Genomic DNA, 144,179 nt, shown 5'->3' with positions numbered 1-144,179 from the left:
AGTTCGCCCTTAATAATCGGGCTAGTTCGGCTACTTTGGTTTCGCTTTTTTTTGCAATTCTGGTTTTCATCCTCGTTTTTCTTCAGGGCAGGTTGAGCCTTCTGACTGTCCTGGTGTGGATTCTGTGGTGGACAGGTTGCAGCAAATTTGGACTCACTTAGTGGACAATCTGACGTTGTCCCAGGAGAAGGCTCAACGTTTCGCTAACTGCCGTCGTTGTGTTGGTCCCTGACTTCGTGTTGGGGATTTGGTTTGGTTATCTTCTCGTTATGTTCCTATGAAAGTTTCTTCTCCTAAGTTTAAGCCTCGTTTCATTGGTCCTTATAAGATTTCTGAAATTCTCAACCCTGTGTCATTTCGTTTGGTCCTTCCAGCTTCTTTTGCCATCCATAATGTGTTCCATAGGTCGTTGTTGCGGAGGTACGTGGCGCCTATGGTTCCCTCCGTTGATCCTCCTGCTCCGGTGTTGGTTGAGGGGGAGTTGGAGTATGTGGTGGAAAAAATTTTGGATTCTCGTATTTCGAGACGGAAGCTTCAGTACCTGGTTAAGTGGAAGGGCTATGGTCAGGAGGATAATTCCTGGGTTGTTGCCTCCGATGTCCATGCTGCCGATTTGGTTCGTGCCTTTCATTTGGCTCGTCCTGATCGGCCTGGGGGCCCTGGTGAGGGTTCGGTGACCCCTCCTCAAGGGGGGGGGTACTGTTGTGAATTCCATTCTCAGACTCCCTCCTGTGGTCATGAATGGTACTTCGGTTAGTTCTGCTCTTGGACTCCCTCTGGTGGCTTTGAGCGGAACTGCTGGTCACTGAGGTTGGCTTTCTCAGCTGCCCTCGTTTACTGCTATGCTGGCTTCCCTATTTAACTCCACTCAGATCGTTACTTTATGCCAGCTGTCAATGTCTCAGTATTGGTTCAGATCTCTCTTGGACTTCCCTGAGGACCTGTTTACTCCAGCAGAAGCTAAGTCCTTGCTAGTTCATTTGTTGTTACTGCTTCCTGAATATATTTCTTAGTACTGCTAAATTCTAGTCCAGCTTGCTATCATTATATTCCCTTGCTAGCTGGAAGCTCTGGGGGTGCAGAGTTGCACCTCCACACCGTGAGTCGGTGTGGGGGTCTTTTTGCATACTCTGCGTGGTTTTTGTAGTTTTTTGTGCTGACCGCATAGTTCCCTTTTCTATCCTCTGACTATTTAGTGAAGTCTGGCCTCCTTTGCTAAAACCTGTTTCATTTCTGTGTTTGTGACTTTCCTCTTGACTCACAGTCAGTATATGTGGGGGGCTGCCTTTTCCTTTGGGGAATTTCTCTGAGGCAAGGTTAGGCTTCTATTTCTATCTTTAGAGGTAGTTAGCTCTTAGGCTGTGAAGAGGCGTCTAGGGAGAGTTAGGTACGCTCCACGGCTATTTCTAGTGTGTGTGATAGGAGTAGGGTTTGCGGTCAGCAGAGTTCCCACTCCCCAGAGCTCGTCCCGATTTCTAGTTTACTCATCAGGTCATTCCGGGTGCTCCTAACCACCAGGTCCATAACAGGGGGTCTAGTTTCCAATATGGGGTCACTTGTGGGGGGTTTCAACTGTTTAGGTACATTAGGAGCTCTAAAAACGCAATGTGACGTGTTGTGAAATTGGATTTTGGGCTCCCCCGGTGGCCACTGGTGGAATTGAACTTGTGTGCATCATCCCCTCTGTTCACCTGTTCCCATCAGGATGTGGGAGTCGCTATTTAACCTTGCTCCTCTGTCACTTCCATGCCGGTCAACATTGTAATCAGAAGCCTTTCTGTGCATGTTCCTGCTACCAGACAACTTCCAGCTAAGTCGGACTTTTGTCCTTGTTTGTTTTTTGCATTTTGTTCCAGTTCACAGCTGCAGTTTCGTTTCTGTGTCTGGAAAGCTCTTGTGATCTGAAATTGCCACTCTGATGTTATGAGTTAATACTAGAGTCTTAAAGTAATTTCAGGATGGTGTATTGATAGGGTTTTCAGCTGACCATGAAAGTACCCTTTCTGTCTTCCTGCTATCTAGTAAGCGGACCTCGATTTTGCTAAACCTATTTTCATACTACGTTTGTCATTTTCATCTTAAATCACCGCCAATATATGTGGGGGCCTCTGTCTGCCTTTCGGGGAAATTTCTCTAGAGGTGAGCCAGGACTATATTTTCCTCTGCCAGGATTAGTTAGTCCTCCGGCCGGCGCTGGGCGTCTAGGGATAAAACGCAGGCTACGCTACCCGGCTACTGTTAGTTGTGCGGCAGGTTTAGTTCATGGTCAGTTTAAGTTTCCATCCTTCCAAGAGCTAGTTCCTATGTATGCTGGGCTATGTTCTCTTGCCATTGAGAACCATAACAGTTTGACCGGCCCACAAAGGGTTAAATTAATTGGCAGAGAAAGGAGAGAAAAAAGAAGTCTGCTGAAAAATTTTTTTTTTTTTTTTTTTTCCTTCAGTTCTGAGTGTGCTTTCAATTGAATCACTTGCAAGTCTGCCTATATTGCAGCCTTCCTCTCTCTCTCTCCTTCTAATCCTGGAATGGCTCTGTGTTCACCTGTTTAAAATGGATATTCAGAGTTTAGCTGCAGGTTTGAATAATCTCACCACGAAAGTTCAAAATTTACAAGATTTTGTTGTTCATGTTCCTATATCTGAACCTAGAATTCCTTTGCCTGAATTTTTCTCGGTGAATAGATCTTGCTTTCAAAATTTCAAAAATAATTGCAAGTTGTTTTTGTCCCTGAAATCTCGCTCTGCTGGAGATCCTGCTCAGCAGGTCAGGATTGTGATTTCCTTGCTCCGGGGCGACCCTCAAGATTGGGCTTTTGCATTGGCTCCAGGGGATCCTGCGTTGCTCAATGTGGATGCGTTTTTTCTGGCCTTGGGGTTGCTTTATGAGGAACCTCATTTAGAGCTTCAGGCGGAAAAAGCCTTGATGTCCCTATCTCAGGGGCAAGATGAAGTTGAAATATACTGCCAAAAATTCCGTAAATGGTCTGTGCTTACTCAGTGGAATGAGTGCGCCCTGGCGGCGAATTTCAGAGAGGGTCTCTCTGATGCCGTTAAGGATGTTATGGTGGGGTTCCCTGTGCCTGCGGGTCTGAATGAGTCCATGACAATGGCTATCCAGATCGATAGACGTCTGCGGGAGCGCAAACCTGTGCACCATTTGGCGGTGTCTACTGAGAAGACGCCAGAGAATATGCAATGTGATAGAATTCTGTCCAGAAGCGAACGGCAGAATTTTAGACGAAAAAATGGGTTGTGCTTTTATTGTGGTGATTCAACTCATGTTATATCAGCATGCTCTAAGCGTACTAAGAAGCTTGATAAGTCAGTTTCAATTGGCACTTTTCAGTCTAAGTTTATTCTATCTGTGACCCTGATTTGTTCTTTATCATCTATTACCGCGGATGCCTATGTCGACTCTGGCGCCGCTTTGAGTCTTATGGATTGGTCCTTTGCCAAACGCTGTGGGTATGATTTAGAGCCTCTTGAAACTCCTATACCTCTGAAGGGGGATTGACTCCACCCCATTGGCTAGTAATAAACCACAATACTGGACACAAGTAACTATGCGAATTAATCCGGATCATCAGGAGATTATTCGCTTTCTTGTGCTGTATAATCTACATGATGTGTTGGTGCTTGGATTGCCATGGCTGCAATCTCATAACCCAGTCCTCGACTGGAACGCTATGTCTGTGTTAAGCTGGGGATGTAAGGGGATGCATGGGGACGTACCTTTGGTTTCCATTTCGTCATCTATTCCCTCTGAGATTCCTGAATTCTTGTTTGACTATCGTGACGTTTTTGAAGAACCTAAGCTTGGTTCATTACCTCCGCACCGGGAGTGCGATTGTGCCATAGATTTGATTCCGGGTAGTAAATACCCTAAGGGTCGTTTATTTAATCTGTCTGTGCCTGAACATGCTGCTATGCGAGAATATATAAAGGAGTCCTTGGAAAAGGGACATATTCGTCCTTCGTCATCTCCCTTAGGAGCCGGTTTTTTCTTTGTGTCTAAGAAAGATGGCTCTTTGAGGCCGTGTATTGATTATCGGCTTTTGAATAAAATCACGGTTAAATATCAATATCCGTTGCCACTGCTGACTGATTTGTTTGCTCGCATAAAGGGGGCCAAGTGGTTCTCTAAGATAGATCTCCGTGGGGCGTATAATTTGGTGCGAATTAAGCAGGGGGATGAGTGGAAAACCGCATTTAATACGCCCGAGGGCCACTTTGAGTATTTGGTGATGCCTTTTGGCCTTTCAAATGCCCCTTCAGTCTTTCAGTCCTTTATGCATGACATTTTCCGTGATTATTTGGATAAATTTATGATCGTGTATCTGGATGATATTCTGATTTTTTCGGATGACTGGGACTCTCATGTCCAGCAGGTCAGGAGGGTTTTTCAGGTTTTGCGGTCTAATTCCTTGTGTGTGAAGGGTTCTAAGTGCGTTTTTGGGGTTCAAAAGATTTCCTTCTTGGGATACATTTTTTCCCCCTCTTCCATCGAGATGGATCCTGTCAAGGTTCGGGCTATTTGTGATTGGACGCAACCCTCTTCTCTTAAGAGTCTTCAGAAATTTTTGGGCTTTGCTAACTTTTATCGTCGATTTATTGCTGGTTTTTCTGATGTTGTTAAACCATTGACTGATTTGACTAAGAAGGGTGCTGATGTTGCTGATTGGTCCCCTGCTGCTGTGGAGGCCTTTCGGGAGCTTAAGCGCCGCTTTTCTTCCGCCCCTGTGTTGCGTCAGCCTGATGTTGCTCTTCCTTTTCAGGTTGAGGTCGACGCTTCTGAAATCGGAGCTGGGGCGGTTTTGTTGCAAAGAAGTTCCGACTGCTCCGTGATGAAACCTTGTGCTTTTTTTTCTCGTAAATTTTCGCCCGCCGAGCGGAATTATGATATTGGGAATCGGGAGCTTTTGGCCATGAAGTGGGCTTTTGAGGAGTGGCATCATTGGCTTGAGGGGGCTAGACATCAGGTGGTGGTATTGACCGACCACAAAAATTTAATTTATCTTGAGTCCGCCAGACGCCTGAATCCTAGACAGGCGCGCTGGTCGTTGTTTTTCTCTCGGTTTAATTTTGTGGTGTCATACCTACCGGGTTCTAAGAATGTTAAGGCGGATGCCCTTTCTAGGAGTTTTGAGCCTGACTCCCCTGGTAATTCTGAACCTACAGGTATCCTTAAGGATGGAGTGATATTGTCTGCCGTTTCTCCAGACCTGCGGCGGGCCTTGCAGGATTTTCAGGCGGATAGACCTGATCGTTGCCCACCTGGTAGACTGTTTGTTCCTGATGATTGGACCAGTAAAGTCATTTCTGAGGTTCATTCTTCTGCGTTGGCAGGTCATCCTGGAATCTTTGGTACCAGGGATTTGGTGGCAAGGTCCTTCTGGTGGCCTTCCCTGTCACGAGATGTACGAGGCTTTGTGCAGTCTTGTGACGTTTGTGCTCGGGCCAAGCCTTGTTGTTCTCGGGCTAGTGGATTGTTGTTGCCCTTGCCTATCCCGAAGAGGCCTTGGACGCACATCTCGATGGATTTTATTTCGGATCTTCCTGTTTCTCAGAAGATGTCTGTCATCTGGGTGGTGTGTGACCGTTTCTCTAAGATGGTCCATTTGGTTCCCCTGCCTAAGTTGCCTTCTTCTTCCGAGTTGGTTCCTCTGTTTTTTCAAAATGTTGTTCGTTTGCATGGTATTCCGGAGAATATCGTTTCTGACAGAGGAACCCAATTCGTGTCTAGATTTTGGCGGGCATTCTGTGCTAGGATGGGCATAGATTTGTCTTTCTCGTCTGCTTTCCATCCTCAGACTAATGGCCAGACCGAGCGGACGAATCAGACTTTGGAGACATATTTGAGGTGTTTTGTGTCTGCAGATCAGGATGATTGGGTTGCTTTTTTGCCTTTAGCGGAGTTTGCCCTCAATAATCGGGCCAGCTCTGCCACCTTGGTGTCTCCTTTTTTCTGTAATTCGGGGTTTCATCCTCGATTTTCCTCCGGTCAGGTGGAATCTTCGGATTGTCCTGGAGTGGATGCTGTGGTGGAGAGGTTGCATCAGATTTGGGGGCAGGTGGTGGACAATTTGAAGTTGTCCCAGGAGAAGACTCAGCTTTTTGCCAACCGCCGGCGTCGGGTTGGTCCTCGGCTTTGTGTCGGGGACTTGGTGTGGTTGTCTTCTCGTTTTGTCCCTATGAGGGTTTCTTCTCCTAAGTTTAAGCCTCGGTTCATCGGCCCGTACAAGATATTGGAGATTCTTAACCCTGTGTCCTTCCGTTTGGACCTCCCTGCATCTTTTTCTATTCATAATGTTTTTCATCGGTCATTGTTGCGCAGGTATGAGGTACCGGTTGTGCCTTCCGTTGAGCCTCCTGCTCCGGTGTTGGTTGAGGGCGAGTTGGAGTACGTTGTGGAAAAAATCTTGGACTCCCGTGTTTCCAGACGGAAACTCCAGTATCTGGTCAAATGGAAGGGATACGGTCAGGAGGATAATTCTTGGGTGACTGCCTCTGATGTTCATGCCTCCGATCTGGTCCGTGCCTTTCATAGGGCTCATCCTGATCGCCCTGGTGGTTCTGGTGAGGGTTCGGTGCCCCCTCCTTGAGGGGGGGTACTGTTGTGAAATTGGATTTTGGGCTCCCCCGGTGGCCACTGGTGGATTTGAACTTGTGTGCATCATCCCCTCTGTTCACCTGTTCCCATCAGGATGTGGGAGTCGCTATTTAACCTTGCTCCTCTGTCACTTCCATGCCGGTCAACATTGTGATCAGAAGCCTTTCTGTGCATGTTCCTGCTACCAGACAACTTCCAGCTAAGTCGGACTTTTGTCCTTGTTTGTTTTTTGCATTTTGTTCCAGTTCACAGCTGCAGTTTCGTTTCTGTGTCTGGAAAGCTCTTGTGATCTGAAATTGCCACTCTGATGTTATGAGTTAATACTAGAGTCTTAAAGTAATTTCAGGATGGTGTATTGATAGGGTTTTCAGCTGACCATGAAAGTACCCTTTCTGTCTTCCTGCTATCTAGTAAGCGGACCTCGATTTTGCTAAACCTATTTTCATACTACGTTTGTCATTTTCATCTTAAATCACCGCCAATATATGTGGGGGCCTCTGTCTGCCTTTCGGGGAAATTTCTCTAGAGGTGAGCCAGGACTATATTTTCCTCTGCCAGGATTAGTTAGTCCTCCGGCCGGCGCTGGGCGTCTAGGGATAAAACGCAGGCTACGCTACCCGGCTACTGTTAGTTGTGCGGCAGGTTTAGTTCATGGTCAGTTTAAGTTTCCATCCTTCCAAGAGCTAGTTCCTATGTATGCTGGGCTATGTTCTCTTGCCATTGAGAACCATAACAGTGACGCCTGCAGACCATTCCATCTAAGTCTGCATTCCAAATGGCGCTCCTTCCCTTTCGAGCTCTCCCATGCGCCCAAACGGTGGTTCCCCCCACATATGGGGTATCAGCGTACTCAGGACAAATTGGAAAACAACTTTTGGGTCCAATTTCTCATGTTACCCCTGGGAATATAAAAAACTGGGGGCTAAAAAATAATTTTGTGGGAAAAAAAAGAATTTTTATTTTCACGACTCTGCGTTATAAACTGTAGTGAAACACTTGGGGGTTCAAAGCTCTCACAACACATCTAGATGAGTTCCTTAGGGGGTCTACTTTCCAAAATGGTGTCACTTGTGGGGGGTTTCAATGTTTAGGCACATCAGTGGCTCTCCAAACGCAACATGGCGTCCCATCTCAATTCCTGTCAATTTTGCATTGAAAAATCAAACGGCGCTCCTTCCCTTCCGAGCTCTCCCAAGCGCCCAAACAGTGGTTTACCCCCACATATGGGGTATCGGCATACTCAGGACAAATTCTTCAACAACTTTTGGGTTCCAATTTCTTCTCTTCCCCTTGGGAAAATAAAACAAATTGGAGCTGAAGTAAATTTTTTGTGAAAAAAAGTTAAATGTTCATTTTATTTAAACATTCCTAAAATTCCTGTGAAACACCTGAAGGGTTAATAAACTTCTTGAATGTGGTTTTGAGCACCTTGAGGGGTGCAGTTTTTATAACGGTGTCACACTTGGTTATTTTCTATCATATAGACCCCTCAAAATGACTTCAAATGAGATGTGGTCCCTAAAAAAAAAATGGTGCTGTAAAAATGAGAAATTGCTGGTCAACTTTTAACCCTTATAACGCCCTAACAAAAAAAAAATTTTATTCCAAAATTGTGCTTATGTAAAGTAGACATGTGGGAAATGTTATTTATTAAGTATTTTGTGTTACATATCTCTGTGATTTAATTGCATACAAATTCAAAGTTGGAAAATTGCGAAGATTTCAACATTTTCGCCAAATTTCCATTTTTTTCACAAATAATCGCAAGACTTATCGAAGAAATTTTACCACTATCATGAAGTACAATGTGTCACGAGAAAACAATGTCAGAATCACCAGGATACATTGAAGCGTTCCAGAGTTATAACCTCATAAAGGGACAGTGGTCAGAATTGTAAACATTGGCCTGGTCATTAACGTGCAAACCATTCTTGGGGGTAAAGGGGTTAAAAGCCGGTAATTCGATTGCCGGCTTGTGCTTTCTCCTTCCCGAACCCGACAGGATATGAGACATGGTTTACATACAGTGAGCCATTTCATATCCCTTATTTTTTAACATATTCCTCACTAATAATGTTCCAAGTGTCTGGGTGCAAAATTTGGGGGCTCTAGCTGTTAAAATAAAGGGTTTAATCACGGAACAAAATTGGCGTGGGCTCCCACGCAATTTTCTCCGCCAGAGTGGGAAAGCCAGTGACTGAGGGCAGATTTTAATAGCCTAAATAGGGACCATGGTTATAGGACCCCCCCCCCCGGCTAAAAACATCTGCCCCCAGCCACCCCAGAAAAGGCACATCTGTAAGATGCGCCTATTCTGGCACTTAGCCTCTCTCTTCCCACTCCCCCGTAGCAGTGGGATATGGGGTAATAAAGGGCTAATGTCACCTTGCTATTGTAAGGTGACATTAGGCCAGGTTAATAATGGAGAGGTGTCAATAAGACACCTATCCATTATTAATCCAATAGTAGTAAATAGTTAATAAAACACACACACATTAGGAAAAAAGTATTTTATTGAAATAAAGACACAGGGTGTTGGAATAGTTTATTATACTCTTAATCTAAATGGCGAACCTCGTTCTGTAAAATAGGAAAAATAAAAAAACAACAATATCCCATACCTTTCCACTGTTACAGTCATGTCTTACGCTGTAAATCCATCTGAAGGGTTTGAATAATTTTACAAGCAGGAGCTCTGCTAATGCAGCTGCCCCTGCCTGTAAAAACTGGGGAATGAATGGAATGCAGGGGAACATAGCTACCTAGACTTGCTGGTATAACCTCAGATGAACTCAAGCGTGAGAAAATATTAAGAAAAATTCCCATGCTCTATATATATATATAGAGAGAGAGAGAGAGAGAGAGAGAGAGAGAGAGAGAGAAAACCAACCAGCACTCCTAATGTGAACATGTGCAAGCTGCAAACTGCAATATAGGTAAAAAAGAACATAGCAGCACATGTACATGAATCTAGGCCATGTGAAAACACAGACAAATATTCAATATGAATTATACTTCTCAAAACTATTTTTTTCACAAATTTTTTCCCCAAAATTTTTTTTCATAAAACTTACAGTTATAGATTAAATGAAGATTCTTAGCGCATAAATTGGCCAATTCATGTGTGCCCATCAACCACGGCAAGGTGTTCTCCCTCTGATGGGTCCTTCTCTACCATACATGCCACTTTTGGACCACCAGCCTACAACTACGGACAAAACATGTCACTCTAGGGCAAAACCTACAATTTATGGGCATGTAGAGTTGATTACCACCACCTGCAAGCTCAGTGGGAGGAGTGCAAGATGTCTGGATGCAGCCAACATCCAATAACTAAATAGAGAAAAAAAAACAACCAGCACTCCTAATGTGAACATGTGCAAGCTGCAAACTGCAATATAGATAAAAAAAAAGAACACAGCAGCACATGTACATGAATCTAGGCCATGTGAAAACACAGACAAATATTCAATATGAATTATACTTATAAAAAATATTTTTTTCAAAAAAAATTTTTTTCATAAAACTTACAGTTATAGATGACCTTGGAGGTGGCGGTAATCAGCTCTCCCAGGTGCTTCATAAATATTTATAACATGAGTCGTGAAAATAAAAAAAACAACAAATTTTTTCCACAAAAATGTTCTTTATGCCCATATTTTTTATTTTCACAAAGGTGGACCTCAAAAGGAGAAAATGGACCTCAAAAATTGTTGTGCAATTCCTTCTGAGTACATTGATACCCCATATGTGGGTCAAAATTATTGTTTGGGCACATGGCACGGCTCGGAAGGAAAGGAGGGTCGTTTGACTTTTTGAATGCAAAAATGGCTGGGATCATTAGCAGAAGCCATGTCACTTGTGGAGAGCTCTTGATGTGCCTAAAGCTACTTTTACACTTCCGTCTTTATAAAGATGTTGCAATGCGTCGTTCTGTGCAAAAAACGCATTCTGCAAAGTTGCCCGCAGGATGCGTTTTTTTGCACATAGACTTGTATTACAAGTTTAATGTAACTTTTTTTGTGCGACGCGTCTGCCATTTTCGACCTCGCATGCACGGTCGAAACTCCGCCCCCTCCTCCCCGAAACTCATAATGGGCAGCGAATGCATCTGAAAACTGCATCCGCTGCCCACGTTGCGCAATATTTGCCCAACGTCCATTGGTACGTCGGGCCGACTGTTTGCGACGGCCCCTGTACCGACGGAAGTGTGAAAGAGGCCTTAGCAATGAAACAATTTTTTTCCACAAAAATGTTATTTTAGCCAATTTTTCTATTTTCACAAGGGCAACCAGACAAATTGCAACATACAATTTGTTGTGCAATTTCTCCTGAGCTTGTCAATACCCCATATGTGGGGGAAAATTACTGTTTGGGCACATGGCAGGGCTCGGAATGGAAGCAGCGCCGTTTGACTTTTTGAAAGCAAAATTTGTTGGAATCATTAGTGGACACCACGTCCCGTTTGGAGAACCCCTGATGTGCCTACACAGTGGAGACCCCCCACAAATTACCTCATTTTGGAAACTAGACCCCTCAAAGAATGCAGATTGAACTCCCTGGTGCTTCACAAAAGTTTATAACGTTGAGCTGTGAAAAGAAAAAATCATATTTTTCCAACAAAAAAGTTCTTTTAGCCCCAATTTTTTTATTTTCACAAGGGTATTAGAAGAAAACAGAATCCAGAATTTGTTGTGCAATTTCTCCTGAGTATGCTGATACCGCCTACAGTACAGACCAAAAGTTTGGACACACCTTCTCATTTAAAGATTTTTCTGTATTTTCATGACTATGAAAATTGTACATATGGGCAGCACGGTGGTGCAGTGGTTAGCACAGCAGCCTTGCAGCGCTGGAGTCCTGGGTTCAAACCCCACCAAGGACAACATCTGCAAAGAGTTTGTATGTTCTCTCCGTGTTTGTGTGGGTTTCCTCCGGGTACTCCGGTTTCCTCCCACATTTCAAAGACATACTGATAGGGAATTTAGATTGTGAGCCCCAACGGGAACAGCGATGATAATGTGTGCAACCTGTAAAGCGCTGTGGAATATGTTAGCGCTATATAAAAATAAAGATTATTATTATTATTACATTCACACTGAAGGCATCAAAACTATGAATTAACACGTGGAATTATATACTTAACAAAAAAGTGTGAAACAACTGAAATTATGTCTTATATTCTAGGTTCTTCAAAGTAGCCACCTTTTGCTTTGATGACTGCTTTGCACACTCTTGGCATTCTCTTGACGAGCTTCAAGAGGTAGTCACCGGGAATGGTCTTCCACGAATCTTGAAGGAGTTCCCAGAGATGCTTAGCACTTGTAGGCCCTTTTGCCTTCACTCTGCGGTCCAGCTCACCCCAAACCATCTCGATTGGGTTCAGGTCTGGTGACTGTGGAGGCCAGGTCATCGGGCGTAGCACCCCATCACTCTCCTTCTTAAGGCCCCGTCTCACTAAGCGATTTACCAACGATCACGACCAGCGATATGACCTGGCCGTGATCGTTGGTAAGTCGCTGTGTGGTCGCTGGGGAGCTGTCACACAGACCGCTCTCCCCAGCGACCAACGATCAGGGGAACGACTTCGGCATCGTTGAAACTGTCTTCAACGATGCCGAAGTCCCCCTGCAGCACCCGGGTAACCAGGGTAAACATCGGGTTACTAAGCGCAGGGCCGCGCTTAGTAACCCGATGTTTACCCTGGTTACCAAAAAAAACAAACAGTACATACTCGCCTTTCGGTGTCCAGGTCCCTTGCCGTCTGCTTCCTGCTCTGACTGAGCCGCCGTACTGTGAGAGCAGAGCGCAGCGGTGACGTCACTGCTGTGCTCTCACTTCTCACTGTACGGCCGGGACTCAGTGAGAGCAGGAAGCAGACGGCAAGGGACACCGAAAGGCGAGTATGTATTGTTTGGTTTTTTTGGTAACCAGGGTAAACATCGGGTTACTAAGCGCGGCCCTGCGCTTAGTAACCCGATGTTTACCCTGGTTACCAGTGAAGACATCGCTGGATCGGTGTCACACACACCGATTCAGCGATGTCAGCGGGGCCTCAACGACCAAAAAAAGGTCCAGGCCATTCTGACACGACCAGCGATCTCGCAGCAGGGGCCTGATCGCTGGTACGTGTCACACATAGCGAGATCGCTATGGAGGTCGCTGTTGCGTCACAAAACTTGTGACTCAGCAGCGATCTCGCTAGCGATCTCGCTATGTGAGACGGGGCCTTTAGTCAAATAGCCCTTACACAGCCTGGAGGTGTGTTTGGGGTCATTTTCCTATTGAAAAATAACTGATGGTCCAACTAAACACAGACAGGATGGAATAGCATGCCGCTGCAAGATGCTGAGGTAGCCATGCTGGTTCAGTATGCCTTCAATTTTGAATAAATCCCCTACAGTGTCACCAGCAAAGCACAACCACACGTCACACCTCCTCCTCCATGCTTCACGGTGGGAACTAGACATGTAGAGTCCATCTGTTCACCTTTTCTGCGTCGCACAAAGACACGGTCGTTGGAACCAAAGATCTCAAATTTGGACTCATCAGACCAAAGCACAGATTTCCACTGGTCTAATGTCCATTCCTTGTGTTCTTTAGCCCAAACAAGTCTCTTCTGCTTGTTGCCTGTCCTTAGCAGTGGTTTCCTAGCAGCTATTTTACCATGAAGGCCTGCTGCACAAAGTCTCCTCTTAACAGTTGCTGTAGAGATGTGTCTGCCGCTAGAACTCTGTGTGGCATTGACCTGGTCTCTAATCTGAGCTGCTGTTAACCTGCGATTTCTGAGGCTGGTGACTCAGATAAACTTATCCTCAGAAGCAGAGGTGACTCTTGGTCTTCCTTTCCTGGGGCGATCCTCATATGAGCCAGTTTATTTGTAGAGCTTGCGGTTTTTGCCACTGCACTTGGGGACACTTTCAAAGTTTTCCCAATTTTTCGGACTGAGTGACCTTCATTTCTTTAAGTAATGATGGCCACTCGTTTTTCTTTACTTAGCTGATTTTTTCTTGCCATAATACAAATTCTAACAGTCTATTCAGTAGGACTATCAGCTGTGTATCCACCAGATTTCTGCACAACACAACTGATGGTCCCAACTCCATTTATAAGGCAAGAAATCCCACTTATTAAACCTGACAGGGCACACCTGTGAATTGAAAACCATTCCCGGTGACTACCTCTTAACGCTCATCAAGAGAATGCCAAGAGTGTGCAAAGCAGTCATCAAAGCAAAGGGTGGCTACTTTGAAGAACCTAGAATATAAGACATATTTTCAGTTGTTTCACACTTTTTTGTTACGTATATAATTCCACATGTGTTAATTCTTAGTTTTGATGTCTTCAGTGAGAATGTACAAATTTCATAGTCATGAAAATACAGAAAAATCTTTAAATGAGAAGGTGTGTCCAAACTTTTGGTCTGTACTGTATGTGGGGGAAAACTACAGGTTGAACAATAATGAATGAGAAAGGGCACTATGTAAAAGACAGTAATCATCTAATGAGTGAAAAGCATTAAGCTACTTACCGGCAGCATTTTTCGGAGGCCCATGACAGCACCACGAGAGAGGGGATCCGCCCCTTTAGGGACAGGAAACCCACAGATACAAAAGGGCGGCACCTTTCCCACATATCAGTTGTATTAGAGAGCTTGAGAGGACTACCGCAGTTAATGACAAGCATACACAAACATTATATACAATATAATACAATATCTTTAATAAAGCAACAATCCAGATATCACACTTGAGACAATTTTTTTATTTTTTTTTACATTCTAAGGAAGTGCAACCCCCACGTGAATAGGGAGGGAACTAAGGGTGCTGTCATGGGCCTCCGAAAAATGCTGCTACCGGTAAGTAGCTTAATGCTTTATTCGGACTCCCATGACAGCACCACGAGAGATTTACAGAGATGTAAGCCACCTTAGGGAGGGACTATAGCCTGCAGCACCCTTAACCCGAAGGTGAGATCTGAGGAGAACCCCAAGTCCAACCGATAGTGCTTGAAAAAGGTGGAAGGGGATGACCATGTGGCCGCCTTACATATCTGATCGATTGACACTCCAGACCTTTCCGCCCAGGATGATGCCATGGCTCGGGTAGAATGCGCCCTCAGATTCTGCGGAGCCGGACCCCACCTGCTGTGTAAGCCAGAGAGATAGTCTCCCTAATCCATTTAGCTAGTGTATATTTTGATGCTCTAACCCCTTTCCTAGGATCTTGGAAGGATAAGAATAGTGCATTATCCTTCTTCCAGTCATTAGTGACCGAAATATATTGTAAAAGGCATCTCCTGACATCCAACGTATGGAGTTCTTTCTCTTTTGGGTTAGAAGGATTAGGGATAAAAGAAGGTAGAACTGTCTCCTGTGACCTGTGAAATTGGGATGCTACCTTTGGTAAGTAAGCTGGGTCTGGCCTGAGGATAACCCTATCCTGTAAGAATTCTGTATACGGGGGATGTCTGGAAAGCGCCTGGATGTCCCCTATTCTGCAAGTTGATGTTATATCTTTTGTTAGAGAAGAAAGGACTAGATTTAAGTCCCACGGTACCATTTTATTTTTATGTAACGGTCTGGATCTACCGACTGCCTTAATTAATCTCGACACCCAATAGTTATCAGCAATATTACACGAGAACAGGGCACCAAGCGCTGACTCCTGTACTCTCAGTGTGCTTGTAGAGAGATTTAACTCTAACCCCCTCTTCTAATATTTGGCGTATCGGTAGCCCTTCTTTGATGTCAAAATCTGAGAAAGTCAGGAACTTTCTCCAGGTTCTAGAGTAGATTTTCGTTGTCATCTGCTTTCTACTTTTTAAAAGGGTATCAACCAAATTTGGGGAGAAGCCTTTATCTTTTAATAATGACCGCTCAAACTCCAAGAAGTTAAAAGGAGTCCTTTCACTTGTGGATGGAATACTGGCCCCTGGAAAAGTAAATTCGGGATGTCTGGTAGTAGCAAGGGATCGCCTGCTGACATTGTCCTGAGCCATGCGAACCAGGTTCTCCTGGGACAGAAAGGAGCGATCAGAATGACCTTCGCACGATCTTCTCTGATTTTCCTCACCACTAGAGGTAACAGATTCAATGGTGGGAAGGCGTAAGCCAGAGTAAAATCCCATTTTATTAGGAAGGCATCCACTGCCAGCGGATTCTCACTGGGATTCAAAGAACAAAAGTTTTTTACTTTTTTGTTGTCTCTTGTAGCAAATAGGTCCACCACTGGCCGACCCCATCGGCGGACAATCTGATTGAAGACGTCTCCATTTAGAGACCACTCCCCTTGTTTTAGTATATTGCGGCTGAGAAAGTCTGCTTTTATATTTTCCTTCCGTTTGATGTGGAGAGCAGTCAAAGATTGAAAATTCATTTCTGCCATCCGGAACAGGCGATCTGTGACCCGCATCAGAGTCTCGGAACGTGTTCCACCTTGATGATTTATATAGGCGACTGCCACCTGGTTGTCCGAGAGGATCCTGATGTGGTGGCCCTGCAGATACATGAGGAGTTTTTTAACCGCCAACTCAATCGCCAATAATTCCCTCTGATTGGATGAGGACGTTGTGTATGGTTCTCATTGTCCCTGAACCACAATGTTATCCATGTGGGCCCCCCACCCTGAGGGGCTGGCATCCGCAGTTATCACCCAGGATATATTTGTTATCCAGGGAACCCTTGCCGATAAATTATCCCTATCCAGCCACCACTTTAGGGATTAAAGAGTTACCGGACTTAAGGTTATTTTTTCCCCTAACACACCCCTCAAGATTTTGTCATTAATCAATACATCTTTTTGAAGGGGTCTCGTATGAAATTGGGCCCATCTGACCGCTGGGATGCATGATGTGAGGGATCCTAGCAGGGACATAGCTTGTCAAAGGGTCATAGAGGGTGTATTGATTGCCTTTAATACCTGATGCTGAATTTGATCTAATTTATTTATTGGGAGAAGACACTGTTGTGAAGATGAATCTAACAATAACCCTAAAAACTTTTGAACTTTTAGGGGCTGCAACCGGGATTTCTCATAATTAATTATCCAGCCCAGGTGTTCCAATTTAACTCTAGTTATCTCTAATTGTGACAAACAGTGTTCCATTGAGTTCCCTGCTATGAGGAAATCATCAAGGTACGGGACAATAAGAATATTAGATTCCCGGAAATGTGCCATAACCTCTGCAATTATTTTTGTGAAAAGTCTAGGGGCAGAAGTTATACCAAAGGGAAGTGCTCTGTACTGAAAATGGTGAACTACTCTCCCCATTACTACTGCTATCCTTAGGAACCGTTGGAAATCTTCATGAATGGGCACATGATAATAGGCATCTTTTAAATCCACTACTACCATAAAACAATTTTTGAACAGCATCTTTATTGTTGAGTTGATAGATTCCATCTTAAAGGTATGTTTAACTAGGTAATTATTAAAATGTCTAAGATTTATGATGGTCCTATAAGTCTTATCAGGCTTCTGAATAAGAAATAGCGGAGAATAAAATCCCTTTCCTCTATCAGACTTTGGAACCTCAACAAGGACATTTTTAGAACAAAGAGACCACACCTCTTGTTCTAAAGCCGGCTGTTCCAGAAGGGAAGAGCGTAAAGGAGTCAATTTAAAATTAACCCGTGGGGTGCGGATAAACTCAAGCATGAGACCCTGAGAAATAGTGTTTTGTACCCAAACACTATTTGTGATCTCTGACCATTCTGAATAGAAATGCAATAGTCTACCCCCACTGGGATTCCCAGTCATTTGTCTTCCTTCTTTCTCTCCTTTGAGGAACGACGGAACATATATCCTGTACCTCTTCTACGTCTATTGTCCCATCTAGACCAATCTCTAATGGGCGAAAAGGCACCCTTCCTTCCCCGACCAAATCTCTTCTTATTGAAGGGACGATGATAGGACCCAAATAGATTAGGGAACTTCTTTTTGTCGTCTCCTGCTTTCTCTAGGAGTTCGTCCAAAGTGGGACCAAATAAATATTCTCCTTTACATGGAATAGCACAAAGTTTCGACCTCGTTTGTATATCCCCTGGCCAGCATTTTAACCATAGGGCTCTCCTAGCCACATTGGAGAGTCCTGCTGCTCTAGCTGCCATTTTAACAGAGTCAATGGACAACAATCACTGGCAAAGCAGTTAGAATAGAGTCCCTAGAAGCTCCCTCTTTCAACTGGGTCTCTAACTGGTCCAACCAAACCATCATTGATCTGGCTGTACAGGTGGAAGCCACCGCAGGTCTTAAGGAACCGACCGCCATTTCCCAGGTACCCTTTAGAAAAGTGTCCGCCTTTCTGTCAAGGGGGTCCTTTAGGGTTAGGGTATGTGCACCCGTCCGGATTTCTTGCAGAAATTTCCTGAAGAAAACCGGAAATTTTCTGCAAGAAATCCGCATTTTTTTTTTGCGTTTTGTTTCCGTTTTTTTTTGCGTTTTTTAGCATTCTGCAAGCGTAATTAGCTTGCAGATTGCTAAAGTTTTCCAAGCGATCTGTAGCATCGCTTGGAAAACTGACTGGCAGGTTGGTCACACTTGTCAAACATAGCGTTTGACAAGTGTGACCATCTTTTTACTATAGATGCAGCCTATGCAGCATCTATAGTAAAAGATAGAATGTTTAAAAATAATAAAAAAAATAAAAAAATGGTTATACTCACCTGCAGGCGTCCGTTCCTATAGATGCCGGTGTGGTTCAGGACCTTCCATGACGTCGCGGTCACTTGAGCGGTCACATGACCGGTCTCGACCAATCACAAGACCGTGACATCATCGCCGGTCCTTCACCGCACACCAGCTATAGAAACCGAAGCGGCAGCATGCAGCGGAGAGGCGGGAAGACATCGAAGGTGAGTATAGGACTATTTTTTATTTTAATTCTTTTTTTTGGACCAATTATATGATGCCCAGTCCGTGGAGGAGAGTCTCCTCTCCTCCACCCTGGGTACCAACCGAACATAATCTGCTTACTTCCCGCATGGTGTGCACAGCCCCGTGCGGGAAGTAAGCAGATCAATGCACTTCCAGGTGTGCGGAATCCCCTGCAATTCCGCATTTTAATGAACATGTTGCTTTTTTTTCCGCGATGCGATTTTTTCGCGGAAAAAAAGGCTACATTTGCACAAAAAATGCGGAATACACTGAAAATAATGGGAGGCATATGTTAGCGTTTTTTTCGCGTTTTTATCATGTTTTTATAGCGAAAAACCGCGAAAAAACCACGAAAAATACTGAACGTGTGCACATGGCCTTATCCTCGAAGGGAAGAGAGGCTCGTTTCGCCACCTTGGCTGTTGCCACATCCAATTTAGGGGCTTTTTCCCAATTGATGACTGCTGGGTCATCAAAGGGATACCTGCATTTTTGTGCTGGTGGTAAGGAACCTTTTTTCTCAGGCTTCCTCCACTCCTTATTAATAAGTTCTTGAATTTTTTCATTTAGCGGAAAAACTCTACGCTTCTTCTGCTCCAAACCACTAAACATGATCTCCTCCTTGGATAGTTGGGGTTTGGGTTCTGTTATGCCCATTATGCCTCTGACCGCTTTAACTAACTTATCTATCCTTTCAAGGGGTAGACAAAAGCGAGCAGTGTCTTCATCCGAGGACAAGGACGATGCAGCTGAACCGCAGGAAAAATCATCCCTATCCTCATCCACTGAAGAATCGGAGACCAATGGAGCTTTACGTTTAGAGCTTCCTGCTTGAGATAGGCACTTTATGGATTGTTTGACCTCCATTCTGACCATCTCTTTCAAGCTTGCGGCCATAGTGAGGGATTCTTCCGCTACCGTCTGCTGGATACAGGGGCACATAGTTTTTAGGGCACGAATAAGGTAAGGGAACTCCGCAGATAGCACACTCTCTGTGTTTCGCCTTACTGATGCATTTCTTCCCCTACAACAAAACATATGAGGGAAATCACGTCACTGGGTGAACTTTCACGAAGATCACTTACCAGCAGCTGCCCAAAGAAATACCGGAATATGAGGGGGATTCTTCCTGGCTGATGCTCCAGACCCCTGTCTGGAGGAGCTTTTGCGGCCAGATTCACTGCTCCTTCTGTCATGTTCCTTTCCTTTGGGCTTCTGGGACACCTCTTCCAGCAGCTGAGGCTGCTGATCATGCTCACTCTCCATCCTCACGATATGAGGCCAGAAGCAAGGAACCCAGGACTGGAGCTCTTCATATAATCCCTCCTCCGGTCAGCAGATGTGCCAAGAGCTCCCCTGATTCGCTGCCTGCCTCCCCCCAGGTGCAGGAAGTCTGATTATGAGCGGCATGCAATTGCCTGTGGGTGCCGCCATCCTGGATGCACTGCGCATGCGCGGGACCTCGAAACCCGGAAGTGACTGTCGGCTCCGCTCCCGACGTCACCCCGGTTCTCAGCACTTCCTGCCGGTGCTCCAGAGCAGCGTGGGACGCCCGGCTAACTCGCAGCATGCCGGGTGCCGCCCCAAATGCCGCCACTGCCACAGACAGAGCCCCCAGCCACACCATCCTACAGGAAGGGGGAGACCCAGGGGACATACTCACCTAGCGCTGGTCTCGGAGACAGGACACCACCGGCGACCGCTCCCTGCCGAGAATGTCACCGCCGTGCAGCCCTGCCAGGACCACCGTGACATCTGCAGGATCTCCGTCCCGGTCGAGGTAGGAGACCCCCCGCTACCTGAGTCGGCCGGCCGGCCTGGGATCCTTTTGTAAAATCTGTAGGATCCCGTCCCTTCAGGAACAGGAAACCAACTGATACGTGGGAGAGGTGCCGCCCTTTTGTATCTGTGGGTTTCCTGTTCCTAACGGGGCGGATCCCCTCTCTCGTGGTGCTGTCATGGGAGTCCGAATAAAAAATAATTATTAACAACAAGCCAAACAACAATATTAAAAACAGATGAAAAGCATAACACACAGCAGGATGCTAGGAACAAGACAGTATAAGGTCACAAGTTACATCCTAAATTAGGTCACAAAAGGTTATACATGTGGCATGGGAAGTTAGAGCCAGCTAAATGGATAGGAAATATCAAAAATTCAAGATCCAAGTATCATTATTATTATTATTATTATTTATTGTTATAGCGCCATTTATTCCATGGCGCTTTACAAGTGAGGAGGGGTATACATAATAAAAACAAGTACAATAATCTTGAACAATACAAGTCATAACTGGTACAGTAGGAGAGAGGACCCTGCCCGCGAGGGCTCACAATCTACAAGGGATGGGTGAGAATACAGTAGGTGAGGAGAAGTATCATCAACATTTTTGCAAAAAGACACCAATAACTATCATGCAAATAAGCAATAATGTGCAAATACTGTATATCAATAGGCTGTGAAGGCAATAAGGTACACATGTACTGTATTTTTAGGACTATAAGATGCACCTAGGTTTTAGAGGAGGAAATTAAGAAGAAAAAAAATTGAGGCAAAAAAATGCTCAATTCTGTACTGTAATATCCCCTTTGCTGGTATGCCTGGCTCCCTCATCCCTATCCTGGTGTGCATGGCCCCATCCTTATCCTGGTATGATTGGCACCATCCTTATCCTCGTATGTTTGGCACCATCTCGGTCCTGTTATGCATGACCCCATCCCAGTCCTGGTATGATTGGCCCCATCACGGTCCTGGTTTGATTGGTCCCATCCCTATTCTGGTATAATTGTCCCCATCCCAGTCCTGATATGATTGGCCCCATCCTTTTTCTTTTATAATCGGCCCCATCCCGTTCCTGGAATGATTGGCCCCATCCTTTTTCTTTTTCAATTGGCCCCATCCCGTTCCTGGTATGCATGGCCTCATCAGGAAAGATTAAAAAAAAACAACATTACACTCACCTACACGGTGCTCCTTCGCAGCGTCCTGCTCCAGTGCCAGCAGCTGCTTAATGCTTGTAAGCAGCGCATGGCAGGGACATAGAGGAATGGGTACCCACCGCTCTCTGCGATGAATGGTCCCGCCGATGAGTATTCTGGCATCCCTGCCATGTGCTGCTTACAAGCATTAAGCAGCTGCTGGCACCGGGGCAGGACGCTGCAAGGGAGCGCCGTGTAGGTGACTGTAATTTTTTTTTTTAATCTTTCCTGATGGGGCCATGGATACCAGGAACAGGATGGGGCCAATTATAAAAGAAGAAAGGATGGGACCAACATTCCGGAACAGGATGGGGCCATTTATACCAGGGATCTCAGAAAAATTAATATGCGTTGCCCTCCACGCCCATGGGCGTGGAATGCAGTGCATATTCATTTCTCTTTAGCAGCGGGTACAGGAGTTAGCCTGAGCCACCGGCTCCAGTCTCCTGTGACCCGATGCTTCTCCGAAACCGCTCCCCCACCTCCCCTCCACAGCCAGAGCCCATACATCTGGACTATAAGACGCATCATCCATTTTCCTCCACATTTTGGGAGGAAAAAAGTTTGTCTTATATGCCCTCTGCCTTGGGGTCATACTTGATTCCGAGCTTTCATTAACGCCCCACATCCTTGTTATCTGCACCTCAAAAACATTTCTAGAATTCAACCTTTTCTTACTTTCGACTCTGAAAAAACTCTTACTGTTTCTCTTATTCGTTCTCGTCTGGACTATTGTAACTCTGTCATGATCTCAATGGCAAGAGAACATAGCATCAGCATATATAGGAACTAGCTCTTGGAAGATGGGAACTGAGCTGACCATGAACTAAACCTAACACACAACTAGCAGTGGCCGGGTAGCATGCCTACGTTGATTCTAGATGCCCAGCACCGGCCGGAGGACTAAATAATGCTAGCAGAGGGAAATATTAGTCCTAGCTCACCTCTAGAGAAATACCCCGAAAGGAGACAGAGGCCCCCCACATGTATTGGCGGTGAATCAAGATGAAATAACAAACGTAGTATGAAAATAGGTTTAGCAAATTTGAGGTCCACTTACTACATAGCAGAAGACAGAAAGGGCACTTTCATGGTCAGCTGAAAACCCTATCAAAACACCATCCAGAAATTACTTTAAAACTCTGGCATTAACTCATAACACCAGAGTGGCAATTCCTGTTCACAAGAGCTTTCCAGACACAGTAACGAAACTACAGCTGTGAACTGGAACAAAAATGCAAAAACAAACATGGACAAGAGTCCAACTTATCTAGTAGTTGTCTAGGAGCAGGAACAAGCACAGAGAGGCTTCTGATAACATTGTTGACCGGCAAGCAACTAACAGAGCAGCAAGGTTATATAGCGACTCCCACATCTTGATGGGAACAGGTGAACAGAGAAGATGAAAACACCAGTTCAATTCCACCAGTAGCCACCGGGGGAGCCCAGAATCCAAATTCACAACAGTACCCCCCCCTCAAGGAGGGGGCACCGAACCCTCACCAGAACCACCAGGGCGATCAGGATGGGTCCTATGAAAGGCACGAACCAGATCAGAGGCATGAACATCAGATGCATTCACCCAAGAATTATCCTCCTGGCCGTATCCCTTCCACTTGACCAGATACTGGAGTCTCCGTCTGGAAACACGAGAGTCTAAGATTTTCTCCACAACGTACTCCAACTCACCCTCAACCAACACCGGAGCAGGAGGCTCAACGGAAGGCACAACCGGTACCTCATACCTGCGCAATAATGACCGATGAAAAACGTTATGAATAGAAAAGGATGCAGGGAGGTCCAAACGGAAGGAAACAGGGTTAAGAATCTCCAATATCTTATACGGGCCGATGAACCGAGGCTTAAACTTAGGAGAAGAGACCCTCATAGGGACAAAACGAGAAGACAACCACACCAAATCTCCAACACAAAGCCGAGGACCAACACGACGGTGGCGGTTGGCAAAAAGCTGAGTCTTCTCCTGGGACAACCTCAAATTGTCCACCACCTGCCCCCAGATCTGATGCAATCTCTCCACCACAGCATCCACTCCAGGACAATCCGAAGATTCCACCTGACCAGAGGAAAATCGAGGATGAAACCCCGAATTACAGAAAAACGGGGACACCAAAGTGGCAGAGCTGGCCCGATTATTGAGAGCGAACTCTGCCAATGGCAAAAAAGCAACCCAATCATCCTGGTCAGCAGACACAAAACACCTCAGATATGTCTCCAGGGTCTGATTAGTCCGCTCGGTCTGGCCATTCGTCTGAGGATGGAAAGCGGACGAAAAAGACAAATCTATGCCCATCCTAGCACAGAATGCCCGCCAAAATCTAGACACGAATTGGGTCCCTCTGTCAGAAATGATATTCTCAGGAATACCATGCAAACGAACAACATTTTGAAAAAACAGAGGAACCAACTCGGAAGAAGAAGGCAACTTGGGCAGAGGAACCAAATGGACCATTTTAGAGAAACGGTCACACACCACCCAGATGACAGACATCTTCTGAGAAACAGGCAGATCTGAAATAAAATCCATCGAGATGTGCGTCCAAGGCCTCTTAGGAATAGGCAAGGGCAACAATAATCCACTAGCCCGAGAGCAACAAGGCTTGGCCCGAGCACAAACGTCACAAGACTGCACAAAGCCTCGCACATCTCGTGACAGGGAAGGCCACCAGAAGGACCTTGCCACCAAATCCCTGGTACCAAAAATGCCAGGATGACCTGCCAACGCAGAAGAATGAACCTCAGAGATGACTCTACTGGTCCAATCATCAGGAACAAACAGTTTATCAGGTGGGCAACGATCCGGTCTATCCGCCTGAAACTCCTGCAAGGCCCGCCGCAGGTCTGGAGAAACGGCTGACAATACCACTCCATCCTTAAGGATACCTGTGGGCTCAGAGTTACCAGGCGAGTCAGGCTCAAAACTCCTAGAAAGGGCATCCGCCTTAACATTCTTAGAACCCGGTAGGTATGACACCACAAAATTAAACCGAGAGAAAAATAATGACCAGCGCGCCTGTCTAGGATTCAGGCGCCTGGCGGTCTCAAGATAAATCAAGTTTTTGTGGTCAGTCAATACCACCACCTGATGTCTGGCCCCCTCAAGCCAATGGCGCCACTCCTCAAAAGCCCACTTCATGGCCAAAAGCTCCCGATTCCCAACATCATAATTCCGCTCAGCGGGCGAAAATTTACGGGAAAAGAAGGCACAAGGCCTCATCACGGAGCAGTCAGAACTTTTCTGCGACAACACTGCCCCAGCTCCGATCTCAGAAGCGTCGACCTCAACCTGAAAAGGTAGAGCAACATCAGGCTGACGCAACACAGGGGCAGAGGAAAAACGGCGCTTAAGCTCCCGAAAGGCCTCCACAGCGTCAGGGGACCAATCAGCAACATCAGCACCCTTCTTAGTCAAATCGGTCAATGGCTTAACAATATCCGAAAAACCAGCAATAAATCGACGATAAAAGTTAGCAAAGCCCAAAAATTTCTGAAGACTCTTAAGGGAAGAGGGCTGCGTCCAATCACAAATAGCTTGAACCTTGACAGGATCCATTTCAATGGAAGAGGGAGAAAAAATATATCCCAAAAAGGAAATCCTCTGTACCCCAAAAACACACTTTGAACCCTTCACACACAAAGAATTAGACCGCAAAACCTGGAAAACCCTCCTGACTTGCTGGACATGAGAGTCCCAGTCATCCGAAAAAATTAGAATATCATCCAGATACACAATCATAAATTTATCCAAATAATCGCGAAAAATATCATGCATAAAGGACTGGAAAACTGACGGAGCATTTGAAAGACCAAAAGGCATCACTAAATACTCAAAGTGGCCCTCGGGCGTATTAAATGCGGTTTTCCACTCATCCCCCTGCCTGATTCGCACCAAATTATACGCCCCACGAAGGTCAATCTTAGAGAACCACTTGGCCCCCTTTATGCGAGCAAACAAATCAGTCAGCAACGGCAATGGGTATTGATATTTTACAGTGATTTTATTCAAAAGCCGATAATCGATACATGGTCTCAAAGAGCCGTCTTTTTTTGACACAAAGAAAAAACCGGCTCCTAAGGGAGATGACGATGGACGAATATGTCCCTTTTCCAAGGACTCCTTTATATATTCTCGCATAGCAGCATGTTCAGGCACAGACAGATTAAATAAACGACCCTTTGGGTATTTACTACCCGGGATTAAATCTATGGCACAATCGCACTCTCGGTGCGGAGGTAATGAACCAAGCTTGGATTCTTCAAAGACGTCACGATAGTCAGACAGGAACTCAGGAATTTCAGAGGGAATAGATGATGAAATGGAAACCACAGGTACATCCCCATGAGCCCCCTTACATCCCCAGCTCAACACAGACATAGCTCTCCAGTCGAGGACTGGGTTGTGAGATTGCAGCCAAGGCAATCCTAGCACCAAATCATCATGTAGATTATACAGCACCAGAAAGCGAATAATCTCCTGGTGATCCGGATTAATACGCATAGTTACTTGTGTCCAGTATTGTGGTTTATTATTAGCCAATGGGGTGGAGTCAATCCCCTTCAGAGGAATAAGAGTCTCCAAAGGCTCTAAATCATACCCACAGCGTTTGGCAAAGGACCAATCCATAAGACTCAAAGCGGCGCCAGAGTCGACATAGGCGTCCGTGGTAATAGATGACAAAGAGCAAATCAGGGTCACAGATAGAATAAACTTAGACGGCAAGGTGCAAATGGAACCAGATTTATCAAGCTTTTTAGTGCGCTTAGAGCATGCTGATATAACATGAGTAGAATCACCACAATAGAAACACAACCCATTTTTCCGTCTAAAATTCTGCCGCTCGCTTCGGGACAGAATTCTATCACACTGCATACTCTCTGGCGACTTCTCAGTGGACACCGCCAGATGGTGCACTGGTTTGCGCTCCCGCAAACGCCTATCGATCTGAATAGCCATTGTCATGGACTCATTCAGACCCGCAGGCACAGGGAACCCCACCATAACATCCTTAATGGCATCAGAGAGACCCTCTCTGAAAGTCGCCGCCAGGGCGCACTCATTCCACTGAGTAAGCACAGACCATTTACGGAATCTTTGACAGTAAATTTCCGCTTCATCTTGCCCCTGAGACAGGGACATCAAAGTTTTTTCTGCCTGAAGCTCCAAATGAGGTTCGTCATAAAGCAACCCCAAGGCCAGAAAAAACGCATCCACATTGAGCAACGCAGGATCCCCTGGTGTCAATGAAAAAGCCCAGTCTTGAGGGTCGCCCCGGAGCAAGGAAATCACAATCCTGACCTGCTGTGCAGGGTCTCCGGCAGAGCGAAATTTCAGGGACAAAAATAATTTGCAATTATTTCGAAAATTCTGAAACCCAGATCTATTCCCCGAGAAAAATTCCGGCAAAGGAATTCTCGGCTCAGATATAGGTGCATGACAAACAAAGTCTTGCAAATTTTGTACCTTCGTAGCGAGATTATTCAAACCTGCAGTTACACTCTGAAGATCCATTACAAACAGGTGGACACAGAGCCATTCAAAGATTAGAAGGAAAAAAAAAAAAATTTTCAGCAGACTTCTTATTTCTCTCCTTTCTCAGCCAAGGATTTTAACCCTTTAGTGGGCCGGTCAAACTGTCATGATCTCAATGGCAAGAGAACATAGCATCAGCATATATAGGAACTAGCTCTTGGAAGATGGGAACTGAGCTGACCATGAACTAAACCTAACACACAACTAGCAGTGGCCGGGTAGCATGCCTACGTTGATTCTAGATGCCCAGCACCAGCCGGAGGACTAAATAATGCTAGCAGAGGGAAATATTAGTCCTAGCTCACCTCTAGAGAAATACCCCGAAAGGAGACAGAGGCCCCCCACATGTATTGGCGGTGAATCAAGATGAAATAACAAACGTAGTATGAAAATAGGTTTAGCAAATTTGAGGTCCACTTACTACATAGCAGAAGACAGAAAGGGCACTTTCATGGTCAGCTGAAAACCCTATCAAAACACCATCCAGAAATTACTTTAAAACTCTGGCATTAACTCATAACACCAGAGTGGCAATTCCTGTTCACAAGAGCTTTCCAGACACAGTAACGAAACTACAGCTGTGAACTGGAACAAAAATGCAAAAACAAACATGGACAAGAGTCCAACTTATCTAGTAGTTGTCTAGGAGCAGGAACAAGCACAGTGAGGCTTCTGATAACATTGTTGACCGGCAAGCAACTAACAGAGCAGCAAGGTTATATAGCGACTCCCACATCTTGATGGGAACAGGTGAACAGAGAAGATGAAAACACCAGTTCAATTCCACCAGTAGCCACCGGGGGAGCCCAGAATCCAAATTCACAACATAACTCTCTACTAATCAGCCTCCCTCTTATCAAACTCTCCCCGCTCCAATCTGTCCTGAATGCTGCAGCCAGGATCATATTCCTCACCAACCGTTATTCCGATGCCTCTGCCTTGTGCCAGTCATTACACTGGTTACCCATCCACTCCAGAATCCAGTACAAACTTATTACCCTTATCCATAAAGCACTCCATGGCTCAGCACCACCGTAAATCTCCTCCCTGGTCTCAGCCTACCACCCTACCTGTGCTCTCCATTCTGCTAATGACCTGAGGTTAGCATCCTCAATAATCAGAACCTCCCACTCCCGTCTCCAAGACTTTTCACGTGCTGCACCAATTCTTTGGAATGCACTACCCAGGTTAATATGATTAATCCCCAATCCCCACAGTTTTAAGCATGCTCTAAAAATGCATTTGTTCAGACTGGCTTACCGTCTCAACGCATTAACCTAACTATCCCTGTGTGGCCCATTCATAAAAACTTAAGCCATAATCAGGTTCCTCGCATCATGTTCTGTTACCATACACCTCTCGTGTCTCCCCTTTTTCCTCATAGATTGTAAGCTTGCGAGCACAGCCCTCATTCCTCTTGGTATCTGTTTTGATCTGTGTTTATTGTTATGCTGTAATGTTTATTGTCTGTACAAATCCCCTCTATAATGTAAAGTGCTGTGGAATATGTTGGCGCTATATAAATAAAAAATTATTATTATTATTATACACCCTGTTAGGGATGGTTTAAAGACATGTAGTGTGGATAAAGACATTAGTAACAGAATATGATGCAAACTAGAAAGTAAGTATGTATCTATGAAAATGTGCATATTATAAACATGCACATATTAAAATATAATATAATTTGTCTCAGTTTTTATTCTAAACCAATGAGGCGTGGTATAGAACATATCCCCAATGAGGGAACATGGAAAATAAAGGCAAGGTCAAGAATATTTGGAGTAAATATGCATTCATATCCAAACATCATACAAACATGCGGATGCATTCCTTTCAACCACCATCATACCTAAAGTGAAATCAACCATAAGGTATGGACATAGAGCCATACATATCAAGGCAATAGACACATTTTACAGTAAATATTTATTTCAGTTTTCGTTTTTCTAATATGCATAGTTAATGAGGTGTAGGTACACACCAAAGGGGCATGTTATAAAAAACCTAAGGCTAGACCAAGGTGGATTTGCAGAAGTGACCACTTGGTTAACCCCTTAAACCCAAGGGAGGTTTGCATGTTAATGACCACTGTACCGTTATGAGGTTATAACTCTGGAACGCTTGTATGGATCCTGGTGAGTCTGACAAAGTTTTCTCGTGACATATTGTACTTCATGTTAGTGGTAAAATTTCCTTGATATTACTTGTGTTTATTTGTGAAAAAAATGGAAATGTGTTAAAAATTTTGAAAATTTTTGCAATTTTCCAACTTTGAATTTTCATGCCTTTAAATCAGAGATATGCCACACAAAATACTTAATAAGTAACATTTCCCACATGTCTACTTTACATCTGCACAATTTTGGAACCAAAATTTTTTTTTTGTGGAAGTTATAAGGGTAAAAGTTAACCAGCGATTTCTCATTTTTAGAACACCATTTTTTTTTAAGGACCACATCACATTTGAAGTCACTTTGAGGGGTCTATATGATAGAAAATACACAAAAGTGACACCGTTCTAAAAACTGCACCCCTCAAGGTGCTTAAAACCACATTCAATAAGTATATTAACCCTTCAGGTGCTTCACAGGAATTTTTGGTATGTTTAAAAAAAATGTACATTTAACTTTTTTTCACAAAAAATTTACTTCAGATCCAATTTGTTTTATTTTACCAAGGGTAACAAGAGAAATTGGACCCCAAAAGTTGTTGTACAATTTGTTCTGAGTATGCAGATACCTCATTTGTGGGGGGAAACCACTGTTTGGGCGCATGGCAGAGCTCAGAAGGGAAGGAGCGCTGTTTGACTTTTCAATGCAAAATTGGCTGGAATTGAGATAGGACATGTGGTGTTTGGAGAGCCCCTAATGTGTCGAAACAGTGGAAACTCCCCACAAGTGACACCATTTTGGAAAGTAGACCCCTAATGAACTTATCTAGATTTGTGGTGAGCATGTTGACCCCCCAAGTGCTTCACAGAAGTTTATAATGTAGAGCCGTAAAAATAAAAATCATATTTTTTTCGCAAAAATTATTTTGCCTCCAAATTTTTATTTTCCCAAGGATAACAGAAGAAATTGGACCCCAAAAATTGTTGTGCAATTTGTCTTGAGTATGCTGATATCCCATATGTGGGGTAAACCACTGTTTGGGCACATGGCAGAGCTCGGAAGGGAAGGAGCGCCGTTTGGAATGCAGACTTAAATGGAATGGTGTGCGGGTGTCACAATGCATTTGCAGAGCTCCTGATGTACCCAAAATGTAGAAACCCCCATAAGTGACCCCATATTGGAAACTAGACCCCTCCAACGAACTTATCTAGATGTGTTGTGAGAACTTTGAACCCCCAAGTGTTTCACTACAGTTTATAACGCAGAGCCGTGAAAATAAAAAATCTTATTTTTCCACAAAAATGATTTTTTAGCCTCCAGTTTTGTATTTTCCCAAGGGTAACAGGAATAATTGGACGCCAAAAGTTTTTGTCCAATTTGTCCTGAGTATGCGGATACCCCATATGTGGGGGGAATCACTGTTTGGCCGCATGGCAGAGCTTGGAAGGGAAGGAGCACTGTTTTACTTTTTCAATGCAGAATTGGCTGGACTTGAGATCGGACGCCATGTCATGTTTGGAGAGCCCCTGATGTGCCTACATAGAGGAAACCCCCCAATTCTAACTCCATCCCTAACCCGAACACACCCCTAACCCTAATCCCAACCCTAACCATAACCCTAACCACCCCCCTAACCCTGACACGCCCCTAAACCTAATCCCAACCCTAATCCCAACCGTAAGCGTAATCCAAACTTTAACCCCATCTCTAGCCCCAACCCTAACACTAACTTTAGCCTCAACCCTAACCCTAATGGGTAAATAGAAATAATTACTTTTTTTTATTTTATTATTTTTCCCTAACTAAGGGGGTTAGTTTGATTTACTATTTATAGCGGGTTTTTGTTTGGCAGCTGTCACACACTAAAAGACGCTTTTAATTGCAAAAAATAGTTTGCATCACCACATTTTGTCAGCTATACTTTTTCCATATTTTGGCCCACAGAGTCATGTGAGGTCTTGTTTTTTGCGGGATGAGTTGACGTTTTTATTGCCACCATTTTCGGGCACATGAAATCTTTTGATCGCTTTTTATTACGATTTTTGGGAGGCAGAATGAACAAAAAACAGCAATTCATGAATTTCTTTTGGGTGGGGCGTTTATATCGTTCTGCGTGTGGTAAAATTGATAAAGCAGTTTTATTCTTTGGGTTAGTACAATTACAGTGATACCTCATTTATTTTTTTTATGTTTTGGCGCTTTTATACAATAAAAACTATTTTATATAAAAAAATAATTATTATGAGGGCTATAACTTTTTTATTTTTTTGCTGATGATGCTGTATGGCAGCTCGTTTTTTGTGAGACAAGATGATGTTTTCAGCGGTACCATGTTTATTTATATCCGTCTTTTTGATTGCGTGTTATTCCACTTTTTGTTCGGTGGTATGATGATAAAGCATTGTTTTTTGCCTCATTTTTTATTTTTTTACAGTGTTTACTAAAGGGGTTAACTAGTGGGACAGTTTTATAGGTCGAGTCGTTATGGAAGCGGCTATACTAAATATGTGTACTTTTATTTTTTTTATTTACATAAAGAAATGTATTTTTTTTGGAAAAATATATATTTTCTTTATTTAGGAATTAAAAAAATATATATATTTTTACACTTTAATTTTTTTTTTTTTTTAACTTTTTTACATTTTCCCAGGGTGGGATATCACTGTATAAAGTCCCCCCCCCCGTGAGTGCGGCTGATCGCGTATGAAGTACTATGGGAATTAATTTCCAGGTCACACAGACGGGACAGTACGTCCGATGGCCGAAAGGGGTTAATCTGAAGCCTAAACAAGAGGACGATAAAGTTCCCACCCTATCGGTGGGATACAAGTTAGAAGATCTAAAGTATACCTATACCAGCAGCCTAAGAGGGGCTAACCATATATAAATAACAGATTTTCAGAAAATCCCAAAAATGTCTCCAAGTAGATGGATCAAAGTACAATGACACTAAAAATAGAAAATAACCCTAAAGATAGGGAATGGTATAAATAGAGATCCCTTAAATATCTAAGGGAGCCATAAGTGTGGGTGTATGCTTATGTCACTCACCAGGGGGCAAAAAATGTGCCCAACCGGAGAGAGACCAAAGCGTGGACAAGCACACAAGCATGATAATAATTGGAACAGAGTAGCTGGAAAATTTCCAGTAGAGTGGGGAATATTTGTAAAACCCAGTGAACAAGAGCTCCTTGTTAAGTCCGTGTGGAGCTGTACTCCTCAAGTTGAAGATCTATTTGGATTCCCGGCACAAAAGCTCTGGAATGATGTTCTTATTAAGGAAACTGATCCGTATCTTTTCCAATCCAAGAATCCACGTCCCCATGTTGTTGCTTCTGTGATGATATAGAAAATGAACAGCCACTGGGGTTGTGCAGTCCCAATATTTGAGGAGTGTTGGTGTATACGGCGTCTCAATTCCTGAGTAGTCTGTCCAACATAAATTTTGTGGCAACCACTGATGATGGCATAGATGAGGTTAAGTGTCTTACAATTGCAGAAGTCCCGTAAACGGATCTGTGTAGGAGAAAATCGATGGAGTGACTTTGTCATCAGCCAGCATAAATGGGCAAATGGTACAGTTGCTGCAGGGATAGGAGCTCCGCAGAGTGTAGCCCCATTTCAGCCACTGGCCTGGCCTTGTAAAGTGGCTGGAGACCAAATGATCCTTTAAATTACATGCCCTTCTTGCAATCACCCTAGGGTGAGGAGACATTAAGTTTTTAAGCCTTGGCTCACTTGCGAGAATCCCCCAATTCTTGTTAACAATACCATAGATGTTATGCCATTCGCTATTGTAAGTGGTTATCAGATTTATGACACGAGGAGCCAAACAGGATCTTGGTTTAAAAGCATCCACTCAATCTAAATCATGGGAAAATTGATAAGACCCTGACATGGCCTTTATTGGGTAAACCCAGGCTACTAATCTATTGGTCAAATCACGTGCCTCTGTTGCAAAGTCCTGTTGGTACTGCAATTTCTTTTGACACGAAGAAACTGCCCCTTTGGGATGCCCTTGTGAACGTGACTTGGATGAAAGCTGGAAAAGTGAAGTAGACTATTCATTGCAGTTTGATTTCTTATTAAGGGAAGAGACAAACTGTTGGCATTCTATAGCAGTACCTGACCATAAGACTAGAATGTTATCTATGTAGCAGTACCAGCCGATGACATGTTGGTGAAAGGTATCCTATGTTCTTACCTCCGTCTTCTTGCACCATTGCAAAAAAGAGGTTGGCATATGTCGAGCGCACCTGGCCCCAATAGCAGTGCCAGAGACTTATTACTAAAAATATGGTCAAAAGTAAAGTATTTATAACCTAGGACCATCTGTAGAAGGTTCAACATGAAAGAATCATGTGGTCTTGTACCTGAGGTGTGAATATTCAGAAAATAGGCAACAGCTTGATATTAGAATACAATGACTCCAGGTCCAGGGTCATTATAAGAATTCCAGCAAGCAGATCATTGTGTTTTTCCAATAGCTGGATTAGATGCGAAGAGTCCCTTACATAGGACTCTAAAGAATAGGCTAATTGCTGTAAATAACGTTCTATGTAGACACATGGACGCTCCAATTCCCTCCAATGCCCGAGACTGTGGGCCTACCTCGTGGTTTCTGCAGGGATTTATGTACTTTTGGGAGAATATAGAAGGTCAAGGTGACCGGAAGGAATGTGAAGAGGAAGTCAAATTCTTTCTTATTAATGATATCAGACCGGAGGGCTGAGGACAGGAGTCTATCAATACTGGATGTAAAGACCGTTGTGGGATCTGAGGGTATTACCTGGTAATAAGAGGAGTTGAATAGTTGACATTTGGCTTCCTTCAGATACATATCAGTAGGCCATAGAACCACGTTTCCCCCCTTATTGGCCTTTTTGATGATAAAGGAGCTGTTCCCTTTTAGTTGTGCCAATGCTCTTTGTTCATGAAAGGAGGGATTACTGCATTGACTTGTATCTACCTTCAATTCCTGGATGTCCCTCCTGTCGGTCATATCGAAGAAGATCTTTACTGCTTGGAACAGAGAAAGAGAGAGGGTAGCCTGAAACAGAAGTATCTGGAAAGGGGATCCTTTTGCCAGGATGTTGATTGTTCGTTGCTAACAGATCAATCAAGTCTTGAAGTGTCACCCTCTCACCATCTGGTAGAGTATCACTAACAGAAGGCTGGTGGTACAGAAGCTTGAAGGTGAGTTATCTGCAAAAAAGGTAGAGAACCTTTATGAGTGTAAACTTATCAAAGGTATTCATTGGTGAAAAATGATAATCCTTTCAACAACAATGTCTCTTCATCCCCAGTGAAGTACATAGGAGGAGAGATTAATAATCCTTAGTTTACCTTCATCAGGCTTTGCTATTTTCTCTTGCCGACACGTGTATTTCTCTTGCAGGCCTGAGACCAGTGTCGGACTGGCCATCAGGCACTTCTGGCAAATGCCAGAACAGCCGGTCCCTCAAATGGGCCGCTCGATCACCTCCACTCCCTCTTCAGCATGCACGTCGGGCAGCATTAGATTGCCATGAACACACAATCACGCTACACTGATGAAACCAGCAGGACCAGGGGAGCAGCGCTGTGCTGTTCTGCACCACCCGTTGGCCCTGGTGATTTCAATTCTGCATCACGATCATGTACACAAGCAGGGGAAGCTGTGCAAGTCTCCGTGCAGAAGTTGTAGGCCTCTCGACATTGTACTGTACCATAGAGTTGTACAAGTACCGCCCTGGCAATCCCAAGATTGCAGACAAACACCGCATGATGTGAGGGTAAATCCAAGAAAAAAAAGCAGTCTAAAGTCCAAAATGTATGAATATACAAAATACTTTATTGATAAAAACAGGTGAAAAACAGCAAGTAGGAAATACCCCGTGCCAAACTCAGCACACACAATAAGGATAGGTAGTGGCATATGTGGCTTCAAAAGACCATGCTAAAGTACAACAGATGTAAATGCAAAAAATAGCATGTCAGATTGAAGTAAAATTACCATTAATCAGAAAGCATGGCTACTCGTAGCATAATGTTCAAAGGCAAGTGCAGTAATATACATACCAAGCAGCAGGATGTCAGGCCACACACAAACACCACTCCCGTCCACCCCAACGCACGTCTCGGCGAGTAACTTCCTCAGGGGGCGTGTCTATGCTCGGTGGACTCCAATTAAATAGTCATGTAGCTGGAAAACAACGGCGCTCACTTAATCAATTGCCATGACAACCGGACGCCGGCTCGCACTGGTGCGCGGCACGGACAGACATGGAGCCCCATTCCATCCAGAGCCGCGCACACCGCGATACCCGCAACCGGAAGTGACATCACAGGCATGCGCATATCATACAGCGCAGCCATCTTGGTATAGGGCATATAATGATTACAGATATAGCAATGTGGCCATATTATTAAAGAGCAAATTGTATAAGCATACCGTTACTTTCGGGGGTAATAGCCATACATTATAGCAATACAAAACAAAACAACAGAGAACACGAGCACCACAGACATAATGATTATGGGCAAAAATATCCAAACAATGATCCAACAATGAAGATCTCTGCCACTAGCATTATTACATCTAAAATGGCATAGAACAATACCTTTATTACACATGATAATAGTAGACAACAGTATATACTGTATATAAAATCAGACTATAGCTGACCCCATCATAGCTTACATGAAGCATCACATGATGTAGTAAACCAAGAATATTAATAAGCTTAAGAAGACAATAATCAAGTTTAAACTGGTCGATCAGCATCCCATACTTGGTTGTTTATGAAATAACGTCCACAGGAGACGTATACTACTCTCAAGTTAACCCATAAATGCTGTATAGAATAACAATCTTAGCATACAGTTATTTCTTGCAAAAAACACACTTGTCCACCAGTTGTAGATCATAGTAGTCTTCAAGCCACACATATCCAAGATGTTTCATATTTCTTTAAGAGGGCTTGAATCCACATGTGATATTATACATGAAGCTGCCATAGGATAAATTGCACCAATATCAGGAAAATACTAAAATCAAAGAATAAGAAAAATATAATATTAAAAACAGTACAAATAAGTGTATGTGGAAAAAAGACACAGGGGATATGCACAGCAGCCAAGGGACTACAAAAAGGGGGCAAAAGACAGATTTTCATTCAGTCCATCTGGTTGGACCGTCTGGAGACGCCATATCCAACGTGTCTCGAGCCTTCCTAACCGTTTAGATAGCTGCCCTCCCCTGATGTTAATCGTTAGAGCATCAATACCTCTCACTCTCAAGAGTGTAGCATCACAACCATGAAAGGCTTCAAAATGCCTCGGTAGTGTCTTCAAAGTGGCTGTGTCTGTATGGCCAGAGGCCGCCTGTATCCCAAGTACATGCTCCCTGATACGGACTTTCACTTGCCGAGTGGTAAGTGTTATGGTTTCCAATGGCAAGGAAACATCAGAAGCATAGGATAAACGGACAAGCTCTCGGGTGATGGAAACTAGAGCTGACCGCGATGCTAAACCTACACACCACACTAGAAGTAGCCAGGGGGCATTCCTGCGTTGTCTCTAGATGCCGCGCGCCAGCCGGAGAACTAACTACCCCTGGTAGAAGAAAACACAGTCCTGGCTTGCCTCCAGTGAATGTCCCCACAGGAGATAGCAGCCCCCCACATATAATAACGGTGAGAGCAGATGAAAAGACACACGTAGTATGAAAGCAGATTTAGCACAGAGAGGCCCGCTAACTAAATAGCAGAAAGATACAACAGAGGACTTCGCGGTCAGCTGCAAAACCCTTCAAAACACCATCCTGAAATTACCTTAACTCATGTGACAACTCATGACACCGGAGTGGTAATTTCAGCCCAACAAGAGCTTCCAGCTGCAGAGATTCACATAAGTGCAAACTGGACAAAACATACAAAAATAGACTTAAGGACTAAAGTGTCCAACTTAGCTGAGCAGAAAACTGGGAGCAGGAACATGCAACAGAATCACTCTGGATACATTGATGGCCAGCATTAGAATGACTGAGGAGCAAGGTTAAATAGGATACTCCCACATCCTGATAGGAACAGGTGAACTGAGAAGGCAAAGCTTGCAGGACACCAGTACCACAAGAGACCACCGGGGGAGCCCACGAACCGAATCACAACAGTACCCCCCCCTTAAGGAGGGGGCACCGAACCCTCACAAGAACCACCAGGGCGATCTGGATGAGCCCTATGAAAGGCACGGACCAAATCAGAAGCATGAACATCAGAAGCTGTAACCCAAGAATTATCCTCTTGACCGTAGCCCTTCCATTTCACCAGATATTGAAGTCTCCGTCTGGAAACACGGGAGTCCAAGATTTTCTCCACCACGTACTCCAATTCACCCTCAACCAGCACAGGAGCAGGAGGCTCAACAGAAGGCACAAGTGGTACCTCATACCTCCGCAATAATGACCGATGGAAGACATTATGGATAGCAAAGGATGCTGGGAGGTCCAAACGAAAAGACACAGGGTTAAGAATTTCCAAAATCTTATAAGGACCGATGAACCGAGGCTTAAACTTAGGAGAAGAGACCCTCATAGGGACAAAACGGGAGGACAACCACACCAAGTCCCCAACACGAAGACGAGGACCAACACGACGATGGCGATTAGCAAAACGTTGAGTCCTCTCCTGGGACAACTCCAAATTGTCCACCACCTGCCCCCAAATACGATGCAACCTATCCACCACGGTATCCACTCCAGGACAATCCGAAGACTCCACCTGACCAGATGAAAAACGAGGATGGAACCCTGAATTGCAAAAGAAAGGGGAGACCAAAGTGGCAGAACTGGCCCGATTATTAAGGGCAAACTCAGCCAACGGCAAAAAGGAGACCCAGTCATCCTGATCAGCAGACACGAAACACCTCAAATAAGTCTCCAAGGTCTGATTAGTACGTTCCGTCTGGCCATTTGTCTGGGGATGAAATGCAGACGAAAAAGACAAATCAATGCCCATCCTGGCACAAAACGCCCGCCAAAATCTGGACACAAACTGGGATCCCCTGTCGGAAACGATATTCTCCGGAATACCATGCAGCCGAACCACATTCTGAAAAAACAGGGGCACCAACTCAGATGAGGAAGGCAGCTTGGGCAAGGGCACCAAATGAACCATCTTAGAAAAGCGGTCACACACCACCCAAATGACGGACATCCTCTGAGAAACAGGGAGATCAGAAACAAAATCCATAGAGATGTGAGTCCAAGGCCTCCTAGGAACAGGCAAGGGCAACAACAACCCACTAGCCCGAGAACAACAAGGCTTGGCCCGAGCACAAACATCGCAAGACTGCACAAAAGTACGCACGTCCCGAGACAGGGAAGGCCACCAGAAGGACCTAGCCACCAAATCTCTGGTACCAAAAATTCCCGGATGACCTGCCAACGCAGAAGAATGAACCTCCGAGATGACTCTATTGGTCCACTCATCCGGCACAAACAATCTACCAGGCGGACAACGATCAGGCCGATCCGCCTGAAACTCTTGTAAAGCACGTCGCAGGTCTGGGAAGACAGCAGACAATATCACCCCATCCTTAAGTATACCCGTAGGTTTAGAATCACCAGGGGAATCAGGTTCAAAACTCCTAGAAAGGGCATCCGCCTTCACATTCTTAGTACCTGGCAGATACGAAACCACAAAATTAAACCGGGAGAAAAACAACGACCAGCGCGCCTGTCTAGGATTCAGACGTCTGGCCGACTCAAGATAAATCAAATTTTTGTGATCAGTCAAGACCACCACCTGATGCTTAGCACCCTCAAGCCAATGACGCCACTCCTCGAATGCCCACTTCATCGCCAAAAGCTCCCGATTACCGACGTCATAATTTCGCTCGGCGGGCGAAAATTTTCGAGAAAAGAACGCACAAGGTCTCATCACTGAACAATCTGAACTTTTCTGCGACAAAACCGCCCCCGCTCCGATCTCGGAAGCATCAACTTCCACCTGAAAAGGAAGAGAAACATCAGGCTGGCACAACACCGGAGCAGAAGAAAAACGGCGCTTAAGCTCCCGAAAGGCCTCCACAGCAGCAGGAGACCAATCTGCAACATCAGCACCCTTTTTAGTCAAATCAGTCAAAGGCCTGACAACGCTAGAAAAACCAGTTTTGAATCGACGATAAAAGTTAGCAAAGCCCAAAAATTTCTGAAGGCCCTTAAGAGAAGTCGGTTGCGTCCAGTCACAAATAGCCCGAACCTTCACAGGATCCATCTCAATAGAAGAGGGGGAAAAAATGTACCCCAAAAAAGAAATCTTCTGAACCCCAAAAACACACTTTGAACCTTTAACAAACAGAGAATTGGTCCGCAAAACCTGAAAAACCCTCCTAACTTGTTGAACATGAGATTCCCAGTCATCCGAAAAAATCAAGATATCGTCCAAATACACAATCATAAATGTATCCAGATATTCACGGAAAATATTGTGCATAAAAGACTGAAAGACCGAAGGGGCATTTGACAGACCAAAAGGCATCACCAAATACTCAAAATGGCCCTCGGGCGTATTAAATGCGGTTTTCCACTCATCCCCCTGCTTAATTCGCAACAAATTATACGCACCGCGAAGATCAATCTTATGGATTGGTCCTTTGCCAGGCGCTGTGGGTTTGATCTAGAGCCTCTGGAAGTTCCTATACCTTTAAAGGGTATTGATTCTACACCATTGGCTAGTAATAAACCACAATACTGGACACAAGTGACTATGCGTATGACTCCAGACCATCAAGAGGTGATTCGCTTCCTTGTACTGTATAATCTACATGATGTGTTGGTGCTGGGATTGCCATGGTTGCAAACTCATAACCCAGTCCTTGACTGGAAAACAATGTCTGTACTAAGCTGGGGATGTCAGGGAAATCATGGGGACACATCTTTGGTCTCCATTGCTTCATCTATTCCCTCTGAAATTCCTGAGTTTTTGTCTGATTATCGTGAGGTTTTTGAGGAATCTACTCTTAATTCTCTTCCTCCTCACAGAGATTGCGATTGCGCCATAGATTTGATCCCTGGCAGTAAATTTCCTAAGGGTCGTCTATTCAATCTGTCTGTACCTGAACATGCTGCCATGCGAGAGTATATTAGGGAGTCCTTGGAAAAGGGACATATTCGTCCTTCTTCGTCTCCTCTTGGAGCGGGGTTTTTTTTCGTAGCTAAAAGCGATGGTTCTTTGAGACCTTGTATTGATTATAGACTCTTGAATAAGATCACAGTCAAGTATCAGTATCCTTTGCCATTGCTGACAGATTTATTTGCTCGCATTGAGGGGGCGAAGTGGTTCTCTAAGATTGATCTTCGCGGTCAAAAAAAAAAAAAAAGTTTCACACAGTTCCTTTTCTCTCCTGCTTCAGCCTATAGATTAAACATTTTGGCTGGCCATACTGTTATGGTTTCCAATGGCAAGGAAACATCAGAAGCATAGGATAAACGGACAAGCTCTCGGGTGATGGAAACTAGAGCTGACCGCGATGCTAAACCTACACACCACACTAGAAGTAGCCAGGGGGCATTCCTGCGTTGTCTCTAGATGCCGCGCGCCAGCCGGAGAACTAACTACCCCTGGTAGAAGAAAACACAGTCCTGGCTTGCCTCCAGTGAATGTCCCCACAGGAGATAGCAGCCCCCCACATATAATAACGGTGAGAGCAGATGAAAAGACACACGTAGTATGAAAGCAGATTTAGCACAGAGAGGCCCGCTAACTAAATAGCAGAAAGATACAACAGAGGACTTCGCGGTCAGCTGCAAAACCCTTCAAAACACCATCCTGAAATTACCTTAACTCATGTGACAACTCATGACACCGGAGTGGTAATTTCAGCCCAACAAGAGCTTCCAGCTGCAGAGATTCACATAAGTGCAAACTGGACAAAACATACAAAAATAGACTTAAGGACTAAAGTGTCCAACTTAGCTGAGCAGAAAACTGGGAGCAGGAACATGCAACAGAATAACTCTGGATACATTGATGGCCAGCATTAGAATGACTGAGGAGCAAGGTTAAATAGGATACTCCCACATCCTGATAGGAACAGGTGAACTGAGAAGGCAAAGCTTGCAGGACACCAGTACCACAAGAGACCACCGGGGGAGCCCACGAACCGAATCACAACAGGTAAGCCCAACATAGGTCAGTCCACAGGGGCATGTGGCATAGTAGATAACAAATCTCGTGCATGTAATATGCTGCCTGATATTATATGATCTAGTGCTACTTGAATTGGTAAAAGAATCACATCTCTCCACATTGGGACAGGCGACACACCGACCACACGGAACACAGCCAATTTTAGGTGTAAATTTATCCAAAAAGTTCACAGGGTGTTGAGCAGAATAATGGCTACAAACCAAATGATCTCTAAGATTCCTAGCTCGTCTAAACGTTAGAGAAGGCCTGACTGGAAGGAATTTTTTGATAATAGGATCTACTCTGAGGATAGGCCAAGCCTTCTCAAGGATTGTTCGTACCTGATCAGACTCTGAATTAAAGGTGGTAATAAAACGAGTTTCACCACCACTCTGAGTTCTCTGTATATGATGGTTATTATATAGCAGGTTATGACGAGAAGTATGTTTAGCTCTTTGATATGCCTTCTTAATAGATCTTCTACTATATCACCGAGCTAGAAAACGCATAAAGTCATACATTTTGGACTTTAGACTGCTATTTTCTTGGATTTATTCGTAATGAACGAGCAGTTAGTCTGTTAACGGTCCTATCCAGTCTCCTTTTCTTTACGTATTGGATATTTATCCACCATTATGGAAATTAATTTGAGGATAATATAGACTGTGATGTATTTCATATATTTGTTGTGGTTTATGATGTTAGGGTGGATGTCACCTGCGAGCCGGCGGGGCTGAAAGGAGCTTCTGTGATGAGGTCAGCAGAGCAGGTGGCCGGGGCAGGAGGTCTCTGGCCTTGTCGGATCTTGCCTTGTGGGGTCTGCAGTTGGGCTGAGGCAGGTGAGATCATTTATTGCCCAGCTTGAAGATTGACACAGATTGGGTCGCCCTGTCAGTGGGGTCATCAGTGTCATGGTTGTGGACGGGGTTCCTTCCCTGTCCTCTCAGGGATAATTTTGTATGGCCTCCTTTTGGTTTAAGGAGGGCTATATTTACCTGCCTTCGTCTGGGGATCCTTGTCAGTGATACATCTGTTCTGGTTGTGTGTCTTACCCCCGGGTGTGCTTGCCTACTATGTAGTCCGTTTGCCTTCTCGTGTATGATCCGGTCTGTGTTCTCGTTCTGTGTATTGCTTTGTGATTCCGTGCTTACTGTCTGTTTCTGGCTCTGACCTTCAGCTTGGTATTCTTACTAATCTCCTGCCCCATTTGTACTGCACCGCTATCTCCAGCTACCTGACCTTTTGCTACATCCTGACCACTCTCACCGTCTCATTCTTTGGCACTTCATCGACCTCCTGGCTTGACTTCGGCACGTTCAGACTACTCTCTGGTTTTGCCGGTCACCGCCGCTACTCGGCGTCTGGCTCCGTCTCTGGCCCCTGCCCTGATGGTCACGTGTTTCAGATCCTGCACTCTGGCAGGTAAGCTCACCACAGCGCTCCCCTCTCACCCCCTGTATCTCGTGCACAGACTCCTGCTGTAAGGGTGTGTTCACACTGCAGCATTTTCCACTGTTTGATTTGGTACAAAAAATTTGCAGATTTGGTACAAAAAATAAAATGGTAAAAAAAAAAGTAGAATGGTGACACGTCCATGTTCTTTTCTGCTAGGAAGACGCTCAGCACTTTACAAGTCGATGGAACAGGAGAAGAAATCTCGTGCATCTTTTTCAGAAGTTTGTCTTCATTAAATAGATAAAACATTTAAAAAAAAGGCAACAGAAAAAAATGACAAAAAGAGTTAAAAAAATGCTAAAAATCCCAGACGAAAGGAGCGATTCCTAAACCATCTTCTGCTTGAAAAGGTGATTTTTTTTTTACGAAAAAAAAGACACAGTGTGAATATATCCTAAAGGGCGATTCCCATTTCTGCCTGTCATGGCCAAGATGTATACAGGATAAGTCTGCAGCAGGGATCTTGATAATCAGCACCAGCCTGGACCGATCAGTGTGTAAGTTCAAGCTGCAGCAATAACTCAGTCCCAGATCATAGGCTGATCACTCCTGAGCCTGGCAGCAGGACATCATACACTGCATATAAGATATGGAGACACCATATATTATATCATGTATGTCCTGTAGCCGATCCAGGAGCGATCACTCAGTGCATATAGCTTAGTATACACAGTGCACATAGTACATACAGTGTACAGGAGAATATGTCACTCATACATCCTATACTTTGTGCACAGGCATCTGATCTTATATACAGGATAATCTGTGATGATATAAGACCTGATGTCTATATACATAGTGTAATATATAACATGACATATAATCCTGTATATAACATCCGATGTCTGTACACATAGTGCAGCATACTGTATATCAGGGATATGATATAAGGTGTGCACAGACATCGGATGTTATATACAGGGAACTATTTGATTGGTGTACAGTATACAGTAGTGCAGCTACCACGGTGCAGAGTGGATGGTTACCCTGGGCCTCAGGCTTTCCCCCCCAGAGCTACACTGCCCTTAATTAATCAGCATGTATGCGCATATACAGTTGAGCCCTGGAGTAGATCTCCCTGCATTACCACTCTCTGTTCTGTAGACCGCAGATCGCCTCAGGTCTACAGAACAACCGAGGCGCCGACGCACGCTGAGGACGTCAGAGTCCTGGCGCATTGCCGTCACACTGCGACGGGCCTCTGATGTTTGGTGCGAGAGTCGGCACTGTTGCCACTGTCAAGATCCTGGGTTAAATGAGTATATGATTTTTTTTAAATTAAAACTTGTGGTGCGATGTGGGGACATCATAAACAGTGGGGGACCCTTCTACATAGTGTGGGGCAACCTGAAACTGTGTGGGGGCCCTCATACATTTTAGGGACTAATTCAGCAGCCATAGCTTGTGGACAAATGCAGGGACCATTCTACAGCTTGTGCACTAAAGCGTGGGCCATTCTACAGCTTGTAGACTAATGCAGGGTCCATTATGCAGCTTGGGGACTAATGCAGGGACCATTCTACAACTTAGGGACTAACACAGCGGGCCATTATACAGCTTGCAGACTAATGCGGGGCCATTATACAGCTTGTGCACTAATGCGTGGGCTATTCTAAAGCTTTCAGACTAATGCAGGGTCCATTATGCAGCTTGGGGACTAATGCAGGGGGCCATTATACAGCTTGTAGACTAATGCGGGGGCCATTATACAGCTTGAAGACTAACTCAGGGGGCCATTATACAGCTTGGGGACTAACGCAGGGGGCCATTATACAGCTTGGGGACTAATGCAGGGGCCATTATACAGTTTAGGAGCTAATGTGGGAGAGCATTATACTGTACAGTTTGGGAGCTAATGTGCGGGGGCCATTATACAGTTTGGGAGCTAATGTGTGGGGGCCATTTTAAAGTTTGGGGACTAATGCAGGGGCCATTATACAGTTTGGGAGCTAATGTGTGGGGGCCATTATAAAGTTTGGGGAATAATGCGGGGGCCATTATACAGTTTGGGAGCCACTTTGGGGGAGCATTATACTGTACAGTTTGGGAGCTCATGTGCAGGGGCCATTATACAGTTTGGGAGCTAATGTGGGGGGCATTGTACAGTTTGGGGACTAATGCGGGGGCCATTATACAATTTGGGAGCTAATGTGGGGAAGGGAAGCATTATACTGTACAGTTTGGGAGCTAATATGCGGGGCCATTATACACTTTTGGGACTAATTCGGGGCCATTATACAGTTTGGGGACTAATGCGGGGACCATTATACAGTCTGAGGGCTACTGTGGTATTCATTATTCAGTATTTGGGGGGAGCAGTGGGGACATCATGCAATGTGTAGGGAAGCTGTGGGCCCTTCATACTCTGTAAAGCAGAGTTGTGGACCCAATATATTGTGTATAGAGGAGCTGTGGGCCCACCACAATGTGTATTGGGAAGCTGTGGGACCACCATATTGTGTATTGGGGAGCTATCACACCACCATACTGTGTATAGTGGAGCTGTGGGACCACCATACTGTGTATAGCGGAGCTGTGGGACACCGTACTATGTATAGTGGAACTGTAGGCCCATAATGCTGTGTAGGCGTAAGCACTGAACGCATACCGCGATCTCCGACGGAGAAGCAGGGACGTGCCAGGAGGGTGAGTATGCTATATTCACCTGTCCGCGTTCCACCGCTGCGCCCCACTGGTTTCTGGGTTCTCTGCCTGGGACGTTCAGGTCAGAGGGTGCGATGACGCGATTAGTGCGCGCCGACGCCACCTCCTGACTGAACAGTCACAGCCAGAGCACCCGGAAAAAGGAGCGGCGCGCTGCAGTGGAACGGGGGACAGGTGAATATAGCAAGTGCCAGGGGCCTGAGCCAGTGGCGATACCGGCACCAGACCCCCAAAGCACGCCGGTGTCCCCGCCTGCTCAGGCCCCTGGCACTCGGTGCCCAGTGACGATAGGTATGTCTTTTTTTTATATATATATATCACAGCAGCATACGGGGCATATGATACTATGGAGCATCTTATGGGGACCATCAACTCTTATGGAGAAGCATACGGGGCATATACTATGGAGCATCTTATGGGGGCCATCAAACTTTATACAGCAGCATACTGGGCATTTACTATGGAGCTTCTTATGGGGACCATCAAAATTTATGGAGCAGCGTACAGGGCATATGGATGGGAGCAGCACATTACAGAATGGGGGTGCAGGATGGGAGCACATTACAGAACGGGAGCGCAGGATGGGAGAAGCACATGACAGAATGGGGGCACAGGATGGGAGCAGCACATGACAGAATGGGGGTGCAGGATGGGAGCAGCACATGACAGGATGGGGCGCAGGATGGGAGCACATGAGAGGATGAGGGCTCAGGAAGAGAGTAGCACATGAACAGATGAAGGTGCACAAAACAAGATGGGGGCTGCACATGACAGGATGGGGGCGCAAGATGGTAGCAGCACATGACAAGATTGCGGCGCAGGATGGAAGCACCACATACCAGGAAGGAGACCATATGCCAATATAAATGCTCACCACCCGGGCGTAGAACGGGTTCAATAGCTAGTGTTATATAGTCGTGTTACAAGCACCTCACATCTTGTGACCTAGAGGTGCACAAAGATATTACATATTCACCATGCGACAAGTGGACCTGTATGAACAACCAAAGCTGGAGGGCACTGTGCTAGGGATCTCCCATTACATGCAAGATAAATATGGCATAAACAAGCAGGAGAAAGGTAGCATGCATACAACAGGGATCACCAAAAGAATAATTATTACAAAAAAATATATAAACTTTATTGAATTGTAATACAACAACACTGCAAAGAGTTAAAGTCAATTAAAATTGCAAACTGCAAATAAAGTTATACATTGACCCAAGATAAGGTCATGCCCCTGCCACACCTCAGTAATATAGAAAATAACCCCCACATCAAGTCACATACATGTGTATTAACAATATTACCCCTAGAAGACAAGGGAGGGATACCAAGAAAAAAAGGGTCCCGCTTGTCCAGAGAATGCAACTAGGCAAAAAAGCCCGATTCTGTAGAAAAGAACAGTAAAATGGACACACAATAGGAAAATCCACTATTCAGATGAGCAATATGAACAGGTTACATTTGAGAGACTTAGTAAATTGTTAACAGCAAAATGTCTGCGAAAAAGCCCCCACAATACAAAGATACTGGAAGTTAATTTTGTCTAAGCCCAGTGCATAAACAGCCCCTATAGAGCGACATCTAGGCTATAGAGAGGAACAATAATCCATTTGTTAAGGCATATAATCAGGGAAAAAAACAACTGCACATATCAAGAAAGGTTTGTGTTAATGGGACATATCCCCACATAGGAAGGCAAAGAAGAAGGCCTATACAACCTGAGCCTGTAAATGAAATCACCGGAAAACAATGCCTGTATGGAACATCGGTGTAACAAGGGATAAGAAAAATGAGGGAGGCAAAGGCATAAAATGCCCAACGCGTGTCGCCAGAAAACTTGGTTTCTTCAGGGGGCAGTGATTACAGCGTGTGTACAACGATCTTAAGTACCTGAGTTATCAGTGCTGGCCAGAGAACAGCTGTGCTCTGTGGGTGTGCAGGGATCCAGATAGTGAAGCCGGCATTTGATAAAAGCCGGAAGTTGTCAGAGTGTCCTTGCATCTGCGCAGGGCCGTGCAAGAGGCCGGTGTAGTGAGAGTCCAAAGATGGCCGCACCAAAGTGTATTGTGCATGCGCAATAACTAAGGGGAAAATGCTGTGTTGTCCATGAAAATAATTCTGCCACAGAAAGGCGCATCTCACAAGCGCCAATCGGCACGTGCGCAGTGGCTGGAGATTTACACAGAACCAAATATCAGAAGACTGATTAAGAACACTCAGCCAACCATAAAAAAGGCATAGGATGGACAGGGCCGTATTTAGAGTTTCTGCTGCCCTAGGCACTTTTAGTGCTGCCTCCCCCTTTGGTGAGTATGACACTATCGGCAGTGACTTTGGCAAGAATCGCTGATGTGAAAGTCGCCTTTTGCAGCAGATCGGGCAGTTTTTCTGCATCTGCCGCGTAATGGATCACTTACGGCAACACTGTGTTCTGCCTCATTCATTCCCTATGCGGCACTTGCCATGATCTGGCAAATGCGGTACCATACCTCCCAACTTTTGAAGAAGGGAAGGAGGTATAAAGTTTGCGGCGCGCGTAGTGCGCCGCGGCAAATTTTAGGCCACGCCTCTGACCACACCCATTTCACAACTAGTCACACCCATATCCACGTCCCAAGCACAGCCATTTAGCACTGCTGATCACACTGTTTTATATACAATAATTATAAACAAAAAAATATGGCCACAGTGCTCCATACTGTATAATGGCCACACATGATGCTCAATACTGTATAATGGCCACACATGATGCTCCATACTGTATAATGCCCACACATGATGCTCCATACTGTATAATGGCCACACATGATGCTCAATACTGTATAACGGCCACCACACATGATGCTCCATACTGTATAATGGCCACACACAGTTCTCCATACTGTATAATGGCCACACATGATGCTCAATACTGTATGATGGCCACACATGATGCTCCATAGTGTATAATGGCCACACATGATGCTCTATAATGTATAATGGCCACACAGTGCTCCATACTGTATAATGGCCACACATAGTGCTCCATACTGTATAATGGCCACACACAGTTCTCCATACTGTATAATGATCCCACATGATGCTCAATACTGTATAATGGCCACACATGATGCTCCATACTGTATAACGGCCAAACATGATGCTCCATACTGTATAATGGCCATTGGCCACACATGATGCTCCACACTGTATAACGGCCACACATGATGCTCCATACTGTATAATGGCCATTGGCCACACATGATGCTCCATACTGTATAACGGCCACACATGATGCTCAATACTGTATAATGGCCACACAGTTCTCCATACTGTATAATGATCCCACATGATGCTTAATACTGTATAATGACCCCCCCCTCCTGTATGTGTGGCTCATATTCCCCCCTGTATGTATGGCTCATATTCCCCCTCCTGTATGCATGGCTCATATTCCCCCTTCTGTATGCATGGCTCATATTCCCCCTCCTGTATGCATGGCTCATATTCCCCCTCCTGTATACATGGCTCATATCCCCCCGCTGTATGCATGGCCCATATTCCCCCCTTGTATGCATGGCTCATATTCCCCCTCCTGTATGCATGGCTCATATTCCCCCTCCTGTATGCATGGCTCATATTCCCCCCCCCTGTATGCATGGCTTATATTCCCCCCCCGTATGCATGGCTCATATTCCCCCCCCGTATGCATGGCTCATATTTCCCCCTCCTGTATGCATGGCTCATATTTCCCCCCCTGTATGCATGGCTCATCTCTCCACCCCACCCCCCGCTCCCATCTTGAATGACGCGGCTTACCATCCTCCTTCATCCCCCCTCCCCTGTCCCCCCGTCCCTCATACTTACCTGTTCCTCACTACACGGCCGCGCCGACATCCCTCTGGCTCTGTCCCGACTCCCGGCGCATCACCTTCTTCCTGCGTGAGCGGTCATGTGATACCGCTCATTAAGGTCATGAATATGCGCATATTCATGACCTTAATGAGCGGTACCACGTGAACGCTCATTCAGGAGCACTGCAGAAGCCGAGACCAGGCATCGCTGGAGCAGGGTGAGTATCATCTTCAAGGAGGGTGGGCGAGGGGTGGGGCAGGGGGGGCCGGTCGGGAGGTGACCTAGCTTTTATATAAAAAAACCAAAAAAAAACAACAAACCTTGCTCATGTGCCGCCCCCTGCATTGTCCCCGCCCTAGGCACATGCCCTCACGTGCCTAGTGGCAAATACGACCCTGAGGATGGAGTATATACCGTGGCTGAGAATGGTTATTATTGCACAGACATTGATTCAGAGTACCTAGGCGCAAAAGGTTAACTATTAAAGGAGAAAAAAAAATAAAAAAAGGGAAGAAAACAGGGAGTAATTCTGCCACAGGGAAACGCATCTCGCGGACGCCAATCAATGCATATGCAGTAGCTAAGAAAATAAATTGATATAGATGTCAAGGGGGTTGAGTGAAAACCCTCGACCAGCCATTAAAAAAACATAGAATTCAGAATAGAGCATCTATTGTGGCTAAGAGAGGCTATTGTTGCACAAACATTAATTTTGAATATTCAAACACACACACAAGGAAAAAAGGGGAACAAAGGAAAATGGGGTAGGAAAAATAGAGAACGCCGGAAAAACATATTAAGCAAAAAATATATACAGTAATATATATCCAGAAATTAAATACACAAAGGTAAACTGGTGTAAATGCCTAGAATAAACAGATATACTGAAAACCATGGTTTTCAACGGATAGAAGCCAGTTCATCCGTTATATAACTTGTAAACATTGGATCAAGTTGCAATAATTTGCTTGTATAAATAGAAATAGAGATTGTCTATTAATATTTTGCATGTATAAAGATGGAAATGATTTATTGATCATAGTTATACCCACTCATAGGTCCCCTGATAAAGAACAATACACGAGGTGTTTAACAAAAAACAAACAAGGGGGGGAATATTAACCAATATTAAGATGGAAAAAAGAAGCAACAGTAGTCCTTCCAAGCTCATCGCCAGGTACTTCCTTCAGAGGAATATAAAGGACATGACCCGTTAAGGAAAAAAAAAATAAAAAAAAAGATGATAATATCACATAAGTACTCAAAATTACCCCAGGTTCACTCAAGGCAAGGCAGATTAAAGCTGTTCATAAAAACCTGTAAAAAGGAATTCCTCATTTAGGCCATGAGGGGTAAGACTGTTAAGATCATGAATGCATTTCGATTCACATCTAAGGCTGGAGTCACACTAGCGAGTTTTACGGACGTAAGAGCGCAGAAAATACGTCCGTAAAACTCGCCAAACAAACGGCACAATTATTCTCAATGGGGCTGCTCCTATCAGCCGTATATTACGCATCCGTAATATACGGTCTTGTACGGCCGTAGAAAATCGCAGCGTGCTGCGTTTGTCAGCGTATTGCGCAAAAAATACGCCAATGAAAGTCTATGGGGGCGAGAAAAATGCGGATTCCACACGAACCAGCAGTGTGACTTGCGAGAAATACGCAGCGGTGTTAGTGAAAAGCCGGTAATTCAATTGCCGGCTTTTCATTTCTCCTTCCCAAACCCGACATGATATGAGACATGGTTTACATACAGTAAACCATCTCATATCCCCTTTTTTTTTGCATATTCCACACTACTAATGTTAGTAGTGTGTATGTGCAAAATTTGGTTGCTGTAGCTGCTAAAATAAAGGGTTAAATGGCGGAGAAAATTGCGCGGGAGCCCACGCCAATTTTTTCCGCCATTTAACCCTTTATTTTAGCAGCTACAGAAACCAAATTTTGCACATACACACTACTAACATTAGTAGTGTGGAATATGCAAAAAAAAGGGGGATATGAGATGGTTTACTGTATGTAAACCATGTCTCATATCCTGTCGGGTTTGGGAAGGAGAAATGAGAAGCCGGCAATTGAATTACCGGCTTTTCACATATATCGCGCTGAATTAAATATAAATACAGTATATATATATATGTGTCTCAATGACATATATATATATATATATACATACTGTATATATGTTTTACCGAACATTTGAGCACATAAATCCATTAGATGTCGGTTTTGCAAGCCTGCGAGAAAATATCGCAGTACGGATGCCATACGGATTACATACGGAGGATGCCATGCGCAAAATACGCTGACACACCCTGCCTACGGAGGACATACGGATCACTATTTTGGGAACATTTCTCCGTATTACGGCCGTATTACGTCCGTAAAAAACAGACCGTATTGTCTTACGCTGAGTGTGACGCCGGCCTAAGGAGTTTCCTTCCTCACTACATCACCCCCTCTAATGTTCAGTGGAACCTCCTCCAAACCCATCACTTTCAGTCCTGTGGTACGTCCATTGTGAATGTCCAAAAAGTGTGTAGCCACTGACGAAATAATCTTGCCCTTGTCCTGATCCTTTTGGGCAGTGGAAATGTTAGATGTTGTTGTGTTGTTGTTGTGTTCTTCTACGAAGTTCCGGGTAGTTTGTCCTACATAGACCTTTGGGCCAAGTGGGCCTGTGTACCTTCAAATGCCAGGGCCAAATTTTAGTCCCAGTCTGGCCCTGTCTGAGACCATTCTCGGAATCTCATGGTTCTTTTCCATTGATTTGGAAAACTTTTGTCTCCTCCTCCTGATACGGCATCTGTGTCGCTGGGCTCTGACGATATAAAAAAAAAAATCACTTGAAGACAACTCATGGGCAACAGATGACGATGTAGGTTTGGTGTGGCATCTGTTGGAACGTTATTTGCCTAATGTTACCCTGATGTATCCATTTATAAGCATGTTTCATGTCAAAGTCCTGTCTATCACATTGGAATTTTTTTCCCTTTAATGATATCCCTTTCATATTGGGCAATAGTGGTTTTTAATTTTTGTTGGAAGCGTAGGACTTCCTTAATAGGATCAAAAGTGTTTAGCTGAGTCTCTTTAGGCCATGTGCACACGCTGCGGATTCCATTGAGGAATTTTCCGCAGCGGATTTGATTAAATCCGCAGTGCAAAAAGTACTGCGGATTTATCGCGTTTTTTTGTGCGGTTTCCACTGCGGTTTTAGACACCTGCGGTTTTTTAATATGGAGCAGGTGCCAAACCGCTGCGGATTCCGCACAAAGAATTGACATGCTGCGGAAAATAAACCGCAGCGTTTCCGCGTGGTTTTTTTCCGCAGCATGTGCACAGTGGTTTTTGTTTTCCATAGGTTAACATTGTACTGTACACCGCATGGAAAACTGCTGCGGATCCGCAAAAACCGCAACGTGTGCACATACCCTTAGTCTCAATGTCAATTCTCATCTTCTCCAACAACAGACGAGTGCAATAAGCACGTCCGAAATAATGGAGGTACTTTTCAACAAACCAGCCTCCCGGTATCACGGGGGAACTGGGTAGACTAAGGTTGGTTACCTGGGCCCCTGCGATATCCCTCTGGCTAGGGAAACCCTGTCTGTCCCTTTCCCAGAAGTTACACTAAAGGTGTGCATGTCTGGGCCGCCAGGCCTGACCCTGAATCCTGTTTCAGCCCTTAGCTGAAACCACCTCCCGCCACCCAGTGAAGAGACCACACACCAATCCCCACAGAAAGCACAGACAGGGAAAACTGAAAAACGCACCACGCCACAGACACACAGGAATACACATAATGTGCACAGGGCAAAACAAATACAAATAGGAAGGAGGAATATGACAAAGGATTATACACCACCAGATTATTATTATTATTATTTATTGTTATAGCGCCATTTATTCCATGGCGCTTTACATGTGAGGAGGGGTATACATAATAAAAACAAGTACAATAATCTTAAACAATACAAGTCATAACTGGTACAGGAGGAGAGAGGACCCTGCCCGCGAAGGCTCACAATCTACAAAGGATGGGTGAGGATACAGTAGGTGAGGATAGAGCTGGTCATACAGCGGTTTGGTTGATCGGTGGTTACTGCAGGTTGTAGGCTTGTCGGAAGAGGTGGGTCTTCAGGTTCTTTTTGAAGATTTCGATGGTAGGCGAGAGTCTGATGTGTTGTGGTAGAGGGTTCCAGAGTAGGGGTGATACGCGAGAGAAATCTTGTATGCGATTGTGGGAAGAGGAGATAAGAGGGGAGTAGAGAAGGAGATCTTGTGAGGATCGGAGGTTGCGTGTAGGTAAGTACCGGGAAACAAGGTCACAGATGTATGGAGGAGACAGGTTGTGGATGGCTTTGTACGTCATGGTTAGGGTTTTGTACTGGAGTCTCTGGGCAATGGGGAGCCAGTGAAGGGATTGACAGAGGGGAGAGGCAGGGGAATACCGGGGGGACAGGTGGATTAGTCTGGCAGCAGAGTTTAGAATAGATTGGAGGGGTGCGAGAGTGTTCGAGGGGAGGCCACAGAGCAGGAGGTTGCAGTAGTCAAGGCGAGAGATGATGAGGGCATGGACTAGGGTTTTTGCAGATTCTTGGTTGAGGAATGAACAGATTCGTGAAATATTTTTGAGTTGAAGTCGGCAGGAAGTGGAAAGGGCTTGGATATGTGGTTTGAAGGAGAGATCAGCGTCAAGGATTACCCCGAGGCAGCGAGCTTGTGGGACTGGGGAGAGTGGGCAGCCATTTACTGTAATGGTTAGGTTCGTTGGGGGGGGTCGCGTGAGATGGGGGAAAGATGATGAGTTCTGTTTTGTCCATGTTAAGTTTCAGAAATCTAGCGGAGAAGAAGGATGAAATAGTGGACAGACATTGAGGGATTCTGGTTAGTAGGGAGGTGATATCTGGTCCAGAGATGTAGATCTGTGTGTCATCAGCATAGAGGTGATACTGAAAGCCATGAGATTCTATGAGCTGTCCCAAGCCAAAGGTGTAAATGGAGAAGAGCAGGGGCCCAAGGGGCCCAGATACGATATTCCTACAACAAGACCACCACTCCAGACCGGAATCACCAGGCATAAAGCACAAGCTATAATCGGCGACGCCCAAAGTCCAGCGCAACTCTTTAAAGGCCGTGGGCGTGACCCAGGCTCCAACCTGATCACCAGCTAGATTAACCCAGAGCAAGCTGGATAAAATCTAGCCAACGCCACTGAGCGTGTAGTGGACGTAAGTGGAATTACTGCTGTCTGTCGGACGCCCTAGTGTGAACAGCGTCCGACATGACAGTACCCCGCCTTCTACGAGGGCCCCCAGGGCCCTCACGACTTATAGGACCCGGCTTGTCCGGATGGCGGCAGTGAAACATACTGACCAGTCGGTCTGCATGTATGTCCGAGGCTGGTACCCAGGACCTCTCTTCCGGCCCATAACCACGCCAGTGTACCAGGCACTGTAATGTGCGGCGCACTACATGAGAGTCAACCACCTTGGAGACTTCAAACTCCAAATTGCCATCCACCAAGACTGGAGGGGGCATAGGCGCCGTGTCCACAGAACCCACCACCTTTTTTAATAATGATCTGTGGAACACGTTGTGTATTTTATATACCGTAGAGAGCGCCAAACAGTAGGCCGGGTTAATGATGGCAGCAACCCTAAATGGACCAATAAACCTTTGACCCAATTTCAAGGATGGAATCTTGAGTTTTATGTTTTTTGTGGACACCCACACCCAGTCACCCACACTCATGTCCGGACCTGTCACACGTTTACTGTCAGCCACTCGTTTGTACCCTGCACCTACGCTTAGCAAGCGCTGTTTCACTCTCCTCCAAATGGATGACAGTTGTGCTCCTAACTGGTCCTCCTCCGGGATGCCAGTAGAGCCCCCCTGACACAGAGTACAAAACTGAGGATGTAGCCCGTAAACACAAAAGAACGGGGACTCCCCAGACGATTCCTGACGGTGATTATTTATAGCAAACTCAGCCAAAGGAAGGAACGTCGACCACTCCTCCTGATTGTCAGAAACAAAACAGCGTAAGTACTGCTCCAAATTCTGGTTCATACGCTCAGTCTGACCATTTGACTGAGGATGAAACGCAGAAGAATGCAACAACTTGATCCCCAGCCTGAGCAAAAAGCTTCCCAAAATTTTGCCACAAACTGAGTACCCCTATCAGACACGATCTCAGACGGGACCCCGTGAAGTCTGACCACCTCCTGCACAAAAACCTGAGCCAGAGTCTTGGCGTTAGGCAACGAAGGCAAAGACACAAAGTGCGACATCTTTGAGAACCGATCAACAACCACCAGAATGACCGTGTTCCCAGCAGAGGAGGGCAAATCTGTGATAAAATCCATGGAAATCTCCATCCATGGCCTACTGGGTACCCCGAGAGGATGTAGTGTGCCAGCAGGACAAGAGCGGGACGTCTTAGCCCTAGCGCACGTGGTACATGCTGATACGTATGAGACCACGTCATGTCGGATTTTGGGCCACCAAAACCGACGTGACACCAACTCCAAGGTACCCCTAACCCCTGGATGGCCAGCCAGGACAGCATCATGATGCTCACCCAACACCTTTAGGCGAAGATGGAGCGGTACAAACGATTTGTTAATGGGAAGCTCTGGTGGTACCTCCACCTGAGCCTCGGCAATCTCAGCCTCAACCTCGGTCGTGAGAGCCGAGACCACTACACCCTTTTGGAGGATGGGTACCGGATCTTCCCGAGGTTCTCCCCCCGGAAAACACTTAGACAAAGCATCCGCCTTAGTGTTCTTAGACCCAGGTCGGTACGTAACAAAAAAGTTGAACCGCGTGAAAAACAATGCCCAGCGAGCCTGCCTGGGGGACAGACGCTTGGCTGACTCCAAATACAGCAGCTTTTTATGATCGGTGATAACTGTAACCTGATGTACCGACCCCTCCAAAAAGTGTCGCCATTCCTCAAAAGCCAACTTGATAGCCAACAACTCCCTGTTGCCGATATCGTAATTACGTTCGGTGACAGCACCGCCCGCACTCCAATCTCAGACGCATCGACTTCCACGGTAAATGGTTTTGATACGTCCGGTTGCACCAGAATGGGGGCCGAAGCAAAACTGTTCTTCAGAAATTCAAATGCGCGCACAGCAGCCTGAGGCCAGGCAGAGAAATTGGTACCCTTTTTCATCATGTCAGTAAGCGGTTTAGCAATGGTAGAAAAATCTTTGATAAACTTTCTATAATAGTTGGAAAACCCAAGGAACCGCTGAAGCGCTTTAAGGTTATCAGGCCGTTCCCAACGCAGCACCGCTTGCACCTTAGCGGCGTCCATTTTAAACCCTGAAGCAGACACAATATAACCCAAGAAAGGCAACTCCTGAACCGAAAATACACATTTCTCAAGTTTTGCATAGAGCTTATTTTCCCTGAGAAGCTGTAACACCTGCCTCACATGCTCTAAATGAGTATCACGGTCACATGAATAAATGAGAATGTCATCTAGATACACAATAACGAATTTCCCCAGAACATGCGAGAATACATCATTTCTGAAATGTTGAAAAACTGCAGGCGCATTTGTCAACCCAAATGGCATCACCAAATTTTCAAAATGACCCTCAGGAGTATTAAAAGCCATCTTCCACTCATCACCTTGACGGACTCTTATGAGGTTGTACGCCCCCCTGAGGTCAAGCTTGGTAAACCACTTAGCACCTGCCACCTGGTTGAACAAATCAGGTATCAGTGGCATAGGGTATGGATCATGAACCGTAATCTGGTTTAACTCCCTGAAATCCAGACACGGGCGTAGTCCGCCATCTTTCTTTTTAATGAAGAAGAACCCCACTGCCACCGGCGAGGATGAAGGCCTGATGTGCCCTTTGCTCAGACTCTCAGCAATGTAATCTTTTAAAGCTTGCCTCTCAGGACCAGAGATGTTGAACATCCTTGCTTTCGTCAATTTAGCCCCTGGTTTAAACCTAATAGTACAGTCATAGGGGCGATATGGTGGCAATTCTGAGCAACCCTTCTCAGAGAACACATCTGCGAAATCCAGCAGTGACTCAGGAATGCTTGGAGTCACAGCGGACACACATTTGGCCAGGCAATTCTCCTGGCAAAATCCGCTCCACTGAATTATGTCCTGAGTTTTCCAGTCAATAACCGGGTTGTGCATAGATAACCATGGAAAACCCAGAACCATTTGTGCAGGAAGATTACTGAGCACCCTACATGTAACCTGCTCAGAATGTAGGACCCCAATGTGAAGTTTAACCTCAGCCACAAACTCAGTAATCTCCCACTGTGGGAGAGGGGTAGCATTGATGGTGACCACCCGGATAGGATGAGGCAATTTTTCGACCGTGAACCCGGCCGTGCGCGCAAACTCCTCATCAATGAGATTAGTGGCCGAACCACTATCCACAAAAACAGTGATTGGCAGCTCTCTGCCAGCGACCATAACTCTGGCAGGGAGCATACATTGAGAGACCACCATGGAGGATATGCATAAGCTCAGATTGGCCTCCTCCACACCCTCTGAGCTTAGTAGATTTCCGCCGTTGCGCTTTTTTTTTTTTAGAAAACAGAGGACAAGCATTTACATAATGCCCCTTTTTACCACAGCAAAAACAGAGTCCCTGCTTCCTGAGCGAGGGGGCTTGATGACGTGACACCCCTGCGATTTGCATAGGCTCCGTGGGCTGACCTGCAGCAACCTCACGTGCACCTACAACCTCCCCTATAGGCGGCGTCTCTAGCGCCCCCTGACGCAAACGGTGATCAATGCGGACAACAAGACTCATGGCAGACTGTAGAGAAGCAGGAGTCTCATACATCAGAAGGGCTTGTTTAACCCTTCTCGAAACCCCACATACAAACTGACTCCGCAGCGCCGGGTCATTCCATTGTGTGTCCACCGCCCAGTGGCGGAATTCAGAACAGTAATCCTCCGCCATTCGCTCCCCCTGGCAGAGAGCGCGTATTTTAGATTCTGCTAGAGCCAATCTGTCAGGATCATCATATATGAGTCCAAGAGCAGAAAAAAAACTCTCTACTGAGTTAAATGCAGCTGAATCAGAAGGTAATGAAAACGCCCATGCTTGGGGGTCTCCGTTCAGCAATGACAAAACCAAGCCCACACGCTGAGCCTCATTACCTGGGGAAAGTGGGCGCATACGAAAATACAATTTGCAAGCTTCACGGAAAACAACAAATTTGCTGCGTTCCCCAGCAAACCTCTCAGGCAAAGGGATTTTTGGCTCTGCAACTCTACCTGCAGTTTCCACTTGCACATTAGATACCACAAGACCCTGTTGCTGAACTGCCCCCTTCAATTCAGTGACCTGTAAGAACAGCGCCCTCAACTGGCGGTTTATGGAAGTCATGGGATCCATGACATACAAAAAAAAAAATATATATATATATATTTTTTTTTTGCCCGATTATAATATCACGGGGGAACTGGGTAGACTAAGGTTGGTTACCCGGGCCCCTGCAATATCCCTCTGGCTAGGGAAACCCTGTCTGTCCCTTTCCCAGAAGTTACACTGAAGGTGTGCATGTCTGGGCCGCCAGACCTGACCCTGACTCCTGTTTCAGCCCTAAGCTGAAACCACCTCCCGCCACCCAGTGAAGACACCACACACCAATCCCCACAGAAAGCACAGACAGGGAAAACTGAAAAACGCACCACGCCGCAGACACACAGGAATACACTATAATGTGCACAGGGCAAAACAAATACAAATAGGAAGGAGGAATATGACAAAGGATTATACACCACCAGATATGATATTCCTACAACAAGACCACCACTCCAGACCGGAATCACCAGGCATAAAATACAAGCTATAATCGGCGACGCCCAAAGTCCAGTGCGACTATTTAAAGGCCGTGGGCGTGACCCAGCCTCCAACCTGATTACCAGCTAGATTAACCCCGAGCAAGCTGGATAAAATCTAGCCGACGCCACTGAGCGTGTAGTGGACGTAAGTGGAATTACTGCTGTCTGTCGGACGCCCTAGTGTGAACAGCGTCCGACATGACACCCGGGTGGCTTTAAACTCCTAATCCACCTCCCATGCTGGGAAAATCTGCAGCTTAAGACCTTGTGGGGTGATATTAATTTGTGTAAAGTTGTCATTTCTGTGGTTAGCCTATAGAAGCCATGATCAATGGGAGGTATCTCCCTACGGCCACTTGCCCCTATGCCAAAAACATCATTAGTCTCGTGGCTCTAAGCAGCCTCCCTGGCTTCCAAATCCATGTAAAAATATAAACCAATGTGATGTTTAATGGAAATCGAAATAGGTGTGCTTATACTCGTAGAGACCAAGAAAAAACCTCCGGCGTGTAAGTTCAGTATGAAAAACTAAAAGCAAGAGGGCACCACCATCATATATAAACAAGGGATCTACATGTCACATAGTGCAGAGAAAGTGCATGAACAATAAAAAAGGAGAAAGGCACTATGTAAAAGACAGAGATCACCTAATGAGTGAAAAAGATAATTTTATTAACAACAAGCCAAACAACCAGGTTAAAAACAGTTAAAAAGCATAGCACAGAGCAGTATGCTAGTGAGTCGCCTGCCAGGGCCGTGGGGTACTCGGTACTGGGTCCGGTACTTAAAGGGGATGTCATGGTGGTTGCGACCTGGTCCGTGGCCCTGGGCGCCCAATTAAAGGGGAAAGGTCTTTTAAGGGGTATTGTGAAAAGTCTATTGTTCGTGACGCCACCTGTGGTGTTCGGTCAGTGAGGACCGACGCTGCTTACAGGGGTCCTCTGGGGTGATAGTATGCAGCATGATGGTGACACAGGTGAAGCGGGGTCCCCAGGTGTAGGGCACCGATGGTGTGGTGGATAGTATGGTAAAGAACGAGGACACGGGTTTGCAGTCTTTATCTGGTTTACTGATGTTAGCAGTCCTCAGTCCACGGTACCAAGTGCAGGGTAGCTGTGGTCCCGCCGGCTTGGAGGCAATAGGGGATCCCTCTCCCAGGTGAGGTCCGTAAGCCTTTCCTACTTGTGCTACTTTAGTTGGCGAGGTCCCTGAGGCTTGAAGCTTGGTTGCAAAGTCCCCTCTCTCCTGTCCTAAGACAGATGTCGGTACGATAGGCAGTGCGAGCCTGTTTATAGGGTCTCTATCGTGACCCGGGCTCACAGGTCACTGCTTCACCTCAGACTTGATGCGGGCAATTGACATACAGTCCTATGCCCTCCGGTTCTGTCGCACATCCTGGAGAACAACACGACCTCGGGCTCCCTGTACCCAGTTTCTGCACTCTGGCTCTGAGGGTGTCCTTCCGCTGTTCCCCTGCTAAGCCTCTTCCTCCTCTATGCTATTTTCCTGTAAGCTCCTCCACTATTCAACTCCTTCAAGTTATCACTCTTTCCAGGGTTTGCAGCTCCCTCCTGGCTGCTTGGCCCCTCCTTCTGTTCCAGACATCCTTCTTCTCTCACTCTCTCCTCTAGTCTGCCTGACTCCTCCGTCAGACCAGGATACATAAAGTCTAAGGAAGCTCCCCTGAATCCGGGTCCTAAGCTCCCCTCCTGGCCTAGATTCAGATGTGTTGAATGTGAGTGCCTTACCTGATAGAATCTCCCTTGCCTCCAAGCATGACATCACCCTCCCCGAAAGGAAGGCAACATCACTGCAACAACCAGTTACATGGGGTGTTGCACTAGGAACCAGACAGTACAGTGTCACCACTTACAGCCTAAACTATGGTAGGTCACACAAGGTTATACGTCTGGCAAGGGAAGTTAGAGCCCGCTAAATAGATAGGAAATCTAAAATATTAAAGACCTAAGGTATCATAATATTTGCAAAAAGTTGCCAGTAACTAACGTGCAAATAAGCAATAATGTGCAAATAAATCAATAGGCAATAAGGTACACATGTACGTATAAAGTATCAGCAGAAAATACTGCATGTATTGCAAGTCAAAGCATCACAAGTAAAACCACAATCACCTGTCATGTCTACGCTGCTGGCAAAATAAGGATACGACTCGTAGTGATGAGAGAATATACTCGTTACTCGAGATTTCCCGAGCATGCTCGGGGTTCTCCGAGTATTTTTTAGTGTTCGACGATTTAGTTTTTAGTGCCGCAGCTGAATGATTTACATCTGTTAGCCAGCATAAGTACATGTGGGGGTGCCTGATTGCTAGGGAATCCCCACATGTACTTAGCCTGGCTAACAGCTGTAAATCATTCAGGCGAGGTGAGGAAAACTAAGGCTGCGTGTCCACGTTCAGGATGGCCGGCGGTATCGCCGGAGCGGCGAAGCCGCTCGGCGCTAAACCCCGCCCCCTTTTTGGACGCGATGATGCCGGATGTGTTAACTGTACACATCCGGGATCATCGCCCCCCTCCCATAGGGCCCTGTGTTATGCCTTGCGGGGACGCTGCGTCCCCGCAAGGTGTACGGACATGCTGCAATCTGAAAAGACGCGCAGCATGTCCGGAGTCGCAGGCCCGCCACGTGCGGGTTTCCACGCATAGTGGCCGAGGTCACCGACGCTAGCGTTGTCTCCGCCGCACAACGGGGGCAGCGGATGCATTTTTCCAGCGCATCCGCTGCCCCATAATGAGGTGCGGGGAGGTGGAGGCTGAGTTCTGGCCGCGCATGCGCGGTCGGAAAAGCGGACCGTCGGGAGCCAAAAACGTTACATGTAACGTTTTTTGCTCCCGACGGTCCACCACAACACGGCGCAACCGTCGCACGTCGGTTGCGACGTGTGTCAATGCAAATGCGTCGCTAATGTTAGTCAATGCAGAAAAAACGCATCCTGCAAGCACTTTTGCAGGATGCGTTTTTTCGGCAAAACGACGCATTGCGACGTATTGCAGTTAACACCAGTGTGAAAGTAGCCTAAGAATCGACATATTGAGTAAAGTATCAAACCCTTTTTGGACATGTGCACTCCAACTCCCATCACCCACAGGTGAGTAACCTACAGTGTCAGGTCGGCGCTGTTATACTGATTACAATGATACCTGGGTGATGAAATCTGTCTTGTGGTTGTTTAATCTTTATTTTCAGTTTTGAGTTAATTATATGACTGTGCTCCGGGGCAGCCTGTGTGGGGGGGTTGGTTCATGTAGTGCTCTGATTAGGTATGCTGACAGATCACTGATCCCTCACCGACTTGCCCCCTAGTTTACATAATGAATATTATATATACATACTAAAAAAATACCCTTCTGCAGGCAGGCAGCGGGACTGAATGTGTGCCCCACCAGAGAGTTTTAGCTCCGGAGAGCGTAAGAGAGTCATAGACTTTGCGGTTGCAGCCGTTGCTGTGTCCAGGGACAGAATAGGAATCATTCATCTCTTGTTTATTTCTACACCTTTATTATTAAAATACAAGTTGCCACTGTTGGGCCCTATACAGTGTGAAGTGTGGTTCATCAGGAGGATGTTGTCCTGTCATGGAAAACAGGTGCAGAACTGAGGTAACCCACTGTGACCCGGGGCTGGGATTTGAACGGTCATTTCATGTGCAAGGGGCTGGGGTGCTCACTGACTGTGACCTAGTGGACTCAGCTATGACTACCACCCCGTGCCACCTTGTTACAGCAGCATAATCACAAGTTTAGTGTCCTAGTAAGGCCGGGATCACACATATAAACAAATGCACATTGGCCAGAGGCTAAATAGACACTTATTTGGCCTCTGTATGGTGAATGGAGGCCGATCCAAATATTACAGTATTATTCCCATCGCTGCCTATCATGATCTAGTTGGAAATACTTGCTGCTATGTTCTGGCCACCACAAGCAAAAACAGCTGAGGGGAGCGGCACTACGCTGCTTATGTCCCAGAGAAGTGAATGGGAGTCACCGAAATAGCATAGCTAAGCGAGCTACACTGGTGGCATAACCCCCCCAGATGCAGCCATGGCCATGCTACTCTGTTTCCATCAATCCCATTCCTTTCTATTGGAGATGGGCAATAGGATAGGATGGTTTGCATACTTCCCGTAGAAGTGAATGGGATTTCTGGAAGGAGTTACTCCAGCAGTGCAGCCGCTGTCCAACTCCGTTTCTGTACTGCCCGTCCATGTCTATGGGACCCACAGTGTAGGGCAGCAGCGCTTGGTGGTTGTGGTACCTCCGCCTCCGCCCGTCACCTCCGTCTTGGCCATGACAGGCAGAAATGGGAATCACCCTTTAGGATATGTTCACACTGTGTCTTTTTTTTCCGTAAAAAATGTCACCTTCCCAGCAGAAGATGCTTTAGGAATCGCTCCTTTCCTCTGGGAATTTTAGCATTTTTTCTGTTGCCTTTTTTTTAATTGTATCTATTTAATGAAGACAAACTTCTGAAAGAGATGCACGGGGTTTCTTCTCCTGTCCCATCGACCTGTATTGTAACGTCCTGAGCGTCTTCCTAGCAGAAAAGAACATGGACGTGTCACCATTCTACTTTTTTTTTAACCATTTAGCAGATTACCAAATCTGCTCAAACAGTGGAAAACGCTGCAGTGTGAACACACCCTGTGTAGAGTACATCCGGGGCTTTTCCTGGCGCACTCGGCTGTCTGGTGGCACACCTGCACCTGACTGGAAGGCATGGTGTAGTGCTGAGCGGCACATCAACCAATCACATCACTGTTTGCATTTACTAACCAGGACAGAAAATGAGAGCTGGAATGTGATTGGTCGCCGCGGGCAGCTGCTATAACGCACTGAGGCAGACTGGCAGCAGCCTGAGGTGACGCCGCGCCGTGTGAACACTGCAGACACCGTCCCCATCCATCACCCGCTCCTCCCGCCGCCTCCCCAGTCCCCTGTGACTGAGGGACAGCCGTCGCGGTGCATGCTGGGCCGGGACAACCCCCATCCCGCGCCGCCGTGTGAGCCGCAGAGTCTGCGCTGCCGCCGCCATGTTGCCAGCAGCCGCTACCGCCAGGCTCTAGCTGTGCCCCGCTTCTGTCCTCCTTTCCCCCTCCCTTCGCCTCTCCCTCCCTGAAAAAGAGCCGGAGCCACTAGGAGGAGGAGGCCGCCGCGGAGTCACTACAGCCGGGAGAGGCCCCGCAGCCTGAGCCATGTCCACCAAGGACGGTAAACACTCCACCACCGAGCGGGCGGTTAAATGTGAGTCTCGTTTGTGTCGGTGTGCCCCCCTACTATGTCATGTCCCCTCCCGTCCGATGACAGCTCTCCCTCCTCAGCTGTGATAAAGATGGCGGCCCCGCAGCCGATACCGGACTGGAGGAGACGGAGCGGCGGCGGCCTGGGGTCTCCGGGAATCCCCCACATTGTGTCACTGGGGGCTGCCCGGCACCGCAGGCGTTAATCTAGTGACAGGTCCATTCAGCAGGCAGTAACCATGACAACCGCGGCCCTGTGCGGAGCGCGGTAGGTGTGAGTGAGGATGCCGCTGCGTGCGGTGCAGTGTGCGGCCAGCGAGTCCCGGGCGGAGGGGATTCCTCCGTGTGTTATTATTGGTGTCATCCTACCCGGGGAAACTGGATATGGACGGATGGCTGGGAGTCCAGCAGCTGCCCGCCCGGGCGATATAGGAGCTGTCAGTGCTGCCCAGTGCTCCCCTCCCCCTGGGGGCAGATAGCGCTGGGATCAGTCTGGAGCGCTGGGATCAGTCTGGGGCGCTGGGATCAGTCTGGGGCGCTGGGATCAGTCTGGGGCGCTGGGATCAGTCTGGGGCGCTGGGATCAGTCTGGGGCGCTGGGATCAGTCTGGGGCGCCGGGGCAACGACTCCGAATCCACACAGTCCTTTATTTTATTAGCTGCTTTTTTGCGGTTTAATATGACTATAATTAATATATATGCACAACTCCTGGCTGCTGTTGTCACATTGTTGTCTCCCACAGTGCTAGACATGTGAAGTGTGTCGGTGTCTGCAAGTTAACTCATTTTTTTTTTTCTTTTGTGGCTCGGGCCGTACACGTTATTCTAAACTTGATTAAAATGTTTGATCTTAACCTAAAACCATTTTTTTTTTTAGACCTCCAAAGACTTAATTTGTCAATGTTTATCGTTTTGCCTGCTGTCATTTAATGGTGTGTGTAATAGAGTTAACACACACACACACACACACACACACACACACACACACACACACACACACACACACCCTTATTCTGCAGTACTTTTCTTTTTCCGATCCCACGCTGCCTCACTCCCGCTGATGTGGACTTTGGCTTGTTGTGAGGTCATCGCTGCAACCAAAGTCCTTGTGACCGCTGCAGCCAATCACCGGGTTCCGCAATTCATGCCATCTACATCGGCATAGACCAGTAGAGAAAAGGCAGGGCTGTACCTTTTCGGGTATGTGTCCACGTTCAGGATTGCATCAGAATTTTACGCAGGTAAAATCTGCACCAAATCTGCGCCTGAGGTCACTGGCAGGTCACCTGCTTTGTTCATGCGTTGTTTGAGCATTGTAAGGACATGCTGCGTTCTGAAAAGACACGCCGTCCGTTTCCGCGGGTCTGCTGCATGCGTCTTTTAATGCATAGTGGAGACGGGATTTCATGAAATCCCCTCCACTATGCTGTAACATCTGGACGCTGTGGCTCTACGCAGCGTCAAACACGCAGCGGTTCCTGAACGTGGAAACATACCCTTAGGAGTGGGGTATATCTGACTATATATTCTTCGATTCTATGAACAAAAATAAATGATCCCATACAAACTCTTGCCACTTCCGCATTGAGAGGTGAACAACAGACGCTGCATGATGCACACAATCAGTATGTATCAATTGTGTATATCTTCTGGTAGGCATCTGCTGTCACAATGTAGTCATTGCTTCTTACCTCTTGATGTAAAAGTGATCAGCGCCAGAATGTCCCTTTAAATGTGTGTCTGCATAACAATATTTACCTGTAATTTTTTATCGACCATGAATCTGCGTCTTATGTCTATGAACACTATGATAAGTTAACATTTACACATATGTGCTCAGCGTATCATCTGCATATACAAACGCATGTTTACGCAGCGTTTTTTTTTTTATCCGCATCAGCTTACACACGACTGCAAAAAAACGCTGCTTGTGCATGCGTTTGTATTAGTTTTTTTGCCTGCGTTTGCATTTTTTATGCGCATGCGTTTGATATTTCCAGGAGGGCGTGTCTCAATCAGTTCCTGGACATGTGCAGTCCGAAGTACGCAAGTGCATCGAATGCATGCGTACGCAAGGACATGCATTCCCATAGACAGTAATGTTTTTAAACACACTCATCCGCATGCCTGCTCATATTTGACTGATGTTTGACGCCTCCAAAAATGCAACATGCTGCCTTCGTCGCGAAAAGACGCATGCGTACGCAAAAGCATGCGAACACATGTCCATGCGTACACCATGTTAAATATACGTACGCTTGATGCATGCGGATCAAACGCCGTGCGCACAGATGCAAATGTGAAACCAGCCTTAGTTGGCATCTGTCTCTAACAGCAGTTGCTGGAGCTCCTTTCCGATCTATTTGGACCGTGCAGTCAATCACTGACGCCAATGTGGTTGTGTTGAGCCGTGGGTTGTCATGGCAGCCATTTATTTTACTCACATAGCGCCATTCCACAGCGCTTTACAGACGACATCCGCATCATCACTGTCCCCATTGGGGCTCACAATCTAAATTTCCTATTAAGTATGTCTGGAGCATGGGAGGAAACCGGAGAACCTGGAGGAAATGTACACAAACACGGGGAGAACATACTAACTCCTTGCAGATGTTGTCTTTTGGTGGGATTTGTCTTCCTGTGAAGCTCAGCCAGAGGATGGGCTTCAAAGAAGAACTGGAATCACACCCTTTTCAAAATACTGTTGTATTATAGTATGTGATTGAACAGTCACAGGAGGTTTAAGTCCCATAAGGGGGCTAAAGAGTTTTGTGATTGTTTTTTCATAACATATTGTACTTTATGGTGGTAAATTTGTCAATATTTTCTGCATTTATTTATTTATGAAAATATCAGAAACTTTACAAAAATTTAAATTAGCATTTTTTTGAAATTTGGATGATTATTCCTTTTAATACAGGTAGTCACACAGAAACACTAATAAATAACATTTCCCTCATGTCTGCCTTACATCAGCACCATTCGTAAAATGTTGTTTTATTTTGTTACATTTTTAAATATTCTAAAATTCTAACAGTACTTTTACATTTTTCCAAGGAAATTTACTAAACTTACCGTATCTTTCGGATTATAAGACATTTACTTTTTTTCCCCAAAATTTGGGGGGAAAATGGGGGTGGGTCTTATTATTCGAACATATCTTACTGGCTGTGGTGGAGCAGGGTTGCTGCTGGTGGAGGCAAAAGTGGCGCGTTGGCGCAGGCTGGGATTAAGGGGTGTTTGAGGTGCGACACTGCGGGTGTTCGGTGGTGCTGGGGCCCCACTGCCATTTTCTGAAAGCCTGGGACCCCTGCTCTTCCATGATTTACAATGCAGTGGACTCCGGGAAAGCATGCACAGATGGAAATCTCTGCACTGAGATCTCGGGAGATAAAATCTCAGCACCAAGATCTTCATCTGACATGCATGCGGCCCCCATCAGCCATTTTCCCAGAGTCCACCGCAAAGAAAACCATGGAAGTACGGTGGCTACCAGCTTTCACAGAATGTCGGCGGAGCCCCCTCACAACCGAACACCTGCAGTGTCGGACATCCGAACACCCCTTTTTCCCAGTCTGGGGTCCGCAGCATCTCCCCACTCCTGCCTCCGCTAACCATGACCCTGCTTTACCGCAGCTACCACCCTCGGTAAGCAATAAGACGCATGGATTGTAACAAGCACCACCATTTTATTTTTTATTTATTTTTTTAAAAAAGTGTTTTCTTTTCATATTTTTCTCCTCAAAATTTGAGGTGCATCTTATAAACCGCAAAATACAGTATTTTATTTAAGGGACCTATTAAAGCAAACCTGTCACCAAGTTTGGCTAAGAAGAGATACGGCCATCACCTTTCAGGGCTTATATAATGCTGTATATCTGCCCCCAACCCGACCTGTAAGAGAAGAAAAATAACTATTATACTCGCCTACGGGTCGGTCCGGTCTGATGGTTGTTGCTGGTCTTAGTCCGGCGCCTCCTATCTTCTTAGGCTATGTGCACACTCTGCGGCGTGCTCTGCGGGTTCTCCCGCAGCGGAATTGATAAATCTGCAGGGCAAAACCGATGCGGTTATCCCTGCAGATTTATCGCGGTTTGTTTTGCGATTTCCGCTGCGGGATTACTCCTATACTATTCATGCTGCATATGCAGCAATATGCAGCATCAATAGTAATGGTAAAAATAATAAAAAATGGTTATACTCACCCTCTGACGTTGCGATCTCCTCGGCGCTGCACGCGGCGCTCCAGTTCCAAAGATGCTGTACCGAGAAGGACCTTCGTGACGTCACGGTCATGTGACCCGGGCGTCATCACGGTCATGTGACCGCGACGTCACCGCAGGTCCTGCTCGCACAGCAACCAGACCGGACGGCTGCGTGCAGCGCTGAGAGGTGAGTATAGCATCATTTTTTATTTGAATTCTTTTTTTTTTTACACTATTCATGCTTCCCAGGGCCTGGAGGAGAGTCTCCTCTCCTCCACCCCGGGTAGCAACCGCACATTATCCGCTTACTTCCCGCATCGTGGGCACAGCCCCATGCGGGAAGTTAGCGGTTCAATGCATTCCTATGGGTGCAGAATCGCTGCGATTCTGCACAAAGAAGTGACATGCTGCGGGTTGTAAACCGCTGCGTTTCTGTGCGGTTTTTCCCGCAGCATGTGCACTGCGGTTTGCAGTTTCCATAGGGTTTACATGTTAATGTAAACGCTATGGAAACTGCTGCGGACCCGCAGCATCAAAATCGCCGCGGATCCGCGGTAAAAACCGCAAAGTGTGAACATGGCCTTACAGTCCCCGTCGTCCTGCTTGCTTTTTATGGATGACGCGTCCCTTCATCACCCACGCAGTCTCCTGCGCAGGCGTAGCTCTCTGACCTGTCGAGGGCAGAGCAAAGTACTGCAGTGCGAATGTGCTGGGGGCTCTTTGACCTTTCCCAGCGCCTGCGCACTGCAGTACCATTGCTCTGCCCTCGACAGGTCGGAGAGGTACGCCTGCGTAGGTGCCGAGGAGACGCATCATCCACACGTAGCAAGCAGATGGGAGGCGCCGGACCTAACACAGCGACACCCTTTGGACCTTACCGCCCCCCAGGTGAGTATAATAAGTTATTTTTCTTCTCTTAGGTATGTGTCCACGGGCCGTTTTACATCCGGAATAGCTGCGGATTGAACGCTGCGTGGAGCCGCAGCGTTCAATCCGCAGCGTCCAGATGTTACAGTATAGTGGAGGGGATTTTATGAAATCCCGTCTTCACTATGCGTGGTAACATGCACCCGGCGGCCCTGCGATTCCGGACATGCGGCGCGTCTTTTTAGAACGCAGCATGTCCGTTTACCTTGCGCCGACGATGTATGGGGTGCGATGATTCCGGATGTGTGCAATGAACACATCCGGCATCATCGCTTCTACAGAAGGGGGGGGAGCTTTGGGCGGAGCCAGTTTTCAGCTACCTCCAAAGCGCCAGCCATCCTGAACGTGGACACGTACCCTTACAGGTCAGGTTGGGGGCAGATATACAGCATTATAGAATGCTGTATATCAGCCCTGAAAGGTGATGGCCGATGCTGACAGGTTCCCTTTAAGTTTTGAAATGACTTTGGGGGTCCTATATATTGGATTCCCCCCCCCCCCCCCCCCCAAACTGATACTATTTTAAAAACGGGTCCCCTCAATATATTCAAAATTGTTTTCAGGTAGTTTATTAGCCCTTCAGGTGCTTTTCAGGAATTAATGCAAATTTGCATAACAGGAATGAAGAAGTTTATTTTTACCATCTAAATGTTGATAACTTCTGAACAGGCCGCTGTAGCCAGCAGACTTTATATGGCCATTAATTGCCAAAGCAAACATGACCACAAGATGAAGATATCAGGGTGCCCATGGGGTTAAAGAGGGAGCCCCCACACTGTTAACCAGCTAGATGCTGTAGTCATTACTGACAGCAGCATTTAAGGGGTTAAATGACCATAATCTGTACCAACACTGATTGTGAGTGATGCAGCAAGTTGTTGGCTATGATGTACAGCAGACAGCTGCTGAAGTGTCACCTGTATGGGAAGGCTAGTTTCTTATATCGCAGGTCAGTAAAAAGACATGCTGATGATCACTAAGGGGTTAAAGTGTATACAAGTCTAAGGCTACGTTCACATTTGCGTTGTTGTGTGTTGCGTCGGCGACACAACGCATGCAAAACGCATTGTTTTGTGACGCATGCGTCCTTTTTTTGTATGATTTTGGATGCAAAAAAAATGCAACTTGCTGCGTCCTCTGCGCCCTGACGTGTGCACCCAAAAAGACGCATGCGTCACAAAACGCAACACAACGCATGTCCATGCGTCCCCATGTTAAATATAGGGACGCATGCGGCGACGCTGCAGCACCCGACGCTGCGGCGCACAACGCGATTGTGAACGTAGCCTTAATCACTCCCTTTTCCCCATTCAAAAAATAAAGTACGGTAATTTAAAAAAAACAAACATTTATCACTTTCCCCCCCAAAAAAAATATAAAAGTATTTGAAATGTATATTAAAGTAAAAAAAAATGCAAGTCCACAATTGCTGCTTTTTTTTTTTTTTAATTACCCCCTTCTCAAAAAACTATAATAACAAGTGCTCAAAAGTAATTTGCACTCCAAAATTTTATTAATAAAAAAACCATCCTCGTCATGCAAAACAAGCCCTCAAACAGCTCCATGGACGGAAAAACAGAAAAATTACAGGACTTAGAAAATGGCAACTATTTTAAACTTAATCAATGTTGTAAATAATTTATTTTTTAACTAAAAAAAAAAAAAAAAAAAAGAATACATCTGGTATCGCCATAACCTTACTAACCTGGAGAGTCCTATTTCTAAGGCTGGGTTCACATTACGTTTTAAAGTCTGTTAGACGGACTGCGTTACACCGCTATTAACCCCTATTTCGGGCGCATTGCCAACGCATGTCAAAATGGGCGTGCGCTAGCGATGTGCCGTCATTAAGTGATGGACCCTGGGACGTGGGCTGCAGCGTTTCCGGTCTGTCATCACTAGCGCAGATAGAGCATCTGCTAGCTCTATCTGCGCTAGCGCAATCGAATTTCGGCACTTGCGTTAACGCAGTCTGTTTAACTTATGCGTTGAACGGGCTGCTTTAACGCAATGTGAACCCAGCCTAAGTGATGTATGTATACCACACAATGAAAAGCACATTATATGGTAAAATGAATGTTGTCATTGAAAGCTACAACTTGTCCAGCAAATCAAAAAACAAAGTTATTGCTTTTAAAACAAAAGGTAGGAAAAAAGTTTAATCAGAAGTCAATGGTTGATGTGTCTTGGCTAATTATCATTTAAATAGAAATTAAGACACCAGCGCTCTGGCAGCATGGCAAAACTATTGGAGTGTTGTAGATGGAGGCTCGATAAATCCCAGAAGCCAAGTAGTTAATGAACCTAGAAATCTACAACTGATATCTCTGAAATTTTAATCTGGCTACTACAGTTTTATTTTGCTTTGATAACCCCTTTAAGGTACGGTATGTGTTCACACATATATTCCTACATGACATGCAGTGCATATCATACCCACAGCGCTGGTCAGATAACCCTGCGGATATTTGTTGCAGTGTGCGCATGAGGTTTCTTAAAGGGGTTGTGTTCAGGATCTGCTGCGGTTTTGGCACTGCAAAATGCCTGCATCATTTTTGCACCTATTATGCAAATTAGGGGACATGCATTTGTTTTTTACACGTGAGTTTTCCTCATTAATGCAATATGGGGGAAATCCGTATGCATACCCACAAGAGAAATTGACATGCTGTAGATCTGGAAAACACGCCATGTGTCTGTGTCAGTTTCTGCGGGTGATCTGGTGCTACATTATGAAAATAGACATAACGTAGAACCAGACCCCAATCAGAGGACAACAAAACATTCACACGCCTTATCTATGAACTGTTGCAATATTTATGGACATAACTGTTTATCACTCACATAATGGTAGTTCTGCTTCACGTCACCTGTCTTGTCTATGGCATTTTTCTGTGTTGTGCATAAATATGTGATTCTTCAGAATTTCTATTAGTCTATGCCTGATGAAGGGACCGGAGTAGTCTCGAAAGCTTACAATTATTATTTATTTATATAGCACCATTAATTCCATGGTGCTATACATGAGAAAGGGGTTCCGTACAGCGTTGGATATCATTTACAGTAAACAAATTTACAATGACAGACTGGTACAGAGGGGAGAGGACCCTGTCCTTGCAGACTTACATTCTATTCAATTTGTTGCCATCTTTTCAGTTAAGGTACCTTCACACTAAACGATATCGCTAGCATTCCGTGACGTTGCAGCGTCCTGGCTAGTGATATCGTTGAGTTTGACACACAGCAGCGATCTCGATCCTGCTGTGATATCGCTGGTCATTGGTTAAAGTTCAGAACTTTATTTGGTCGTCAGATCGCCGTGTATCGTTGTGTTTGACAGCAAAAGCAACGATACCAGCGATGTTACAATGGTAGCCAGGGTAAATATCGGGTTACTAAGCGCAGGGCCGCGCTTAGTAACCCGATGTTTACCCTGGTTACCAGTGTAAAATGTAAAAAAACAAACAGTACATACTCGCCTTCGCATTCCCCGGCGTCCGCTTCCTGCACTGACTGAGCGCCGGCCGTAAAGTGAAAGCACAGCACAGCGGTGACGTCACCGCTCTGCTGTTAGGGCCGGCACTCAGTCAGTGCAGGAAGCGGACGCCGGGGGACGCGAAGGTGAGTATGTACTGTTTGTTTTTTTACATTTTACACTGGTAACCAGGGTAAACATCGGGTTACTAAGCGCGGCCCTGCGCTTAGCAAACCGATGTTTACCCTGGTTACCCGGGGACCTCGGCATCGTTGGTCGCTGGAGAGCTGTCTGTTTGACAGCTCTCCAGCGACCAAACAGCGACGCTGCAGCGATCGGCATCGTTGTCTGTATCGCTGCAGCGTCGCTTAGTGTGAAGGTACCTTTAGCCATTAAAAGTTATCAACCACTGAGGACTCTCAATTCCAAATATTTTTCTTAAATACATTTCTCAGAAGTTCATTGCTCTGAATTGGGTCTCTGCAGCATGTGTATGGGTTCTGTACAAACCTTATTCTCACTGTTTACAGAAATGTTATGACTGTTCTAATCTTATGTGTGAACAAACGTTAAAAGAAGCTCTGATAACACTGATGGGACCCATTGGATGACCTAGAGTTCTGTTCCTTTTTGACAGCTATGCCAAATGTCATTTTCTGTTGTCAGCGTTAGCGCTCATTCCCACTTGCGATGAAATTGGACGAATACAATCCAATAAAAAATCGGATTGCATTCAGACCAATGTTATTCTATCATTGTGTTCACCTGCGGTTTTTTTTCCAGCTCAGATTACAATGGGACTGGAAAAAACTTTCAGCATGCTGCGATTGAAATCGGATTGCATCCCGCAATAGAAGTCAATGGGTGCGAGAAAAAGTCGCACAACACTCGGGCAGGCGAGTGCTGTCCGGTTTTTATACACCGATCTCCTTTGAAAATATATTTATTACATGGATAAAAGAAAGACAGCAGTTTAGCAGCCACGTACTGTAAAATCACAGCAGGAGCCAACAGGATAGAATAGATGGATTACATACAGTATATACACACAGAATAGATAGTTTATTTAAATTTATAGCCTCAACCCCCTGATGAAGCCAGTCTAGCTGGTGAAACATGTTGGTGAGGCTTAGGAGCTTTTTTTAATAGCTAGTTAGTATGGTTATAGGGAATTTTCAAATGGGATTATATGATTATCGGTAACGCCATTAAATCCTAATCCTAAAATGAGATATTAGTTGTCGGTATTTAATTATGGTCCCAGTATGATGTGATCTCTGCATATCAAGAAGACTTCCTTTTCAGGATAGAATACCTAATTGAGATATTAAGATAAGAAGCAGTATAATCCTAAAACATTACTGACTAAGCAGATTTTAAAAGTTTTTTTTTTTTTTTTTTTTTTCCTTTAAATAGTCTGATAAAAAGTTAATTTTTAGTCTTTAGATGGGGTTTATTTACCTTTGGCAATCTTAATAATTGCTCTATGTAAAAGCTCATGTTAAAATCACATTGCAATCTGCAATCGCACTGTATTTGGATGTAAATCGAATACTAGGTGTGAAAAATCGGATTGTACTCTCATGAAAAACGCATTACACTCGTCTGACTTTCCAGGAACAAAATTGGACCAATTGTTTAAATCTCTAGTGTGACTACTGTCTTTTTTACTGCAGAAAAAGGCCTCGTGCTGAGTGACAGACCGTAGCATGAGGCCTTTTTCTGCTGAAAAATAGCTGCATTTTGCAATAAAGGCATAAGTCCTGGCTTTTCATGACTGAATTTGAGCGCTGCATCTTTTTTTGCAAATTTGTAGCTTGTCAGTTTTTTCAGTAATTTTGCAGCGGTTTTCACACCAATTTAAAAAAAAAAAAAAAAAAAAAAAAAGCAGTGTGCTAAAAAACCTAACATAACTTTTGTGCTGCTTTTTTTTGCGTTTTTGGTGAATAAGGCTAAGTTCACACTAAGTGTTTTTGCTGCTTTTTGTTATGCTAATTTTCAGCTGAGTTTAAGGGTAAGGTTCCACATTGCGGATTGCCGGCGCTTTGGACGGAGCGGAAAACTCGCTCCGCCCACAGCGCCGCCCCCTTCTGAACGTGCGGTGATTCAGGATCTGTTCATTGCACACATCTGGAATCTCCGCACCCCACACATAGGGCCCTGTGTTTTACCTTGTGGCAACGCTGTGTCGCCGCAAGGTAAATGGACATGCTGCTTTCTAAAAAGACGAGCCGCAAGTCCTTAAATCAGGGCCACCGGGTGCGTGTTTGCACGCATAGTGGAGATTGGATTTCATAAAATCCCCTCCACTACGCTGTACGCAGCGTTCAATCTGCAGGTAATCCGGACAGTGGACACGCACCCTCAGAGTACCAGCAAAGCCTATGAGATTTCAGAAATATCATTCACACAGTTTTTTTTTTGTCATCACTATTTTGTGCTTTGTATGGGTTTTTTTTTTTTTTTTTTGGACAATAGAGTACCGTATGTCACTGTTTTTAGCGGTTGATTTGAATGGGTGTTGAAAGGTATCATGTTTTGCTGCCTTTTTTTTTTTTTTTTAAATGCTAAAACCTGATTCTGTGGAAGTGGAATAGGACTTTTTTTTCCCTTCAACACTAAACTTTAAGTGCACAGGATACAAATCTTGCATGCCAAGACTGCTGCAAAAAAATAACTCAAGAAAAACATGCTTAGTGTGAACTTGCCCTAAAATTATATATAATATATATGTATGTTTTTACTGCCAAGATTGAAAGTTTTAGCTGTAGAAAAAAACCCATGTATAAACATACCCCAGTTGTATATGCACATGTTTGGTATTTTCAGCAGATTTTTTCTTGCTGCAAATTCCAATGCTGTCAGGAAATGCGTTGCTTAAAATATGAATGGTTTTGTATGCGTTTTGTTGTTTTTCACATTCATTTGAATGGTTCAGGGTATGTGCACACGTAAGAATTTCTTGCAGAAAATTCCTGAAGAAAACCGGACATTTTCTGCAAGAAAACCGCATGTTGTTTTTTTTTTTTTTTTTTCCGCATTTTTTTTTTTGCGTTTTTTTCCCGGAGCTTTCCCATTGCATTATATAGCGGGAAAAATGCAAAAAAACCCCCGCAAAACTAATGAACATGCTGCGTTTTTTTCCACGATGCATTTTTTACGCGGAAAAAAAAAACGCTTCATGTGCACAAAAATTGCAGAATGCATTCTAAGTGATAGGATGCATATGTATGTGTTTTTTATGCATTTTTAATCACGTTTTTATAGCAAAGAAAGCGCAACGTGTGCACACAGCCTGAAAGAGCTGACTTGCTTAAGATTTTTAAACGCACATTGATTCAAATCTCCAAGGAAGCAGCATATACACGAGATTTCAGAGATCTGATTCACTTTTCTGGAGCTGTAAAATGCTTGATTTTTATTTTTTTTTTCTGTGGCAAAAACTCAACATGTGAACAAGCCCTAACCCATGAGATCACTGCATGCTTCAGGTGACAGCCCAACACTCGTGACATTAAGGGCATGTTCACACTTTGCAGATTTTGCTGCGGATTTTTCCGCAGCGGATTTGGAAAAACCGCATTGAAAAACCGCTGCGGTTTTCCCTGCGGATTTTTCTGCGGTTTCTTCTGCGGATTCCTCTGCGGGTTTTCAACAGCACTTTCCTATTGGTGCATGTTGAAAACCGCTGCGGAATCCGCAGAAAGAAGTGACATGCTCCTTCTTTTTTTCCGCAGCAATTCCATGCGGTTTTAAAGGGATTTTCCGCAAAGTGGGAACAGCGGTTTTTGTTTTCCATAGGGTAACCTTGTACTGTACCCTGCATGGAAAACTGCTGCGGATCCGCAGCGTCAAATCCGCAGCGGATCTGCAGCAAAAACCGCAAAGTGTGAACATAGCCTAACTGTGCAGCCAGAACCCACTTTTTTAATGGTGTTTTTACATCATAGTAACCTTAAAGGGAAGGTGCCACCAGTTTTCTTGTAGTTTTTTTTTTTTTTGTGAAATTAAGCTTAAAATAGTAAATAAAATGTACTAATGCAATGTTTGCACTGTTTGCAAACATTTCTATATGAAAAATATTATATATTTTCTTACAAATATATATATTGACCACTAGGGGGAGCATTTTCCGTTTTAGACCTCAAGCAGCTATAGTAAGACTTACCAGCTTTACTGTTAGCTGGAAAATTGGGGCAGTAACTGCTGACATCAGCATTTCCCTCCCCTTTTGGGTGGTCTAACATCCCTGGGGCAGAATGAAGAGCAGCATCACAGGGCAGCGCCATTTTGTGTGTGACTGCCCTGTGATCTGCTATCACCAGCAGTTCCTGCATCAGAAGCACAGTTAGTTTATGTGGTGTGTATGGAGCAGCATTGTCTGTGCAGAGCTGTCTGTGACTCATCCCTCAGTAAGATAAGAAGGAGCTCCAGGTCTGCAGTGAATGGCCAGGCATTGTGGAGGGAGGAGAGATACATTGTATGGCAGAGAGAGGTGTCAGGTGTCACCTCTCTCTGCAGGCTGTGAATGCAGCTTAATGGAGTGAATGGAGCTCCTGTGATAGAGAGTAAGTGGAGCTCGGCAGAGAGCACTGGGCTATAGTAAAATGGCAGCCAGTCACACCTACAGCAGTGAGTTGTGCAGCCCACAGAGGCGTGCCCAGCTCACTGCTAACACCTCTCCAATGTTAAAGATAGGGTCAGCGCCGGTCTATTAGCTCCTATGTCCATGGGGTGCTGTAAAATGACACTGTTAGTGCCCTGCTACTGCTGCAAAACCAAGATGTCAGCCCCCAGTTCCTTCTTTAAACACATATAACACACGAAATCTGTTTCACATGCATTTAAAACTTGGTTATAGCAGCATGTTATGCTACATTACAGTGATTTATTAATGATCTACAAACGCGGTACCTTACCTTTAAGTAGCATTTTTCTCTACCAATGCAAACATATGTGGCTTCTTGAAACATATGGATGCTGAATGCACAATTTTTGTATGTGAATATACAGTCTACATAGGAGTAAAGTAGTGGTTCTTTTGCTGTTGACTCTGCAATTTATTACTACTATTGGCCAGCAAGATGACAATTTTAGCTTGTGTTACACATACACTGTTATTGAGAAACAACTTAAGAAAACTATTTTTCTTATTATTCATAGGCTTCTTTTTGAAGAAATCCTGTTTGGTTGTACCATGATCTTGTCAGTGCGCATGCTTCAACGACTAAGGGTATGTGTCCACGTTCAGGATTGCATCAGATTTGGCCAGGATTTTTCATCAGTTTTTGTAAGCCAAAACCAGGAGTGGAACAATTAGAGGAAAAGTATAACAGAAACATATGCACCACTTCTGCATTTATCACCCACTCCTGGTGTTGGCTTACAAATACTGATGAAAAATCCTGACCAAATCCTGATGCAATCCTGAACGTGGACACATACCCTTAGGCTATGTCTCCACGTTCAGGATGGCCGGCGGTATCGCCGCAGCGGCGAAGCCGCTCGGCGCTAAGCCCCGCCCCCTTTCTGGGACGCGATCATGCCAGATGTGTTAACTCTTCACATCCGGGATGATCGCTCTCTCCCATAGCGCCCTGTGATATGCCTTGCGGGGACGCTGCGTCCCCGCAAGGTGTACGGACATGCTGCGATCTGAAAAGACGCGCAGCATGTCTGTAGTCGCAGGGCCGCCGCGTGCGGGTTTCCACGCATAGTGGAGACGGGATTTCATAAAATCCCCTCCACTATGCTGGAACATCTGGACGCTGCTTGTTTGACGCTGCAGCTCTGCGCAGCGTCAAACAAGCAGCGTTTCCTGACCGTGGAAACATACCCTTATAGTTATATAGTAGAGTCCTAGGGAACAAATTTTTACTAGCACATGCTATAGAGATAACGCTGCAATCACACAACCATGCCACAGGTCTGTACTCCAAACTCAGCAGGCACTTGGGCATGTAGAAGCTGTCATGTGTGTGTCAGGGTATTCGAGCCCAGTCCGCACTCGTACCATGACACCCTGATGTGTGAACGCCAGTGTAATGAGGACTTAAAGGGTTGTACAAAAACTAGCTGCCCCCCCCCCCCCAGGAACGGGGACGTTTTTTGTCCTTGAGTTGGATCTTATATTGCAGCTTATCTTCTTCTATGTGACATTGGCTGTGGGAAGAAGCTGCTGCATGCTGAAATTGCTGAAAAAGAAGGGCCACATAATGCTTATGAACAAGAATGGTGTAATGTTTGGGGAAATAAAAAAGCTGATCCTTTTTTTTGTCTTTGAAACAAACCTCTTTAGGGCCATGATCACAAGTTGTAGAATATTTCTGTTGAATATTTATTTACATATTCACAATGAATTCTCAGACAAAATCTACATGTTACTTGCGGGTTTAGTAGTGCAAAATCTGCAACAGATACATGCAATTCCTCAGTAGAAATGCCTTCATATTTTGATTATGCTGTAGTTCCATATCGCCACAACAAATATGTGAACATACCCTAAGCAGGATGTTATGTCAGCCCACATGTCATACTGGTTTTTGCTGCCCTTTATATGGAACAGCCTTTAAAAGCCACTCTTACACATAACATGTCAAAATAAGCTGTATCAAATGGCTTATTTTAATAAAACAAAATATATGTGTGTATGTGTGTGTATGTTGTGTGTGTATGTATGTGTGTATGTATGTATGTATATATATATATATATATATATATATATATATATATATATATATATATATACATACACTCACACACACGCGCGCGCGCACATACACATATATATATGTATATACACATACGCACATATATACATACACACACATATACATACACACACTATATATATATATATATATATATATATATATACGCGCACACACACACACACACACGCACATATATACATACAGATTCAAGATTCAAAGAAGCTTTATTGGCAGGACCAAATACACATCAGTTTTGCCAAAGCAAGTGTATAAAGGCAATAGGGATAGGGACTGTGGGGATGTTGGGTAGGAGCTGTAGGGGAGGTGGATGGGGGCAGATCCAGGGTGGGGGCTATAGTCCATGGCATAGGGAAGGTGGATGGGGGCAGATCAATTGTGGGGGCTATAGTCCATGGCATCATGGCTGTCTTTCTCGCAGTCTATGACATTCGCTCACATACCGCGCTGCTATCTCCACTGCTCTCTCTTCTTCTCCCAGCAGGATATATGTCTTCTCTTCCTCCTTCATGGTGATGAAGTCCGGGAAGAGATGTGAGAGTCTCCTGAAGTGTGTCCCTCACTGCTGAGTATTTGGAGCAGTGTAGCAAGAAGTGGGTTTTAGTCCTGTATGGCCTTCTGATCACAGTGTTGGCACAGTCTTTCCTCCCTGGGCTTGTAGTTCTGCCTGTGTCGGCCACATTCGATGGCCAGACTGTGGGCACTGAGTCTATATCGGCTCAGGATCTTGCGATCTGCGGGGTCCGGGAGTTTCTCCAGATATGGGGCCAGTCTGTAGTCTCTCTGTAGGCTCCGGTACATGATCAGTTTCTGTGAGTTGTTGATATCATTCTTCCAGTCACTGACATACCTCTCCTGGCCTTCTTCTGCCATCTTCCTGATTCCGGCTTTTGTCAGGTTGTTATGATTGGTGTTCTGGTCCGGTTGGGTTTGGCTTGGCTGTTCCGAGGGTTCTGGTTTTACTGTTTCACCTACATGTATCAGTGCTTTATGGTGATGGGAGCTTGGATTGCTCCTATGCAGGTGAGCCCGGAATGACAGCACCCTCTTTAGAACTGTTAGGTGTAGAGGGAATCTGCCCAGCTCGGCCCGACAAGCACTGTTGGAGGTGCTCCGGTGGACCTGGAGAAGGTGCTTGCAGAATTCCAGGTGGAATATTTCTGTTGGACTGGAATCCCACCTTGACCAGTCTGGGTAGGTGTGGGGACCCCAGACTTCGCTGCCATACAGGAGGATTGGGGCGATGATGGAGTCGAAGATTTTTAGCCAGACCCTCACTGGTGGCTTCAGATGGTAGAGTTTCCTTTGGATGGCATAGAAGGTTTTGCAGGCCTTGTCTTTCAGGGTCTCTATGGCTTGTTTGAAGCTCCCTGACCGGTGAATCTCTAGGCCCAGGTAGGTATATTTGTCCGTTCCTGTGAGGTCGCAGTTGTTGAGGACAAATGATGGGTGCTGGTCTGATCTTCTCTTTCTCCTTTGGAACACCATGGTGTTGGTTTTCTTTAGGTTGACCGGTAGAGCCCAGGTGGAGCTGAATTTCTCTAGGATTTTCAGGTTGTCCTGGAGGCCTTTCTCGGTTGGTGACAGCAGCAGCAGGTCATCTGCATACAGCAGGAATTTCACCTGCGTGTCGTGGAGGGTGAGACCAGGTGCTGAGGAGGATTCCAGGGCGGTAGCCAGCTCGTTGATGTAAATGTTGAAGAGTGTTGGACTTAGGCTGCAGCCTTGTCTGACCCCGCGGCTCTGCTGGAAGTAAGCAGTTCTTCTGCCGTTCACACTCACGCTGCAGCGGTTCTCGGTGTAGGAGCTTTTGATGACATCATAGGTCTTTCCTCCTATTCCGCTCTCCAGCAGTTTCAGGAATAAGCCCGGGTGCCACACTGAATCAAAGGCCTTTTTAAAGTCCACAAAGCCGGCGTATATCTTCCCATTCTTTGTATTGTAGACGTGTCTCTGAATGAGGCTGTGCAGAGTGTAGATGTGGTCAGTGGTTCGGTGGTTCGGCATGAACCCTGCTTGGCTCTTGCTGAGGACGTTGTGCTCGGTGAGGAAGGTGAGGATCCTCTTGTTCAGGATACCGTTGAACAGTTTTCCCAGGTTGCTGCTGACACATATGCCTCTGTAGTTGGCTGGGTCATACCTGTCCCCACTCTTGTGGATGGGTGTGATGAGGCCTTGGTTCCAGGTACGAGGGAAGTAGCCAGCACTCAGAATATATATATACACATACGCACATATATATATACACACATACGCACATATATACATGCACGCACGCACGCACGCACACGCACACACACACACGTGTGTGTGTATGTATATATGTGCGTGTATGTGTGTGTGTGTGTGTGTGTGTATGTATATATATATATATATATATATATATATATATATATATATATATATATATATATATATATATATACGCATATATACGCACACACACACACACACACACACACACACACACACACACACACACACACACACACACACACACACACACACACACACACACACACACACACACACACACACACACACACTCACTCACACTCACTCACACTCACCGGCCACTTTATTAGGTACACCTGTCCAACTTCTTGTTAACACTTAATTTCTAATCAGCCAATCACATGGCGGCAACTCAGTGCATTTAGGCATGTAGACATGGTCAAGACAATCTCCTGCAGTTCAAACCGAGCATCAGTATGGGGAAGAAAGGTGATTTGAGTGCCTTTGAACGTGGCATGGTTGTTGGTGCCAGAAGGGCTGGTCTGAGTATTTCAGAAACTGCTGATCTACTGGGATTTTCACGCACAACCATCTCTAGGGTTTACAGAGAATGGTCCGAAAAAGAAAAAAAATCCAGTGAGCGGCAGTTCTGTGGGCGGAAATGCTTTGTTGATGCCAGAGGTCAGAGGAGAATGGGCAGACTGGTTCGAGCTGATAGAAAGGCAACAGTGACTCAAATCGCCACCCGTTACAACCAAGGTAGGCCTAAGAGCATCTCTGAACGCACAGTGCGTCGAACTTTGAGGCAGATGGGCTACAGCAGCAGAAGACCACACCGGGTACCACTCCTTTCAGCTAAGAACAGGAAACTGAGGCTACAATTTGTACAAGCTCATCGAAATTGGACAGTAGAAGATTGGAAAAACGTTGCTTGGTCTGATGAGTCTCGATTTCTGCTGCGACATTCGGATGGTAGGGTCAGAATTTGGCGTAAACAACATGAAAGCATGGATCCATCCTGCCTTGTATGGAGCATCTTTGGGATGTGCAGCCGACAAATCTGCGGCAACTGTGTGATGCCATCATGTCAATATGGACCAAAATCTCTGAGGAATGCTTCCAGCACCTTGTTGAATCTATGCCACGAAGAATTGAGGCAGTTCTGAAGGCAAAAGGGGGTCCAACCCGTTACTAGCATGGTGTACCTAATAAAGTGGCCGGTGAGTGTGTGTGTGTGTGTATATATATATATATATATATAATTTTTATTTTTTTATTACAGACCAAGAGTTTGGACATCTTCTCATTTAAAGATTTTTCTGTATTTTCATGACTATGAAAATTGTACATTCACACTGAAGGCATCACAACTATGAATTAACACATGTGGAATTATATACTTAACAAAAAGTGGGAAACAACTGAAAGTGTCTTATATTCTAGGTTCTTCAAAGTAGCCACCTTTTGCTTTGATGACTGCTTTGCACACTATTGGCATTCTCTTGGTGAGCTTCAAGAGGTAGTCAAACTTTTTTGTTAAGTATATAATTCCACATGTGTTAGGCTGTGACATAGCTTACTCCAGTCTGGGACTGGAGCAGGAGAGTTGCACGTTACTTTTTAGATACACCTGATTCATTGAAGCATGCGCCACTTAATGAAGGAGGGGTTGACACCCAACGCAGTCAGCGGGTGTATAAATCGGACCGCAGTGCACAACCTGAGTGTGACTGCTTCATACATTTCTGTGCGGCTGTCACTCTTGGGTTAGTAGAGCTGCTAGCTGCTGCATGCTTTGCGTTCCAGTCTCTGTCCAATTTATTAGACCATTTGGCTGCCCTTTAAAGGGAACCTGTCACCCCGTTTTTTGAAGATGAGCTAAAAATAGCGTTAAATAGGGGCAGAGCTGGGCGTTACATTAGTGTCTTTGTGTGCCTTTATTACCCACCTATGCTGCCGAAATACCTTTGTAAAGTTGCCGTTTTCTGCTGTCACTCACGCTGGTCTGGTCCTATGGGCGTGGTGACAGCGCTGTTTCTCCCCCAGAATCCTGCTCATCATTACGTTGGTGGCGTAGTGGTGTGCGCATGTCCAAAAGGCGAATCCACTGCCCAGGTGATGAAAAACAGCGCGATCTGTGCTATTCAGCCGTTTACCGGTGGGCGCGGCCATCTTTCCTGTGGCCGCGCGTGCGCAGATGGAGCGCTCTGCTGCCCGGGGCTTCAGGAAAATGGCCGCCGCGATCTCCCATCTGCGCACGCGCGGAATCCCCGGATGGTTAACAGTGTGGGGCTTCATCTTTTACCCCATTGGCACCTTGATCGTGTGGTCCTGATGTTTCCCATGGCAGTTCACTGCCAAATAACTGACTTGGATTTCCTGCGGAATTACCGTGGATTTACCGCAATTTTTTTTTGTGGATTTACACCTGCGGATTCCTAATATGGAACAGGTGTAAACCGCTGTGGAATCTGCACAAAAAATTGACATGCTGCGGAATAAACAATGCTACATTTCCGCCCGTTTTTTTCCGCAGCATGTGCACTGCGGATTTTGTTTTCCTTAGGTTTACATGGTACTGTAACCTCAGGGAAAACTGAGAATCCGCTGCGGCAATCCGCTGCGGATCCGTAGCAAAATCCGCAGCGTGTGCACATAGCCTCAACCTTCTAAAATGCTAACAAAATGAAACATTTTACAGATGGTGCTGAAGTGATGCAGACATGAGGGAAATGTTGTTTATTAATGTTTTTCTGTGGTATGACTATCTGGGTTAAAGGGATAATCATTTAAAGTTTGAAAATTGATATTTTTTTTTTACAGTTTGTCAAATTTCTGCTATTTTTATAAATTAATGCAAAACACATCAACCTAAATTCACCATTATCATAAAGTACAATGTGTCGCAAAAAAACAATCTCCAAAATCTGTGGGGTATGTTGAAGCTTTCCAGAGTAGTTACTACATAAAGTGACACTGGTCAGATAAGGAAAAAAAAATAAATAAAATGTTCAGTTCACTAAGGGTATGTTTCCACGGTCAGGAAATGCTGCTTGTTTGACGCTGCGCAGAGCTGCAGCGTCAAACAAGCAGTGTCCAGATGTTCCAGCATAGTGGAGGGGATTTTATGAAATCCCGTCTCCACTATGCGTGGAAACCCGCACGCGACGGCCCTGCGACTCCGGACATGCTGCGCGTCTTTTCAGATCGCAGCATGTCCGTACACCTTGCGGGGACGCAGCGTCCCCGCAAGGCATATCACAGGGCGCTATGGGAGAGAGCGATCATCCCGGATGTGAAGAGTTAACACATCCGGCATGATCGCGTCCCAGAAAGGGGGCGGGGCTTAGCGCCGAGCGGCTTCGCCGCTGCGGCGATACCGCCGGCCATCCTGACAGTGGAAACATACCCTAAGGGGTTAAGAATGGACACAATATGGACATGTTCAAGGGATGTGTGAATGTATTCTTATGTAGTAGCCCTTTTCAAATGAAGCTGTTTGTCCCATACATTTCTGCAACTAATCAGCCACACACATGGGAATATATCTTAAATACGGTGTATTGTGCTTAGAATCAGACAACTTCATATTGTGACACAATGTTGCTCCTGTTGCAGTCTGTGAGCGTGGAAACTCGCATATCAATTTGCATGAGTAATTTATGACATTACAAAACAGAACTATTTTACATTGAATCTATTTATAGAATCCGAAGTCAAACATCAAAGTGAATAAAACATGGCATTTCTTAGCGAATGAAGTCAAATATGTTTACTAATGTAGTAATGCTGGTACTAAAAAAAAAAAAAAGCAACCTTCTCTCCGTACCTTAGGAAATGCTCATGTTGGGCTTCGTTCAGATGACAGTGATTTTAATTTTTTTTTTTTTGCGCATAAAGACCGTCTGCGTGTCATCAGTGTTTGGTAATTGTTTTAGTTTTTATCACCACTGATTTTCCTGCATGAAAAGATAAATTGCAACACATACCTTACCTGAGATGTCTGGGAACAATGTTTTCCCTCCTCTGCGTTAGGACACGTGTTTCTTGTCAGTTACAATTTAGTTGTGTGCATGATAGTAAATTTCTAGTCTAATCCCAGTATCTGAATGGAATTTAGTCATATCAATATTGTTATGACTTGGTAGTAAAAGTGTAAGTCCCGCATGTTTTAAAATTTTCGGTAAAATTGGAAGAAATGCGCCTTTACACTCTGCTGCCAAACCACTGTCTCAGACTCTGACTTCTCAATTTCATTGACTTCTGTCTCCACTGCCCTGGTCACTACTGAGCATGTTCATAAAGTGCAGCACAGATTCATCTTGGCTAAAAGCTGAGATCCTTAGATCAGGAACGGAACAGACATTTATAGGACATTTCAGAACTTTCCCAAATTCTTATGAAAACATTTACAGCACATCCTGCTTTGTATTACTGTACCCAATTTATTATACAGGGTGGGCCATTTATATGGACACACCTAAATAAAATGGGAATGGTTGGTGATATCAACTTCCTGTTTGTGGCACATTAGTATATGGGAGGGGGAACTTTTCAAGATGGGTGGTGACCATGGCAGCCATTTTGAAGTCGGCCATTTTGGATCCAGCTTTATTTTTTCCAATGGGAAGAGGGTCATGTGACACATCAACCTTATTGAGAATTTCACAAGAAAAACAATTGTGTGCTTGGTTTTAGCATAACTTTATTCTTTCATGAGTTATTTACAAGTTTCTCTTTGTTTACAGCCATTGACATGTCGCAGAGGTTAACGTGAGGAGTGGATAGAAATTGTGTTGATGTCTGGTGAACGCAGTACCCGGGTCATTGCAGCAGATTTCAATGCAAGATACCCTACACAAGAAAGCTGTCACCATTCCCATTTTATTTAGGTGTATCCATATAAATGGCCCACCCAAAAAAGTTTGCCTCATCACTGAACATAATGTTCTGTGTAAACTGAGGGTCCTGTTCCGATTTTTGTTTTCCCCATTTAGCTCGCCGATCTGGGTCACCAACCATTCCCATTCCATATAAATGGCCCACCCGGTATATTTTAGGAGTCGGTCCAATTTATACCAACACAGATTCCACAGTCCTGTTTACACTGTACCATCTCAAACATTCATGGCTGAAATGAAAATCTGTCTACAGTATTTGTCAGCCACGTTTGCTTAGGACCACAAACAGGCTGTTCTTGCCGTTACTTAAACTCAAGTAAAAGTGAGTGGGGATTATGGAAACAGCGTAGCACAAGCCGCTCACCTGATCGTTTAAATTGTGTTCCTCTCTGGTTCGTTTAGGAACAATTTTGGCAAGCCTGACCTAAGCAGGATCTTTGCACATAGAATCTTCAATGGAAGCTGTAATCGGAAAATTATGACTTGTTCAAATGAGGTGCTTGTTAAATGTATTTTTGAGTAAAAAATAGAATTCTTGCAATTTTCACAGTGGCCACACTTCTAACTTCCTGTAGTTTCATGAAACACATGTACGTAGCCACAATGGTCAGGCCCCAACTTTATTTTGTTTTGAAGTGTCTAATGAGCCTGTGCAAGGGCCATTGTGAAAGAATGGAGAGCAGGGTCGGCTGTGACTGCCCATTGTGAATGTTGGATACTGTGCTCTCAGTTGTGTCTCATTGATCTCCTTGCACAGTGGAGTGTGATTACGAAGTCTGGGTGCACACGATTCTGAATTAGCAGGGTTTTGGATGCAGCACGTGTTCACTGCATCCAAAGCACTGCCGTCTATTGAACGCAGGTGAATCCAGTATATTCTATTGGTGAAATTTCTCTTGCGTAGACTCGCGTCTCTGCAAGAGAAATTGACATGCTGTGGTTTGGAAAGACACAACGCATGTCTGTCTCGGCGGGTGATCTGCGGGCGTCAGTCAGTACACACGTAGTGGACATGGGATTTCTCGAAATCCCATCCACTATGCTGTAACATTTGGACGCTGCATAAGTATACGGCGTCAAATCCGCAGCGATTTCTGATCGTGTGCACATACCCTTACACTTCTTCAGATTTCACCTCGCAGCAGCCAGTGAGGTGGAGGGACAGTAGAGCAGAACTGACCGCACTCTTGAGAGAAGAGCTGCAGAAGTGGTTGTAATGAAATGAAAAAAAAAAAAAAGTTGTGCTGTACCACCACCATCTTCTGCCCCTGTACACATCTGTGCTCCTGGCACCCTGTAATCACATCACTAATGAGAGCAGGCTTTGTCATTACATGTCTCACACTGAGAAACCTGCTCAAGGCTATTGTGAGAGTGTGTTGCTGCCTGCTTATGATTGGTCATCCTCATGCAGGGGAAGCAGTACACGCCCCCTAACACCCCTTGGAAAATATGACCTAAACTTTACTAGTTAATGTCTCCATAATTTAGAGGAGAAATGTAAAACATTATTATTTTTTTTTTTTTTACTTGTTTTTGCCGCCGATATTCCATGATTGAGCCAGTTTAACATGCTCAAACTGGTATAAGGTCCTCTATAAAGAAGAATTCCTAACAAAGTTTTTACCCTCGTAATATATTGCAATCATATTATTATATAGCCCTGTGTACTTACAATTGCTCATTTTACCTTTCTATCCAGCTAATACTTCTCTTTTCCATTAAATCTATGACTACAGTGATTTAAAAATTGACTAGCTGAATCCTACTAAACTCTTACATAGAAAAATGAAGTCAATTTTACCATCATCAAACACACTTGCAGGTGGGAGGGAGCAACTGGAATCATTTTTGCAAGATAAAGAGACTTCTGGTTTAGAGAAAAACTAACTGGGTAGAAAGGCAAAATTGGCAACTGTAAGTCCACAGTACTATATAAGGATTGCAATATACTAAGAGGATACAAACTTTAATGGGGGGAGGGCTTCTTTAACCCCTTTCTGCCCTCGGACGGAATACTACATCCGAGAGCAAGGACCCCAGCTTTGATGTGGGCTCCGGCTGTGAGCCCGCATCCAAGATGGGACATGTCAGCTGTGTTGAACAGCTGACATGTGCCCACAAGAGGCCTATTAACTAGTTAAATGCCGCTGTCAAACTGACAAGTGCACCGGTGACCCAGTCACGTGATCGGGGGTCATCGGCGCGTTGGCATAACAACCAGAGGTTTCCTTGAGACCTCTGTTGTTGTTGATGCCGGATTGCTATGAGCACTACCCTGTGGTCGGCGCTCATAGCAATGCTGTAATTCTGCTACATAGGGGAGATCTGAGCATCGTGTCTATGTAGCAGAGCCGATCAAGTTGTGAAGCATGCCAAAATAAAATAAAAAAAAAAAGTTTTTAGAAATATGAAAAAAATAATAAAATATAAAAGTTTAAATCACCCCCCCCCCCTTTCGCCCCATTCAAAATAAAACAATAAAAAAAATACACATTTGGTATCGCCGCTTTCAGAATCGCCCGATCTATCAATTAAAAAAGGATTAACCTGATCGCTAAACGGCGTAGCGATAAAAAAAAAAGTAAAAACGCCAGAATTAATGTCTTTTTGGTCGCCGCAACATTGCATTAATATGCAATAACGGGCGATCAAAAGAACGTATCTGCACTAAAATGGTATAACGTATATACTCGAGTATAAGCCGAGATTTTCAGCCCACTTTTTTGGGCTGAAAGTCCCCCTCTCGGCTTATACTCGAGTCATACCCAGGGGTCGGCAGGGGAGGGGGAGCGGGGGCTGTGTAATTATACTCACCTACTCCTGGCGCGGTCCCTGCAGGTCCCTGGCTTCCCGGCGCTGCAGTTTGAGAGGTCACATGGTACCGTTCATTACAGTAATGAATATGCGGCTCCACCTCCCATGGGGGCGGTTCCGCATATTCATTACTGTAATGAGCGGTAACGGTGACCGCTCACTACAGGAGGAAGCTGCGGCGCCAGGAGCAGGTAAGTATGACGGGGGGCAGTGCGCTATAGTTACCTGCTCCTCGTTCCACCGTCGGCGCCCCTGTGTCTTCTGCAGTGACGCCCAGGTCAGAGGGCGCGGTGATTCAATTAGTGCGCGCCGCCCTCTTTCTGATCGTCGGTGCAGAGGATGGGAAGACACAGCGGCGGTCAGCGGTGGAATGGGGAGCAAGTGACTATAGCAAGTGCCGGGGACCTGAGAGGTGAGTGTGTTGTTTTTTTTTTTTGTTTTTTTTTTTTTTTAAATCGCAGCAACAGCATATGGGGCATCTTATGTGGCCATGTGCAGCATGATATGGGGGCAAATATCTGTATGGGGCATCTTATGTGGCCATGTGCAGCATGATATGGGGGCAAATATCTGTATGGGGCATCTTATGTGGCCATGTGCAGCATGATATGGGGGCAAATGTCTGTATGGAGCATTTTATGGGGTCATAATCAACCTTTGTGCAGCATTATATGGGGCATATTTTAATATGGAGCATCTTATGGGGCCCATCATAAACTGTATGGAGCATTATATGGGGCTCCTGATTCAATGTGGATATTCAAAAACACTTAACCTACTGATGTCTCAATTAATTTTACTTTTATTGGTATCTATTTTTACTTTTGAAATTTACCAGTAGCTGCTGCATTTTCCACCCTCGAAATGACTCGAGTCATTAAGTTTTCCCAGTTTTTTGTGGCAAAATTAGGGGGGTCGGCTTATACTCGAGTATATACGGTAATTAAAAACGTCAGCTCGGTGCGCAAAAAATAAGCCCTCACCCAACCCCAGATCATGAAAAATAGAGACTAGTGATGAGCAAGTATACTCGTTGCTCAGGTGATCTCCGAGTATTTGTGACTGCTCGGAGATTTAGTTTTCGTTGCGGCAGCTGCATGATTTACGGCTGCTAGCCAGGCTGAATACATGTGAGGAAAGCCTGTTTGTTAGGGCATTCCCACATGTATTCAGGCTGTCCAGCTGAGGCACTGAAATCTAAATCTCCGAGCGCTAACAAATACTCGGAGCTCATCACTAATGGAGGCGCTGTTGGTATAGTAAAATGGCGCAATTTGTTTTTTTTTTTTTAGCCAACTTAGGAATTTTTTTTTTCACCACTTAGATAAAAAAGAACGTAGACATGTTTGGTGTCTATGAACTTGTAATTAGTGATGAGCGAGTATACTCATTTCTTGGGTTTTCCTGAGCACGCTCGTGTGGTGTCCGAGTATTTTAGTGCTCGGAGATTTAGGTTTCGTCGCCTCAACCTAGCAACCAGGCAACCCCCACATGTACTCAGGCGAGCTAGCAACTGTAAATCATGCAGCTGAGGTAACGAAAACTAAATCTCTGAGCAGTCACAAATACTCGGGGAAAACCTGAGCAACGAGTATACTCGCTCATAACTACTCGTAATGTCCTGGAGAATCATATTGGCAGGTCAGATTTAGGCCACGTTCACACGCTGCGGGTTCCTCTGCGGGTTAATCCCGCAGCGGAATTGAAAAAATCTGCAGGGCAAAACCGCTGCGGTTATCCCTGCAGATTATCGCGGTTTGTTCCGCGGTTTCCGCTGCGGGATTACTGCTGTACTATTGATGCTGCATATGCAGCAATATGCAGCATCAATAGTAATGTAAAAAATAATAAAAATTGGCTATACTCACCCTCCGATGTCCGGATCTCCCCGGCGCTGCAAGCGGCTGTGCCGACAAGGACCTTCGTGACGTCACGGTCATGTGACCGCGGCGTCATCACGGTCATGTGACCGCGACGTCACCACAGGTCCTGTTCGGCACAGCAACTGAGACCGGACGCCGCGGGCAGCGCTGAGAGGTGAGTATAGCATTATTTTTTATTTTCATTCTTTTTTTTACACCCAAATATGGTTCCCAGGGCCTGGAGGAGAGTCTCCTCTCCTCCACCCCGGGTACCATCTGCACATTATCCGCTTAACTTCCCGCAACGTGGGCACAGCCCCATGCGGGAAGTTAGCGGTTCAATGCATTTCTATGGGTGCAGAATCGCTGCGATTCTGCACCAAGAAGTGACATGCTCCTTCTTTTTTTCTGCAGAAAATCCGCGCGGATTTTCCACAGAAAAAAAGGATCGTCGGCACAGCGGGTTTTGTTTTCCATGTAGGTTACATTGAACTGTAACCTACATGGAAAAAGGATGCGGACCCGCAGCTGCAAAACAGCTGCGGGTCCGCAGCAAAACCCGCAGCGTGTGAACATAGCCTTAGCATTTAGTGAACCTAGCAAAAAAGCCAAACAAAAAACAAGTGTGAGATTGCACTTTTTTTGCAATTTCACCACACTTGGAATTTTTTCCCATTTTCGAGTACACGCCATGGTAAAACCAATGGTGTCGTTCAAAAGTACAACTCATCCTGCAAAAAACCAGCCCTCACATGGCCATATTGATGGAAAAATAAAGTTATGGCTCTGGGAAGGAGGGGAGCGAAAAATGAAAATGCAGAAATTAAAAAAAGCTGGAGTCATGAAGGGGTTAAAGGGAACTGGTTAGCTGATCAGTTATTTCAAATAGTAATCATTGGGGTATTCTAGAACCAAGAACTTGTTAGCTAAACCTAAGGCTACTTTCACACTAGCGTCGTGCACTGCACGCCGCTATGCGTCGTTTTGTAGAAAAAAACGCATCCTGCAAAAGTGCTTGCAGGATGCGTTTTTTCTCCATTGACTTGCATTAGTGACGCATTGCCACACGTCGCAACCGTCGTGCGACTGTTGCGTCGGACTGTCGCCACCAAAAAACGTTGCATGTAACGTTTTTTGGTGCGTCGTGTCTGCCATTTCCGACCGCGCATGCGCGGCCGGAACTCCGCCTCCCCGCACCTCACAATGGGGCAGCGGATGCGTTGAAAAACAGCATCCGCTGCCCCCGTTGTGCAGCGCTTCCACAGCTAGCGTCGGTGCGCTGCAACGTCGCTTTGCGACATGCAGTGCACGACACTAATGTGAAAGTAGCCTAATACCCTAATTTCTTTATAAATGTTTGTTTGCTTTAATACCTAATCCAAAACCAGTGAGAGTGAAATTTATATAAAACACCTAAATATTACAGAAACACGCGCAATAAAATCTGTAGGAAGACAAGAAAACCTTATGTTGCCTCGGAAATAAAATAACTCCTCTACGTATCAAAGACCATGATCACCAATATATGGTATATTGTATATGATGCCGTACGTGGCTGTGCAGTTAGTCCATATGATCTCGGTAACGGCACTATGTAGATTATATATCTTTTCCTAGTTTTTAAGGCCAGGGTATAGCTATATACTTGAGGGAGTCTCCGTATATTATCCAAAAGGTGAAAATAGAATTAAAAATAAGTAGAAATATGTGGTGGTCCCAAGTTACAAATACACTTTTCTCAATGAGAAAGGGAGATGCCATATACAATGCGGTGCTCACACGTCTCAAAGGCTGACCCTAGAAAACCCTAAAGCTAATATGCCCTGGGAAGAATCAGTCATTCAAAGTGAACCATCCGTATAGTGCATGTAATCTGCAGTGTAGCTAAAGTGGATCACTTGCACCGTAATAGAGATAAATTATGGCTATTTATGGTGGGTACAAAAAGGTATGCAAGTCCTGGAGCTTCAGTTCCTTGCGTTCTATGCCATCATATCTCCCCCGCTCTTCCTTTCCTTCAAGGAGATCATCTGTGGGCTCAATGAGGGTTAGAAACCTGTCGGCTTATTCTGACTCCGGCTGCGTTATTTGAGTCCTGTATGTTTTACTTTGAAAAGCTTCAGCCTTTTCAGAGAAAACCTACTTTGAAAAGCCAGATGGTGATGAGGCATCTCGGATGTCCCGTTAAAGGACTTTCTCCCACTAGCTCCACTACACTAACATGTATATCCCTATGTATGTGTATAGTGAGAGACCCTGTCAGTCATATGGAGCGAAGCCATCAGGGAACTGATTTGATTTAGTCATCCGAGAAGCATCGTCCCTGGCTTTAACAGTGATTTCTCCGAAACGTCTGCGTAGTTTCATAGTAAAGCATACTGCTGGAATACCGCAGCCAGAATTTTGTCTCCTGCTGCCTGGGGCTTCCCTTCTAATGGTTTGTGCAGCTGTTTTATTGGTGAAAAACCTAGTGCTAAATCCTGGGGGTATGGGCATAAATGTGATCTCTGATAATAGCCCAAATAACATTACTCTGACTGCATCACCTGGTACCTGGCTTCAGATGGCTGAAGCTGCTGCGCTCTCCTTTCCTTAGTAGTTTTTGTTTTTCCTGTGTTTTCTGTTGGTAAGTTAGGTTTAGTCCTGTGCTTTTTGGGTGTTTAACTATAAATTAAAAGCCATTTTCTTTTTGCAGCTGTCCCTTTTCCTCCAACACACCGATTAACATCCGAAGAAGTATTTGATATTGATGGAAAACCTAGAGTGGACGTTTTGAAGAACCACTTAATAAAAGAAGGTCGGGTAGATGAAGAAATTGCACTTCGGATCATCAATGAGGGTGCCGCAATTTTACGGAGAGAAAAGACGATGATAGAAGTTGAAGCACCTATAACAGGTGAAGATTTTACTTTTACATGAACCAGCAGTCAGGGATTAACATGTTTTTTTTTTTTTGTTTTTATTTTTGCCTGCGTGTCTGATCACAATCTGACTTTGTTTCCTACCTTTTCTCCAGTTTGCGGTGATATTCATGGGCAGTTTTTTGACTTGATGAAGTTGTTTGAAGTAGGAGGATCGCCAGCGAACACGAGATACCTCTTCTTGGGCGACTATGTAGACAGAGGGTATTTTAGTATAGAGGTAAATCTTTTTGTATCTCAGTATGACTTTATAAAATTCAGTATTGGCATGCACGTGTTATGATAAATTGTACTGTCTATACCAGCTTAACCCCTTAATGACCAAGCCAATTTTTACAATTCTGACCACTGTCACTTTGAGGTTATAGCTCTGGAACGCTTCAACGGATCCCACTGAATCTGAGATTTTTTTTTTTCTCTCCACATATTGTACTTCATGTTAGTGGTAAAATTTCTTCGATATAACTTGCCTTTATTTATGAAAAAAATGGAAATTTGGTAAAAATTTTGCAATTTTCAAACTTTTAATTTTTGTACCCTTAAATCAGAGACATACAAAATAGTTAATAGTTTATTTTTACAAGGGTATCGAGAGAAAATGGACAAGAAAATTTGTTGTGCAATTTCTCCTGAGTACGCCAATACCCTGTATGTGGGGGAAAGCCACTGCTTGGGCGCATGGCAGGGCTCAGAAGATAGGGAGCACCGTTGGACTTTTTGAACGAGAAATTGGCTGGAATCAGTGGTGGCACTATGTCGCGTTTGGAGACCCCGATGTGCCTAAACAGTGGGACCCCCCAATTCTAACTCCAGCCCTAACCCCAACACACCCCTAATCCCAACCCTAACCACAAACCTAACCCTTACACACCTCTAACCGTAATACCAACCTTAACCGTAATCGCAACCTTAACCACATCCCTAACTTTAGACCAACCCACTCTAGCTTAACTCTAACCCTAATGAAAAAATGGAAATAAATATATATTTATTTCATTATTTTTCCCTAACTAAGGGGGTGATAAAGATAGGTTTTATTTACTTTTTTTTTTTTTTTTAATCACTGTGATAGGGTCTACCACAGTGATCAAAATGAACCAATAGGAAAATTTTTCCTATTGATGTGGGATGCCGGCTGGCAGATCTCTGCATGCGCCCGCCATTTTCTTCCTTGAAGACACTGATGGCCTTGGGGACATCACGGGGAGGGGTGGGTGTCGGGCGACCCTATTTCTCTCCACTGGGAAATCTGCCTTTTTTTTGCCGAGACCCTGGAGAAATTCCGAGTCTGGGGGGCGCTATACCCTTATTTCTCAGCGCCGTTAAAAAGCGGCGCTGTGGTTTAAGTACCCTTTACTGCTGCTCTTAAAAGGCGTATCGATGGTCGTTAAGGCGTTAAAGTGGTAAGTTTTCAGGTCCTGTTGATTACTGTATTTGTGTAGTATAGGAGATTAGTTGTGGAGACTATGTAGCAGTAAGCATTGCACACTCTGCCAAGTATTCTTTTATTTGAATGCAGCTTTGCATATATAGTGGTGTACTACGCATGTCTGCCCCTAGTATATCATGGAAAGCTTTCTTTGTGGGCTTAGACCACGGCTACACATCAATCCTGCTATTACAGGGGCAATCTGCTTTTCAGTTGTCGCTCTACTGGAAAGAGTGAATGATCCTTTAGGGCTTGAAGCGCTCTTTGGTGCAGTGATAGATTTGGGGTAATCACAGAACACATGTTCAGGCGTTTTATGTAAATAATGCTTACAGGGCATATTCCTTACATTACAACTTTATATAAAAAGATCTACTCAACATCAGTGTTTTTTAAACTTTTTATACTTTGTCCTAATTAATTAATTTAGATGCCATTGAACAAATACTACTGCCATACATCACATACCATTGTGTCTCCACCGAAGCATTAAACAAAATCTATAGTACATTACCTCTGGTCACAGCGTTCCCCCTTCCCACCTGCCCCCCACTGGTAGCTGCTGATCATTGCAGGGAGAATCCAATGAAAGTATACCAGGTTTAGGTATTTCACCTCCTTCTGCACTGACAAAACACAGCCGGTATTATCTGCACAGTCCCTGATTGTGTTTGTGCGGACCATCAACAGGGATCCGTGCATCTCTCCATAACATGCTGAGTAGCCTTCTAAATGCTGTATTTTTCTGACTATACGACAGACCTAACTATAGGACGCACCTGGGTTTATACAAAAGAGAAATTGGGAAACAAACTCCTTGGGTCGGATTCACACATTCGTGCTTCACAGCTTGAGTACTGACCGCGATGAACAAAAGGGCTGTGGGTAACCTGACTGAGATGAACTATATACGTATATATTTGAGGGTGTTGAGTTGGAGTTAGAAGACCTACGCCAAATGCTAAGAATCAAGCAGTGCAGACGTGCGGCACCAAAGATGCCAACTGGGCCACAGAAAACTGCGTTAATAATTTTGAAAAAATTAAGTTGGATGGTTTACTTATTTCTTTTCCTAACAGTGCGTGTTATATCTATGGGTCCTGAAGATTCTGTATCCCAATACGCTCTTTCTTTTAAGAGGCAATCATGAATGCAGGCACCTTACAGAATATTTCACTTTTAAACAAGAATGTAAGTAAGAACCCCCTGCGGTATGTTACTTTCTTTTGGGATGCATGTTATTATTTTGAATATTAGACTTTGCAAACTTCTCAATTCCTATTATAAGCACTGTTGTATTAATGATCACGTACAGCAGCAGACATGGCTTACAACATCTTTCAGAGTGGTTTGCTGTAGTGAAGGATAATCACAAAGTACACAATTTTAATTGTTTTTGTGTTACTTGGGACTGAAAATGTGTTGCGCTTTTCTTAGTACACTGCTTAAAAAAAATAAAGGAACACTAAAATCCCACATCCTAGATATCACTGAATGAAATATTCCAGTTGTAAATCTTTATTCATTACATAGTGGAATGAGTTGAGAACAACAAAACCTAAAAATGATCAACGTAAATCACAACTAATATCCCACGGAGGTCTGGAGTTGGAATGATGCTCAAAATCAAAGTGGAAAATGAAGTTACAGGATGATCCAACTTCAGTGGAAATGCCTCAAAACAAGGAAATGATGCTCAGTAGTGTGTGTGTGTGTGGCCTCCACGTGCCTGTATGACCTCCCTACAACGTCTGATGAGGCGGCGGATGGTCTCCTGAGGGATCTCTTCCCAGACCTGGACTAAAGCATCTGCCAACTCCTGGACAGTCTGTGGTGCAACGTGACGTTGGTGGATGGTGCGAGACATGATGTCCCAGATGTGTTCAGTCGGATTCAGGTCTGGGGAACGAGTGGGCTAGTCCATAGCTACAATGCCTTCATCTTGCAGGAACTACTGAAACACTCCAGCCACATGAGGAACCCAGGGCCAACCGCATCCAACCCAGGATCTCATCTCGGTACCTAATGGCAGTCAGGCTACCTCTGGTGAGCACATGGAGGGCTGTACGGCCCTCCAACGAAATGCCACCCCACACCATTACTGACCCACTGCCAAACCGGTCATGCTGAAGGATGTTGCAGGCAGCAGATCGCTCTCCACAGCGTCTCCAGACTCTGTCACATTTGTCACATGTGCTCCGTGTGAACCTGCTTTCATCTGTGAAGAGCACAGGGAGCCAGTGGCGAATTTGCCAATTCTAGTGTTCTGTGGCAAATGCCAAGCATCCTGCACAGTGTTGGGCTGTCAGCACAACCCCCATCTGTGGACGTCGGGCAAGCAGACCATCCTCAAGTAGTCGGTTTCTAACCGTTTGTGCAGACACATGCACATTTGTGGCCTGCTAGAGGTCATTTCGCAGGGCTCTGGCAGTGCTCCTCCTGTTTCTCCTTGCACAAAGGCTGAGGTAGCGGTCCTGCTGCTGGGTTGTAGCCCTCCTACGGCCCCCTCGACATCTCCTGGTGTACTGGCGTGTCTCTGGTGGCGCCTCCAGCCTCTGGACACTACGCTGACAGACACAGCAAACCTCCTTGCCACAGCTCACATTGATGTGCCATCCTGGATGAGCTGCACTACCTGAGCCACTTGTGTGGGTTGTAGAGTTCGTCTCATGCTACCACGAGTGTGAAAGTACAACCAACATTCAAAAGTGACCAAAACATCAGCCAGAAAGCATTGGTACTGAGATGTGGTCTGTGGTCCCCACCTGCAGAACCACTCCTTTGTGTGTCTCGATAATTGCCATAAATTTCCATCTGTTGTCTATTCCATTTGCACAACAACATGTGAAATTGATTGTCAATCAGAGTTGCTCCCTAAGTGGGCAGTTTGATTTCACAGAAGTTTTGATTTACTAGGAGTTATATTCTGTTGTTGAAGTGTTCCCTTTATTTTTTTTTGAGCAGTGTATTTGCAGGATCTCCTACATTGTTGGAGGCTCACTACTGTGGGTAGTGGCCGTATCCGGTATTACAGTTTACTGCCACTTCTTCCTTTTCAAGTTAGTGTGACTGAACTGTATTACCAGGCACAATTGCTTCTGAACTATGGAGCTAAACTTGGTAATCATTAAAGCGTTGCCACTTATCGAAGTGTTACAACCCATTGGATCAGCTGATCATGGGAATGTTGAGTCTGAATCCTGATGATCTAAGGGCGCAGTCAGACGGCTGTATTACTTGTGCTAGGGTAGCATATAGCTCCTCTCCTCGAGAACTGATTGCCAGTCCAAGGATTGCAATGGAGTAATATGGCCATCTGACTATTTCCTAATACGGATAGCCTATCTTACTAATGGGTCATAAATTTTAAAGTCCCAGGTAAGTCTTTCAACATTACATTCTGACAACACAAAATCAATCGTGGCTGTAGCTTACTCATCTCCAGTGTTTAGGATGGAGCTGTATGGTTACATGTACCCTGCGTCTCAGCCGTCTACACTGACGCAGCGCACAAAGCATGTGATTCTGCAGCACAACAGGACGCAGCATGGCTGTGTCACTGCATTGCATTCACTGTTCAACCTTAACCCCCCTTTCAAGAAGTATTTAAATGACACTAAAGCACCACTCCAGGGTTTTTTTTTTTAAATTTTTCAAATATATATATATATATATATATATATATATATATATATATATATATATATATATATATATATATATATATATATATATATATATTTTACTGATGTAGTGGTGTCAGTTATCGAAGTTCCCTGCACCTAGTAATGTACTTACCAGCTGCAGTCTTCATCTTTTATTAGTGCCGCTGCTCTGGTCGATCTTTTTCAGGTTCAAAGTAGTAATTACAGCACTTCTGTGGATGGTATCCAAGTAGGATCCATGTAAATTTTGTTAAAAAAAAAAAAAAATCTTGGGTAAATTTTGAAAGAGCTTACCGTAATTTTGTGTGCAGGCCGTCCAAAAATGAAAGATGTTTCGGTCTTCTAATGACCTTCATCAGTCAGACAGATGTTGGTGCTTTAAACGGAGGAAGGGAAAACGTAAAAAATTGTCGCCTTAATAAATTTTGTAGAAAATCATGGATCTCTAAGAGATGCTTATGCATGTGAAGCCTACTGCATGGGCTCCTAGGCCAATTTCACAGTAAGTTTTAATCTCCTTTCTGATCTACATTAAGGGGTTTGGAATAGCACTGCATAAAAAGATTCAGAATAGGCAAAAAAAAAAAAAAAAAAAGCAGGAAAAGTCAGCTCATCGCAGTTGCCTGGTCTGTCTTGAACATGAAATGAACATTGCTGCCACCAGTGATGCTGATCAGAAGTAAGTACGGTAGTAAGGAATCCAGCTCAATGGTATAAAAGCTTCAGCTCAATTTATTATTATTTATTTATTAGATTAACCTCTTCCTGTGCATGCATGTCTAGAGGTTTTGATTGTGTAGAAATAAAGCTGAAGATTTTATACCGTTGAGCAGGATTCCTCTTACTGCATTCAGATTGAGCCCGCTACAAAGCCATCGATTCTAAAGGGTGCAACGTCTGACTCGAGTTGACTTTTTTCCTACAGTGTTCATCTTTTAGGCCATTATTATCAAATTGCCAAAGGCAAAAAAAATCCCTAACTAAAGACTATGAAAATGTAACTTTTATTTTCACTATTAATAGGAATACTAGATTAAAATTTGCCGATGTCCGTATGTGGTTTGGACACATTGGGGGATAACAATCTTTCTCTTACTTCATTGGTAGTCTATGATATGTTCCCCAATTACACAAACTTGTATTTACATGCAGATCAGTGTAGCCGAAAACCTACACTATATCCTATATTTTTATATTCGTTATCCACATATCTGACTAGCGCTATTAAGAAACAGTCCTAAGCCTCCCCTTGTACAGGTTTGTGTGATTGGGTATGTATCATGGACTACCAATGAAGCAATAGAAATATATTGTTGTTGTTCCCTAATTTGTCCAAATCAAATACTGGCCTTTGCAAATTTTAATCTGTTGTTCCTATTAATAGTGTAAATAAAAGTTACATTTTAATAGTCTTTAGGGATTTTTTTGCCTTTTGGCAATTTGATGATAATTGTCTTTACCCTACGCTGACTCATTGAACAGCATAGTTTAATCTCTCCATCTTTTAGGCCAGACAAAATAATGCAGTAGATGAGTTTCTGATTGACAAAAAAGTCTAACAGACTCCATTTGAACTCTCTTTGCCTCATTGTGCTGAATGCCTTTGGGGTTTTCAGCTGAATCATATTTTTTTTTGGCGCTTCAAACAGAAGACCCCTATGGAAATGGGCAAAGCAGACCCAAGAGTGGTGTGACACAAGCCTGAGCCAAAGGATTTCTATCTGTATAGTTACATCTCGATCTTAGAATAGATGGAAGTGAAATCTAGAAAGTGGCGTTGGTATTGGAGATTTAAATGCAGCCTTGGTAAGATATGTGATAAACTGGTTTTTATTTAGCCTTGCCTTCTCCCTGGAATTAATACTGTGGGTAAACGTGGATTTTTAAGTGGCTGTTTTTCCCCAAAGTTTCGAGACCCTACCCACATTATTATTATTATTATTATTATTATTACTATTATAGTGCCACGTATTCCATGGCGCTTTACATGTGAGGAGTGGTATACATAGTAAAAACAAGTACAATAATCTTAAACAATGCAAGTCATGACTGGCACAGTAGGAGAGGGGACACTGCCCGCGAGGGCTCACAATCTACAAGGGATGGGTGAAGATACAATAGGTGAGGGCAGAGCTGGTCGGGCGGAGCTGGTTAATCGGTGGTTACTGCAGGTTGTAGGCTTGTCGGAAGAGGTAGGTCTTCAGGTTCTTTTTGAAGGTTTCAATGGTAGGTGAGAGTCTAATATGTTGTGGTAGAGAGTTCCAGAGTAGGGGGGATGCGCGAGAGAAATCTTGTATGCGATTGTGGGAAGAGGAGATAAGAGGGGAGTAGAGAAGGAGATCTTGTGAAAATAGGAGGTTGCGTGCAGGAAAGTACTGGGAGACGAGGTCACAGATGTATGGACGAGACAGGTTGTGGATGGCTTTGCATGTCATGGTTTGGGTTTTGTTCTCTGAGTCTCTGGGCGATGGGGAGTCAGTGAAGGGATTGACAGAGGGGAGAGGCCGGGGAATAGCGGGGGGACAGGTGGATTACTTGGACAGCATAGTTTAGAATAGATTGGAGGGGTGTGAGTGTTCAAGGGGAGGCCACAGAGCAGGAGGTTGCAGTAGTCAAGGCGGGAGATGATGAGTTTTAGTTAACCAGGATTCCCTGCTGTCTTCTTGCAGGCCTCTTTCTCCAAGTATTGATAGTGGTGAGCGGTTCTGGAATATGTACATGAACTCTCCTGGTGTAAATAGGGGCATCCTATGTGATAGACATCTTAAAAATTGGCATGATGTGATTGGTGGTCTTTTAAACTTGTTTGCAGAAAATTCCTTCTTTTATGTCAGCGCAAACCCTATTCTTTTTGTTTCATGACAGAAATTGTGTGATAATTAGTTGTTTTTTTTTTTAGGTAAAATAAAATATTCAGAAAGAGTTTATGAAGCCTGTATGGAAGCATTTGATTGTCTTCCCTTAGCTGCACTTTTAAACCAACAATTTCTTTGTGTCCATGGGGGACTATCTCCAGAAATACACACGTTAGATGACATTAAAAGAGTGAGTATCTTCAGAATCATGAAATATTATGTAAGCTATAACAATAAATGAATGTGGGTTTGTGTGTATTTGTGGTTTTTTTTGTCTCTTGCACTCAAGAATGTTGTCTCCTACCCTTATCTCCAAAGTATAAGTCACCTGGCAATTCCAAGTTTGTAAACTCAGGTGATGCTCACTCTCCCAGTGTGCGGTGCTGTGCCTCTGTCACAACTAGAGAGGAGCGAATTTGTGCAAGTCCTTGCAGCTTATTTGGTAAGCTATAGAACTTACCGAATAAGCTGCAGAGGGAACTCTGCTTCCTGGTGCGCTCCTGCTGATCCTCTGTTCGGCTCCACATCTGCATGTGTCGTGGCTGTGTGACAGGCATGACACATGCGCAGAGATCCTGTGTGGTGGGCTCTCCATGTATGTGTTGTGCCTGTCACACAGCCGCGACACATGCTGCTGCGGAACCGAACAGCTGATCAGGCGGCGCGTTCCCTCTGCAGCTTATTCGGTAAGTGCTATAGCTTGCCGAATAAGCAGGGACCCGAGCAAATTTGCTCCACTTTAGTCACAACTACAGCACATGTCTGCGCTCTGTCACTGGCTGCAGCGGTCACGTAGGCCATAGTTGTGATGTCATTGCTGGATTCTTAACCAAGACCAAGGCAGCAGTGAGCAATAAGAAGTTATTTTTACCTAATGGAATCTAATGGTAATGGAAATCCCAGAAAACCTTTTAAACTACATTTGCATGAAAAAAAACAAAACAATAACAACTATTTGTAAAGTTACGCCCTTTTTTGTAGGTGCAGCTGTCCGGGGTTTTTTTTTTTGTGGGATGAGCACTTAGGGCTGCATATAAATTTTTTTTTAATTATGCTTAATGGAGCAATATCCAGGAGCAGCCACTAAACTCAATGATGAAGTGATGCTGCTCTGTGCGCTGTTTTACATGTGGCCAGTGGTGGACCTGCTTGCTGGTGACCGATGGGTGTCTGACACCACGCACGCACGCACGCACGCACACACCTCTACGCCAGTGTGTTATTTTTTACTTTATGCTAGGACATGGATATTAAAGCAGCAGAGAACCTTCTTGAGGAGTTGTTTTCCAACTTCTTCTTTCCAGTCACACAGGTTTGGCTAATCTAATCGTAAACTGTGTTTTGGTTTCTAGTGGTAAACAGCATTTTGGTTGACAAAATAGACGACCTTTCTCTATCACAATCCTGAAGAAAGTCTGGGTGACTGATAAAACGTCTCAACCACATACAATCTGTCCTGCTTTTGGCCTTTATTTACCCCAAGCCCTGTATGTAATAGATTGTTTGCCTGTGCAATAAAAACCTATTTGCTGACTTGTTAACTCTAATGCCGCAGTATTGTAACGCGCATGCCCTCTAATCTGGTTGTAGTTAGACAGGTTCAAGGAACCTCCAGCGTTTGGCCCCATGTGTGACTTGTTGTGGTCGGACCCTTCTGAAGATTTTGGTAACGAGAAGTCGCAAGAACACTTCAGTCATAACACGGTCAGAGGATGCTCTTACTTCTATAGGTATGTTACCTTTTTAGAATGTTTAGGGGTGGGGTTCAAAACGTTAATAAAAAATTGTTTGAAAAAGAAGGTTTAGGGGCTTCATAATGTGGACTGAATATCAATAAATTATTAATATTCTTATTTCAGTTACCCAGCTGTTTGTGAGTTTTTGCTGACTAACAATCTGCTGTCAATTATCCGGGCGCATGAAGCACAAGATGCTGGGTAAGACTGTGGAGTGTTAGCTTGTTTTTTTTACTGATATGGTTTCAGTTTTTGCTTGATCTCATATTTTTTATTTTTGTCACTGCAGTTATCGAATGTACAGAAAAAGTCAAACAACGGGGTTTCCTTCTTTAATAACGATATTTTCAGCTCCTAACTACTTAGATGTCTATAACAATAAAGGTATGCTTATGTTTTTCTGTATTGAGTATTCACTTTTCCACTCACTTAGCAAGTTATAAAAAATGATTAATATCATTAGTGCCAATAACGGTTCTAGCTTTCACCCGCATCCAGCATGATGGATCTAGTTGCATATTTTTTTTTTTAAAGCTGTTGCCCAATACCTGGGTAACTCCTCTTTTTAAATAAAGTGGGTCCCTTTTTATGAAATATAAAATCAGAGCATAATCTGTCCTCCCGTGCTGACGCAGTTCCAGCCATGTTGGCGCCGGGCCTCATGTGACAGTGACGTTACTTTAGCTCTGCAGCCAATCAGCGGCTGCTATTTTACTGCTGTGCACTCGATCTTTCGTCCAAACCTCGGACAAATTGAAGTTGTGTGAGTGCATCAGCCTTGACCGTTGATTTGTTGCAATCCCCATGTATTATAACCATGTCATGTGAGCCCCAGCAACAACATCGCTAGAACGGCACCAATACACGGGAGGTGAGTATGTTGTTTTTATTTTATAAGTGTGGTTGCTTTATTTAAAATGTTGTTGTCCAGGTAGTGGATAACCCCTATTAAAACTGTCTACTGCTTATTCCTTGTCGAATGATAAAAGTATAAAATTGAATAATTAACCTAAAAACAAGCTATAACAATGATTGTCTTTAATGATTTTCCCCACTCGCATTATAGCTGCTGTATTAAAATATGAAAATAATGTGATGAATATCCGACAGTTCAACTGCTCCCCACACCCGTACTGGCTGCCGAACTTCATGGATGTCTTCACTTGGTCTTTGCCATTTGTCGGTGAAAAAGGTATAGCACTTATTTCTGCATTTTAAATAACCACAACATTGTGGGTGAAAAGTGTCAACCAATCCACCTATATATAACAGATATAAATATTTCAATTCATCTTTATCTCTGATTGCCTATTATCTGCTTTATGTCCTCACCATCTACTTAATACAGGCAGATACTATGACTTGCAAATCTTCCTTTACCTTCATGGCCTTCTGCATGTTCATATTATTTCATTTTGATAGCAACCCATGTAATTGCAATATGTCCTTTTACCTGGATAGTTTTCAATAGAGGCACAAGGGATCCACTCTATATAGGGCAGGGGTCCCCAACCGGTAGCTCAGAAGCCACATGACCTTTTTACACCTGTGGATTTGACTGACAGTGGTAGTCAATGGATATAGAAACGCTGCAGATCCGCAAAAAGAATTGACATGCTGCGGAAAATAAAACGCTGAGAATACGTGCAGAATTTTACTCAGCATGTGCACGCCAATTCTGGATTCCTATTGATTATCATTGCCTGAGCTCTATTTGCGGATTTGGTGCAAATCCGCACGGAAAAAACTCTCCGGATCCGCAACAAAATCCACAACGTGTGCACATAGCTTTAGTCTCCTTGCTTTCTTGGACTTTTTTTTAGAGAATATGAATGATAACACCAAAACTTGTACTCCACTCATGGTCAGTGTTTGAGTGAAGCCATTTATTGTCAAACTTCAGTGTTTTCTCTGTTTAAATCCTAATGGCAACCCAAAACATCAGAGAGAGAGAGAAAAAATTTGGGATAAACTTATAACAACCTTTGACACAGTGTAAGAATGAATGTGGCCCATGGATTTATGTCTTTCTACATATACCGTATATACTCGAGTATAAGCTGACCCGAGTATAAGCCGAGGCACCTACTTTTGCCATGGAAAACTGGGTAAGCTTATTGACTCGAGTATAAGCCAGGTATGTATTGTCCCCTCATCCCTGTCCTGGTATGAATGCCTCTCAGTTCCGTCCCTGTATGCATGCCTCTTTATTCCCTATCCCTGTGTGCATGTTTCCTATTGAAAAAATAAAAAAAGACCTCATAGTCACCTACCTGCGCGCCCTGGGTGCTGGCACTGCATCTCGTTCTGGCCCTATGGGAGTGGAGACGCGTCCGTATTCATCACCTTGAGTGGTACCACGTGACCGCTGAGCACAGGAAGAGCTGCAGGCAGGCACCGGCGGTCGGAACGAGATGCAGTGCCAGCACCCAGGGCGCGCAGGTAGTATGATGTGTGCGCCGGCTCCTGGCATCCGCCGACCCCCAACCCCCTCACCGGATTTTTCAGCTCAAAAACATGTGCTGAAAAACTTGGCTTATACATGAGTATATATAGTTTCTTATTTCTGAAGACAGAATTATTTTCCTTGTGTTTATTTCTTTAGGAATCTCATGAATACATTCATAACTGAATGTAACCAAATCAGAGTGTCATTACGCGGTGTGCTACTATCGATACTGACATTGTGTTGAGTTTTGTTTATACCTTTTTAGGGATAATGTGCGCAACAAAATGCAGTGAAAGAGTATTCGCCAATATGAGCTGTCAGGAGAGCATCTGTATAGCAAATTTCCTTTTCCACATTGCATAGGAATGCTGCTATTTTTTTTTTTTTTTTTTTCTATTGCTTGTTGGGCTTGTGTGTGAAGTTTTTTTAACTGTTTTGCAAGTGAAAATCCACCTATCCGCGTACACAGACTGCGGTGTTTTAGAGAAAACCTACTTGGAGCCTACTACCTGTGCTAGCCTTGGATTATGTGTCGTAGGCTACTTTCACACTAGCGTCGTACGACGCACGTCGCAATGTTATGTACCGACGCATACTGTGGAAAAAAAAACTACGGGGGCAGCGGATGCAGTTTTACAACGCAACCGCTGCCCCATTGTAAGGTCCGGGGAGGAGGGGGCGGAGTTCGTGCCGCGCATGCGCGGTCAGAAATGGCAGACACGATGCACGAAAAAACGTTACATGTAACTTTTTATTGTGCCGACGGTCCGCCACAACACGACGCACGACGGATGCAACGTGTGGCAATCCGTCGCAATGCGTCGCTAATGCAAGTGTATGGAGAAAAAATGCATCCTGTGGGCAATTTTGCAGGATGCGTTTTTTCTCCAAAACGACGCATTGCGACGTGCGTCGTACGACGCTAGTGTGAAAGCACCCTTAAATGAGCTAATCAGAGACAGGCACCTTTGCATCATCTCCCTATACACACACATAAGGGAGAGCATGAACCGTCTGAAGGAGCGAGGCAGGGAGAATCCATTGGGGACCTGCCTCAGACCGGTAATCTGAGATGCATAGAGAACAGGCAGTGCTTTCTCTGAAACGCTGCGGCTTGTCTGAATGCGGCACCCAAGGCTGTAATATCGCAGCCAGTGTTTGATTCACGCCCATGTTCTGGCAGCAGGAATCGGATGACGGCTTTCCTTTCCTTATACTATTCAATTTGTATTTTAATATAAAATACCGTATTTTTCGGACTATAAGACGCACCGGACTATAAGGCGCTCCCAGGTTTTAGAGGTGGAAAATAGGGAAAAAAATATTTGAAGCAAAAAAATGTGGTAAAATATTTAATAACATAAATAACATACTATTATATGTGGTGTTATTATATATAATAGTATGTTATTATGTTGGAAGCTGCGGGACCAGTTTGGTGTCTGTGAAGTACTATATGAAGATGCTGGAGGGTGAGTATAAGAATGGGGGCACAGGGCTTATATTGAAAGTACCACTCCAGCACTGCAAAATAACACTGGAGTGCGGCTTTAAAATCCCATGGGAGAACTATAACTCCCAGCATGTCCTGCAGATCCTGTGACGTGCTGGGAGTTATAGTTCACCAAAGGAGTGGCAGAGTGCTTTATTGTGTTTTGTAAAGACTAACCTCTTAATTGTGGCAGCCAGCCACACTGTGGTGAGGTAAAAGCATCCCATGACTGCACACACAGAGCCCTCCCTCTTGTTGCCTTTCCACAGCACAGGTTATAAGAGGAAGCCTGCAGATTCTAGTGAGGAGTCTGAAGGACCTGTGATGATGTCAACAAGAGGGAGGGCTCTGAGCTGCCATGTGATGCTCCAGCCCGCCCACTCCTGACATCACACAGGTCCTCCTTGTGCACAGCACTCAGCGTCCAGCCCAGGCAGGTACACAGCGATCTCCTCTCCCCTGGCCCCTGCTGCTGCTGCCTCCTCCTCCCCCAGACACACAGATCTCCCCAGCTGCTGCAGGAATCCAGCACTGGGGAAACCATGTGTGTCCCTTTGAAGGAGTATTCATTTGCTGCTCCTGGCTCACTGCTCAGCTGATAGGTGGGCGGGGAAGCAGCTAATGAATATTCACTGCACTTAATCATCGGGACCACATGGATTCCCCAGTGCTGATTCTGGGCAGCGGGACATTTTTCTGCCTCCTGAAGTGGGATAACAGTGCGATCCCACTCGCTGCTGCCCCCCTCCCCACATGCTATATCCTTACCATAAGACGCACCCACACTTTCCTCCCAAATTTGGAGGAAAAAAGTGCGTCTTATGGTCAGAAAAATACAGTAAGCAAAGTTTCATGTAGCAAACAGTCCTGCAAACTGCTTTTATTACATAGTGATCTGTGATGATCGTCTGACTAATTGCATGTGATTTTTGTATACATTTTTTAAAATGTTTGAATTATTACATTTTTACTGTTTTGTCCAATTGCATTTTTTTTCTCTTTACACAGTAACCGAGATGCTTGTAAATGTCTTGAGTATTTGCTCAGATGATGAGTTAATGACTGAAGGAGAAGACCAATTTGACGGTAGGAGCTTTGTAATATTCCTAGTTGCTAATTCTTTTTATAGAGGCAGTGGGTGCATGTGTGCAAGTCAACGCCTTAGAAATCTGTAACCATGAAGCAAAGGGCAACATCATAAATTATTTTATTGATCATTACACTTAGCATTTTTATGGTAATACTGTGTAGTTGGGGTTTTCCTGGAGCTTAGGTTTCAGTGCAAATAAAAATTGTTTTGATTTTCTTGAACCTTTTTGTTGTTTTTTTTTCAATCTAGGAATGTGAAAGGTTACTGTTCCCCATAAATTCACCATTTTAAGTGATTTCCAAAGTTTAATGTGTCATTTAGTTACTTGAGAATATCTCCACATTGGGAGTGTGTGAGCTGAGAATTTTCATGGGAATGATGGGAAAGCCCCTGTCCATAAATTAGAGAGATAATTACCCCCCCCCCACCCCCTTGTCTGTTCTCCGCCTGATCTGTCCACTGTTGATTACGTTGTGAGAGTGAAGTGGAAGGCGCTTGTGTCTAACAGGTTGAATCTAGCTCTGGACAAATTTGGGAATTTTCTGAAGTTCTCTAGGTTGTCACTTATATCATTGAACTCATTGGTCCTTCATTGGCAAGTGTTTCTTGTTCCTGATTGGAGTTAAGAACTAGTGTCCCCATCTTTTTTTTTTGTGGATAGGCATGGCTTACTCATTGGCTGGAATTGTGATCATTGGAATTAAAGGGAGCCTGTCAGGTCAGATAATGCTATTAAGGTGACCTCAATACAGAATGACCAAACGAGGTCCCGACCATCGGTGCTTCCCGCCTTCCTCCTTGCTTATGTTCCTTCTATTTCCACCCTCCCCCCTCCTTTCCTTTGACAGAGAATGGCGGAGATGGATGGAAACCAAGCAGGTGAGAAGGTGTATATACATGATTGACCTCGCCGTGAAGCGCCGAGCGCCTGTACTTGGTTTGAACAGGAATTTTGTGCTGACAGTCCCATTAACCTGCTGATATAGGGTTTATCTGCAGGCTAATAGCATTAGAAAAGTGCCAGATACTGTATTGAAAGTGTGGCACCCGGCAGAAATGTATTCCTCCCTGGAGTTGCCAGCTTTCAGTCACACAGGCGTTCTGCTCACATATGACATTCACATGAAATCTACACTACTAGAAAAACTGTTGACTGACAGCCATTTCTGTGCTGCTGCGCTAGACAGTGCTGAGAGCAGTGACTGTATCCGTGCCTGCATGACTGAAAGCTGGCACCTCGCTGAAGGAATAATGGCTACCGGGCACGTTCCTAACGCTAGTAACCTGCATGTTAACCCTATATTTCTAGGTTAATAGCTGTATCCGTCATGAAGTATTCTTTAAAGGAACATTAATAAGTCATATATAGTTCTCTTCTCTGTATGTTCCTGGAAATGAGATCTTGCCTTTCCCCTTTTTTCTTCACACTGGCTTGTTTGGCTGTAATACAACGGACTGCAGCAGGAGCCTCCCCCCTCTGCCCTGTATATAAAGATGTGAATGCCTCAGTTTCTCGTCATTGACGAATTGTAATGCCTATGTTTTCCATAGGATTACCACAAAATTGTTAGGAAATGTAAAAAATCCTGCAGGCTGATGATCAGTATGGGCAAATGTCTTATTTCTAGGCTTGGTGTTTTTTTTTCTTTGTTTTGTTTTTTTAAAGTGGTTGCATTCTTAATAAACGCGCAAGCACTTCTTCCTGCTCCGTGCCTTCTGACTCTGTGCAGGTGCTTTACTTGTGTGATGTTGCAGCATCTATTGAGGAGTGACATTGGGCCGATAGAGTACCACGTTGGCTTTAGCACCTTCTTGGGTGGGGGTCCCAGAGGTCGGAGAGCCACTCGTCAGTACTTTGTGGTACATCTTATGGTTCTGTTTTACATTTCCCAGCTCTTGCTACTCCCTGGGTGTATTCTTTATGACAAAATGACCTTTCATTTGTGTTTGTAGTATTCACATACTTTGGATATTCACATAGTTATTTGATTTAAAACTTTTATGCTTCTAAACAATAAATTCAAGACGTTCTAGTGGTGATTAATAAAACCAAAAGCTCTAAGTTATGTCTATTACTACTGATTTTTCTTTTCTAATGTAGATAAAATAAGAATGATCAGTTAAAAACCTGCTTTTGTCCGATTTCATAAACTAAAACGTCTTCTGCAATTGTCGCTTCTGGCCGTGCTGTAGAGGTGAAACACTTTCCTTTGGATGTGTTGATTCCGTTCATGGGAAAAATGGCTACAACATGGAAGTGCTATGTGTTGTATTCTGTCAGGTGCCTCGCAGCCAGTACATCTAGAAATGGCTGTTGGATTATTTTTTTTTATTGATGCTCACTCAAGTCCTTTCTTGCATCATTGCTAAGAGGGAAAAAAAATCACTAAAACTGTCTCTTCAAGAATGATCTACGCGGCTTCTAAAATCTAAATGTATTTGTCCACCGCTGACGCATGGATTAGCATGCACTGTAAGGCCAGAAACTTCAAAAGTGGAGTTGTTCCCTCCCTTCAAAGGTAACCTCTTATGTTGAATATGTAGTTTGATCTACACAGTTTTAGAGCAGGAGGAGCTAAGGACATTTATGTGCAATTTTGTGGAAAGAGATTCAGTATGTTATGCATTTCGATCCATTCTCCTCCACTGCTTAGGAGTCTGTGGGTGGTCCTATTGCTTGATTGACAGTTTCCCCCTATTTGAATGTGCATTCAGAGGACGCTGTCAATCACAGCATAGAACCGCCCACTGGACTCTTACTCAGAAACTTAGCAAGGATTTAATTTCATGATCTGCTTCATCGTTTCCCACAAAGCTTTACATGAGTCTGCTCAGCTGTAACTTGTTTCCCCACAGATCAGACTGCATGTTGGCATGACTGGTTCCCGATAAAGTATCTCTTGATAAGTTATTGCTGCTCAATCTGCAATGAAATAAAGATGATTTCTCCACTGTTACTAAGGAGTAGAGCGAATTTGATCGGGTCCCTGCTTATTCGGCAAGCTATAGCACTTACCGAATAAGCTACAGCAGGAACCCAGATACATGGAGCGCCCCGGCTGATCAGCTGTTCGGCTCAGCAGCTGCACGTGTCGCGGCTGTGTGACAGTCATAACACATACATGGAGAGCCCAACACACAGGCTGTGTTTTGACAGTGACACATGCAGCTGCGGAGCCGAACAGCTGACCAGCCGGCGCGCTCCATGTGTCCGGGTTCCCGCTGGAGCTTATTCGGTAAGTGCTATAGCTTGCCGAATAAACAGGGACCCGATCAAATTCGCTCATCTCTACTAAGGAGTCTTTTGGTTTTCACATTTGAACGAAGTCTAGATAGCCATAAAATCTAATTTGTTAAATCTATCTTTTTTTTTTTTTTTTTTTATTTATTCCTCTTTTTAATGTTTGAATTACCTAATTGTATAATTCAAAAGATAAAAAAAATCTTTGACTGTAAAGTTGTTGTTTGTTTTGAAATCCTATCGTTTATGCCATCTGTATTTGGGTCTTTTTTTCCCTATGAAGAATGTGACCAATTATTCTATTCCTGTTTATTGGCTAATGTAACTATCTTAACATCTGTCTAAACTTCGGATCACAGTATAAACCTATGTGCCCTCAGTAATCTCTGGCTAAAGAGTGGAATGAGCTCGCAGTATTTCTGATGAGTTGTAAAGAGTTATCTTTCACTGGAATTCTTTTTTTTTTTTTTAATTTATTTTGCAAACCATTGCCGCCAATGAAGTACACAGCTCCGTGCACCTTCTGTCTATCACACATTCACACTTTTTTAGTGAAATATTGTAAACCACAAATGCCTGCTTGACTTGCTGCGCTGATGTATTATGCTTATCCCATTCTTTTGTGCAACCACATTTCTCTGCTCCATAATCATTGTACGGTTACCTGCATTTCCTGTGATAACCTATGTAATAAGTATTTGCATTTCTAGGATAGTCATCGTTTTGTTATCACACCTGAACTTTTTCATTTCCCATGCCCCCTCTATATTTTTTACACAGTTTATCTTCTACTTTCCATATTACAGTGGCAGGCAAGTGACGCAGGCTGTCAGATGTTTTATAGAGCGACGTTTGGTGTCGGTCTTTTTTTTTTTTTTTTTTTGGAAATATTATCCCGTGATCCGAAATCTTGTGCTGCTGATGGCATGTTTAAATTCTTAACCTTACAGCATCTAGAGATCTGTCCTTTTCTTGCGTATTTTTCACTTAACCCAACTGCAACACACATAACAGCACGTTGATGGCTCTGTGGCCAATAAGGGGTTAACAACATGTAAAACACTCGTGCCCAGCACCAAGTTCAATATCTATACATTTATTGCCACCATTATAGAGTCCCAGAGTTGCAGCTTTTCTCTATTCCTTTTTTCTTCTTCTTTTTTTGCCAGTCCACCCTCATTCATTCTTGCTGCTGCCAAGTAAAATATCTTTATTTTTTTTTATTTGTCTCACTCACCTCTTTCTCCATCGTTCACTTCCTTTTTTTCTGGACTCTCCATCTGAAGAACGACTCATATATGGCAATAGAAAAGGTACAGACCAGACAGAGCACCATTGTTTTGAAATATGACTTCCCAGTTTTTTTGAAGTTGCTACACGACACATTTAAACAATGTTACATGTCAGTTAAGTGTAGCATTTTTTTCTTTTCTTCCTTAGATGTCTTTTTTTCTTTCTTTCTTTGTGGCTCACACTTTTTAACCATGAGCGTTAAATATAATTTGCATTTTGCATTGTTAGAAGTCATATTCCTAGACATCTGTCTTTCTGTGCATGGCATTTTCTCTTATGTTTCTTTCCATTCCTTCCATTCGTAGAGTCCATCCTCTTTGTCAGTGTCTAACATTCCGTATCATTGGCCCTGCATGACTGGGGGGATGCTTTCATTTGTGTGTGTTTCTGCTTCATGGTTTTAGTACCATTTTTGTTTTCCTTTGACATTTCTGCATGTGATGTGTTTTCAAAGAATACGATCACTTTATATTTAGATTGTTGTGTGAGAGATTCTGGGGGGTAAAGACTGGATGTGTTGCCAATATTTTAGTTGATGATGAGTAATGTAATATATGTGGTATGTTAAAGGGAATCTCGGCACAAAGTGACTCTTCAAACCAAGCACATGTTTGTTGTACTCTTGGTGTGGGGAACAGCTCTGTGCTCCTTCCCACAAACTTTTTTTTCATCCATCCTCCGTTTCCTCTGGTAACGCCAGAGGTGGGCAGAGATGGGTGGAAAACAGGTAGGTGGGAAGATGCACTAAACCTTGGGTATACCCTTGGTGCACAGATCACATTTACTTTATTTGAGCAGTTTGTGCTGACACTCATTTTTACTTTTCATGCAACTTTAATTAGATATTTGCCTATTTATGATAAGTAAGACATAGGCATATCTTCAATTGCAGTTTATAATACATTTTTCATGTGTATTTTTTTTTTTCATGGCCAAATAGCAGTTTTGTGAGAGTTCTTACAGGGTTTGTCTCATGAACAAAATACAATCAATAGATCTTAAAATACAAATGTTTCTCAATTGGATGTGTTTAAAAATATAAATAAAAAAAAAATAATGTTCCTGTGCTGGGATAATCTTAGAAATGTGCCCCTCCTGTGTAATGGCTGTGTATGACCATACCACGGCTCCTGGGCATGGGATGAAACATAAGTGTACGCAGACAGGACAGCATGGGATTGATGCTCATTCCTTCTGTTAGGTTTTTTTTCAAAGAGCAAGCTTGCTAAGTTTATAAAATCAGTGTATTAATATACTCTCCTACCGCTGCTCTCTCCGGGGTCCAGCGCTCCTCTTCTTTCCTTCTGTGCGACGTCACAGCTGCTGACTGGCCGGGTCACGCTGCGCTCTGTGTGACCCAGAAGTCGATTTTTACAAGGTAAACCTATGGAACGTCACAGTGAGGCTCATAGGCTTTAATTTTCAAATCGACTTCTGGCTCATGTATAGCACATAAAGCGAGCCAGCTAGTCAGAATTGTGGTGGCATCACTGATGATCCGAGAAGAACAGCGCTGGACACCAGAGAGCGCAGCGGCAGGTGACTATGCTAACACACTCACTCTACATGCACATATACACACATCTAATGAATACAACACTTGGGGTACTGTCACACAGTGGCACTTTGATCGCTCCGACGGCACGATCCGTGACGTTGCAGCGTCGCTTGATTATCGCTCCAGCGTCGTAGACTGCGGTCACACTTTGCAATGCACGGCGCTGGAGCGATAATTTCATGACGTAGTTGCGATGTAGAAGTCATACGGGACATTGGGAATATCGTGCACACCTTTGTTACACGCTGCGATCATGCCGCCACAGCGGGACACTTGACGACGAAATAAAGTTTCAAACGATCTGCTACGACGTACGATTCTCAGCGGGGTCTCTGATCGCAGTAGCGTGTCAGACACAGCGATATCGTAACTATATCGCTGGAACGTCACGGATCGTGCCGTCGTAGCGACCAAAGTGCCACTGTGTGACAGTACCCTTAGTGGGAGTGCATCCTTAAACATATTTTATCCCACAGAAAGATTAGCTATCTGTATACTCTTTAGCTTTCTCTTTGGCCAGATTCTGTGGTGTGTTAAGACCATGTTCTTGCACAGACAGTCCTATGTAATACATAGCAGGGGGGAGATATATATATATATTTAAAGTTTAAACCTTTAAATCCACTAGTTCATTTGTGCCATAGTATGCCATATAGTCTGTGCATACTGCTTGGAATTCTTGTTGGCAGATTCATATTTTATAATTCTCTGCATTACAGGAATATTTATCAAATAGACTTTAGCTCTGGGTTTCCCAGATCAGTAATAATTGCAAAAAAGAAGAAAAAAATGGGCAAGACTTATTTATACCATACATTCTGAGTAATTGCATTGTAACAAAATGTTTTTTGTGTTTTTTTGAGAAATTAATAAACTAGAATAAAGAAGAAGAATAAAGTCACAGCATTGGTCATACTAGAATATAAATTCATAACCGCTTTGATCAGTCCCTCTGTTCTTTATTTTGGAAATGTGCGAATATATTGCCATGTGGGTGTTGCCTTTCTCCTTGTCCGGTGCTTGTGAACTATCAGTCTGATAATGTTAGCCCTGACTGGGCAATGTACGAGTGTGCCAGGACAAGCTCCTTTGAATGAAATTAAGACATAAGTAATTGCACAAAAACTGGATAGAATAGAAGAAAATAACTGGAAGCCCTTTTCACTTCTGGAGATACAAGCTTTAGGCTGGTGCGTCAGTGAGCTTGTGGTGTTTCATTGTGACATCAGATCTATAGACTTTCTATGGTTTCACATTGCAGTCTACCACAACATAGCGACCTACCACTGTAGCAAATGTTTGATTTTCTGTCCCTGATTGCAAGTCATCTTGCAGAGACTACAATGCCAGAATCATGTGACTGCGTCCCCTAGTAAAATGGATAACTGGGTGGGGGTAGACTGATGTTGTGCTAGTGGCACATGATCAAAGTGCACAACCAATGCATCACTGCTGTAGGCAGTTGGCTATGATACACATATTAGGCTTTGACGAATAAAAAAGAAAAGTAGAAAAAAAATTTGGGCAAACCTATTTTTTCCTTAGTATTACGTTCATTTTCCTGAATCAGAATAGTGCAATGTGTTTTGTAGCCTCTGGTATTTTCCATAGGTCACCCTGCTAGAATCTAAAGCCAAGCAGCCTCTGTGTGCTGCTGTTTAGGCTCTATACAGTGCGGTATTTACAGAGGTATTCTCCCATAGCTTCAATGCTTTTACATGGGTCTGTAGAGAATGGAACAGAAAAACAACTACGGTATATACAGTCATGGCCAAACAAAAGTTTTGAGACTGGCACCAATCTTGCTTTTCACAGTTTGCCGCTTCACTATTTTTAGATGTTTTAGTTAGATGTTTTCTACAGCTTACAGTTATAATCATTTCATAAGTTTTTACACTTTTATTGACAAAAACATCACAATTTTGCAAAGACTGAATATTTACAGTGTTCTCCCATATTTTTCATGATTTCTGCAATTCTCCCTGGCAGCTGGATTTCAGCTTCTGGGCCAAATCCAGACTCGTGGTAACTAGTGATAAGCGAGTATACTCGTTGCTCAGGTGGTCTCCGAGTATTTGTGACTGCTCGGAGACTTAGTTTTCGTTGCAGCAGCTGCATGATTTGCGGCTATAATCAAAATGCCAGACAACCACATTGTGACTTAAGCCATGTTTAAAGTTACACTAAAGAAAACCTCAAAAGGAGGAAAAATATTAACCCACTCCATAAATATACATAGGAAAAATTTGAGAAAAATTGAGTATATAGGGTTTAAAAACAGGTACTTTATTATAGGCAAATCAAGTGAAAAGGATGATGTGCGGGATCACAGGCGCCACCCAACCCCCAATAATGAGCAAAGTCCCGAGAGCGCTCTCGGATGCAATTCGGTGCCCTCTACCCCATTGGTTTTCTACTGGTAAGCGTTGCTCTGGAAAAATATATATGTTTGCACAGACCATTGGGTCATGATATGTTTGCACCTTATTTAGAGCACGCTGTATACACCTCAGGGACTTTGCTCATTATTGGGGGTTGGGTGGCGCCTGTGATCCCGCACATCATCCTTTTCTTCTCTTTTATCTTTTGTATTGTATGTATGTCACTTGATTTGCCTATAATAAAGTACCTGTTTTTAAACCCTATATACTCCAATTTTTCTCTAATTTTTCATATGATTTGCGGCTATTAGACAGCTTGATTACATGTGAGGATTCCCTAGCAACCAGGCAACCCCCACATGTGCTCAGGCTGGCTACTAGCTGTAAATCATGCAGCTGTGTCTACAAAAGCTAAATCTCCGAGCAGTCACAAATACTCGGAGACCACCCGAGTGTGCTCGGGGAAAACCCGAGCAACGAGTACACTCGCTCAACACTACTGGTAACCCATTCTTGTTAAATCAGTGGTTGGTGTTTATCACAATCAGTGTATTTCTTTATCTACCTGCTTTTTGAAGATTGACCACCAGTTCTGAATTGGATTGAGATCTGGGGAGTTTCTTGGGCACGGACCTAAAATTTCAATGCTTAGGTTCACCAAGCCACATATTTTACCTTGTGATTTGGTGCTCCATGTTGGAAAAAACATTGTTCATCGCCAGATTGCTCCTGTATTATTGGGAGAAATTTCCCTTGAACAATTCATATGATTCTTAGACAAAATTGTGAGTGAGCTCACTGGATGGAAAGCCGTCCCACGCATGAATGGCCTCTGGATACTTTACTAATGGCATGATATAGGTGTCATGCTTGGTCTCATCTTTTGTTCTTCAGTAATTCTTCAAGATGTTCCATATAGTCTGTGTCCTTGATGTCTTTCTTGGAAAGAAGTGGCTTTCCTGTCACCAGGCCAGTCTCCAAAAGCTTTTGCCTCCTTTTGCGTGCAGATGCCCTGACACCTGTCTGCTGTCATTCTTAAGCAGACTTTGCACTGAATTCTTATGAGACAGTGCTACCACTTGCTGGACTTTCTTGGAGCCGTGAAGCTTTCTTCACAGCAATTGAACCTCTCACTTTAAAGTTGTAGATCAGTATTTCCCAAACTCCAGTCCTCCCGACCCCCAACACATCATGTTTTCAGGATTTCCTTACTATTGCACATCTCTGAAGCCACTCGTGATGGGGGCATTCACCCCTTCCCTCCTCTTGTCACACACAGATTTCTAGTTGCAAAAATAGTTTACAGTCTGAGTCTCTTAGAAGTAGACTGGTACAATAGACATAAAGAAGTAGGAAATTGGGCATAGTTGGATAGTGGCAGTCCTAATTTAAAATTCAGGTAGCTCCTTTTCGAAGTAACAGACCCCCCAGAAGTGGCAATGAGGATGTCTATTGTACATAGACAAGGGTATATAGATTGGACAGGTAATTAAAGGCAGCATACTTATTGTCTCTCCAAAAAGTACATCCTGCAAAGCTTTGTTCCCTCAGGGGAAATGTTAGATCTTCAATAGCCAGCCCAGACTTGGGGCCGCTAAAAGAAAATTATGTATATTGGGGCTTGTATAGCTCCGATAGTGATGGGACATACATTTTCAGCTTCAGGATGAATTGGGGAAGAGGATGCATATTTTGTCATAACTGTAACCCCTGACTGTAGGCCTCAAGTCAATAGTGGGTTGTGAGGACTGGACTTGGGAATCGCTGTTCTAGATTATATAAATGGTTGATTTATGGGCAGTCTTAGAAGCAGCAATGTCCTTACCTGTAAAGCCCTTTTGAAGCAAAGCAGTGATAACTGCAAAACAAAATATATTTAGTCTCAAAACTTTTGCCCACAACTGTATGTCCTAAAAAAAAAAAAAAAAAATCTCCAGCATAGAGAACAAAAATTATTATAGGTGTCATGTAGTGGTTCTGTACAGAGCCTTAATATGGTCTTGTACATGACCTCTATTATGAGCTTAGTTTGTACATGCTGGCTTCTTACAACTAGAGTGATGCAAAGCCAGAAAAAGCTTATACCTGTGGCGTGTTTTTTATTCCTTATCATTTTCTTGACTTGCGATATCAGCTAGCTTCAGCATATAATTTCCATGAATGAAAGTGGCCAAATTAGATTGAAGTATTTTTAGTTTTCTTCTATTTTGTATGTAACAATTGAGTTCACCTACAATGTTGTGGTTTTAGTCCTCAGAACAGGTGAGTGGAATAGAAAAATGAAGGAAAAAAAATCCCAAAACTTTTGTTTTTCTCCAAAACCTGTAAGAGCCTAAGGTTGTATGTTCCATGTAGTCCTCTACACATACCTTTCTACGCTTCTCTCAGATCATTCAGTGTTTTAACGCCTCACATCTACAATTGACTTAAAGCTTTTAACAGCAAGAATGCCCACAGTTCAGCAGTCCTTTTTGCTCTGGTTTGTTTTAGATCTTGCTTTATCAGTGTACTTAACCAAAACCGATTGTAAGTTTGTAAAAACAAACTTTATAAAGCGTGTGGTGGTGTGTTTTGTGTAAGATTTGTTGTAATCTGTGAACTGTCTATTCTTGAGCTTGAGATTCTTTTTATTCCATTGAAAGTAGGTACAGCTGCAGCTCGTAAAGAGATAATCAGGAACAAAATACGGGCAATCGGAAAGATGGCGCGAGTCTTCTCTGTGCTCAGGTAAGTGGAAATGTGTCTCTCGTGCAAATACCACTGTGATCGGGAGCATCTTTTTTTAATCGGGTTATTGTTTACAGCTGGTCTGGCGTAACCGAAAATGGGGAAAAAAATTCCAAATGCGGTGAAATTGCAAAAAAAAGTGCAATCCCACAGTTGTTTCTTGTTTTGCTTTTTTTTTTTTTTTTTTTTTCACTATGTTCACTAAATGCTAAAACTGACCTGCCATTGTGATTCTCCAGGTCATTTCGAGTTCATAGACACCAAACATGTCTAGGTTCTTTTTTTTTTAATTTTTTTTTAATCTAACTGGTGAATAAAAATTCCAAACTTTGTTAAAAATTGCGCCATTTTCCGATATCCATAGCGTCTCCATTTTTTGTGATCTCAGGTTGGGTGAGGGCTTATTTTTTGCGCACCGAGCTGACATTTTAAGGATACTATTTTAGTGCAGATACGAACTTTTGATCGCCCGTTATGGCATTAAAATTAGTGATGAGTGAATATACTCGTTACTCGAGATTTCTCGAGCATGCTCAGGGTCCTCCAAGTATTTTTTAGTGCTCAGAGATTTAGTTTTTCTTGCCACAGCTGGATGATTTGCGGCTACTAGACAGCTTGATTATATGTGGGGGTTCCCTAGCAACCAGGCAACCCCCACATGTACTTATGCTGGCTAACAGATGTAAATCATTCAGCTGCGGAAGAAAAACTAAATCTCCAAGTACTAAAAAAATACTCGGAGGACCCCCGAGCATGCTGGAGAAATCTCGAGTAACGAGTATATTCACTCATCACTAATTTTAATGCAACTTTGCGGCGACCAAAAAAAGTGCAATTCTGACATATTGACTTTTTTCTCGCTACTCCATTTAGCGATCATGTTAATCTTTTTTTATATAGATGGATAGATAGGGCGTTTCTGAACGCGGCGATACCAAATGTGTTTTGATTATTTATTTATTTTATTTTTTTTGTTCAAAACAGCTGACATGTGCTGGAAAATATGTGGGCTCACCGCCAGAACCCACATCAAAGGGAGGATATCCGACATCGGTGTATTATTACACCCAATGTCTGAAAGGGGTTAATTTAACTTTCATTGCAAGTTATGGGGTAAATAAAATGTTCTATGAAACGGTCTTGTCAGTTTTGGAAATTGTTCTTGTGTTCATTGAGAGAGTGATTCAAACCAAAATATATAAATATAAATATAATTGGAACAGCATCCAATACCACCTCAACAGCGTGCAAATCTCTCCCAACCAGCAGTTCAAAAAAGCCTCCAGTAATAATTTCAAAAAAAAGAAAAGCAGCACAAAAAAAAATAATAAAGTGCACTTTATTGCCTGAGCGGCGTGGCAACGTTTCGGATACAAAATCCTTTTTCAATCCTTGAAAAAGGATTTTGTATCCAAAACGTTGCCATGCCGCTCAGGCAATAAAGTCCACTTTTTTATTATTTTTTTGTGCTGCTTTTCTTTTTTGAAAAAAATAAATAAATAAATAAAATAAATAATTAAATAAATAATTTTTCTTTTTATATAAAACAAGAGGGGATTATAGGGAGAGAAATGGGAAGCGCAGACTTCTGAGTGTAGCAGTTAGTTTCCAAAGGTGTATACTCAGTGTGAATCCACTCACCTTTTTAGGGTATGTGCACACGATGCGGATTTTGCTGCGGGTCCGCAGCAGTTTCCCATGAGTTTACAGTTCAATGTAAACCTATGGGAAACCAAAAACGCTGTGCACATGCTGCGGAAAAAACAGCGCGGAAACGCAGCAGTTTGCATTCTGCAGCATGTCACTTTCTGCGGATTCCACATCGATTTTACAGCTGCCCCTATGGAAAACCGCAGTTGGAAAACCGCAGTGAAAACCGCGGTAATTCCGCTATAAATCTGCAGCAAAAACGCAGCGTTTTTGCCCTGCAGATTTAAGAACTCTGCTGCAGAAAAATCCGCAGTGGCCAAGAATACGTGTGCACATACCCTTAGGGTACTGTCACACAGTGGCACTTTGATCGCTACGACGGTACGATCCGTGACGTTCCAGCGATATCCATACGATATCGCTGTGTCTGACACGCAGCAGCGATCATGGACCCCGCTGAGAATCGTACGTCGTAGCAGATCGTTTGGAACTTTCTTTCGTCGCTGGATCTCCCGCTGTCATCGTTGGATCGGTGTGTGTGACAGCGATCCAACGATGCGTTCGCTTGTAACCAGGGTAAACATCGGGTTACTAAGCGCAGGGCCGCGCTTAGTAACCCGATGTTTACCCTGGTTACCGTCGTAAAAGTAAAAAAAAACAAACAGTACATACTCACATTCCGGTGTCCGTCAGGGTCCCTCGCAGTCTGCTTCCCGCTCTGACTGACTGCCGGCCGGAAAGTAAGAGCAGAGCACAGCGGTGACGTCACCGCTGTGATCTGCTTTCACTTTACGGCGGCACTCAGTCAGAGCGGGAAGCAGACGGCAAGGGACCTGACGGACACCGGAATGTGAGTATGTACTGTTTTTTTTTTTTTATTTACTTTTACGACGGTAACCAGGGTAAACATCGGGTTACTAAGCGCGGCCCTGCGCTTAGTAACCCGATGTTTACCCTGGTTACCCGGGGCCTTCGGCATCGTTGGTCGCTGGAGAGCGGTCTGTGTGACAGCTCTCCAGCGACCACACAACGACTTTCCAACGATCACGGCCAGGTCGTATCGCTGGTCGTGATCGTTGGAAAGTTGCAGAGTGTGACAGTACCCTTAGTGTCTTGAGATACTGCGTATAGATCCAATCCATGGATCACTCCATTCCTCTTTCCATTCAGTTTGCTGCAGAGATCTGGGAACTGATGAGTGCACTGAACAGTGTTTTCATAGGCGATAACACTTTGTAAATATTTTTCCCAGCAATATGTGCTCCTGAAGGATGATGATGGAACTCGATATTCTGATTCAAGGATGATTTTTATTTCAAACTAGAACAAAAGCGCATATTGCTGGGAAAAATATTTACAAAGTGTTTTTTTCTTTTTATAAATTTATTGCCGCTGCCTTCTGTTATAAACCTGTCCTCCTGCTTTTAAGATGGCCAAATCGGTCAGTGTCATGGGGAGAGTGCTGTGGTAAATCTGAACCCAAGGCTCTCCTGCCTTTCCTGAGCTATGGGATCAGTAGAGTAACTACAAAGTTATAGGCCCCAGTGCGAACTTTCAAATGGGGTCCCCCCCATGCCAAAATATTTTCCACCCAAATTCACATTTTCCCTATTCATTTTTTCACACTATAGCTTTGTTGCAATGTTGTATAGTCTGACGTCAGTGGCGTAACTATCCGGTGCCCCATCCTGGTATATATTTGTCCCCCGTACTGCTGCTGTTCTGTAATGCATAAAAGAAAATAAACCATTATACTCATCAGGGGCTTGCGTTGAAGTCATGGGGATCCATATAAGAAGTATAATGCACCCCCATAGTCCTCCATATAATATTATGGGTGTTGTGGGCAGATACGGCCCACCACCAGACCACCTATCTTGCATTTGCTAGTATTTCCAGATGACCAGTCCAATGTTGATGGGAATGGAGCGGTGGTCTCTTGTGCGCTACCGCTATACCAATATCTATGGGACTGAAGGAGGTAACCAACCACTCTTCTCCATGGGCTGCCCTGTGTATGAGGACCCCTAGTCCTAGAGATCAGTGGGAGCCTTGCGATCCCACATATGTCACTGTGTGGAGGGGAGATACAGGTTACCATGGGCCCACCTTACTGAAACATCCAAAAGAGAATGAGTTATAATAAGGGTATGTTCCACTTTCCAGCCCTGCAGAACATATAAGAGATCACAGCACAGTTACAGATGGTGACTTACCGCTGATGTTCTTTCTGATGGAATCGTTCACTTTTCCGGTATTTTACATCTGGCCCAGACCAACACAACTTCTTCCATCCAGGACTCGCCTGCAGAGAATACAACAAAGACACATTTCGCTACTCATATTTTCAGCATGTCACCCTCTATTCCAAACCTGCATAAACTCCTCATCCTGCTGATATCCCAATGCTGAGCAGCTGCTGCCGTATGTGTCCCTATTACTGCACCTACTGTGTGCTCTCTGTGCCCTCTAAATTCTAAAGCAACCCTCTAGAATATAGTAATGCCGGGTGCAAGTGCCCTAGAAAACAGTGCCCACATTTTGCTCCCTAGAACGTAATACTGGCCTATGTGCCCCTTTGATAGTCACAGTAACCGGAGTTCCCTTATAACAATAAGTGCCCACTTTACATTTAATAATGTCCCGAGTCTCCCCCTGAACAGCTCCCTTATACACAGCATGATGCTCTCTTATACATAACATGATGCCTCCTCACTGTAATGAACCCCTACACAGTATACTGACTCCTTAGTAGCCCCCAAACTGCGTGATGGCCCCTTCACTGTATCCCAACACTGTATGATGGCCTCCTAGATAGCCTCCAAATAGTATAATGTGCCAAATAGTCCTCAATATAGTATAATACATTCCCCATAGGCCTGTATAGTATAATGCATTCCCCACAGGCTTGCATAGTATAATGCACTCCCCATAGGCCTGTATAGTATAATGCACCCCCATTAGGCAGTCTGTATAGTATATTGCACCCTCATTAGGCAGTCTGTATAGTATATTGCGCCCCCATTAGGCAGTCTGTATAGTATATTGCGCCCCCATTAGGCAGTCTGTATAGTATAATGCACCCCCATTTGGCAGTCTGTATAGTATATTGCACCCCCACTAGGCAGCCTGTATAGTATAATGCACCCCCACTAGGCAGCCTGTATAGTATTATAGTATAATGCACCCCCATTAGGCAGCTTGTATAGTATATTGCACCCCCATTAGGCAGCCTGTATAGTATAATGCACCCCCACTAGGCAGCCTGTATAGTATTATAGTATAATGCACCCCCATTAGGCAGCTTGTATAGTATATTGCACCCCCACTAGGCAGCCTGTATAGTATAATGCACCCCCACTAGGCAGCCTGTATAGTATTATAGTATAATGCACCCCCATTAGGCAGCTTGTATAGTATATTGCACCCCCATTAGGCAGCCTGTATAGTATAATGCACCCCCATTTGGCAGTCTGTATAGTATATTGCACCCCCACTAGGCAGCCTGTATAGTATAATGCACCCCCACTAGGCAGCCTGTATAGTATTATAGTATAATGCACCCCCATTAGGCAGCTTGTATAGTATATTGCACCCCCATTAGGCAGCCTGTATAGTATAATGCACCCCCATTTGGCAGTCTGTATAGTATATTGCACCCCCACTAGGCAGCCTGTATAGTATAATGCACCCCCACTAGGCAGCCTGTATAGTATTATAGTATAATGCACCCCCATTAGGCAGCTTGTATAGTATATTGCACCCCCATTAGGCAGCCTGTATAGTATAATGCACCCGATTAAAAACAACAACAAAAAATACTCCCCTTTCTTCCTCCTTGTTCCTGTGGTGCTCTGAGTACCCTCTCATCTCCTGACAGCGGGCGCCTAGTACTGACGTCATTGCTACCCCGTCAGTGTCGGTGACGTCAGACGCTGACAGGGGGATGATGGGAGAAGGAGCGCAACGCTCCCTCTCTCATCAAGCTGACCCTGCGATGACAGGCAGGGGGGGCCACTGCTGGCACAGGGCCCCCCACCGCCTCCTCAGGGGCCGCACAGCGGCCGGCAGCAGCGCAGGGAGATCGTGTTCCCCTGCTCTGCTGCAGAATGTAACTGAATTGGTGTGCTGTAAACGCCATTACAGTAGCGTGGCTCCGGGTAGGCCCCCTCAGAGCACGGGGCCCTGGGCCACCGCCTCCTCTGCCCCCCGGTAGCTATGCTACTGTATGGGATGGATCAGTGCTGCCCAGCCATCCTCTTAGGTGCTCGGCTGGAACTCCTTCTGTGGAGATGACCTCCGAAGGGAGCACATAGCCGGAATGGACATAGTGATGATGCAAACTGCTGATTCTTCTCACAGTACAACACAGGCGGCGTAGTTCAGGTTTCCTTCTTCACTCCCCAGGCCATTGTGGCCATCTTGGAAGCAGGAGGGTTGTAATATTAACTTGAAAGAAGTAGTCAGAGGGAGGCAAATGCATATTCTAGTGACCTCCATGATAAATGTATAGTCACTTTTCCGTTCCCGGTTAATCATGATCTAATAAGAAAATTTAATTGTTTTCATTTTTTTAATGGCAATGTAAGTTGTGCACATAAATGGCAGCACATAATTTTTCTGCAATCACGTGGAATAAATGTCCTATCGTTACAAGAATGCGATTTCACCTGCATCATTTAATGACATTTTTCACTTGTGACTTTCTCATGTTTCACTGTTTTATGATGGGGGAGTAAATGCAGAATAATAGCTTAGCCATAGTAAATTATAAAGGTTGTTTTGTGGGAACAGCTAACGCCACCATCGATATATTTTTCCTTGGTAACTTACCTTGGAATTTGCTCGGATTGGAGCTTGTACAGACATCCGTCGTGGACTCTAGACAGCATCCACTGCCTGTGATGGCCACACCATAAGCTCTGAGCGGACCCTGTAACAGCTGATGGTGGGTACAATGTCCAGGATTGCATCTCGGTTATGATTTGGAGAAAATCCTGACAACTTGCTCTGCATGCTCACTCTTTTTGATCCTATATTTTATTTTTTTCTTTGACATTTGTAAAATTCATTGAACTTCCTGTTCATTTCTTGTGGAGTGCACCTCTCTATATTCTGATTACTCGGCACATGCTCTTACTGCTCATTTTCAGACTGATCACTATTTCAGGCCTTGTTCACATGGCCTTTTTTCGGTCAGTGATGTTTATGTATTCAACTGACAGCACTCTAACCCAATATTAATGATTTTCCACATGGAAAAATCACAGCATGCACTATTCTGGTTCATTTTACAGATCCGAATAGTGCATGAAACATTATGGGGCTCCTACACTCATGCACTTTGTGGACCAGCACACCATGCCATTCACATCTGCAGTTTGCGGATATGACTGGCCTGATTTTTACAATGGTTTTAAGAACCTGGCCTAACACAGTACCAGTAACATAAATTGAGAAGTACAACATGGCCTACATCAGAAGGATTTTTTTTTTTTTTGTAATCATTGTTATCACAAGTACAAAAGAATTAATACTTCTTCTACTATAGCAGTTAAGTACACAAATCATTAATTTTCTCCTGGATAATTTAAATAAATTTAAAAATGAACACTGAATAGTGTATGGCTAAGAAATGTGAAAAAAGCAAAATTTTCAAACCCTTTTTCTATTGTCATACCACTAAAATGTGATAGAAAGCACCCAATACTGTATGGATGAGTAATCTAATAATCCTGAACTATTTTTCTACTCTTTTTGTACGTTTTACATACCACCGTAATGCAACAATAACCATATTAAACTGTATAGATGAGTCATTGAATCCATAACATTTTGAACAAAAATATTTGGAAATTGTAGTTGATGCACCTATACAGTCATAAAGACTGTGCTGAAGGTGCAAAGCCAGACAGAAAATATGATGAGGGTCATCCATACACCCCTGAAGGGCAACAGCTGGTAGGCCTCATTAAAATATTTAAAACACTTTGTGCTGCTGTCATCTGGTGGTGTGGAAAAGTGTGGGCTAATCCAGGCTTTGTTCATTTTTAGGAGAGTGAACCTGTCTGCGTTCTCGGTTGACAGGCGAAAGCGCCTGTTATGAACCACCCCGGTGGCACTAAAAACCAGCTCCAACACGACACTAGTGGCATAGCAGAACAATACCTTCAAGGCATAGAGACAGCTCATGCCAGGTGACCAGATTTGAGACCTAATAGTTAAAAGTCACAGCGGAATTAGGGGGTGTGCTAGTTTGGTTTGCCAGGTATTGCTTGACCATCTTTAAAAACTTTTCCCTCGTCAAAAATACCTGGTCATAAGGCCCTGAGCTGGTGTCATGAAATTGGCCCATGCCTTTGACAGTGTACCCTCTGCCTCTGCTGTGTGTCTCCCTGGCCTCTTCTGCTTGGTTGGGCAAGGAAGTTTGCCCCTTGCCGCTAGCATTGTCTGATGGGAATTTTTTCAACATATTTTAAACTGTGGCTTTCTGGTATAGCACCATTTTAGAAGACTCCGACCACCTCAGGAAGGAGAGATGCCAAGTTCTCCTTGTAGTGTGGGTCCAGCAGGGTGACGGGAAAGGCAGCAGTACATAAAGTGGACCATATGTTCCAAGCTCCACATAGCCAACACTTCCTTGTCTCCACCATGTTGATGATTAATCTCCTCCTCCTTCTGTTCCTCATTCGCATCCTCAGCCCATCCACGTAGGAGAGTCGGGATGAAGGTTGTGTGGCTACTAGCCTCTGTTGCACTTGCCACCAGCTCCTCCTCCTTCCTCCTCAGCGTCCATCTCCTCTTGTTGAAGCTTTTGTTCACTTTTAGAGATCACATAAATATTCACAGACCACTTAACACTGTATGTCTGAGAAATGGAAGCCTACATAGAGATCACAAAAACTTACTCCACAGTACAGAATAGTGTATGGCTAAGAAATGTAGCACAGGAAAATGTTTGTGATTTTTGGGTGTGCTATATAACATAAAAGAAGGACCTCAAAGCACATAATACTTGACAGACCAAAATATATTCAACTTGTCCAGCACCCACAAAAAAACAGCTCCTGCGACGCTCTCTCCCTCCCTAGGCGTGGGCGGCGCCATCTTTGAGGAGGATTTTTTCTTCACTAGTAAGATGGTGCCGCCGACGCATGCGCAGTAGCAGCTATTGGATCATCTCCATATACATCGATAGCTGCTACTGCGCAGGTGCTGCGGGCGCCGTTTTAAAATGGAATTTTTTTTTATACTCTCAGGAAAACATAAAGCACATTTTATTAACTGCTCATTAAACATGCAATTATGCTGCAGCGCAGATGCCACAGCTGGCGCCTACCTGTAGAAGGTTTTTTTTTTTTCTTCATTATGTAAACTAGGGGGCGGGTCAGTGAGGGATCAGTGACCTGTCAGCAGTGTTTATTACGAATACCTAATCAGAGCACATGAAGACCCCACATTACCCCCCCCACAGGCCGCTCCAGGAGCATGTGTATCATTAACTAAAAACTGAAAATACAGATGGATTTAATCACCCAGGTATCATTGTAATGGCTCCTTCTCACTTGTGTGCAGGGTGGATTTGATTTAAATCTAACTGATTTAAATCACGATTTAAATCACGATTTAAATCACTAGTCAGTAAGGCTTGATATAAATCAGTGATTTAAATCAAAGTTTCTACCTAAACTAGTTCTTGCTCCTTTAACATGCAAGTAGATGAAGATTTTTAGAATCACTTTTTATATTACTTTTTTCTCCCCAGTTTAATGGGTTAATCATTCATATTTGGACACCACTGTTCTGTTGTACTTAGGAAGGTGAAAAATAATCCTGACCTTAATAACAATTTAAATAGATTTATTCAACTGAAACAATAACAACATTACAGCATAAGTTATTTGCTTAAACAAACATCCATGTTTGTTAACTAATTTGGCTAAACAAAATATATATATATTTTAAGAAACTTAGACTGTCAGCCCAGCCGACACATGAAAAACTTAAATACTACTGTCCCTGCTGTCCTCTGTAGCTCACTTGTCGTCATCTTCATCATCATCATCTTCTTCTTTGTTCCTATTCATAATCTGGAAAAGAAAAACAAGCTTTCCTGCTTTATTGGGTCCCAACCAATTTCTCAATTTAGAATGAATGAGTCCAAAGGAAGAGAATATTCTTTCAACGCCTGCAGAAGAAGCTACTGCTCGCCTGCAGAAGAAGCTACTGCTGTTAAAAGTGAAATCATTACTTGAACAGTCTCTAAATCCAAGCGCTTAAGTGACTTCCACCAGTTTACTGGTGTGACCTTCCTTAAAATATCTTCAGCAAACATATATTTCTTGAATGGTTCCCCCTTAGCTCTAAAGTTTATTATAGTTGGCATTAAAGATGGATGATTGCTGGATACCCATGTCATAGCTAACTCCTCTTCCTCAGCACTTAGGTTTTGACCCTGATATTGGATATTGACAATATTTGCCAAAAAATGAGCTGGAGTCAGTGCTTGTCCCATTCGTTTGTTTACTGCTTGTAATTTAATTCTGTCCATGTGTAGTTCTGTTTTTAAGTGTTCACTCAGTTCCTTCAATTTTCAAATTTTCAATTTTCAAATTTCAACAGCATCCGATTCCGCAATAAAACAGCCATTTTTCTGTATTTTGTTTAAAGCTTGAGAGATGGGTTTCAGGAAGCTCAGCATATGTTCAACATTTCTCTTAAGCCCAATGTTGAGGATTTTGGCCGTGACAGTGCCATCTATTTTATCTCGATTTTCTTCACAAAGTGTCATCAGAATAGGCCAGTTTTTGATATACTGCTCAAAACAGTCCACCACAGAGTTCCATCTAACATCTTGTGGGAGCGTTAGCTTGGTTCCACCCATCCTTTTCAGAGCTGCTGCAGCAAAATGATTATTACGGAAGTATTTAGCAATTTCAACAACATTAGCCTTTATTTCTGGAACACTTAAGTCTTTGGCTAAGAGGTGCAGCAAATGAGCACTGCAACCATATGTTATTAGCAGCTTTGTATTCCCTCCCTGCTCTTCTAAATCTCTTCTCATCTTGGATACGTTTGCAGCATTGTCAGTGACCAAACTGCGTACTAGACATTTGAATTTTTGTTCACATGTCGTTATAGCTTTTACTGCCACTTCTTGTAAGTATTCTGCTGTGTGTGCATTTCCTGACGTATCAGTTGTTTTTGCAAGGAAGACTTTACCTTCTTCTGTTGTTGTACAAGCACATACAATAGGATCATTGTGGACATTACTCCACCCATCAATACTTATGTTAACAATTTTACCCTCCAGAGCTGTTGCACATTGCTCCATTTCTCTGTCATACACTTGATCCAGCAGTTTCCCTGCAACACCAGCTCTGCTGGGTGGACTGTATCCTGGTCTCAGTGACTGAACCATATTAATGAAATGTGGGTTCTCAGTCAGACGGAAAGAAGAGTTCGTTGCATAAATAAACTGGGCAATTTTTTCAATCAACTCTTTTTCTAATCTGCTAGTTCTTATCACAAACCTATCTATGGTGGTTCCAGGAGGTAAATGTTTTTTCTTCCTTTTGGGTGATGGTGATATGTGGCTGTCTGATGATGATGATGCTGCTGCTAATGAAGCACTATCCTGGATGGATAACTCTGAAACTGTAGAACAGGATGATGGTGATCTTGGAGGTGGATAGTTTCCAGAATCCATGAATTCCCCTAAACAAAAAAAGTCAATGCTGTTAATTTATTGTTTATACAATTTCTGCTTATTGTACACAACACATCACTGCCCCTGCCCCAAAAGGAATATTTGTTTTTCTTCATAACTGTACCAAATGACAGTAACATACAGTAATAATAAGAAATATAATTTTTCTCACACATGACAGTTCAGTCTTTAGAAATAGGATTCAATATAAATGTTTACCAACCTGAAGATCCTGCCTGTTCAGAAGTGTTTCTTTGGTCATCTTCATCACCGCACTTCTCATGATGTTGCCTCATTCGCGCCACCAGGCCTTGCATCTCTTTGTTGCATCGTTTGCATTTTGCACGCATGCCTGCCTTACCGATAGGCGAAGGAGCTTCATTAAAATATTCCCAAACTGGGTCTCTTTTACGGCCTGCTGCCATTATAAGGAAAGAATGTAATAAACCTCAGATCGTATCGTACACACAAACAGATCCAGACTTGTCTGTCTGTGGCTATGCTGCAGTATTGTGCTCAAAGTTTCACTTTCATTTTCTTGTCTGCTTGCCCTTCCTCCTCCTCACACTTAGATTCACATTCTTCTTGTGTTGTGCAGATCTATTCCACTCCAAACAATCAGAAACATATTGTCTAACTTCTTGGACTTGGCACTGAAGGGGTTGATTCTGTATTCATAGGTTTGTAGAACAATAGGATTAAGGTCTTTTTCTCAACTCTGTTCATGTTGTAACATTTTTGCCGTGAAGAAGAGGCTGGGACCTCTGCGGAGTCAAATTCAGTTTTGAGAACTGCGTAAGTAAAGCGAGCGTCTGTGATAATATAGGAGAGAAACTGCCCACTAATCCTACAGAAACCTCTGGAAGAGCATGGCATTGTGAATGTTACACATATACAGCCTTTATTCTACTGAGTTAAACAACTCAGCTTTATCTCATGATGGAAGAACCTTTGGATGGTAAAATATTTTCCTCAAAAAGCAGTTTATTGAAAAAAATCCGATTTAAATCAAAAAAATCCGATTTAAATCAAAAAAATCCGATTTTTTTTTTTTTTTTTTTTTTTTTTTTTTAATAAAAAACATTGATTTTTATCCACCCTGCTTGTGTGAAATACGGCCAAGTCTCGCAGGTTAAAACCCGGCTTTGCCGCCGGCACTCCAGAGCGGAGCGTGCGGCCGCACAGCAATACATGGAGCTGCACGCTCAGCTCCCAAGTGCCGGCGGCAGAGCCGGGTTTTAACCTGTGAGACTCGGCCGTATTTCACACAAGTGAGACGAAGGAGCCCTAATCAGAATAACGGCACCAACCTGACACTGTCTGTAGGTTACTATGCACAATCCTGCTGACGGGTTCCCTTTAAAGCCTCACATATATATATATTTTTTTAATTTCATTTGACACTATAAGTATCGTGTGTAAGTGTTATGAGGGTATGTTTTAAGTTGTCATCTTGTCCCACGCCAAGCAGCATTCTGGTCCTCTCCGGGACCACCTGAGCACATCTGTAACTTGCCGGATCACTGTGTGGGGAGTGGTGGTTCCTCTCTTGGGCCGGGGTCACATGAGTGATTCTCTCATGTGAAGGAATCTAATTTTGATAATGACGCTTGGCTCAATCTCTGATCAGCGTTTGAGCCCAGTGTCCGTTTTCTATGATCCGTTTTTCTCATGTGAGCAAATAATATTGCAGGTGCGGAGAAGACAGAAATGAATTTCTCCATTACCTGTGTCCATGTAAATCGGAGTGCACTCACATCACATCTGAGCACAGTGCAGTCCGATGTTTTACACTCACCCATAGACTTAAATGGGAGCATGTGATGTGATTTTGTGGAGCCACTCGCAGCATGCTGCCCTTTAGTATAACATTGAAGCGTCCAACAAAATATCAGCACTCGTCCGAGTTCTGCTTGTGTGAAGGATGCACTGCAGTAATAGGCGCCACATTAAGATTTCCTAGTGAATTTGGCACATCTTTCAGATTCTGTTGGCTGGAGCTGGTTGAAAAAAATGACAAAAGTTGCTACATTTTTGCAAAACTATCGGATGTGTGAAAAATTTTGCAACATTTCAACCAAGTTTACACCAGAATTATGGTGAAAACTGTTTGATGAATTGAGACGTAAGAATGGTGAACTAGTGACCCAGCTAGTAATAGAACATTACAGATTAGTGACATAGGGTTAGGTTTTCCCTTGTACCACCAGGAGATGTAATACCGTAGGTGACCAGCATCCCTATCAATCATCTCTGCTTCTTGTTTGGTGTTGACTTTTTCTTGATTCTGAAACTATTAGAGCATGGGGTGCCTCTGCCAATTGTAAAATGCGGAATATATAGCTATTGTTTCCTCGGTTTGCACTTTGCCTGCTTTCCTAGGTCCTGTCAATATATCAACAATATCTGATTACACTGATCCAGTTAGTCCTCACAAATGTCAAATATCCTTTTTTTTCCTTCCAGGGAGGAGAGTGAAAGTGTTCTGACACTGAAGGGTTTAACCCCAACTGGAATGCTGCCAAGCGGGGTGCTGGCTGGTGGACGGCAGACCTTACAAAGTGGTAATGATGCGCTGCTTGCTGTACCTCGGATGGATTGCTGCACACATAATGCTTGCTGGGAACATCTAATGCTTTTAGCGCCTGTCTTAGCAGCTGATGCTAGAGCATTTCACAAGTTGTACTAATGCAATGAGACTAGGCAGCCGTACCAGGGTACAAACCTGCTAGCAGTTCCCCCATTATACTAAATGAACCTGATAAAGACGCAAAACACCCCAGTAATTGAAAAGACCAGACTAACCACAGTTCATGCTGCCAAAGCTGTGTATTAGAAGATACATACGTTTTATACCCTGGTAGAGCCTGTAAAGTGTCAAGTTAAGTGGTCTCTGTAAAGTCTCTGCTTACCCTCCTTGTTCTTATTCATTCTTCTTTCTCTAGGGTCTGGATTCTTCTAACTGTACTAATAATTCTGATATATATGTACAAATGTCTGTTTTACGTTTAACCAATAGACATGTTGCCTTTGAGGGCTGCTCAGCACGTCATATGTATTTACATGTAATCTAGGTGTTAAGTGAGGTTTATTGTGTATAAAGGCATGGAGGGAGGTAGGTTGGTTGTGGTAAAGAAGATTGTCAGAGATTCAGTACCTATAACATATCCCTTCCACTGATCATGGGAACAAGGGTCACGATTCCCTATCTGGACTGAACAGTTCTCGACAGCTGTTTCTTTATAACGGGGGTCACAGGACCTCCATTCTCATGGTGGTGGTGGATCTGCCAGCGATCAGAGACATCCCTTGTCTTGTGAATAGGTGCTAAGTATTGATTTTTGAGAAACCACTTCAGTATCTGTCATCTGTATTGAATGAAGCCAAAGAAGAATCTTGATACTAGAGAAGCATCCAGAACCCCCAAAATTCTGATAAAGCAGCACTTGAGAAACGGAGCAGCGAGAACCAGCTGGGAGTCATGGTTAAAGTTGCAGTAAAATAAAATAAATATGGAATTAAAGGTGTTATCCGGGATATTGGTATTGATGACCTTCTTAAGGATAGGCTCCTGAATATTAGATCGGTGGGGAGGCGATACCTGGCATCTCCACCAATCAGCTGCTCCCAGTGCCAGATGTGCAAAGTTATGGATTACAGCTCCATCACCTGCATAGTGGTCGCAGCGGGGTACTGCGACACACTCTACTAGGGTTGGATGTGCAGTAACATGGCCTCTATGTGGCATGGCCACTATGCATTTGAGGGCGCTGTTCTGTGCAGCTCCACAACTGTTCATGCCCAGCTGGTACTTTTGAACAGCTGATCATTTGGGCGGTGCTGGGTGTCGCATCCCCACTAAATTGGTATTGATAACCTATCCTAAGGATGGGCCATCAATATTAAAATACCGGACAACCACTTTAACATGAGTCTGCTTTACAGCTTCACATTCTATAGCAGTCCTATAAGCCAGACGGTTTAATTTTGCACCCATTATGTCTTATTGATAGTAATTTCTATAAAGTACCAGATATTAGGTTTTCCTGAACAAGTCTACAACTGGTATTGTATTTCCTACAACCGTGACACTAGAATACTAATGTATTGTAGTTCATGGCAAAATTGGTTTAGTAGTTATTCTAAAAAGTTATTGCACATAACTAGGATGCACCTTCACTTCATGATCTGTGAGGGTCTGATCTGCTACACCCGCCAGTGCTGAGAATGAAGGGGCCACAATGCTGGTGTAACGCTCACACCTGCTGGAAAAAACAGTGAATGGATGATAAACAAGGGGTGTGCCAATAATTCCTAGTATCAGTGAGGATTGGGCCCCAACTGATCATCCATTGATTGTTTAGGAATACCCCTCCAAAAAGCATTTATCTCCTTAATGACCACCAATACGTCATTTTACTGACCTGAGATATTAGAGAATATCATCCCCATACAGGAGACAATCCAGCAGCTGTAGACTGTGCACTATAGCTGACAACTTGCTGCATCAGCACATTCACATCGTCCATATCTGTTTAACCCCTTAGATGCTGCTGTCAATATTGACTCCATCATATAAATGGTTAGCAGAGTGTGGGGGCTTCCTCTTTAACCCCATCGGCACCCTGATACCATATGTTGTGTGGCCCTGATGTTTGCCATGGCAGTTCATCACCAAATAGCGGCCATAGTCTTCTGGCTACAGTGGCTTGTTCAGAAGTTAGCAACATTTAGGTGGTAAAAATACATTTTCATTCCTGTCATGCCACTTTGCATTACTTCCTGAAAATCACTTTAAGGGTGTATAAACTACCTGACAGCAGCTTTCAATATGTCGAGGGATGTTTTTTTTTTTTTTTTTAAATGTTATCACTTTTAGGGCTTTCCCAATATATAGGACCCTCAGTCACTTCAAACTTGGATAGGTCCCTAAAAAAAAAAAAAAAAAAAAAAAAAAATTCCTTGGAAAAAAATGAAAAACCGCTGCTACATTTTTAACCTAAAAGGCTAAAAAAAAAAAATAACATTTTACAAATGGTGCTAATGTAAAGCAGGCATGAGGGAAATGTTATTTAAAAATGGTTTTCTGTTTTATGACCATCTGGATTAAAGGGATAATCCTTCAAAGTTTGAAAATTGCAAAAAAAATTTTTTACATTTTTGTCAATTGTCTGTATTTTTTATTTTTTTTTAAATAAATAAACACAGAACATATGAACCTAGATTTACAATGATCGCAAATTATAATGTACCACAAAAAACAAAACTCAAAATCGCTGGGATTTGTTGAAGCATTTCAGAGTTTTTACCGCATAAAGGGACACTGGTCAGATTTTAAAAATTTGGCTCCGTCGCTAAGGGGTTAATCCCAGTTGTTTGGGGAGCTCTTGAAAGTCCTTGCATAAAATACATGAAAGTGGCAACTGATTGTCATTTTAGAAACCATTCACTGGAGGTTTTTGCTTCTATAAATGTAGTTATGGTCTATGAAGTGGAATATGTCCATGATGTGATGTACAGTATTATTGGTGTGTAACTTAGAAAGACACATCCCTAAAGGACTGCTGTCATCTATTAGGTAGTTCTTAAAGGGAACTTGTCAGGTTTTTGCTACATCATCTGAGAGCAGCATTATGTAGGAAAAAACTGATTCTAATAATGTATCACTTGGTATACTGGGTGCAGCAGTTGTCACAGAGTTTTTTGATGTATCCTGCAGCAGAGCTCAGAAAGCTGCCCAAACCACAGTTTTCTATGCACATTGTCTATTGACATTTAGCTGCTTATCAGAGGAGGGGGCGTGGTCGGACCAGGGCTCACAGGAGCATTAGTCCGGCAGTGATAATCACCTAATAATAAAACATTCATTGTATGCAAACGGAAAATAGCCTAATAAGTGACACATCCCTGAAATCTGTGTTTCAGCCCCTACCTCATGCCGTCCTTAGATTATATTTCAAAAACCGGCTGACAGATTCCATTTCATTTGTTCTAGATTTTCCTTTTTATATAGAGCCAAACAAGAAATGGGGAATGCCTCTACCTCTCGCTGTACAGGAGGATGGGTAGTTTGTGAAATAAAGTGTTTAAATCATGGTGCACTAGTAGGGGCCCAGCCCTTGTATACTGTCAATCCAAAGAACTAGGCATTCGTAGAGAGGGGAATGTATTTTCAATCCAAAAGCGAGCGTACGACATCTCGGCCTTTGACGCTGACCTTCATCAGGTCCACAGCTGTTTATTGCAGACATGGATCACGGTGTCGTACAGGAGACACAAAGGATGCCTGCAGCGGTGAGAGCACACCCCGATGATGAAACAGTTTGCCTCATTCAATATTTAAAAAAAATAAAGGACATTTTGTACTACTTATTATTTTATAAATCTATACAATATAGAATAAATGTTAATGGAATGGACCCCTTTAATTTTTTTTTTTTTCTATGTAGCATTCTTATATGACAACAGTAATTGGTCCTGAGATTTTCTGTCAGACCCCCTAATGCAGCGTATTCCGTACCATCATAGCTGCAACATGTAGACAGCAGAGATTACTTACAGCGGGCTCCTCACTGCGGCAGCTGTAGCCTTCCTCTGTCCGCACAGCTGTCACTGAGGGAACAACCAGGTTACCGGTGTGGGTTGGGTTTGTCTCTCCCCCTCTCCCAACAAAGTGTCTGCATCATCTCGGGGGTCACATTCTACTAGGTCTATTTTTTGACTCCTGCGATCATGGAATAAAGGTGAATAAAGTTCTCTCCACCGCAGTTCTTACAAGCACTTGGTATCCTAACGACCAGGCACAGGTTCAGGACTAACTTGCTATGTGCCTCTTATGGGTAGGTCACCCTAATATCACAGATATGGGAGACCTGGGATCTTTGGGTCGTAGGAGCCTCTAGTATTATTTCCAAAAGAAGTTGCATTTTCCTGCTTTTTACCTCAACAAGTAAAGATGTTTTTGTTTTTTTCCCAACTTTAGGTTACCTTTTGTTTAAACATACCATAGATCAGAGGTGTCAAATTGCATTCCTCGAGGGCCGCCAACAGGTCATGTTTTCAGGATTTCCTTAGCATTCCACAAGGTGCTGGAATAATTCTGTGCAGGTGATTAAATTATCACCTGTGCAATACAAGGAAATCCTGAAAACATGACCCGTTGGCGGCCATCGAGGAATGCAGTTTGACACCTCTCCATAGACATTACTAAATACTCATTTCTTTCGCATAATGTATTAATGTAATGTGCATTTTTCTTTTTGCTATCAAACTGTGCATTGCGAATCTAACCAACTTGCTTTTTGAACTGCATCTGCTTTGTCTGAGAAAGTGAATATTTGTATGAACCATACTTTTGGCTTTATAACTATAGAATTGGTCATTGCCTTTTTTTTGTTATCGATTTTACACTTTTCATCTTTTTCATTCATTTTGCATGCATCTGCTCACTTCTGTACAGCCACAGTTGAGGCAATTGAGGCTGATAAAGGTATGCTTAGTGTCTTTGCTACCAGCAGAGATTTCTTTGGGTTGGGGAGTCAAATGTTTTATGTAGTTCTGACCCAGTTTTAACTTGCACAACCAGAGATGGATCTTTTGACTGTTCCGTCCGTATTTTCTGTACTCCCAGATTAATTATCTGTGTTTTATTTTCTCCTTGTGGCACTCTGTAGAGTAAATTGGATCTGTTTTTTCCTTATTTTTTATCCTTTACACTTCACTAGAACTTTTTCGTGTACTTGTGTTCTGTGTTGTGTGGTGGAAGGAAAGATCCATATATTTCTAGATCCATTTCTTGAAGTTTAATTTATGCATGACCCGACATCCCAATTATCGTGCTATACCCCTCTTTTATGTGGTTGTACAGCTGTTCTGGTGGTGCAAGGTATTATTGTTCTGTATTCTGTTTTTGTAACCTTTCTATTTAGCCTACTTGAAGCAACTACTGTTAGACATTTTTTGCTTTGGGAAAGGGGGGGGGGGGTAATTTCTATGCCATGTTCTTTTTTGGGTCACACAAATGTACAGCATCATTATCTGCATTGTATGTACAGGGTTCCTTTCAGTTAGTGCATAAAAAAAAACTTTCAAGAGGTCTTAAATAATGATGAGCGAATATACTCGAGATTTCTCGAGCACGCTCGGGGGTCCTCTGAGTATTTTTTAGTGTTCGGCGATTTAGTTTTCATCGCGTCAGCTGAATGATTTACAGCTATAAGCCAGCCTAAGTACAAATCAAGCAGGCTAGTAGCTGTTAATCATCCAGCTGCAGCGAAGAAAACGAAATCTCCGAGCACAAAAAAATACTCGGGAGGACCCCGAGCGTGTTCGGGAAATCTCGAGTAACGAGCATATTCGCTCATCACTAGCCTTAAACCCTAAAGTTGTCATGGAGATGGTATACAATAACTGTTATGAATCTGTTAAATGTGCGGCTGCTTTAGTAATACTCTGCGGTCTTGCAGCAAAATACATCACACACATGACCTTTGTTGCCAGTCATTGGCGATGCTTCTATTTTCAGTATGTGGCTACCGGGGCCGGTCATTGGCTGCAGCTGTCACGTTGATGGTTTTTAAATGATGCCATTTTTTTTACATTTTGGCCAACCCCTTTGGGTATATTTTTCCCAGATTTTTCATGCTGCACGTATGGTAAGACTTTACTATTCCCAACAGAATTGTAACCCCCAATTATAGTTACTTTCTCAGAATTGTCTACTTCTGAGACATCTCCAAAAAGTCACTTGAAGATCAATGAATGATATTGGCCCTCTTTTTTTATTTTTTTTTTATAACTGTTTGGGGTTTACTGTCCATTCAGATATTATACCAAGATATGTAGCATATACAGTACTGTAAAGCCAGCTTGACTATGCACACTAAATACTTGCAAGTTTGGAGGCCGAGTATGCCCTATGTATTGTAATGGGTGGACTCGACTGCTGCAAAAGTCTGCAACATATAGAGCATGATAGACAAAAAGGAAATATTTGCCAAACCCTGGTTGTATGACCTATAGAGTATGCTAGAATACACTACAGATATATATTTTTTATTCTGCGTTTGAATAGTATAGATTTTGCAGCAAAAAAACAAATTGTAATGGATTCCTGCCCTGCATACGAACACTATTGAGCGGATGTATAAGAGGAGCTGTGTACGTGACAGTGAGTTTACAGTACATCATAGTAACAGTATTTGCTGACGCATGGAGCTGTAATTGTACGGAAGGATAAAAATAACAGCTGAATAAACGGATCGCACTGCAATAAACCTTACCTAACTTTCCCTATTTATATTTTAAGCAATACGAGGATTCTCTCCGCAACACAAAATCTGCAGCTTTGAAGAAGCAAAGGGATTGGACAGGATCAACGAAAGGATGCCGCCCAGGAAAGATGCCAGGCAGCAAGACGGTATTAATTCAGTAAATACAAATGCCAAGGAAAATAACGGGACTGGTAACAACAACGCCCAGTGACTGCTCCATGTCCAGGTTTACTCTCACACCTTGCCTGAGAAGTCCTAGATTCCTGCTTTGTGATAGAACAGCTTCAATAGCCGTGGAGAACTAGAAGACCTAAGAGACAGCCGGAAGTCCTGGAAACCGCAGCAGATTCCCAAGTGTAAACTGTAAAGATCTGGAATCCTACGTGGGCAAGTCCCCAACCTGCCTGGTGATGGTCTCTGAATCACGGGAAAGCATTGGGCTGTTTTTCATGAAAGCACATCTAGTGTAGCATCTCACGCTTATCATTGTCGACACTTAAGTTTACAAATGGAAATCTGTTTTTGTTCACTAGCTAGATTATTTTTTTCTTCGCGCTCTTTTTCAATCAGAATTGAAGTACATCCCTTTAAATCCTCTATTTATTTAAGACATTTGTTTATTAAATGTCTTTAAAAGATTAGACTTGTCTTACGTATACCGAGGCTGCAAGATGCACTTTGCAAACCTTCAAAGCGCAATGCCAAAATCTCCGTTGGCTCTCCTGGCGTGCTGACCTCAGGTGTATTAATTAGATGTCGCTGATTATGTATTATATATTCACTGTATTTTATAGTTTAAAGGATTACGGAAGATTTCTACATAGGAACATTTATTACTTGAACGCCGATCAAACAGATATTTAATTTCAATACTTTGTGCCCAAACTTTGTGGAGATTTTTCTCTTGTTTGTTTTCTTCTTCTCAGCCCTTTAAAGTATAAAAGACACAAAGATTTTCAAAAAGGATAAAAATAAAAAGAAACAAATTTAATTCTAGGGTACTTTTAATTGAGCAATGTACATTCTGTTAAAGTAAATTTTGATTCATATCAAGTCTGTAAAGCTTGGCATTGTATTTTGTGTATGCATGTTTTCTTTTTTGCAGATATTTAATATATAAACCTATGATGTACAGGAACTGCATCTATAGGTTACATAGATGTTATGGATATTTTTTAGTTTATTGTGAGTATTAAAGTTGCTTCTATGGCTGATCACATGACTGCGTAGCTGCAGAGCTTTGACGTGACTTATTTCTGCAGAGACTTTGCGGAGCCTTTGCCGAACGTAAGGAAGTTGCTCTGTCCAGCCGTTACAACATTAGTGACTGTAAATCCAAGACTGCATGTTCATTTCTTTTGATATTTGCTGGACTGCTAAGTTTAAACTCCTCCAACAATTTACTACTTTGTTCCACAAATGAAATGTACTGATTTCCATTGTATTTTTGGTATATATTTTGACATTTTATGTTTGCGACATCACTTGAAAACATGACTCCATTAAGGTTCCCTGCCCCTCCAGCCCTCACCCCTTCATTTCCATGCTTTACAAATTGTACATATTCCTCATCCAGGTTGAAATTTTATGCATGTTCTGAATTATCTAAGAGTTTTATAAAACTGTAGCACACAATACATTTTGTGCATGGGCCGCTGCTCTGAACAGTGTGTCACTTTTTGTATGTTCCTGCCCTTTTGCTTTTTAATATAAGAATCTAGAATAAATTGAAAAAAAAAAAAAAAAAAAAAGAAATTGATTTCCCTAATGACTTAAAAGGAAAAACTGTTAATTGCCACATTACCATGCAGCGAAAATGACCGAACTCAGTATAATTCTCCATCAAAAACCTGTAGATGTGTAAGCCCTCTATGATAAAATGTATGTTTCTTCTATACTGCCAAACTTCTTCCTCTACAATATGCAACCTATTTGCAGGCGATAATGTATGATGTTCTCCCAAATAAAATGAAATGTATTTAACAATAAATGATTCTTGCTGTTTGTCAGTACAGACAAGACTTACGGAGTGTTGTGGTCCTTACTTGGAAGCCCAGCCGGTGATATACTGGTGGCCAGGTCACTGATGTCGGTGGTATCAATGGTAATTGTGGGGTGTTGGGATTGGGAACGGGGAATTCCACAAGAAAGGAAAAGAGACAAGCGCACATAGGGTAGTAGAGTTCGGTGTGTATAGTTAAGCACTTTTTTTTTCTTTGAAGTTTAGCGGGATTAATGCATGCAGAATGGACTCTGAAGGGCAGATCCCAGCAAGTATTGGTGTCCTCCTTTAAATGTAGATACCCCACATTTGTTGACCCTTGTAGGTAGTTTAATTTGAGAAAGAGACCAGTACGAACTGGAAACACTTAATAAAAATACTTAAAGCACATGTAAAAGTGTGAAACCACGTATACCCTGAGCTGGGAACTCCTCCAATACCCAAAACCGATGTTGCATAACATGTCAGAAGATAAACTTGTGTCCTACCCCTAGAGAACGAGGGGAGACTGTAGTTTTGCTTCCTTTACCCTGGTTACAGATCCTGGTTAACAAATGCCAAAACAACACAGCGGAAGGAGGATTCATGCTGGTACGGCCAAATCAGACGAGTTACTGAGAGGTGGGTAGAAACTAATTTGTGTAGCTGTTTTGGGAGTGAAGTGTGTGACACTGGTGGGAATTGTACCTGACATTATTCCATGTTCAAGAGTTGTACAGCTGACTGAACCCTAGATATGTGGTGTAAATGTAATCATGACCACTATTCAAAATCAGTAACATCCCATTCTTTTCTGTTGAAATTGTGATTTAAATGCACAATTTCTTTCAAAAGATTAGGCACAATTCATCAGTTTCGCATGTTGGAGAACTATCCCATGTCACCATACACTATTTTAATAAATGTAGACCCTTTCATGAATCTTATAACTATATAACTGTCTGTATCTGCAGTTGGCTCTATATCTTCTCATCCCCTTACTTCCCCAAAATGGAGACCAACTGAGCCAAAATGTAACTGGTGTAAAGATTTTTAACTTCTAAAGCTGAAGGAGCTGATCACTCCTGTTTCCGGATACATGTGAATACCCTGCTCGATATATGCACATATCAATATTTTTTCCACTTATCGCTACTTTGCAAATTATGAGAATGGATTTGATGGGCGCCCTGCTTCCTGAAGTACAGGTTTTA

General features: G+C 43.9%; 1 protein-coding gene across 15 annotated transcripts; it reads left to right on the top strand.

The window, feature by feature from the left end:
* Positions 1-63,984: 63,984 nt before the first annotated feature.
* PPP3CB (protein phosphatase 3 catalytic subunit beta) lies at positions 63,985-143,005 on the top strand. Of its 15 annotated transcripts, none has more exons than XM_077259056.1 (15): positions 64,146-64,335; positions 94,212-94,412; positions 94,533-94,657; positions 96,946-97,057; positions 102,431-102,576; positions 103,977-104,116; positions 104,246-104,323; positions 104,412-104,506; positions 105,189-105,314; positions 109,072-109,149; positions 113,681-113,707; positions 120,269-120,353; positions 134,179-134,276; positions 139,172-139,201; positions 141,020-143,005. In XM_077259056.1, exons 1-15 carry the CDS (start codon positions 64,320-64,322, stop codon positions 141,193-141,195), a joined length of 1,533 nt encoding a protein of 510 aa, XP_077115171.1. In that variant the 5' UTR covers positions 64,146-64,319; the 3' UTR covers positions 141,196-143,005. The 15 variants fall into 15 exon arrangements, with proteins under 15 accessions (XP_077115174.1, XP_077115173.1, XP_077115172.1 ...); XM_077259052.1 differs by having other exon boundaries at positions 64,152-64,368; XM_077259059.1 differs by lacking the exon at positions 113,681-113,707 and having other exon boundaries at positions 63,985-64,335.
* Positions 143,006-144,179: the final 1,174 nt, after the last annotated feature.

The sequence above is a fragment of the Ranitomeya variabilis genome, chromosome 4, assembly GCF_051348905.1.
Source record: "Ranitomeya variabilis isolate aRanVar5 chromosome 4, aRanVar5.hap1, whole genome shotgun sequence".
In the NCBI taxonomy this organism is placed as follows: domain Eukaryota; kingdom Metazoa; phylum Chordata; class Amphibia; order Anura; family Dendrobatidae; genus Ranitomeya; species Ranitomeya variabilis.
The sequence above is the reverse complement of the archived record's forward strand: the minus strand, read 5'-3'. Positions and strand labels throughout refer to the sequence as shown.

Excerpts from the sequence above, each read along its gene's own strand:
- PPP3CB (XM_077259052.1), top strand. The coding sequence starts at position 64,320 with ATGTCCACCAAGGACGGTAAACACTCCACCACCGAGCGGGCGGTTAAA. Across the intron at positions 104,324-104,411 it reads CATGAAGCACAAGATGCTGG|TTATCGAATGTACAGAAAAA; the intron begins GTAAGACTGTGG and ends TTGTCACTGCAG. Across the intron at positions 113,708-120,268 it reads CATATATGGCAATAGAAAAG|TAGGTACAGCTGCAGCTCGT; the intron begins GTACAGACCAGA and ends TTCCATTGAAAG.